The 144,179-nt window shown below is 35.7% G+C and overlaps 2 protein-coding genes, 1 long non-coding RNA gene and 1 pseudogene across 4 annotated transcripts; 2 read left to right on the top strand and 2 right to left on the bottom strand.

Annotated features, from left to right (window-relative positions):
• Positions 1-35,228: 35,228 nt before the first annotated feature.
• On the bottom strand, positions 35,229-91,491 carry LOC6039205 (phospholipase A1 3). The gene is made up of 8 exons (XM_038249067.1): positions 90,679-91,491; positions 74,500-74,732; positions 73,871-74,087; positions 61,306-61,435; positions 36,675-36,819; positions 35,997-36,604; positions 35,778-35,934; positions 35,229-35,338 (listed from the first exon to the last, which is right to left on the bottom strand). The coding sequence occupies exons 2-8, from the start codon at positions 74,553-74,555 to the stop codon at positions 35,257-35,259; spliced, it is 1,395 nt and encodes a 464-aa protein (XP_038104995.1). The 5' UTR covers positions 74,556-74,732; positions 90,679-91,491; the 3' UTR covers positions 35,229-35,256.
• On the top strand, positions 42,945-43,659 carry LOC119765350. Of its 2 annotated transcripts, XR_005276661.1 has the most exons (3): positions 42,945-43,266; positions 43,329-43,394; positions 43,458-43,659. It is a non-coding gene; the product is annotated as an uncharacterized LOC119765350 (long non-coding RNA). The 2 variants fall into 2 exon arrangements; XR_005276660.1 differs by having other exon boundaries at positions 42,945-43,394.
• A 10,974-nt stretch (positions 91,492-102,465) lies between the features above and the next one.
• LOC119770636 lies at positions 102,466-103,303 on the top strand (annotated as a pseudogene).
• A 2,386-nt stretch (positions 103,304-105,689) lies between these two features.
• On the bottom strand, positions 105,690-106,793 carry LOC119765508 (vegetative cell wall protein gp1-like; the record flags this gene model as incomplete). Its single annotated transcript, XM_038249493.1, has 1 exon — positions 105,690-106,793. A coding segment is annotated over one exon (1,104 nt), but the record flags the coding sequence as incomplete, so codon positions are not given.
• Positions 106,794-144,179: the final 37,386 nt, after the last annotated feature.

Genomic DNA, 144,179 nt, shown 5'->3' with positions numbered 1-144,179 from the left:
GGTCCGATTTTCAATGTTAATATATGAAACATTTGTGAAATTTTCCGATCTCTTCGAAAAAAATATTTTTGGAATTTTCAAATCAAGACTAACATTTCACAAAGGCCAAACATTCAATATTACGCCCTTTTAAAATGTTTGTCTTGATTTGAAAATTCCAAAAATATTTTTTTTCGAAAAGATCGGAAAATTTCACAATTGTTTCATATATTAACATTGAAAATCGGACCATTAGTTGCTGAGATATTGACGATAGAAAATGGTGGGTTGTTTGGGTGAAACTTAGAAAACATCAATTTTCCTGTTTTTAAACCTTTGCATTGCAACTAAAGATCGTATCAACATAGTCCGAATAAGCAAAATATAGAGAATTTTCTCAGCTTTTCAAAAATATTTTTTTCAAAACTGGGCAAACATGTGCACTAATTTAAAAAAATGAAAAACTGCGACTATTTTCAAAAAAGTCACTTAAATATGGCTATAACTTGAAAACGGTGCACTTTATCAAAATTTTAGTAAAGTACTTTTTGATTGCAAATTTGATTTTACATCGAAAAATGAAGTTGAAAAATTTTACGACCAAAATTTCGATTTTTTGAAAAATCAGTATTGATTAAAAATTCATAACTCGGTCAGTGATTTTGCACAACCTGAAATTTCTGAAAGTTGGCATTTTATGTCTTCTAAAACATATCAAAAATAAAAAATTAAAAATAGTGTTTTTGTAAATCAAGTTTTAGTGATAAAAGTTAAATAAAAAAATCACCAAATTTTACCGTGTATTATTTTTCCAGTGTAGTCCGTATCCATACCTACAACTGCCGAAGACACAAATCGATCAAATTCCTTCAAAGATACAGATTTTGAATTTTCATACATCATTTTTGTATGGACAGCTGCCGAATTTGTATGGAAAATTATATGGACAAACTAATGATGCAAAATGGCTTCTTTGGGCATACCGAAGGCACCAAAAAAGTTTCAGCCGGATTAAAAAATACAAAAATTAAAATTGAAGAAAAAAGACCGATTTCGTAGAGAATTGCTCATGTCAAGAATCAACCATTGGCTTTAAGAAAATAAAACATTTTTTATTTTAAAGGCTTATGTTCCTCAACTCTGACTTAAGAGCAGTTCTCTACGGAATCGGTCTTTTTTCTTTAATTTTAATTTTTGTATTTTTTAATCCAGCTGAAACTTTTTTGGTGCCTTCGACATACCCAAAGAAACCATTTTGCATCATTAGTTCGTTCATATAATTTTCCATACAAATTTGGCAGCTGTCCATACAAAACAGATATGTGAAAATTCAAAAATCTGTATCTTTTGAAGGAATTTTTTGATCGATTTGGTGTCTTCGGCAAAGTTGTAGGTATGGACATGGACTACACTGAAAAAAATGATACACGGTAAAACAAATTTTGGTGATTTTTTTTTGTCACCTAAACTTGATTTGCAAAAAAACACTATTTTTAATTTTTTTATTTTTTGATTTGTTTTAGAGGACATAAAATGCCAATTTTTCAGAAATTTCCAGAATGGGCAAAAAATCTTTGAACGAGTTATGATTTTTTTTAACAATACAGATTTTTTCAAAAAATTTTTCAAATTCAAAAAATAAAAGTGCACAGTTGTTCCAATTTACTGTTTATTGTTTATTCGTCAAGCTTATGTAGACTACTTACAATTTTCTTACATACTAGATATTATTTCTATTGTATAGATTTTTTCGTAGTTCCGGTTTAGACATGTCGAAATGTATGTACTGTGAATTTTCATTATAAAAGCGCATCATTTGATTTAATGGCGAATTTTTAAATAATTTGTCGTGTATGCAGTTATTCTAAAAGTGGTGAATGTCTAAGAGTACGGCTTGGTTCATGAATACTATTGCGTATTTCTGACAATAATGTTGCTGACTGTATGCGTTGAGAAATAATGTCGTTGATGAAAGAGAGCATGGCAAATTTACGACGTTCTTGTAATGATTGTATGTTTATGAGCATGCAGCGTGCTTCATACGATGGGAGAGGAAATGCAGTCCAGTTAAGTTTACGTAGTGCGTACAGTAAGAATTGTTTTTGGACAGATTCAATACGTGCTTGGTGTACGGCATAGTATGGATTCCAGACGATACTACAGTATTCCAAGAGTGGCCTGACATACGTTATATAGAGTAATTTAATAGTATACGGGTCCTGGAAGTTGAATGCAAAGCGCTTTATAAAGCCTAATGTACTTTTTGCCTTGTTTATTATTGTGTTATAGTGTTCTACAAAGTTAGTTGTGAGTCTAGGATGACACCTAGATCACGTACTACTTTGCATTTTTCTACTGGTTGGTTTCCTAATAATACTGTTATGTTTGGTGTTTCATGTTTTCTGCTGAAGGCAATGGAATTACATTTCTTTACATTCAATTGGAGTAGGCTTTTACTACACCATGTGTAGAAAAGATTAATTTCGTTTTGGAATACATGACTGTCGTTGGCATTTCCTATTTCCATATACAATTTCATGTCGTCTGCATATACAAGTACGTTAATTTTTTTAAGAATGAAGGAAATGTCGTTTACATACAAGATGAAAAGAAGAGGTCCTAGATGGGATCCTTGCGGAACCCCAGAGGTGACGTGAATTGATTCCGATAGTACATTTTGGAAGCGAACAATTTGTTCGCGCTTAGTCAAATATGACTTAAGCCATTCCAAAAGATTCGGTTGAATTCCAATTTTCTGCAGTTTGAAGAGTAATAATGGTATGTCGATTCTGTCAAATGCCTTACTAAAGTCTGTGTAAATTGCTTCTACGAAATTGCGATTATGCATTGCATTCAGTGTAAAATTTACAAATTCTAAAGGTTGGTGCTAGTAGAGCGGCCTTTAAAAAGCCGTTCTGTTTACATGTGATGCGGTTTTTACTTGCTGAAAGATTTTTCATTTATAATAGATTCGAAAAGTTTTGGAATGCAAGACAAAAGGGCAATTCCGCGATAATTACGTATGTCTGATTTTGGGCCTGACTTGAAAATAGGCACCAAAAAAGACTTTTTCCATGTTTGTGGGAATTTTCCAGTATTTATTGACATGTTGAAGAGATAATGCAGTGGAAATGTCAATTCTTCTGCAAGGTTCTTTAGGAATGCAGGTGCTATTCCGTCGGGTCCTGGTCCTTTTGATGAGTCTAAGTCCTTCAATGCCTGGCGTACTTCCGTTTCTGACAAAGAATTGACTGAGACGTCATTTGGAAATTCTGGTATATATGAAAAATAGTCGCGGTCGCGGTCTTCTTCGGAAAATGAGGTGTATACTTCTTTGAAAAATTTTGAAAAAAGATTGCAAATTTCTTTTGAGTTAGGGGAAATTCTCGTATCTTTGGCAGGTTAAGCACTCGCTCCTAACTCCATCCAATTTGCTGATTTTCACTATTTAAACAACTAATTTTGCAAAACTTTTTATAGAAACTTGCATGCTCACTTCTTATTGAGCTATTAATCACTCGAGTTCAGTTGAAAACGCTTTTAATTAGCTTTAATTGAATGTCAAAGTTCTGACCTGCCAACATTAGAGGCACGCTGGAATTAGATGCTGTTCCCCTACTGCCTACATTTTCGTCCAGTTGCATTTGCGATGGGAAGTTACTACTTTTGGATTTGGATTTTACGTAATTAAAGAAATTTTTCGGGCATGATTTGACTTCAGATTCGACTTTACTATTATATTCTTCGTTGGCAGAATTGAGTGCCGAAAAAAATTGGTCGGAAATATTCAGATAATTCAGAAGATTTGTGTCATTTGTATTGTTTCTGTATAGTTTGTAGGCTTTTTGTTTTCTATTTTTAAATTTCTTAGTTGTGGAGTGAACCACACTGGGTATTTATTGCCTGTGTTATTACGTCGTCTTCTTCTAGTAGGTACGGTTTCAGATGTTATAGTGTTAATTTCCGTATAGAATTTTCCTACTAATTCGTCGACATTTCCTTCATTATTAAATAAATTTTGCCAGTCAATTGCAAGTAGTTTACGTTTGGCTTCTACAAAGTTTGTTTTATTGTATTCCAGGACTTCTTCATATTCCCAGTCAATGGGCAAAGTGTTTTTATGGACATAAATAGAATATTCAATTGCTGTATGGAAGACTTCATTCTTCCAAAGGGGGGTTACAGATTCTTGTACATGAAAGTCTTCAATACAGTTAGTGAATAAAAGGTCTAAAAATGAATTTCTTTGGTTTTTTACATGATTGATTTGGAAAAGTCCATAATTTGCAATATTGTCAAAGAGAAAATGCAATGTTTCATTTTCCCCAATGACTGGGAGAAGAATTGCTTCATTTTCTTGGTCAGATATAAATTCGACTTTGCTTTGATTAAAGTCGCCATAAATGTGAAGTTTTACTTCCGGTTCCATTTTGATGTTATGATTTCTACTGTTTTAAAGAATAGTTCATACGACTGTTTATTTGCATGGTCCGGCGGAAAGTATACTGATGCAAAAATGTGTACTTGGCCTGCAATAGTGGCTTTGGCCCAGACTTGTTCAAATTGAAAATGTTTTTCAGTTACAATTTCTTTTGGATTAAGTCTGGCATTTATGGCTAAGAGGACGCCGCCTCCTGACTTTTTCTGACTTAGATTTAAATTCCTATTGCCTAGGAATACAAAATAATTGTTTCCAAAATTTCTTCAGGGTGGACGCTTTCGTCCCAGTTAGTTTCAGTTCCAAGAATAATGTCGAAAGAATGTGAGAGAATGTTTAAAGAAATTTCCTTCATTTTGCCTGGGCTTTTCATGCGATTGAAATTCTGACAATAAATTAGAATTTCATTCGCATTCTGTTGTTCCGTTGAAGAAATTTTTGGAGACATACTTAAATTATTAATAGTACTTACTGCCCCTTGCGAGGGTGTCATTTCTTCTTCCGTGTTAGAAGGCGTCAATGCTTGTAAAAATTCGACGATGTAGTCGGCAGGTAGAATTTGTTGGCGGTTTCGCGCGAGTGCTGCAGGTATTGAAGTCTTTTGTTTGTTACATATTTCCTGTAGGTTTCCAGGTCGGTGAGGGTTTGCTTAGGTGAAATTCCAATTGTTGAGTTGTATTCCATGAAGATGTTCATAAGATGTTCAGGTTCAGAAGGCAGGCCATTGGATGCAAAAAAGACATGCATGCTGGTTACTGTTATTCCGTCTATGCAGACGTCCGGTTTTGGTCCTTCAGATACGCCAAGTATAGTCTGAGATTGTCATAGACTTTAATTTCGCGGAGTCTGGCCAGCAGGAAACGGCCATCGCCGACTGCAGACTGTTCAGTTAGGCGTACTATGGGCGGCTTCATTGGGTCCAGACAGAACATACTGTCTGTTACTTCAGGAGTTTGTGATGACGTTTCTGCTGGCTGCGGCGTAGTGGCATTCAGAGGTGGGACGATTGGCGTTTTCCTTCCGGTAGGGGTTGATGGTTTCCCCTTTTCGGAAGTTGATAAAGTTGAATTCGATGTAGCTGGAGGTTGGCCAGAAAATTCGACCCTTGCCTGGTCTAGAAGTTCCTTGTCGGACAATTTGGTTGACGAATGAGTGGAAAAGTTGCTGCTACTTGCATTGTCCTGGTCGAGTTGATTGTCCTTTAAGTTAAAATGTGGCGTACTTGGGTTTCGGCCTGCGTCAGAGTTGCAGTTGGTCTGGTGCTGTTGCCGACGAAGATGTTGATGTGAATGTTGTTGCTGCTGGTGTTGCTGTTGCCGTCGTTGCTGATGATGTTGTTGTGATTGTTGTTGTTGCTGGTGCTGCATTTGTTGACGATGTTTTCGGTTGCGGCGACGTGCTTTTTCGGCTTCCTTTTCCTGAAGACGGCGAGTCCGCTGTCTGGCGTCGAAGTCGGTCCAGTCTGGCTTCAGATTTTTTGCTGCCGATAAGTCGCCAGCCAGATTCGATTTCAGTACGGTTTGTTCGTTTAATTCTTCTGCAAGTGATTTTTGCCGAACTTCAATTTCATTGTCTTGCAGTTTATTGATGGATGAAGTGAGGGCCCTCACTTCATCGTGGACTGCTAGAATTATGTCCGAGGGCATTTTTCTGCTGAGGCAATTGTTTTAATTATGTCATCCCGGTGGGATGACGTAATTTCCTGGATACGGCAGAATGATTCAGCGAGTTTTTGATTCTGGTCCGAGGTGGTGTCTTCAAATGCTTTTCTGACTTCGTTTAAGGGAAGTCCATTGCCGGTGCCTGTGTTAATACTGCCGTATGGATTCGACTTGCGATTTCTGCAGATTTCTTAATTTCTTCCTGCAGGCCTATGATTTTATTATGCAATTCATTAAGGGCTTCTTGGTTTGTCTTGTCATTTGTCTTGATGTGAGTCAAGATCATATGACTGCCTTCTAAATGATGCTGCATTATTTTCCTAATGTCGATTTCCATATGTAGGTTATTTCGACAAAGGCTGCATATTGGAAGTACATGTAGTTGCAAGTCGTCTTCGGAGCCACGCTTGACCCCAATACAGGCCGCGTGAAAACTTCGGTTACAGATCCCCGAGCAGTTCCAGAGGTATTGTTGGTCGAAAGGTGAAGAGCACGACGGCACATAGCACTGCATTTTGCTTACGTTTGTTAATAAGGGCACACGCGACGCGCGACAAAAAAAATAAATATGTTTACGTTTACGTTTGTGGACTGGGTCGGTGAAGGTAAATAAAAATTAAAGGTGTAGAGCGAATTAAAAACGCGTCCGTCCGGTAAAAAGACTCAACTGCAACAGTGGGGTGACAGTAAAAAAATCAACTGCAGGGAGATTCAATTCCAGAGGCCTAAATAAGTAACTGAATATTTTAAGCGAAATCGGTTATGGTTTAAGAGTCACTGTCGATCATTAAAGTTGGTTAATGAAACCATTTCATACAAAAACGTCTTCTTTCAATCGGTTAACTCGGATCGTTTTGCGGTCTTCGACAAAGTTGTTGTCATAAAATTTTACATTTAAATATCACACTAAAAATGATCCAACACATTTAACACCACCTTAAAGTGAAATTTAGAAATGTTAGCTTTCCCACATACATTTTTTTTTAATTTTCTCATACAAACTTTAATGAACTATCCAGATTTTTAAGCGAAGATGGCGATCGAATTGTGAACGCCCGAAATGTCAAAGTCACGCAGTGGTACCAACGTTATGAATAAAGTGTGTCATGGCAAGACAGCCACATTTTTTTTCTAATGTTGGTGCTACTGAGCAATTTTGACATTTCGAACGCCATCTTCGCTTAAAAACCTGGATATAGCGACCCCTATACTTTAACCAATTTGCTCAAATTTGGCACAGTGTCTTATTTTCACCTAAAGAATCGATACAGGGGGTACCTCTTAACCTCTTAAGATTTTCCAAAATTTCCCATTTTTCTCGTCACTCTAGTGCACTCGTCACTCTGATTGAAAAATAGTCTAACTTGTTACAAAGTTCAATTAACAAACAAATCTGTAGCCCGTAATTAAAGGTATGAACAAAGCTTCCGTTATTTTTTAAGATACTAAAATGCTTGTAACAAAAATCTTCGTGCATTATGCACTGGTTGATGTATGACGTTAATGAATTAAATTATCATTGAAAAAAAAAACATTCACTCAAAGAATTTAGAGCATTTTAACTAATTTTGAATTTTGGGACCACAGAATGAAAAGGAAAGACGTACAAGTTAAGGGACTTTTTTACATAAATTCATTGACATATTGCGATTTTTTTGTTGGTAGGAAACTGTAATGATATTTATGAGCGGCCTTGGCTGACTAGTTACGGTGTTCGCTTTGTAAGCGAATGGTTCTGGGTTCGATGCCCATCTGCTCCCAACTAGAAAGTTAAGAACTCATATATTTGAAATGATGAATATGAACGAAAAATCAAAGTCGCTCGAGGCGGGGTTCGATTCCCCGTCCTTTGGATTGGTAAGCAAAAATGTTAACCACTAGGCCATGACAACTTAGTGAGCGTGGACTGGAATTAGGAATACTGTTACAGAGAGCGAGTTGTGGCGCTTTAACCACGGCAAATAGTGTCCAGGGCATTCGTGGAAATACAATGTCCCATCCCAGAGGGTCCCGGAGTACCAAACCTTCTTAGCATGGTGCTCCCAACGAATACAACCAAATCTCGGAGCGTATGGTGGTGTGTCCCCACGCTTCTTCCTCCCCTGTCGATTCAGAATTGTGTTGTTGTTCGAACACTCAGTGCTCAAATTCAACCCAATTACGGATCATCTCTGCGATATGGCTTTACGCACACGGAAAGAAATCCTGTCAGCGGATCCGTTTACATTGTAAACAATTTGCTCTAGATTTCGTTTACAAATGTTATCGATCCGTCGTCCGTTCACATTTGCAACAAAAACGATTACATTGTAAACGCAATTTGCCAACATAACGCCCTCCTTAATTTGGTAACGTTCTGCATACTTGCAGGCGTTTCTGCCGGTTCAGCCATAGAACCCCTGAAAGTATGCAGCACGTAGTGCTGCTTTTTGAGGGTGGAGCTACTTCTTCTTTGTTACATATTTCGGATACCCGCAATAGGGTTGGTAAAGAAATAGGGTAGTTAAAATTATTATTATAATTGTTTTATTTAGAAAAATTAAAAAAAAATCAAAAATTTCAAAAATTTCAAAAATTTCAAAAATTTCAAAAATTTCAAAAATTTCAAAAATTTCAAAAATTTCAAAAATTTCAAAAATTTCAAAAATTTCAAAAATTTCAAAAATTTCAAAAATTTCAAAAATTTCAAAAATTTCAAAAATTTCAAAAATTTCAAAAATTTCAAAAATTTCAAAAATTTCAAAATTTCAAAATTTCAAAATTTCAAAATTTCAAAATTTCAAAATTTCAAAATTTCAAAAATTTCAAAATTTCAAAATTTCAAAATTTCAAAATTTCAAAATTTCAAAATTTCAAAATTTCAAAATTTCAAAATTTCAAAGGTTTCAAAATTTCAAAATTTCAAAATTTCAAAATTTCAAAATTTCAAAATTTCAAAATTTCAAAATTTCAAAATTTCAAAAATTTCAAAATTTCAAAATTTCAAAATTTCAAAATTTCAAAATTTCAAAATTTCAAAATTTCAAAATTTCAAAATTTCAAAATTTCAAAATTTCAAAATTTCAAAATTTCAAAATTTCAAAATTTCAAAATTTCAAAATTTCAAAATTTCAAAATTTCAAAAATTTCAAAATTTCAAAATTTCAAAATTTCAAAATTTCAAAATTTCAAAATTTCAAAAATTCAAAATTTCAAAAATTTCAAAAATTTCAAAATTTCAAAATTTCAAAATTTCAAAAATTTCAAAAATTTCAAAATTTCAAAAATTTCAAAAATTTCAAAAATTTCAAAAATTTCAAAAATTTCAAAAATTTCAAAAATTTCAAAAATTTCAAAAATTTCAAAAATTTCAAAAATTTCAAAAATTTCAAAAATTTCAAAAAATTTAAAAATTTTAACAATTTCAGAAATTTCAAAAATTTCAAAAAATTCAAAAAATTCAAAAAATTCAAAAATTTCAAAAATTTCAAAAATTTCAAAAATTTCAAAAATTACAAAAATTTCAAAAATTACAAAAATATTTTTTTTTAAACAGAATAATTGCTGTGGCGCTGATCGTTGTCCTGTGGATCGCTATGCCGTATTGAAGTTGTTACTGCCACTGCTGCCGGAAACCTTTGCAGAAGCTCAGGTTGAAAAGGATCGCCCAGTTCATCTTATCGGTGCCGCATCCCAGCCTAGACGATTTGGACGAAATAAGCGTATATTAGTGCTAAAAACTCAAATAAGTAATTTCATTTAACAAAACGTTTTTGTCCATTAAAACATTTAAGTATTTTAGTATTTTAGTATTTTAGTTTTTTTTAATTATTTTTTTTGTATTTTAGTATTTTAGTATTTTAGTATTTTAGTATTTTAGTATTTTAGTATTTTAGTATTTTAGTATTTTAGTATTTTAGTATTTTAGTATTTTAGTATTTTAGTATTTTAGTATTTAAGTATTTTAGTATTTTATTATTTTAGTATTTTAGTATTTAAGTATTTTAGTATTTTAGTATTTTAGTATTTTAGTATTTTAGTATTTTAGTATTTTAGTATTTTAGTATTTTAGTATTTTAGTATTTTGGTATTTTAGTATTTTAGTATTTAAGTATTTAAGTATTTTAGTATTTTAGTATTTTAGTATTTTAGTATTTTAGTATTTTTGTATTTTTGTATTTTTGTATTTTAGTATTTTAGTATTTTAGTATTTTAGTATTTTAGTATTTTAGTATTTTAGTATTTTAGTATTTTAGTATTTTAGTATTTTAGTATTTTAGTATTTTATTATTTTAGTATTTTAGTATTTTAGTATTTTAGTATTTTAGTATTTTTAGTATTTTAGTATTTTAGTATTTTAGTATTTTAGTATTTTAGTATTTTAGTATTTTAGTATTTTAGTATTTTAGTATTTTTAGTATTTTAGTATTTTAGTATTTTAGTATTTTAGTATTTTAGTATTTTAGTATTTTAGTATTTTAGTATTTTAGTATTTTAGTATTTTAGTATTTTAGTATTTTAGTATTTTAGTATTTTAGTATTTTAGTATTTTAGTATTTTAGTATTTTAGTATTTTAGTATTTTAGTATTTTAGTATTTTAGTATTTTAGTATTTTAGTATTTTTGTATTTTAGTATTTTAGTATTTTTGTATTTTAGTATTTTGTATTTTAGTATTTTAGTTTTTAATTTTTAGTATTTTAGTATTTAGTTTTTAGTTTTTAGTTTTTAGTATTTTAGTATTTTAGTATTTTAGTTTTTAGTATTTTAGTATTTTAGTATTTTAGTATTTTAGTATTTTAGTATTTTAGTATTTTAGTATTTTAGTATTTTGGTATTTTAGTATTTTAGTATTTTTAGTATTTAGTATTTTAGTATTTTTGTATTTTTGTATTTTGTATTTTGTATTTTGTATTTTTGTATTTTTGTATTTTGTATTTTTGTATTTTTATTTTTGTATTTTGTATTTTTGTATTTTTGTATTTTGTATTTTTGTATTTTTGTATTTTGTATTTTTGTATTTTTGTATTTTGTATTTTTGTTTGTATTTTGTATTTTGTATTTTTGTATTTTTGTATTTTGTATTTTGTATTTTTGTATTTTTGTATTTTTTGTATTTTGTATTTTTGTATTTTTGTATTTTGTATTTTGTATTTTTGTATTTTTGTATTTTGTATTTTGTATTTTTGTATTTTTGTATTTTTGTATTTTTGTATTTTTTGTATTTTTTATATTTTTGTATTTTTGTATTTTTGTATTTTGTATTTTTGTATTTTGTATTTTTGTATTTTTAAATTTTTGTATTTTTGTATTTTTGTATTTTTGTATTTTTATTTTTGTATTTTTATTTTGTATTTTTGTATTTTTGTATTTTTGTATTTTTGTATTTTGTATTTTTGTATTTTTGTATTTTGTATTTTTGTATTTTTTGTATTTTTGTATTTTTGTATTTTTGTATTTTTGTATTTTGTATTTTTGTATTTTTGTATTTTGTATTTTTGTATTTTGTATTTTGTATTTTTGTATTTTTGTATTTTTGTATTTTGTATTTTGTTTGTATTTTTGTATTTTAGTTTTTAATTTTTAGTATTTTAGTATTTTAGTTTTTAGTTTTTAGTATTTTAGTATTTTAGTATTTTAGTTTTTAGTTTTTAGTATTTTAGTATTTTAGTATTTTAGTATTTTAGTATTTTAGTATTTTAGTATTTTAGTATTTTAGTATTTTAGTATTTTAGTATTTTAGTATTTTAGTATTTTAGTATTTTAGTATTTTAGTATTTTAGTATTTTAGTATTTTAGTATTTTAGTATTTTAGTATTTTAGTATTTTAGTATTTTAGTATTTTAGTATTTTAGTATTTTAGTATTTTTGTATTTTGTATTGTATTTTGTATTTTTGTATTTTTGTATTTTTGTATTTTTGTATTTTTGTATTTTTGTGTGGTTTGGTTTTTTAAATTCTTGTATTTTTTTATTTTTGTATTTGTGGTAATTATGTTGTTTATTTAAATTTTTCTAAATCTGTTTAATGAACAAAACATTTTTTAATCATTTGCATCAGTAAAATATCTGTAAAGGCTGGTGAAAACAGTTTGAGATAGATCTGTATTTAAAATAATACAGGTAAAGTTTAGAAAAAAGAACATACTTAGCTAGCAAAAAATGATTACAGGTACAGGTGATTGATAAAAAAAAACTCTAAATAGAAATAAATGGTAAAGGTGTGACGAGCTTTGCCTCTCCCGGCTTTGAATATGATCTAAAAAATCTTACCTAAAACAATTCCAATTCTTATCTATGAGCTTGTTCGGTTTGTGCTGTAGAACCACGTCTGCTTGCCACTTCCGGCCGAAATGGCTGCGCTGGTAGAAGACTTGGAGCTTTGGGAAGTGTTGAGCTTGGTGCTGATGTTTTTAATTGGCACTGGAGCAGAAGCATGTCAGAACCGATTCCGCAGCCCGACTGATGTGAACGTTTCAAACTTGACCGCCGCCTTTGGTGGCCGTCCGTAGAACGTTCTCTTTCACCGTGGTCGTGGAATCGCCAACGCCACAGCGTTGGACGAGTTGGCAGACGGTTCCATTCCAGCAGTTTCGTGCGAAACATCCGGATCGAGCACTGTTCACTGCTCGGCTCCTGCAGCTGTAAGCGCCATTCCTTTACGTGCTGAACTTGGAACTAACTAAAGGAAAGATAAATACATCAGTTAAACTTAAGTAAATAAAAAAATCAAACATTTTACCTGGAACGAGTTTTTTTTTATTCGATTATTTGTTTTGTTTATGTTGTTCTCTCCACGGCTTACTGAGATTTGACAGATGCGTAACGCATAAAAGGTACTCAAGAATGGATGCGCCTTTAGGTAGGCAACATTGCAATGCATTGTAGCATAGATTGTAGTCAAAAGTGATAACAATGTAAGCATTTTTGAAAACTTTGTTATCAAATTTGAAAACATTCGATGTAAACGGATCTGTTGTCGCATGTTATCAAGCAAGCAGACATGATTTCTTTCCGTGCAGTAGGCCTGGCCGCTTTAACGCTTGTGATGTTTCAATGCATTTCGATGCAATGGCGCACTACAAATGTTAATAAATGACAAGAAGAGTGCTAGGCGTCATCTAACCTAAGGCACTCTCCAGGATCCCTTCGAAAGATTGGCTGCGCTAGGGTCTGATTAGAGATTAGATTAGATATGGTAGGAAACTGTAATGATATTTGAAGCATTTTGTGATATTTTTTGCATTTTGAAAATTAAGTTTTTGCGCTGACGACTCTAAGGGGCTAAATAGAAACAATTATTTTTAAATGCACGTGCATGCTCGCTTACCTGCCTGCTTGGCAGTGCGTCTGTCATATTGCCCGTTTGAGCCGGCCGCGCAAAAATTGTCCTTTTTGGAAGCTAATAACTTTTCAGTAAAAAAAATCTAAAAATATAGTGTCTTCGGGAATGTTGTTCTAAATTTAATGAAGGTCCTACATCTGAGAATTGCGTCTCCCACTGCACAGAAACAAATCAATTCTCGTAATAGTGAATTATGTTCACGAATGTGAGGACCACGATAGAATTTATTCATGAGTATGGTGCATTTGCACTAAAAACGTGAATATATTCCTTCGTGGTTCTCGCATTCGTGAATTTAATTCACAATTTCAAGAATAGATTTTTTTCCGTGTGGTAAAAAAATAAACAGCTGCTTTTCTCCATGCATTTTGATGATTTTTCTGATACAAACTTCAAACATACAAACAAACTTTGGACACACGAATACATTCTGGTACCAACCGATTTTCAATCGTTTTCAGAGCATTGATGATTTTTGCCTTTTCATAAATTAAACGATTAAACGAAAAATGTTTCATTTCGACGTCGTCGTGCTATCTTGTCGCAACTCCATTTCGACATTCCGAGAAAAACGCGTTTTGATTTTGATCTTGAATAAACAAGAACGAAAGCTCGCAATGCAAACAATAACAAAAACGTTTTGTTTGGCTGACCATTATGTGCATTGTCCCGAAGTTTGGTTGAAGTTGGTTGCTGGAGTCCCAAGTTATAGTATAAATGTTTACGGAAGTCTAACTTGTACTTGCGTCAAACGCATTCTGACCAGATATCCATTTGGCCAGTTGTCGCACTTACATCAATTTTCAGGGAGATTGAAACTTCTTTCATATGAAAAGTAACAAAAATCAACGAAGTTTTTTCGTATTTCGTTAAATATCTCAGGATTAAAATCGATTTTTGGGGTTCTGTGAGGGTCAAAAGGTGAGGCATTGTGAGCTGCACAAAATGGCGTTCTTAACTCAATTTGCTCAAAACGCACGTACGACAAATTAGCATGACGGAGACGATTTGTTAAAAAAAACCAAAAATAAACTGAATCAAGATGCCACCCTTCTCCACCACAATCCGTCCCGAGGGCACGCAGACAGTGATTATAACAGCATTATCATTACGCGGTGACATCGCTAGCTGGCTGACACTGGTTACCCTTTCTGTCAACCGGAACGGAACAGGCAGACAGTCAGACAGACGAAGGTTACCCCATAGCTACACGTGTTTGTGTCAGAATGTCTCAGAAAGACAGCAACAATAACAACAAATAACACAAAAGGGTAGTCCCGGCTGCCACCACTCGTCCGTGACGGTTCCCAAGTGTCACGCAACCCTCCCGTCACGAAAAGTCATGAAGTCACTCCCTTAAAATACACGGTGAAAATGTTTTATTTAAGTTTCTTAAGTTTTGACATGTCTAAAAAAAATGTCCATTGAACTTTTTTTTGTCTTTAAATTTTAGTTTAAAATAAAAACATTTTTTTACTGTCCAAAGGGCACTGAAAATAAAATGGGTTAACCCCCTCCAATCTCACCTTCCAAGGGTGGAGTGAGCCAGAGGGCGTGGAAAACAAATGAAAACAAATTAAATAATTGAGACGATAATGAGCGATAACGAGTGTTAAACGGTTGTGAGTGTGTGTGTGTGTGTGAGTGTTTGGGTCCGCGTAGTTGAAAATTAAGGGTTAACGGTGGGTGGTGGTAAAGTTTTTCCTCGGGCCTGATGAAGCCACTGAAGGTGAGCTTTGGGTGTGCGGGGGGACGCGTAATTGAAATGTTTAAAGGTTGCCAGGGAGGGGGTGGGAAATGACACAAAAGGGCGGGAAATTTGGTTGGTGCGTGAGTGAATAATTATTACTCAATCGAATCGAGTTGAGTTCCGTGCATGATTTCAAATGATTCGTAACTCGATGGCTTTGTGAGCATTGGACCATCTCATCAGTGTTTTTCCAAGTCCATAACAACTTGTCAAATTATATTTTAAGAATTCAACTTTGTGTTTTTCTAAGGGAAATCTTAGTTTACAAAAAGAACATTTTTGTTTGAAATCATAAGCGTTTGAACAATTCATCAAATCAAACCAGATCCTCAGCTTAAAGTGTCACCACATTCTGGCCTCCATAATCTCATGTGTCCAAGAAAGCAAAGTTCGATATTTAACCTTTTACCACTCCTAACCACACACACCGGTAAGTAGCTTCTTCACCTTTCGCCACCAGAGCCCTGGACTCGTTCCGGGAAGAATGGCCCCTCGAGGAGAACCACTTTTACCACCTTCCTTCCTTCGTATGGTGGTGGTGTGGGTGGAAGATTTTCCGCACACTTTTGCTGATTTTCCTCATTCGTCCTTTGTGACTTGGGCCCAGGATCCGGTGTGTCTCCCCCGCGTTCTTCCCGGTGGGACCATGATGGCTACTTTGTGGTTTGGTCGTTCGACCCTTTAAGAGAGAGGTCGGACCTTAACAAAGTGCGGTCTGCCAGGCTGGCTGGCTGGAGGACGGTGACGATATGGTCAGGGAGAAATTTTCTTTTCTCACACCTTTGCTTTCTGGAACAGCGCCATTCATAAAGATTTCTGACCGGTTTGTATGATTCATGGAGGAAGAGGGGTGGTTGGAGTTCGCACACGTGCAATACGTTTTCTAACGCTTTCTCTTACAAGTCATGCTGCTGGCAAGTTTCACGGTGTAAAGCGTGGATTAAATGCTGAAGGTGAAATGTGATTTATGGCTCTGAAGATAGTAGGGGTCAGCTGTCACAGTGTTTGTGTGATTAAAGCGAGGTCGTGGAAATGAGAAAAGTTAAAGACTGGAGCTGAACAGTGAAGTTGTGTAAGGGTAATCCAAAGTTCATTAAATGATGGAACATCCACGAAAGTTTCTTTAATCCAAACTCATTGTTATTTTGTAAGAGAGTAGTTTTCCGCTATATTGCGCTAGAATTTATTATTGTACAAATTATTATACCGGAGATATTTCGAATTAAATCGAAAATATTATCAAGCAACAGTTCTAAAATAATTTGTCGATGCAGACATAAATTTAGAATCTAAAATGACTTGAAATGGCCATAATAAGTGCTTTTGGCTTTTTCATATTGATTAAAAAATTGCTTGATTATTTTTCACTAATGTTTTATTTTTAAGCGTTGTTCCAATCATCAGTTTCCAGGATAAGCTAATTAGAAGACACTGCACAGTGGTCCAGATCGCAAAATTAAGTGGAAAATGGATTTTCCGAAAAATGGTGACGTTTTGGAGCTTTGGTGTCTTCAGAAGAGTTGTTGCAAATGGAAAGGGGCAACTTTTGGTTTGGTTCAAAATTAGTGGTTCACGATTAGGGTGATTTTGAAAATCTAACTTTTCAGGAATATTTTGGGAATTTTTCTTCTAGAAAGTTGATGGGCTTGCCAATCTTAAGACACCAATTTTATCGTAATCTACGCCTTCTATGACCAAATTTATAAAAGCATCTGAGCAAACCTTCAAAAATCAGTTTTATTGAAACGTGCATTCAGGGTTAACTTTTAGAAAAATGATATTAAGACTTTTAGGCTCTACAAAACAAACATTTTCATTTTGAATAATCGGGCCACAGACAGGGTCAAAAATATTTCAAAAAGCTAAAAGGTAAAACTTACGATGAAATTGGCTTGTCCAAATATATGTTTTTCCATGTATTTTGCCCATTGATCTGAATCAGAGTTGAGCCAAAATGTCAACAAATCGATTTTGGTCATATTTTGGGTTTAAATGATAATTTTACATGGAAAACCATGACCAAAAATCGATTTGTTGACATTTTGGCTCAATTCTGAGGGAAGATTCAGATTCAGCGGGCAAAATTACATGGAAAAACATATATTTGGACAATTTTCGAATTTCGTTAGGGTGGTCCCATAAGGTTTTCCCTTGAAAATTAGACTTTTTCAAATGAAGATATCTCAAGTTTAAAGAAAAACACCCCTGAGATTTTTTCAGCGTTTGTAGTGCTAGATCTCTTCTTTCAAATGCAACCTAGTGCTTAAAATTTGGCTTGCGCCATTTTGAGATATTTAAGTTTTAAATTTGCATCTTTTTTACCTTAAAATGGCTGTAACTTTTGACCCTTAAGTCCAAATTGACATGTCAAAAATGAAAATGTTTGTTTAGAGCTAAAAGTGCTCCGAATATCACTTTTCTCTAAAAGTTAACCTGAATTGCCACGTTCAAAAACTGATTTTTGAAGGTTTGCTCAGATGCTTTTATAAATTTGGTCATAGAAGGCGTAGATTACGAGATAAATTTTGTGTCTTCGACAAAGTTGCTTGGATTAGCAAGCCCATCAACTTTCTAGAAGACAAAAAATTCCCAAAATATTCCTGAAAAGTTAGATTTTCAAAATCACCTAATCGTGAACCACCCTAATTTTGAACCAAACCAAAAGTTGCCCCTTTCCATTTGCAACAACTCTTCTGAAGACACCAAAGCTCCAAAACGTCACCATTTTTCGGAAAATCCATTTTCCACTTAATTTTGCGATCTGGACCACTGTGCACTGGGAAATAATAAATTTCAACAAAATTTAAACATAAAGAGGCAGTACCTCAGCAACCAGCAGTCCAATCAACAATGTAAAAAAAAGGAAAACTGTTAAAAAATTTCCAGCCTTTCAAAAATATTCTTTAAAAAAAAAACACTTTTCAAAATGACTTAACTTCAAAACAGTTCACTTTGTCAAAAAATAAATAATTTTTAAAATTTTGTTTCACAGTTATTTCGGTTTTTTTTTTTTCAAAATACTCATTTTTCTAAAACTTGTAGCTCCGGTGCCAGAATCTGCCAAACTGTAGTGCAAAAGCTTTCTGTTATAATTCCTCAGGGCGGTGCAAATATTTTTCAAAGTTTATGTCGCCCCTCCCCCTTCACAATCGGTTCGAATAATCAGGGGGCACAAAAAATATTTTTCAAAAAACTTCAAAATTTTAAAGGGAACAGAAGTGTAACCAACTGAAAACAATTAGAAATGCATTTTTAAGCATGTCTGGGACCGATCAAAAATATTTTCAATTTTTGTGGAACTCCAATGTACAGTGCCAGAAAAAGTTTTTATGGCGAAAAAAAAATTCTTTAATACTTGGTTATTTTGAACACTAATGATTGCAAAACAGCTGGGCGGGTGTAAAATGCACCTTAAAACACTGTTTTCATTCAAATGTTGAAACCATGGCTTGTTATTTAATTTTTTTATATTTTTTTAAATTTTTTTTTCAGCTATCCACTGAAATATGAAAAAAACATGATTAAATAAAAATGATTTTCCTTTTAAAAATGCACTGTTTCTTGAGCTTTATCTGGGTGTATCCTAGTCTATTTTTGTAATCAAAACTAGATTAATTATAAAAAAAACTTGATAACTGAAATTTTTATGTTCCCAAAAGTTTTAAAAATCATCATGATTATGAAAAACAAACTCAAACATTTCACAAAACCACGTATTTTGTAAAACAAAAAAAACTTCTTTTTACAATATGGGTATCAAATAACTGGAAATTTGTAGTACATTTCAGAGGTAATTTTTAAAATAGTCCAAAATTTATACAAAAAAAAATCCGAAAATACGTAGCTTAATTACACTTTTGACTTTTTTTTGCAAAAATCAATTCTAACTTGCGAAATGTGTGCAAAATTTTCGATGTGTTTTTTTAGAAAAAAAAACGTGGTTTTATATAAAAAATTAATGAATTTTCGAAAAAAAAAGTTTTAGTGATTGCAATATAAGCATGAACTCAAAAGGAATTTGGGGAATTTGGGAAATATAAAAAAAACGAGGCTTTGAAAAAAATATTTTTCAAATTATGCTCAAAATTTCAGTGATTACAACGTGGATATCGAATGATTGGGAATCACACTACACTGTGGAAAAAACTAAGGCCGTTGCAAATATTTTTCATAGTTTATGTCCCCCCCTTCAAAGTTGGCCTGAATAATCAATTTTCATGAAATACCAATGTACAGTCTCACAAAAAGATTTTTTTTTGCGAAAAAAAATTCGTCAATACTTCGATATTTTCAAAACTAATGATTGAAAAGCAACTGTACGCCTGTAAAATGCATTTTAAAACACTTTTTTTCATCCAAATGTTAAAATCTAAGCTTGTCATTTAAATTTTAATATTTTATGATATTTTATTTATTCATCCCCTAAAGTACTGTCTACTAAATTATTTACAGCAAAATTTGAACATTTTTACAATCAGATTGTTTTGGGTTCATCAGTTTGATAGTTTTGGAAAAAAGGAAAGAACTTACTTGGTTGCTGTACCTTTGAATAAATCTTTCCAAATATGTTCTGTAATCTATTTATTTCAAAAATTTAACCAAATATTACAAACTGGAGTTTTTTTTCTTGCCTCAAAATGTTCCGATTTATTGTATTTTTAATTGTTTTATAGTATTGTTTTGCACAAATAAACAATTACTAAAATAACTCCAGTTTGTAATATTTGTTTTTGCCTTTCTCACATGACTGAGGAAAGGCTTTAAAATTACTCGAAAAACAACATTCTTAAATTTACTTTCTAGACTCACCTTCATGTATACATATCGACTCAGAAATTCTGAGCAAATGTCTGTGTGTGTGGTGGGATGTTGATCAGAAAAATTTGCACTAGATTATCTCGGCACAGCCTGAATCGATTTGGACCGTTATGGTCTAATTTGATCCGTCTTGGGGTCCCATAAGTCGCTATTGAAAATTAAAAAGTATGGTGAATTACTTCAAAAGTTATGTTAAAAAAAAAAACGATTTCAACAAAAGTTCAGAAGATTGTAAAAAGGGTGGTTTTTGTAAGAAACCTTGTCATATTATACATTTTCAAAAGTATTCAAAAGACCTTTCCAACTAGTTCAAAAGATTGCGGATCTGACAACCCTATCGAAAGTTAAAACCACTTAAATGTTATTTATGAACTTTTTAGAGGCCGGATCTAAAATGCGACCAGTCGTTGGATAGGTAATCAAAAGACCTTCCCAACGAGTTGTGGTTTGGTTCAATATATTGCAGATCTGACAACTAGAGCGTCCAATTTCCCGTCCCGGGAAAAAAAATTCCCGGGAAATCCCGGGAATTCCCGGAAAAAAATATTTCCCGTTTCCCGGGAATTTTGTAAACTTCCCGGGAATTCCCGAAATGCATGCGGAGGTATACATTTTCCTACCTTTCCGCACCAATGTTTTGAAATTATACAAAAAATAATAATTATTAAACTTGATTTATTTTATTCATTGCAATCTACTGTTCATATTGAACTAATTAGTTTGTCTGTAAATTTCATGTCAAGGTTTACTTCAGATAATATTTATTTTTGAATTGAATTTGAATTGACATAATTAAATTTTTCAAAAAGGGTTCTGCGAGACGAATTTGTTTAAAAGTATTCGAGAAATTACAGTTTGAAGTTATAAATTTATGAAGCACGTGAGCTACCAAGGGCGTAAGAGGATTAAATATAAAAAAATATTCGATTAATTTCTACACTTAACTTAACTTAACTTAACAAAAATCATACCATAAATGAGACCATGAAAAATCGTTAAAAAACAAATTCGTATAATATGGAATCAACCCAAAGAATGCAACCATATGTTCAAAACTCGCATATATTTGAAAACTTTGAATTGTGGTTTCATGAAATAGTGTTTCAAGTTAAAAAGCGACAGAAATTAGATTTTTAAGGCAAATTCAATGATTATCTATTTATTCACATGTAGAAAATGCTTATTCTGTTAGAAGTTATTTGCCATGATAAACAATATTTCTGCATGATTTTTTTTTCATTTCAATTTATGGTCACTGAGAAAAATTCAAAAGCAATTGTATGTTGCCAAAGATTTTTACTGTTCAATCAATTTGATTTAAAAAATACTACTTCTCAACAAAAAATTCTGATTTTGTTTTCGATTAAACGATTTGACAGCCTAAAAAATTATAAAATTTATATATTTTCTCAAAGCTGGATGATTTTTTTACAAGCAGTCAAGCAATTAATAGATCCTAACACTTATTTTGATCATTAAAGTTGCTGTTCTATACAAATGTGTTGCAAAATATTGATCAGAAACAGGATCAGAATGATTTTCGTTGAATTTCAAATTTCCCGGGAATTCCCGGGATTTCCCGGGAAATTTGTTGAAAATTTCCCGTTTCCCGGGAATTTTGTAACCCCGGGAAATTGGACGCTCTACTGACAACCTATCAAAAGTTGTACTTATAAATGCCCTGAATTATGAAGATCTGACTACCTAATCTGATGGTATGAATAATGAATCAAATATAGAACACTGAAAGGTCCACCCTTTTGTATATATTTTGGATACACAGCAAAAAAACCGATGGTAAAATCGCATGCAAAAGCATGCACATCACCTTCGTCAAAATAAACACTTAATATTACACACTGCATGTACAATTTTTGCAACACACAAAAAAAAGTTGCAACCGACGGGATTCAAACCCAGCACCAACAGTAAGGACTGGCGCCTTAGCCCACTCAGCCATCAGACCGATGAAAATCTGGAAGGATAAACGCATATATGAGCTTGACATTTCGGTCAAGTAGGTTTCCCATACTGATGGGCTACATATTTCAGAGTGTAAAGTCACATAAATTTGCATAAAATAATGCAATATTTATTTTACACCCAGGCCTTTTACACGCAGCTGGATTACTACTTTTTTAGCTGTGTAGCATTACCCTCTAAATGTGAAGAAGGCACCAACCACCTAAGGGTGGATTAAGCAACGTTTTTTATAGCTCTTCATTATTCTAAAGTTATTATAAGTTTTCGAAGAATTTCATTCAACAAATTCGAACAAAGATCTTATCGATCCTGAACCCGCACTCGAAGGCGAGAACTTTGTTTACGAACTTAGATATCGAAAACGCAACCAGTCAGACAATCAGACAGACAGCCGGCCAGACCAGATAAACCAAACTAATCGACCTGCTGCAACAGCAGCTGGTCTAGTTACCGTGAAGTGAGGAGAACAAGCAAAACTGCTAGCATCCAATCCACGCGTCCCGATTCACCCCTACCAACAATACAGTGTAGAGCAGCCCGGCTAGGATGGTTGGTCTAGCCGGTTCCAATTTTCATCAAACTCAACATTGAAATAGTTGCATTCCGTGGGTCCTACCGTTGAAAAGCAGGTAAGCGCACCCATTTTCGACCCATTTTGTACCCTTATTTCGCCCTATCTAAACATTACAACAAGCGGTTCATTTCCCTCTCAGCAGCAATACACACAAATTGCTAAAATCCTTTCGCACCTAACCGCCCTTTCCACAGCTGGGTTGGAATCGATTCGATGTCTGTCGATGCCTGCGGAAAGGATTCCGGACAAGGACCACGATTTCGGACGCTGTTCGTCCGGTCTTCGTCGTTGCCGAGCTGGTACAGAGTGAGTGTGGTGTGTATAAATAAATTATTAACGCCCACGGGACTAATCAAACTGACGCGTCAATTTTCATTTAATGGGCAGCAAATTAGAGTTTATCAATGGAATTGACAAATGGCCAATGAAGCGACCAGAGGGTTTGTGTGGGTGGGTTGGTGAATGTGTGTTTGGGTTGTTTTGACTTCTTCCTGCATCAATGTTGACCGAGCCACGTAGCCCAGTGGTAACGCTTCCGCCTCGTAAGCGGTAGATCGGGGTTCAAATCCCGGCTCGGACCAACACAACTGGTGATCTTTTCCCTTCTGGAATCGATTGCTTAGTAAAGGGAATGTAGTGTATCGTCACAAACTGGACCTTATCACGACACCTTAGGGAGGCGACCTATGGAATGTTAACATTAACCTTAACATGTTAACATTAAGTTGAGAATGAAACTGCTACTGAATCCGCTTTGTAAATGCCGGCCCCGATACTCTTCAAGGGTGTTCCCCTCAGGAACTGGGAAAGATTTACTTACTGCATCAATGTTGGATCTGTGGGTGGAATTTTTGAAGTTCATTGGTCTCTCTTGAAGATTTAAGAATCTTGCAGAGGAGACTTTGGGGAAGATATTGACGAGATCATGCTATCATGTAGCAAACGCTATTTCGACGTTTTAAGCTTTTTAATGATTGTAGTAATAGTATTAGGCATGTCAAAATCAAACCATCCACATTAACGACCCCCGGGTCTTTTGTGGTCTCTATTGCAAGTTTCTGCTCGAACCTAGGAGTCCGAAGGCTTGAATGGGGAGAGCACCCAAACCTTTTTTTACTCCAAGGAACCTTCCACCCCAGTGTTTGAACTGACGACCTTCGGATTGTGAGTCCAACCGCCGCCAGCGATTCCACCGGAGTAGGCTTGGTTTGGTGTGTTGTTTGTACACCCAAAATTCAGAATCGAGATAATCGTTCTCTCAAAATTTATTGAGGGCTCAGTGCCAAAATCGATAGAATAATGGTACCAACTCACACCATCATAACAAATGAGTTTATTCATTAGTTGAATCAATAAATCTCCAACAAGTGTCATACATCGACTTCTGACTTCTCCATAGTCACCAAGCTGTGGTGGCCGAGGCAGCTAAGTCATTGGATTGGTTTGTCAAAGGTCTCTGGTTCGATTCCCGTTGTCGACACTTTTGGTTTTTTGTTTGACGGATGAACTTTTTTTGCAATTGAACCTCGAGAGAATAGTTCTATCGCCCATCTCGAGCTGTGTTCTCTGCGTCCGTGAATGGTACCACTATTCTCTCGACTCGAGACCATCCGCTTACAAAGCGGACAGCGTAACCATTCGGCCACGCACTGCCATGTACGTGTGGCATGTACGTGTGACAAAACGTCCTCTGGCTAAATTCATATTGGCTTGTTGTAGCATTTACATCAATTTGCAGGGTATGTCATGATAGCTGAAATAAGATTGAAACTGCTTCAATTTGAAGAGTGACAGCAACGCAAGGAGTTTTTTACGGGTTTTGTGGAATATCTCAGGATTGAAATCGGGATAAGGGATCTGTGATGGTCAAAAAGGAAGGCATTGAAAGCTGCACAAAATTCGGTCCTTAACTCAATTTGCTCCAAAATCGACGTGTTTGAATACTTGACTTCTTCAAGATTCGTTCACTTTCGGTTAAACTACAAACATGTTGCTTCCCCCTTTCGCAACATGTGATTTTCTCCAGCAAGTCTCATATTAACTCAATAATTAATTAACCGGAAAATTAGTTGTCTGGTGTCGATGTACGCGATGTTGTTGCTGAAAAGCGTGTGTTCCTCACCAAAGTTTGACAGGATAATTTCAGCCACCAAAACATAACCTCCCTCCTTCCGCCAAGGGGGATCGCAAAGTTGAAGAAATTGTCGGTGCCCTTCGAGACAAGAAGCTGAGCTAATTACAAGCTGGTAGACGTCACACCAGAAATCTGATTCCTCAGGATGAGTTCCGAGTGACAAGCAGTAATCCGTGCGATTCAATTATCAGCTAATTAATAATTTAAGCGGAAAGAACCTAAGAAATTCGGTTTGGTGAGGTAAATCAGTGTTGTGATTTTAACATTTTGAAATGATTCAAATTACTTTCTAAATAGAGTGCGATGCTCTTTACAAAGTACATTCCTTTAAAGACTTAAAGTTTGTTCAGAAGCTTGACACAAAAGGAAATAGATTTTCCCTTCGAGCTACGAGACACGATGTAATGTTCCCCAAACTTTGGAAGAAAAGTCCCCCCAATTCAAAGCAACATTGAAACATTATAATTTATAGTAGTTGCACCAAACAACAACAGCGACAAACTTCCCCCCGTTACAGTTGTACCCAACTCAACTCGGTGTGAAATCGAAATCGAAACCGAGTCTCGCAGACTTGATTCCCTCTCCCTCTTCGTCTGCAAAATGCATCCAGAAATGAAAAAGAGAAGCCCTCGAGGCGGGTGGGGAAAAGATCCTCCCGAATCGACACGTTCGACGCCCACCCCGCTTGCTGTACTCGGCGGTGAAATATTAAATTATTATGCAAAACTGCTGCAACCGTTTCTCTGGCAGCCCGGTTTCCTCACCTGGGAAAACTTGTACTTGCAACTCCATAAACACCGCTGGCTGGCTTGGCGAAGTTTCCCCGAAGAAGCACCTTTACCTTTGTTGTTTTCCAAGCAACTTTGGTTTTATAAACTGGTTATTATTTATAGTTTTGTGCCGTGATTTATTGTCCCTTCCGTGGCTTTCCACTGGCGGCGTGGTTCAGTGGGAGAGGTTGTGAGGGAAGAAAGTGGCTGATGGTGGACAGGGAATTCATTTCCCACCAGACAAACTTGATGTCTATTAAAAAATATGTTGGATAAGGCTTAGGTTTGAAACATTTGGCGACCTGCAACATTGGGTGATTCGCAACATTTCGTTGCCTCTGTGCTCTTTTGTACTAAGTTTGCAGATTTTCCTATCTAATAAGCATAAGAGAGCACAGAGGCATCGATTTGTAGTATTGAGCAATTCTCTGAGGTTTCGGTCATTCGATTTTTTTGTATTTTTTAATCCGGCTGAAACTTTTTTGGTGCCTTTGGTATGCCCAAAGAAGCCATTTTGCATCATTGGTTTGTCCATATAATTTTCCATACAAATTTGGCAGCTGTCCATACAAAAATGATATGTTAAAATTCAAAAATCTGTATCTTTTGAAGGAATTTTTTGATCGATTTGGTGTCTTCGACAAAGTTGTAGGTATGGATATGGACTACACTGAAAAAAATGATACACGGTAAAAAAAAATTGGTGATTTTTTATTTAACTTTTTGTCACTAAAACTTGATTTGCAAAAAAACACTATTTTATTTTTTTTATTTTTTGATATGTTTTAGAGGAAATAAAATGCCATCTTTTCAGAAATTTCCAGAATGGGCAAAAAATCTTTGACCGAGTTATGATTTTTTGAATCAATACAGATTTAAGGCACATAAGCCATTTTTGCGATTTATTCGAACACACGAGGCGTGTAGGCCAGATTCTTGTGGAAATTTTGATGTATTGGAAGTCTATTTTTGAGGCTATGCAGTGTATTTTTGGGAATATCTTTGAAAAAAAATCCCTTCCAAAAGAGCTAATCGGTGAATCTAGACATCTAGTCAACGTCATAACTTAAGTGGTTCAAAGACAGTAAATTATTTCAAACATTCATATTATTTATTAGCCAATAGGTTCCAAAAATAGACTTCCAATACATCAAAATTTCCACAAGAATCTGGCCTACACGCCTCGTGTGTTCGAATAAATCGCAAAAATGGCATATGTGCCTTAAAAGTGTCCTAAATGCATTTAAATAGTCATCAAAAATAAAATAAATTGAAATGCTCGGATATCTATGACCGTAAACCTTCGGACAAATGATTCACCCGACATTTTGTAGTGGAATAGTCATACTTGAAGCCTATTGTATGGGTTTTTGCCCAAATTTGCCCGAGGCTTTTATACCGAGCTCGAAAACTAGCTAAATTATCACGAAATCTTGCTATAACTCATCACATATAACTCCTATCAATTTGGTGTCTTCGACAAAGTTGTTCGTTTTGATATTACTGACAACTCTTCTGAACATTGTAATCGTCTAAAATCAAAGTTCAACATAGTTTTAGTCAACAAACCGTTTTTCGGCAGGGATTTATGAAAAAGGTTCCAAAACTGGTATTCAACGCAAAGATAGAGCTTTGGCGTTTTCGACAAAGTTTGTGGAAATTTTTAGCCCTACAACTTTGCCGAAGACACCAAAGCTCTATCTCTTAACTGTCAAAAGTTAGAAATTCCATAGCCTGCTGTGATGAGTATTTTGAAAAACAAATTTCACCAAAAGTAGGCCATGACAATGCTGAACAAAGATGGAGAACATGTCAAAGCACGAAAATGCTTACTTTTTGATCTAATCAATTAAGTTCGTCAAAACAGCCTTTTGAACCACTACAGATTTCCACCACAGATTTCCAAAAAAGTGTCCACGGTTTATGGATGGTCCCTAATTTGAACCGTTGAGCTTTAATATGTTCCACAAAATGCTCTAATGTGATCTGGGAATGAGGTCCTAAAATCGAGCTTGTGGTACAGTTTATTTAATAAAAGTAATAATAAAAAAATCAAATTATTCGCTCTACAGATTGCGAGATTCGTACTGGAAACTACACTCAAAGGAAATGTGTAACTCAAAATCTGCAACAGTAAATTTGCTACAGAAAATGTTACATTTTATAACAGTTTTTGCAGCAAGCTCATAGCTCATTTTTGCCCGCGTGTAAACATGTCAGCAATCTGCAGTTCTCACCAACACATATAATGCGGGCGCGTCCTCGAGCAACACTCCAGAGAGAACAATAACGTCATGATTCGAATTCCCGGACGCTTCGAAACCCGGACACCTCATCTTGTTTTATCAATTATTTGGATATAATTTCGCATTATAAATGTCAAAAATGAGTTATTTGATGAATTCTAACATCAACTTTCATTTAAAATTTGTTTGAACGCTGTAGTTTATGTCAAAACAGTTAAATAAAATAAAATTATAAATTTACCAAAAATGCGAAACATTTCACGTGAAATATTTCATAGGCGTCCGAAGCACAGGGAAGGCAAAGCAGAAATTTATGGTTTTGATTTACTTAAATTCAAGCATTTTTTTTATAAAATATCGATTGGTTTGATGTTAACAGCTTATTTGAAACATAAAGAATGTCATTGACTAACATTTCAGGCCAAATTTGTGCGATTCATTAGCAAAAATGAGTGTCCGGAGTTCGAAGCAAAAGTGTCCGGATTTCGAATCAGCTTTTGTCAGTGTCCGGGATTCGAAGCACAACAAGTCATTTTAATTTTCAAATTCTGATGAAAAATTGTTAGAAAAGACATATTTTGCATGCATTCTCTTAAAACTGACTGTTTATACTACATCCTGATGATATTTCTTCATTTTCAACTTTTTACATGATATTTTGTCAGCTATAACAAAAATAATATGGTACTAAGTGTCCGGATTTCGAATCATTACGTTATGTTCGTGCTCTGTCCCTCACAATTCTTCAAGCGTCAATGGCGCGGTGGTAGCGTGTCGGATCAGCAACCACGAAGTTGATGGTTTAATCCTCGTTCTGTAAAAAAAATAATCTGCGATACAATCAATCAGCTGTCGGTAATGTTGATAATTGTCGGTAACGGGTGTTGTGGCCTGAACCACAACACGCCCTTTTTCCCATATTTACCATCTCTGTTTGGCGATATAAGACAATAAAACTTATATACGTCAACAGGTAAACGCAATGACTAAATCTAGGAGGTTAAATGAAGTTAAGTCGATAGGTAGTCAATTATAATACTAGGGAGGTAGTTGATCTACCGACATGGAAATACTTAATAAAGGTGAGCTCGTCCTTGGACGAGCAGAGTTGAAGTACAACGGAACAAGTGTACATTGTTTTATATTAAAGAAAGTCCGCACATTTCAGCTACATTTTTGACTTCTGACATTTGGTGTCAGAAGTCAAAAATGTAGCTGAAGTAAAGTGATTAAAAAAAAGGATCATCGGCCAGGAACCCTGCAGTAAACACGGACACGATTGGTAACATATAATAAAAAAATACTTTAACAAACATGGAAAATTGGTTGAAATTTGAACACATCGAACTATTTGACGGTTCGGTGCAAAAATTAAAATCCTTTATAGAAATTGTGGATCTTTTTCACGAAATCTATAAAACAAAAAATTTAAATGAGAAACATTTCCTTACAGTGATTAAATACTGTAAACTTTCGGAAAATTTACAATATGAATTAAAAAATGAAAAAATTGATACTTGGGACCAACTTAAATCTTTTTTGCAAGATAGATTTAAACCAAGTTTAAAATTGATGTTGGAATTATTAGACGAAATGAATGCATCATCAATCAAGCAAAATGAAACCTTAACTGATTTCATTGCTAGACTTAATTATATTCTGACAAAAATAAAAAACAATTGTGGCTCCGAATTTGAATTATTCCATCAGCATGCCATGGGTAAAGCTGTATGGAAAATAAAAGATTTGTTGTCCATCGACACAATTATTATTTTAGGCCAAGCGTCTACTTTAGACGAAATCAAAATTACTTTGGAAAAATTAAATTTAGGTGACAAAAAAATGTATGGTAAATTTCTACCATTAATTGACAGAGCAGGAAATTTAGAACAATCTACAGCTCAAAACAACGGAGTTCAATATTTTAAATTCAAAAACCATTTTCAACCATGTTTAAATTCTGGGAAAACAGGTCCCCAAAACTTCAATCCCAGGTATAAGGGTAACAATTTTAATCCATTGCACAATAACAATAATGATGCAAAACAAGAAAATATTTATAGAATCCGACAACAAAATAACATGAATTACTTTCATGCTAAAAATAATTCGAAATATTTTGTTCCTAAAAGGGAAAACATTCATTATAAAGATACAAAAATTAACCCTAATTATAAGGGTAAGTCTTTCGTTCCAATTTTTAAAAACAAAAGACCTTATTTTATAAACAATTACGATAACAACAATAATAATAATATGACAAATGGTAATTTTCAAAATAACAACTCTCGCAACAATGGTTATAATAACACAAATAATTGCCACAACTATAACACAAAGAATAATCATTACTGGCAAAACAGTATGCCAAAAAATAAAAATTATTTAGCGAAAAACAATTCAAATGATGAAATCTCGTATATTCAAGCTGAAAATTTCAACAATCCAAATATCAGTGAAAACCTTTGTGACAATACTGAAAATCCAATTCTACATAAAAATCAAAAAACAGCAGAATATGAAAATTATGGGGAAATCAAAAATAATTCAAAAATTTTCGAGCTTAACGAAAAACATAATGAGCAAATTAAAATTATAAAAAATGAAGATAAAATACAATATCAAAAACTAGATTACAAACAAAACAAATTTAAAAATTATTTCATTGAAAACGAGAAAAATATTTTCTTACATAAAAATGATCACTTCTACCAACAATTTATAGAATACTTAGATGATCTAAGTAATCAGTATTCTTACTGATAAACAAAAAAAAACACACACACACAATCATGATAGACATATCTTAACCATCAATTATGTTGATAGCTGGCCAATATCAATTATCAATGAATGTTAATGATTTACTCTACCTTAATCGAAAAAGCAAATTATTTTAAATCATATATGTTTTGCCGGAGAATACATCTGATTTAAATATATGTTCAGCGAAAGTATAATAAAAATTCTATCAAGCAAAACTCTAAGAAAAGCATTCAGCGTGCACAAAAATGAACCAAAGCAAATATTTTTGCTAAATACAAAATCAATGAAACAAAGCAAATATTTTTGCTAAATACAAAATCATTTTCAAAACAAATTATTCGTAAAAAATAAAAATAAATGGTTCAGAACATATAACAGATTGAACAAAGAAAAATGCAATGCAAAAAGCTAAAAGTAAATCAATTCATTAAATATATTATACAAATATTACAAATAATTCAAAACTAGCAAAATAGTTTCCTAATTTAAAATCATAGTATGTCGAAAAAAACAGACGAGCAATCAAAGATATCGAAATCAACCTTTTAATACTTTAAATTTAATCAATCGATATTGTAAATATGATTTAAGTTTGATTGATTTAATTTGGTTTGCAAAAATCAATTTCATATCTAAATTTTAAAACTTAAAAAAACAACCATCATATATTGAATAAATTTCAATTAAGAACACTGCAACATAATGTAATGTACCAATCAAAAAAATCACACAAGATTGATTCATATTTTCCACTTTCAAATCAGACACAAGAAATAATCTTAAAGTTAAAAAAAAATCAAGCGAACAATATACATGGAAATCTTTTCAAATAGGTTTACTAATTGCTGTCATAACACAAACATCATAATTTCACTTCATTTAGTATAATAACTAGTTTGAAGTATTTTTTATAGCAATTTCTCTTATTTTACTTATTTTACTGTAAGTTAGTTCATAACAAAATAAGGAGATTACAAATTGTGACTTTATACTCAATAAACATGATTTGAATGATAGTATTAAAAAGGAACAACAAACAATTTCGTAGATACATATGAATATATAGATCCCTTAAAAAACGTAACCAAAAATGTATAAAAGGAAAAATCAGTTATTATCCATGAAAATATAAACATTATAGATGTACCAACTGAATAACAAAAAAAATGTTCAAAAATAATTATTCACAAAAATACATGCATTATAAACACAATTCAACATACAACATAATTATAAAATACATAAATACACTAAAACACACAAACAAATATCTTGATTATCATTAAACACAGTTTTGAAATTTTATAAAATACATTTGTAGTTAAGTAAAATAAAAACAAAGTGTTAAGTAAAATCTGCATAAGACAACACATATTTTTGTAGGGGGAAGGAGATCCCCACGTTCAAATCTTCAGAACCAAACAATTCTATTTGTTTCGCCATCTTCATCTTCATCTAAATCGTCGCCGAGATCGTGGTCGTCATCAAAAGATTCACGAAAACGAAACCGTTAACAATCAAAACGGTTCCAAAACAACAACATCAAGACATCTTCAGCACCATCATCACAAAGTGTATTCACACATTTTCAACGCCTACAGTCATCCTGCACATTTCACATTTCAAATATATTTTATTGAAATCTTTCAAATTTTAGGAAATGTAATCAATGTAACTAGCATAATTTTCGCGTCTTTCAATTGTAAAACATTATTTTTGCTGTCTAGAAAAAAAACATATTAAATTAAAAGTAAAATTAATAATAGCACAGTAAACAAAAATATGAAACGAATCCATTCAAAATCAGTAAACATAAAAATTGATTTACTACTTTCATTGTATCCTACTAATCCCGAGTAAACCGCGGGTAATCGGTTCCATCAACTAACATTAGTTTAAGTAAATTTTGTAAACAATATGTACCAAACAAAACAATACCGTATTTCAGAAAAAAAACAAAAACATCATGAAAACTTATGAAACAAATGACAACAATCGACATAAAACAAAACCTCTACGAATTCAGACAACACATCTATAAATGTCACATAAATAGGTTTCAAAGTATTGTAGCACTATTGACAACATTAAATGATAAGATAAAAAAAATATCTCTTAGATAATAAAAAACCTTTTCCGAGGGGGATAGTGATGTTGTGGCCTGAACCACAACACGCCCTTTTCCCATATTTACCATCTCTGTTTGGCGATATAAGACAATAAAACTTATATACGTCAACAGGTAAACGCAATGACTAAATCTAGGAGGTTAAATGAAGTTAAGTCGATAGGTAGTCAATTATAATACTAGGGAGGTAGTTGATCTACCGACATGGAAATACTTAATAAAGGTGAGCTCGTCCTTGGACGAGCAGAGTTGAAGTACAACGGAACAAGTGTACATTGTTTTATATTAAAGAAAGTCCGCGATAATAAATATTTAACACGGGCAAAAATGTCATAACCCTATAGGGGAGCTGGGGGTAAGACGGCCAGGCGGGGTAAGACGGCCACCCCACTGTTTTACTAAGTGTACTAATGAATATTACAAAAATGTTTAGCAATACTGTTCCTCATGCTAAATAATGCACCTGGAGTCACCTTTGCCAAACCTATTGTTTGAAATAGTATAAAAATAGCTCAAAATAAACAAATATTTTTTCAACTTGAAACTGGATGTAATTTTTATGATTTACAACTTAAGCATTTTTGTTAGGCAACAAAATGTAATCTTTTCTTTAAATATTTTGTCATGTTAAATTGAAGTTTTCCCAAGATTATGTCCCTCGAAAAAGTTTAAAAAATGCGATGAGCTATTTGCAAAAAAATGTTTTTTAAAAAAAGTAATTTGGGGGCAAGACGGCCACCTCCACGGGGGGTAAGACGGCCACCCGTGATTTGTAAATTTGATTTGATAATGGTTACATTTTTGAAGGATTTTTGACTGTTAAGACATATTTAAGACAAATTTGACATATTTTCGGTAAAACTATCATTTTTTATTCAAAATGCTGTTAACTGCCGGTTCGACAATATTCCTTACTGGGATATAGCAAAATTAATTGAGTAGTATGAAATCCTTTCAAACTTTTAATAAAAGTCGCCAATTTAATATTTTTTACATAATTTTGATTTACTAATTCTAATCGTAATACACAAACCAGTTAATTTGCATTAAATTGGGTATATTTTCGTGTAAAAAATCATAACTTTTCATGAAATGTGGTCGCAATAATATGAAATTCACAAAGCCAAAATATAATATTGGTGTACACTGTACAGCCGTTTTTCATATTTGAAACTTGTTTTTTTTAACCAAAATAGTTATGATGTTCAGAGATGTCTGTTCAACCTATCATGTAGGTATTTGGGTGGATTTAGCAAAGTTATCAAGTTAAATTATAGCACTGACCGTCTTACCCCACATGGGTGGCCGTCTTACCCCACGTATTTCATATATATTCGATTTCAATTATTTTTTTTAAATAGCTTAAAGGTATTGAAAATTATTTTTTAGACCAACTAATTTATGACATTTCAATAATGGACTATTAGTAGAACAATATGTACCTGATTTGAGATCAAAATAATCTGTAGTGTTAATTTTATGAGACTTCTCCCTTAGGGTGGCCGTCTTACCCCCATCTCCCCTATCGCGCAAATAATGCATGAGGACAGATTTCATGCAGATTCTGATATACTTTCATGCATCACAATCATGCGACCGCCGTTTGGGTGTAGGTGTTCGAATTCTTGATTGTTGAGGCAATTGCAAACCTCTTTTTACACCTTAGCTTCCATCCACCCCGGGATTCGAATTTACGACCTTTGGATTGTTAGTCCAACTGTCTACCAGCGACTCAACTTTGACACCCAGGGAGTCAAATCCTACACCTGGATTGAGCTAACGACCTAACACTTTTAGGTTAGACCTGGGTCAACATTTAATTCTCTATCCGACGGAAGGCCTTATCAGATAAATCTCGTCTCAAAAAACGCCACCGGGGTCGACTGGGATAAAGCTCAGGACAACTGGGGTAATAGGCAATCACGCTTATCATTACACCACCGCACCCGGCAATATGCGATAACATGGAACAACTAATAACATGCAATAACATAAAACGATCACAACAATTTTAAACCGTTGAAAATGTAAAACAGTTTTATCCACAATCGTTGCAAATCCCCTTTAATTATACTCTAGCGAAGTGTCAATTTTGCACTAATTTACCAAGACGTCCCCTGAAATTCCAACACCATCTAAGAAACTCCCCCGAAGCTCATTATTAAACACATTAATTCTGGCAAAAAGCCCCCGCTCCTACTCTCCTTCCAGCAGGCAGCCAATATTAATTATGGACACCACTTCACAAGTCACTCGTTCAAGTAGGCTACGCTCTCCACTGTGCAGTCTCATCCCGCTCCCCTTAATGTAGGCTTGCGAAGCGACTTACATCACACGCGCTCAGCCCCCCGACACGCGATAATAGACCATGATAACACACTTCCGTTCCAATTTTCCTCATCCGAGAGGCCACCCACCCCCCAAAAGGCCCAACGGTCCTCTCGGCGGAGGCCACTTCCCGGCCACAAAACAGGAAGTAATTTTCCCCATTAATAAATCATCGCGGGCCCCGGAGCCCAAGACTAATGATTCACACCGGCCGGCCCTCGAGGAGGATTACCGAGAGAGCTTAGCTAATCGTCGTTTTTGAAAGGGGGGTTCGGATTTGCTGGAGGCATTTCTCAAGGTTTTAGGAGAATTATGAAGCGTGTGTGTTTTGTTTTTAATAAATAGAGAAATAAATAAATTCATGTACTTCGAGATATCGTTTTCGCAAAAGGGTAAACAGTTTTGTCTATCGTCACGTAGAGGGCTCCAAGGTTTGATCGCCTGGAATGAAAAAAATCAAAGTAAAGAAAATGAAAATTAGTTCTCTGCATAAAAATCGAGGCATTTAATAAATTTATTCATTCATGTTTATTGTTGCAAAATTATGTGGCATGCAAACTAAAAAAAAACATTTAATCTTTTTTAATCTATCGTCGTTGGGTCTTTGCAACACTATATAAACTTGCCACATTTTTAATCTTTCAGCTTGCATTAAAAAAATAAGCCTTGCTAAACTAGCAACACAAATACTGCCTCTTAAGGACCTGCAACGTGATTTATCATGCAACACTTTGGCAAAATGTATCGTTCCAGACCCAAATCAAGGCAACATTATTTTCAATAGTAATAGTTAAAACAGGTTAAAACCATTGGCGAAAACAAGCATGCTTATCGAAAAGTCTGGATTTCAATTTTCTAAAACTAACGCATCGATACAAACTTGTTGTACAGCCCAAAGTCGGCCCGCGTGTTGTTGCTGCACTCGCCCCGCCGGTAGTAAAAGTACGAGTGGCAGTTGGTGCCCTCGAAGATGTGCTGCGGGTTTAGCGAGGCCCGGAAGTACTCGACCGCCTTAAAGTGGCTGCAGATGAACTGAACTGAAGAAAAAAAAGCATTGAAATTAATCCAACTACTTTACAAAAAAAAATCTTATACTCACGGTACGCCTTCGTCGTATCATTGTTCACCAGCGGGAACTCACAACCCGGCTGTGGACTCGCCCCATTATTCGTGTAAAAGTCCTGATGGCCAACGTTCGTCGACGTCCCGATGATGTTCTTATCCGTGTGAACGGCCTGCACAAACAGCGCATCGCTCTTGTCCAACCTCCTGTCCGTTGACACCAAAAACGGCCGCGTAAAAGATGGTCCCGCCGGATCCAGCCCCACGATCATCGGCACCGCCCCGTCCAGCGCAGCTCCAGCGATACCGGAAATGTGCGCCCCCATACTGTGCCCCACCAGTGTCAACTGGTCCATCGAGAAGCCCTGTTTGAGCAGGAACTTGACAAACTTTGCCAGATATCGGCCCACCTTAGGCGTGTTCCGAGCGGCCAGGTTGTACTCCACCAGGGCCAGCCGACTCCAGTCGACGGCGCAGATGTTGCCCCCGATGTACGTTACGTAGTCCCCCACGATGTCCTTAACCCAGGTTCGATTGACGTTGTCGGTCCAGCCGTGCGTTAGGAACAGCAGTGGCTTCGAGACGTCCAACTTGTAGTGCACGTCCTGGTCGTTGATGGTCACCTGCATGTAGTCGTAGTGGTTTCTGAAGAGACAGACAAAGTTTGAAAGAATTTATTACACTGTAACCGCTTAAGCTCAGTAGCACAACTCACGGGTTCGCGCACCAGAAGGTCACTTCGGAGCGCAGCTCGTTCGGCCCAAAGAAGATCTGCGAGAAGGTGTTCCCGAGGGCGCCGACCACGATGCCCAGTCTATTAGCGAGCAATTCATCCTGATCTAACGCTTGGGAGGCCACAGCTGAATAGAACCCCGGTGAATAAACGAGAGTACGAGAACGAGAGATTAATCCTGTTATAACACGGGGAATCGAGCAGACACAACCCAACCCAGCCCAAGTGGAAAGGATGAGGGGAGTCGATGGACAAGCGAAAGAGGATTAATATCCCCATTCAAATATTGTTCAACTGTGAATCAGCAGCAGCCTCCGCAACTGGCGCCGGACCGGGCTGTCTGCAGCTGCTGGGTGGGATGATACAAAGAGCGCCCGATTCTTTCCACCATTTTCCAGCCCGCGTCATGGTTTTTCATTCTTGCGTGCAAAAAGTGACCGTTGGTCGACACGGATCAGGATGATGGTGTTTGGTATAGGTGAAAATCGAAATGATATTGAATTGGGCAGCTGGGGAGGGAGTGGATGAGCGCTGACGGAGAACAAGGGATGCCACTTTTTAATATAGGTTTTTTAGAAGATGGGATGTTTTCCTAATTTAACATTTTTTTTAAATAAAATAAAATGCATTATAAAATTGGCAGCAAAATCAAAAATCAGTAAAAAGCTGAAAACTGATTTTACCCTGAGCATTTTGCCCCATTGTTGTGGTGCATTTTGCCCCGTTGTGGTAGTGTATCTTACCCCGATGTTGTGGTCATATTGCCCCGCATGATTGTTTAGTATTAATCAAGAAAGTTATTGAAATTTGCTATTTTTATACAATTTTAAGGGTTTTCCCACATGGATGGCGAAGAATCATATTTGTTTTAGAACATCTAACAAAATTCTGCATATTACCCCCTCTCCCCCTAATGGCAATGAAAACCGGACCGATACGTGCATTTTTGCCAGTTGCAAGAACAAAATCGTTTATTTCTCATGATTCCTTGCATCAATCTTAGTGTAACTAGTTGCGAAAGATAAGAAAAACTTTTGATTTTCGAGAATTTCGAGCGCTCTAAAATGTGTGAACTTTTTCTTGAAAAACATGTTTTGGAACAATGAAAATTGTGTTCTTCCGTAGGTATCGATCAAATAAACATCTATTTAGTTGATGCACCCAAATCCCAATGGTTAAACACCAAAGGGTGGTAAAACAAACGGGATCACTTTTTAGTTTGACACCCACTACCAAACGATTGGTTTGATAGTAAGTGTGTGTCCTTTATAAAAAATGACAGTTCGTCACTTGTTAGTTTGACTTTGTCAAACCAACGGGGTTCAAACTAAAGAAACGTTACTTAATCCACCATTAGGTGATTGATGCCTTCCTCTCATTTATAGAGTGATTCCAACCCCCCAAAAGTGTCCAGTGTGGAACTCCCCTAACGTGATCGCAGCACCTAAGAGATCATAATAAAAATAAGTGATGAGTAAAAAAAAATAGACACCGCCTTTGAGGAAAAAGGCATCCCTCTACACGGCTTTTTCGTGGCGATCAGACTCGACTATTTGAGGTTATGAAAATTCAGATCATTTTTTAAACTGCTTGTAATTTTAGATACACCCAAACGGTGGTCGCATGATTGTGATGCATGGCGGCATGAAAGTATATCAGAATCTGCATGAAAACTGTCCTCATGCATTTTTTGCGATATGGGGGTATGACATTTTTGCCCGCTTCAAAGCTTCGTGTCTATGCAAGCCATGAGAAAGTGAAATTATTGACAACCGGAAGAGATTTTTAAAGCAAACAGAATCCAAGGGACCGTCGAGGAAGAGATCCTTCAAGCAAGAGAAAATATCGAGGAATGAAGAGAATTAGAGTATGCAGATTGAAGGGACTGAAGAATTCATCGATTGATGGAGCAATATTGATATCGAAAAGATCGACAGCCAGAGAGTCGACTGTATAACTATCGCCGGTTTGATATTTTTTAGGATTTCAGATATTTTTTCCTAGCGTCTGCCAGATGTAAATTTACACATTATTAGAGGTAAAATTAAAGCTTTTTCTGACATAAAACATGTACCCCTTTTTAGATGTAATTTTACCATGTTTTTTTTTACTGTGTAGCCCAATCTTCAGCTCGAATTTTGCCTGAGAGCATGTGACCGAGTCGAAAGTAGCATTTGAAGCTCTTCTCTGTGTATTGTTGCAGCGTTCTTCAACGCTCAGACTCAGTCGTCAACAGATCCCTGATTTTTCGTTAATTCGTGAAATTTGCCCACCATTATTATAAATAGTGTCTGATCAATAGATGTTTGGATAACTTTTAGGAGTTATCAATAACAAAACATACAAAAAATTAAATATACAGTCCAGACCGGTGGCCTCGAAAAAAAATTCCTGCCCTCAGTTGTTTTTTTAAATCCCGTCTGTTTTCTGGTGATTTTTTCGCTTCTTAATCACTTGATATTATCAGTTGGTTTCGAATATCGTTGTCTTCGAATATCGTTTCTAGACTTCAATTCAATTTTAAATAACTTTAAACCTTGTACATCCCTAATTTCATTCAAAGTAAAAACTGATGAAACGAATGCACCCAACTCCCTCAGCGTTCAACAGACCTCGGTCCAGCCCAGCTCAACCCGTAGTCCCGTTGACCGGCCACCAGTCAGCCATCGAGCCAGCCACTCCCTGTATCAACCAATTGACGGTACAATACGATATGTAAATAGAGTGTAAATTAAACTCATGATTTATAGCTGAAAAATGGTCAAACACAAACACAAACCAGACACACGGGGGGCCTGAAAAATGGATTCAGGTGCGAACCAGTTCTAGTTTGCTTTTTTTAAGGGAATTGTGGAACAAGCTAGTTAAGTCTATGGATTAGAACTCATTTTAGCTGATAAAAATTACACAAAATATGTTTTGCCTATATATTGAATATAAAGCTCCTACACCGGATGAAACTGACACTTTACAGCCCAAATTGCAGCAAATCTAACTTCTGGGTCGTTGTGACTACCCTAAACTCCAAATTAAAAAAACCAAACGAGTCGTGTCACTCTGCCAGCAAATATTAATCCCCGTTTCCGGTCGGCGTAGCCTCGGATCATCGTTCCGTCGCGTCATCCCAGGATTCATGAAAATTGAAGCCAAAACGATTTTGGCCCATGTCCCGTACGTCCAGCTCAACCGGATGGGAGCGATTGACACTTTGTTTAGTCGGGGTTTTTTTTCGGGACAATAGAAATCAATTAAGCAGATCGGTGGGGATGGCAAAAGGGGATCCACAGGAAGCTCGGGATAAATCAAACAATTTTTTCCCAGGAAAAATTGGACTTGCATAAATGGTGTCTAAATTGCATTTCTGTTTTGTTGGTTCACTTGTAATTATTTTTGGAGGAAACAAAAGCAATTTATACACAGTAAAAAAAATCATGGTAAAATTTCATCTAAAACGGAGTACATCTTTTATGTCAGAAAAAAGCTTTAATTTTACCTCTAATAATGTGTAAATTTACATCTGGCAGACGCTAGGAAAAAATATCTGTAATCCTAAAAAAATATCAAACCGGCGATAGTTATATCTAGCTTACTAAGTCCGCGCCCCAACCCGCACAGCCAACTCGCCGCTGTGAAAACTGGACGATCAAAGCCAATGTACCTCTATGTATCGTCTATGCAGTAAATACAGTATACAATGTACGGAGCACATAGAGCTACATTGGCTTTGATCGTCCCGTTTTCACAGCGGCGAGTTGGCCGTGCGGGTTGGGGCGCGGACTTAGTAAGCTAGATATAACTATCGCCGGTTTGATATTATTTTAGGATTACAGATATTTTTTCCTAGCGTCTGCCAGATGTAAATTTACACATTATTAGAGGTAAAATTAAAGCTTTTTTCTGACATAAAAGATGTACTCCGTTTTAGATGAAATTTTACCATGATTTTTTTTACTGTGTACTATAATTTAAACCTTATTTGACCACATTCTGATTTTATAGCTAACAATACTCGTTTATGTTTTAACATAAACATTATTATTCTAAACCAGTTCTTTTCCGTTCTGTAATTTTGTGTTAAAGTCTAATTTGCGACCTTCGAACAACTTTTTTTTCAATTTTTTTAAATTTATCTGAGGAAAAAAAACATAGCAAAAAGACAAAAAGACAAAAAGACCAAAAGACAAAAAGACAAAAAGACAAAAAGACAAAAAGACAAAAAGACAAAAAGACAAAAAGACAAAAAGACAAAAAGACAAAAAGACAAAAAGACAAAAAGACAAAAAGACAAAAAGACAAAAAGACAAAAAGACAAAAAGACAAAAAGACAAAAAGACAAAAAGACAAAAAGACAAAAAGACAAAAAGACAAAAAGACAAAAAGACAAAAAGACAAAAAGACAAAAAGACAAAAAGACAAAAAGACAAAAAGACAAAAAGACAAAAAGACAAAAAGACAAAAAGACAAAAAGACAAAAAGACAAAAAGACAAAAAGACAAAAGACAAAAAGACAAAAAGACAAAAAGACAAAAAGACAAAATGACAAAAAGACAAAAAGACAAAAAGACAAAAAGACAAAAAGACAAAAAGACAAAAAGACAAAAAGACAAAAAGACAAAAAGACAAAAAGACAAAAAGACAAAAAGACAAAAAGACAAAAAACAAAAAGACAAAAAGACAAAAAGACAAAAAGACAAAAAGACAAAAAGACAAAAAGACAAAAAGACAAAAAGACAAAAAGACAAAAAGACAAAAAGACAAAAAGACAAAAAGACAAAAAGACAAAAAGACAAAAAGACAAAAAGACAAAAAGACAAAAAGACAAAAGACAAAAAGACAAAAAGACAAAAAGACAAAAGACAAAAAGACAAAAAGACAAAAAGACAAAAAGACAAAAAGACAAAAAGACAAAAAGACAAAAAGACAAAAAGACAAAAAGACAAAAAGACAAAAAGACAAAAAGACAAAAAGACAAAAAGACAAAAAGACAAAAAGACAAAAAGACAAAAAGACAAAAAGACAAAAAGACAAAAAGACAAAAAGACAAAAAGACAAAAAGACAAAAAGACAAAAAGACAAAAAGACAAAAAGACAAAAAGACAAAAAGACAAAAAGACAAAAAGACAAAAAGACAAAAAGACAAAAAGACAAAAAGACAAAAAGACAAAAAGACAAAAAGACAAAAAGACAAAAAGACAAAAAGACAAAAAGACAAAAAGACAAAAAGACAAAAAGACAAAAAGACAAAAAGACAAAAAGACAAAAAGACAGCTAGCTTGCTAGCTCGGCAACATCTTAAGATTTTATTTTCAACTGAAATTTTCCTTGTGTCTTTATTTGGCATAAACTTCTATCCAACTTCCAACTTTTCAAAATTGACAGCACGTTCCATCAAAGGTACCATCTACCTTTCTAAAGCCTACATGCAGGCGCATCATCCATCAATCGCATCGCGCTTCACTCTTTGCTGTCATGCAGCTAGTCTACCACTCGGGCGATATGCAATCGCGGAATAGCTTCCCATTTGCAGCAGATCTCGTTTCGATTGCACAGTGTAAGACTCGGCCCGTCACTTTTTTATGAGTTTGTCAACCTGTCACCAGTCAGTGGTTGGCAGCACTGGCTGTCTGCAGTTGCCAGATCATTAAGGCGCGGACGCGTGTGAATTGCGAACCAAAAGAAATAAGATATTCATTCCATTTCTCGTCAAACATCTCTCTCCGTTGGTCGCGTTGGACTTGATGGATGACGGCTGGCTGTTCTGTCCGCCCATCTCCCCGAGGGAGGCATCACGGGAACCCATCCAAGATGCGGTCGGGTGGAAGAATTTAACAAGAACTAGTAGAACATTTTTCCCATTTTCTAGATCTTCGCTTCCCACAGGGCCTGAATAAGATGATGAACAAAAAAAGAAACGGGTTCCAAAAATATGCTTCCCTTCCGCACCACTTGGAGACTTGAGCTTCTGCCTGCACTTCCAGCTCAGCTGGAAAAATGGAAAATGCGGTTTTACACTGAGAAGAGTTGGAAAGCTTGTAACCTATCGCTTGTACGTAGTACAATCTCTGGTCACAATGCTTCGCATCATCCTGTCAAACTGAACCGTAGGGACAAGTTAGGATATTGTAATCAACCATTACACTTAAACAACATACAAAACATGGTATCCCTATTCCTAAAACGGTTAGCACGACTCACATCTCTTTGAGCAATTTTCGAAATACGCAAGAACAAAGACTTAAAATTAATAAAGGGACTTCGTCATTTTGAATCGTCCTCATTTGCCGCTACCGACCAGAGTCCGTTATACATACTCTGGTCAAACGAAGAAATTGTGAACGTTTTGTAATTTAAAGTGCTGTGAATATCTGTTATTTGTACCCAGCATTCATGTAACCGGCGAAATGGTAAATTTAGTTCTTGTATTTTTGAGTCGTGTCTAATTAGTGTCTTAATTGTTAATTGTAGTGTCAGGGAGTTGGTCCCAACCCGCACCATCCAAACTAACCGTCAAGGACCGCGCTCTTCGCTAAAAGTGGTCGTTTGGTTGGTGGTGCAAGGAGGTAACAAGATTGTGGTAAATATTAAAACAAAACGTTAAAGCTAGAAAAAGTGATTAGAAATGAACTCCCTTCACAGAACCTCCAAGTTGGCAGAGCGCGCCAACCCGAGAATCTGTTAGAGCGCAATGGCGGAGGCCATCCGGTGAGTTCATTGTTTCCACAGTTACACAAAGCACAAGTACTAAACCAAAACTTAAACGTACAGGTTTTTTTCTACCAAAGACAAAGACACAAAACCAAAGACACCAAAACCGTTGCTGCGCCAGGCCTGGCCGGAGGAAGATCCTCCGACTTGACTCGACCACCGCGGGATACACTAGAACACACGAACACACACACACATGGTTAGGTTAGTTTTAAAACGACGAAAAACAATAAATTAGGACAGTTAAATGCAATAAACATGACTTTTCCATAACCCAAAGCGACGATCTTTTGTGATTCTTTTTGCCAGGACAGTGCGATTAGCTGAATCGAACCAGGATTGTGAAAGGGTAGGTACAATTCTCCTTCCCCACGTCAAATGTGAGCAGTTGCAGATCTTTACATCTCTCTCGCATCTCCAAGAGTCTCAAGTTCTGGTTTTTATTTAATTTTTAATTAATGAACTAGTGGTGGCAATTGCCCCCTAATTCGTTATTACAAATGGCGCCCAACGTAAATTAAGTAAGCTTTTCAATCTGTTTGGCAGAAATTTTGGTCAAAAACTTCATTTTTGTGTGTGCAGTTAAGATGTTCAATGATTAAATGTTATTTCTGTTCATTGAGTTCTGTTTTTTCTGCTTTTCTGTTTGTACATCGTTCGCTTCACACATACTACTTCAAAATCAATTTAAATATCAACATTGTCTTTGTCTATCTTTATTGCCTCCAGTCCCGATCGATCGGTCTGGGAACGGCACACAATAGGTTTGAAAACCGGATCGGCCCAGCTGTTCTCGGGCTCTGCAGCCAAAAAGAGACCGGTAGAATTTAATAAGGAACAAAAGAGACAGAACAATAAAAACTTCGCGATCGCCGAACTTTGTGTCTCCGACGATCAGTCGAGATTCGGTTGTCGCGAGAGCAACAATGCTCTAATTTGAAAAAAAAAGTTAATAAAAGACCGGTCGTTCGGAAAACAAATAATGAAAATAATAAGAAAATCAAACAAAAAAAAACAGTGCAATAGTTAAACAAAAAAAAAAGCAAAAAAAAGGATTGTGAAAACTTGTGATAATTAGTTTATAAAAAAAAGATCTGTGATATAAAAAGAAGAATTTGTGGAAATAAATGAATAAACTAAGAAAGAAATTATTTGCCAACAACGTGGAAGTAAACCCCACCGGATTATTGTTGGTCGATTAATTCTCTTTTATATCTCTATTTGGTAAGTTTTTGTGCACTTTGAAAACTTTTTTTAAACGTAATGTAATTTATTGCACAACAAACCGATTCAATTTTCAATTCCCCTTGCTTTTTCGTCGCTCTTTGTTTATCAGAGCTGACGATGTAGAACAATAGCCTTTGTGTTGTCTTATGTACTTCTAGTCTATTTTGGACTCTGTTTGTGTATATGAGATGACAAAAAAATGACTAAGGGTGGTTCTAAGGATTAATAAAAAAAAAATAATTATTTTTTTTTTCTTTTTGTGTAGGGGAGTGAAAATTCCGATTTTCTTTTTTCTTTTTGTTTTAAATGTTTATTTTTTTTTAATGGTATTTAGTGTTTATTGTTTTTAATCATTTTTAGTTTTTTGTGAAGAATTTCTGGCCAACCGTACCCGTCGAACCAGACGAATCGGATGAAATTTCTTTTCAAATCGCGATCATTCCTGGCCAACTGTTCCCTCCTTCGCTGGGAGAATCAGATGGAATTAATAGTGACGTTAAAAAAAATTAAAAATGTGAGTGAACAGTAAAATAAATGTTAAGTGTAAAATAAAGTGATAATTTTTATAATTCCTGACCAGCTGTACCCGTTGAACTAGACGAATCAGACGGAATAGTGATAAATCCGCGAATAAAATTCCTGGTCAACCGTGCCCTCCCCCGCGTGGAGAATCGGATGGAATGTAGTGAATGAGACAGTGTGAATGAATTAAATAATGAGTGTTTGTGAAATGTAGAATTGGAAAGTTTGTCAATTGTTGAATATTCCCCTAATTAGAGCCCTTCCGGAGATTGACAGCACCTCCGCTAGGAATCTGCGAAAGATGCTCCTGTCATTCTTAGGACTTAGAATAATTTGAATATTTAAAAAAAAATTCTGACCGGTCAATAATGATTTTTTTTTTAACAAAAATTAAGTAGTCAATTTTTTTGCAACTTTTGCTCTAGTACGACGGTACACAGAGGTTTTCTGCTAAAAAATACTACTGCTTTGTAAAAATTTAAATTTTATAACGAGTACTTCTCAATTTTGGACTTCATTGATAGTAAGCTGGAAATCTAGCATTTTTGAAATCAATTGAGGTTGTAATGAGATTACTTGTGATTATTTTTGTTTGTTTACCCTTCTTTTGTTTATCAACTGAGTGTATCGTTTGTAAATCAAACACTTCTGACTCATTGATAATTTAAAGGGTGACAAATAAATGGCTAAATTTAAGCCAATGATTAATTTCCCTGTGATAATTCTGTGATAATTGACAACATTAATTTCTGACCAATTCTAACAATTCTGACAAGCTGACTTTTGAAATTTTTATTTATTCAGATTTTTATTTACAATTTTTCATATACACTTTACAGATTTTATTTATTATTTATTTTTGTGTTATTTATTTCGTGTTGTTCTTTGAATTTTTGACAGATGCGCCCACTAATCAATAAAACTAAATAATTTACCAGAACTAGGGATTCTACTGATGATTGAAAAATGTGGAGTTTCTGCAAAACTCACATTTTCCCTGGTGGTGGGAATTGTAACCTATCGCTTGTACGTAGTACAATCTCTGGTCACAATGCTTCGCATCATCCTGTCAAACTGAACCGTAGGGACAAGTTAGGATATTGTAATCAACCATTACACTTAAACAACATACAAAACATGGTATCCCTATTCCTAAAACGGTTAGCACGACTCACATCTCTTTGAGCAATTTTCGAAATACGCAAGAACAAAGACTTAAAATTAATAAAAGGGACTTCGTCATTTTGAATCGTCCTCATTTGCCGCTACCGACCAGAGTCCGTTATACATACTCTGGTCAAACGAAGAAATTGTGAACGTTTTGTAATTTAAAGTGCTGTGAATATCTGTTATTTGTACCCAGCATTCATGTAACCGGCGAAATGGTAAATTTAGTTCTTGTATTTTTGAGTCGTGTCTAATTAGTGTCTTAATTGTTAATTGTAGTGTCAGGGAGTTGGTCCCAACCCGCACCATCAAACTAACCGTCAAGGACCGCGCTCTTCGCTAAAAGTGGTCGTTTGGTTGGTGGTGCAAGGAGGTAACAAGATTGTGGTAAATATTAAAACAAAACGTTAAAGCTAGAAAAAGTGATTAGAAATGAACTCCCTTCACAGAACCTCCAAGTTGGCAGAGCGCGCCAACCCGAGAATCTGTTAGAGCGCAATGGCGGAGGCCATCCGGTGAGTTCATTGTTTCCACAGTTACACAAAGCACAAGTACTAAACCAAAACTTAAACGTACAGGTTTTTTCTACCAAAGACAAAGACACAAAACCAAAGACACCAAAACCGTTGCTGCGCCAGGCCTGGCCGGAGGAAGATCCTCCGACTTGACTCGACCACCGCGGGATACACTAGAACACACGAACACACACACATGGTTAGGTTAGTTTTAAAACGACGAAAAACAATAAATTAGGACAGTTAAATGCAATAAACATGACTTTTTCCATAACCCAAAGCGACGATCTTTTGTGATTCTTTTTGCCAGGACAGTGCGATTAGCTGAATCGAACCAGGATTGTGAAAGGGTAGGTACAATTCTCCTTCCCCACGTCAAATGTGAGCAGTTGCAGATCTTTACATCTCTCTCGCATCTCCAAGAGTCTCAAGTTCTGGTTTTTATTTAATTTTTAATTAATGAACTAGTGGTGGCAATTGCCCCCTAATTCGTTATTACAAGCTGTCTATCTGTGGTGAAAGGAAATAAAGCAGTTGATGAAAAAAGATGTAGGGAAATGGGTTTTTGGTCGCAAGCTCGGAAGAGAGTGACTTTGACATGACTTTGAATATTTTTCCTTTTTAAATAGTTGCGGTTTGACGGAAAGAACTTTTGGAAAGGGGTTGGCTGGTTGTTGGTCGATTTTTTTGAAATTACTTGTGCCAAACCAACAATGAGCGGCGATTTAGATCGTAAAATAAATTGGAAATTTGATTTTACAGTTCAAAATAACAGCATAACAATGGATTGCTATCTACAGGTTTCCGAAAGAGTGTAGAAGTTATGTTTTTTTTTAATACCGAGACTCCTTCGCAAAAAGTCTGCTTATCAAATTGAAAATCATTCCTCAACAAATCTTCAATAGCTGCATTCATCAATATTCATCCACCAACAATTTTCAACAACCCTCTTCCCACCCAATAAAAACCAGCATGCTGCACATCCTAATTACCGATCTATTCGACCATTCGGTGGTGCTCGAAAAAAATAAGTTCCCATCCAAGTTTTTTCTTCCGCGTGACCAGTCAATAACCGCCTTTCAGTCCTAGGTAGCACCCCCAATACACCAATCCCAAACTACTCGATCAAAGTTTGAAGTTTTGCATTCATACAAATCACTCGATGCTGATGCTGCTGCTGTTGCTTTCACTCCATGAAACCCTCTCGAAATTGCCAATGCAGCAGCAGCTTCCCATTCGAACCAATAACTCTCTTTCGCGAGCTTTCAACGAAACTTTTCGCGGGGCAAATGTACACTCAGTTGAAGTTTTCAAAAAAAATACTTCATTTAATATTTAATTTTTAAAATTACAAAATCGTCGTTTTAACAAAAAAAATGTGTTTTTTTTGTGACCCAGTGTTTATAGTACACTGTACGCAAAAAAAAAAACAACAAAACATCAACAACTGTGCAGCTGCGAAAAAATGAGTTCATTGTGCAAATGGACTCGCCATTCATTTACAAGTGGAAGAACATTGCTGCTGTTTGCTGCTGGTGGATGAATGGAATTTGCTGATTTCAGCCAGTAGAAGCAACAACAAAAAAAAGCTCCAGCTCCAGCTGGCAAAAAGAAGCTCAAGAGGACCAAACGACCATCCGTGGAACCCCAGCCGCGATGAATAGTGAGTTGTGGTCCGTCCGGTTGCTGTTTGGGAGTTTGGGAGTGACGCTTGATACTGTTGAAATCGAAAAATAAAATTTTAAAAAGTTGCCATTTGATTTATGAACTTTATTTACACACTGAAAAATATAATTAATTTGAAAAAATATCATTTTTCGAAGGTTATTTTTGCAATTTTTTTCCTTCTCTGTCTAATTCGTTCTCCTTAGTACCAGTAAACTCTCTCCCCATTTTGAATAAATCAGCTGTTGAAAGGTAGTCCATAACTCAGCTCAGGATAACAACTGCACCAATGTAATTGTTAAGCAACATAATAAAATGAAATGAAAAAATATCATCAAAAGAAAATCATCACACAAAAAGACTTTAAAAGACTTACTCCATGACACTCCTGTTTTCATACTGGTTAAAGTGCATAATGAAAACAGTGCGTTAGTATTTTTTTCATTTATGGATTTTTTGAGTTTTTGAAACCAATTTTAAAAATTCGAAAAACATTTCATGATCAATATTTTATTTTGGTAAAAATTGTAAATAGTTATGAGCAGGTTCAGTGTTCACGCGGACAGCGTGAAGTTCGTGAAATTTCACAATTACCGCAAAATTCTATGAAATTCAATATTTTTTGGAAATCAATGCCTAATGCTTAAATAACAAATTTAAGGTTATTTAAGTATTTATCAAGCTCCGTGAAATTTTGTATTTTAGGATAGTGGTCCCCAAGAAAATATTTTTTTAAATAAATTTTTCCCATCGACTAATTCAAATTTACTCTGTTTGGTCGACAAAAGTTGCCAAACTTTGAGCAATCTGATCTTTAATGGACGAATTGTATATATCCAATCATAGTCAAAAAAACACATACAAATATAACAAAACAAAATGGTATGATAAAATTAAGTTTACAATCCACGAGTAGGTGCCGTACACTGGGGTGACCTAGATTTAATGTAATCTATCGTTATTGTTATCGTTATTTCGATAATTATATCGCCGATAATAGACAATAACACATTTTTTAAATCTTTCTAAAATCGATTAATTCAGCCATATCATGTTTAATAATCAATGCTTTCAGCTTTCACTAAGAATATATTTTTTTGAAAATCTAGTAAATTTCTTGTATGTACTCAAAATTGTTCACAAAATACCGTATAGTTTAAAAAATACTCAAATTTTTATAATTTGCGATATGAATAGCAAACAATGTAAAATTTTGAATGTTTTTCACTTTATCAAAGAATTTTTGTAAAATGAGCAGTTCTCTAGGATTTCGGTCATTCGATTTTTTTTGTATTTTTTAATCCGGCTGAAACTTTTTTGGTGCCTTCGGTATGCCCAAAGAAGCCATTTTGCATCATTAGTTTGTCCATATAATTTTCCATACAAATTTGGCAGCTGTCCATACAAAAATGGTGTATGAAAATTCTAAAATCTGTATCTTTTGAAGGAATTTTTTGATCGATTTGGTGTCTTGGGCAAAGTTGTAGCTATGGATAAGGACTACACTGGAAAAAAATGATACACGGTAAAAAAAATTTGGTGATTTTTTTATTTAACTTTTTATCACTAAAACTTGATTTGCAAAAAAACACTATTTTTAATTTTTTTAATTTTTTGATATGTTTTAGACGACATAAAATGCCAACTTTTCAGAAATTTCCAGGTTGTGCAAAAAATCATTGAGCGAGTTATGAATTTTTGAATCAATACAGATTTTTTCAAAAAATCGAAATATTGGTCGCAAAAATTTTTCAACTTCATTTTTCGATGTAAAATCAAATTTGCAATCAAAAAGTACTTTACTGAAATTTTGATAAAGTGCACCGTTTTCATGTTAAATCCATTTTTAGGTGACTTTTTTGAAAATAGTCGCAGTTTTTCATTTTTTAAAATTAGTGCACATGTTTGCCCACTTTTGAAAAAAATATTTTTGAAAAGCTGAGAAAATTCTCTATATTTCGCTTCTCCGGAGTTTGTTGATACGACCTTTAGTTGCTGAGATATTGCAATGCAAAGGTTTAAAACCAGGAAAATTGATGTTTTCTAAGTCTCATCCAAACAGCCCACAATTTTTTACTGTCGATATCTCAGCAACTAATGGTCCGATTTTCAATGTTAAAATATGAAACATTTGTAAAATTTTCCGATCTTTTTGAAAACAATATTTTCAAAATTTTCAAATCAAGACTAACATTTCAAAAGGGCCAAACATTCAATATTACGCCCTTTTAAAATGTTAGTCTTGATTTGAAAATTTTGAAAATATTGTATTCGAAAAGATCAGAAAATTTCACAAATGTTTCATATTTTAACATTGAAAATCGGACCATTAGTTGCTGAGATATCGACATTGAAAAATGGTGGGCTGTTTGGGTTAGACTTAGAAAACATGAATTTTCCTGTTTTTAAACCTTTGCATTGCAATATCTCAGCAACTAAAGGTCGTATCAACTAAGTCCGTAAAAGCAAAATATAGAGAATTTTCTCAGCTTTTCAAAAATATTTTTTTGAAAAGTGGGCAAACATGTGCACTAATTTTAAAAAATGAAAAACTGCGACTATTTTGAAAAAAGTCACCGGAAAATGGATTTAACATGAAAACGGTGCACTTTATCAAAATTTCATTAAAGTACTTTTTGATTGCAAATTTGATTTTACATCGAAAAATGAAGTTGAAAAATTTTTGCGACCAATATTTCGATTTTTTGAAAAATCAGTATTGATTCAAAATTCATAACTCGCTCAATGATTTTTGCACAACCTGGAAATGAAAGTTGGCATTTTATGTCCTCTAAAACATATCAAAAATTAAAAAAAAAATAGTGTTTTTTTGCCAATCAAGTTTTAGTGATAAAAGTTAAATAAAAAATCACCAAATTTTTTACCGTGTCATTTTTCCAGTGTAGTCCATATCCATACCTACAACTTTGCCGAAGACACCAAATCGATCAAAAATTCAAAAGATACAGATTTTAGAATTTTCACATATCATTTTTGTATGGACAGCTGCCAAATTTGTATGGAAAATTATATGGACAAACTAATGATGCAAAATGGCTTCTTTGGGCATACCGAAGGCACCAAAAAAGTTTCAGCCGGATTAAAAAATACAAAAATTAAAATTGAAGAAAAAAGACCGATTTCGTAGAGAATTGCTCAAATACTAAAATTTTCACAAAATACCGTACTTTTTTCAAAAATACTCAAATATTTAAAATTTGCAATATTGGTATCAAACGATGTAAAAATTCAAATGCTTTTTCAATTTATTAGATTTTTTTTTGAAAATACTAAAATGTTCACAAATTACCGTTTTTTTTTTATTTTCAAAACATGCTACTAACGAAGCGGAATTTTGCATGTTTCGAACATAAATTCAAATTGTGTATGTTTCACATCAAGAGTTTCTTTTTTTGTAGAGATCCAATCAACCATATTTTCAGTTTTTGCTTTTTGGGTGTTTTTTAATGCCCCTGACTCAAGGCAGTTTCAAGAACACCCAAAAAGCAGAAACTGAAAATTTGGTTTATTGAACCTTTTCAAAAAAAAAATATCAAACACAAATTTTCGTCGTTTAGTACCCATACTGCAAACTGAAAAAAATATAATTTTCGAAAAATACGTGAAAAGGTGAAAAGTGAAACAGCATACAAAATTTCGCTAATAATTACAATTTGAGTACTTTCGAGAAATTAAGATATTTTGTGAAAATTTTAGTATTTTCTAAAAAAAAACTCTAAATAACGCTTCGTTTGATGCCCATATGTTTAAAATTTAAGTATTTTCGAAAAAATACGATAATTTGTGTAAATTTTAGTATTTTCTTCAAAAAAAAATCAAATAAAGTGAAAAAATCATACCAAATTTAACTTCGTTTGATATCCATATTGCATATTTTGAAAATTTAAGTATTTTCGAAAAATACGGTAATTTGTGAAAATTATAGCATTTTCCAAAATTAAACTCTTATTAAGTTAAAAAGCATACACAATTTCGCTTCGCTTGGTACCCATATTACAAATTATGAAAATTTGAGTCCTTCACAAAAAATACGGTATTTTGTGAAAATTTTAGTATTTTCCAAAAACAACTCTCATAATGTGTCAAAGAAAACCAAATTTTGCTTCGTTTGATACCCATAATGCAAATTTTGAAAAATTGAGTATTTTCGAAAAACTAAACTGTATTTTGTGAAAAATGCTGTATTTTGTAAAATGATATTGTTGAATGAATCGATTTTAGAAAGATTTTAAAGATGAGTTATCGTCCATAATCTAATCGCCAATAGAATAATCGAAATAACGATAACGATAACGACAGAAGTAGTTTGGGCAATATTTACCTTTTGAGAAATAAACAAACAAACAAACAAAAATGATTATTTTCTTAAACGGAGTTTATTTACTTATTATTTAATAATTGAAAATTCAGTTAAATCATTTGAAATGATAATATGTTGCTTGAATAAATTTGAATAAAATTTACCTAAAAAATAAATGCCAAGGGATACTATTTTAACCAATTTTAACATATCAAACACATTTTCCACTTTCAACATGAAATTGTGTTCAAATTTGAAAATATTTCTACTGTCTCAAATAATCATATTTAACTATTTTTTTTACAATTCTATTTATCTAACTTTTTCAAATTAACAGAAGAATGTAAGGTTTAGTACAATTTTCTTTAACTTTTAAAAAACATAAAAAAATTAAAGCTTTAACTATTGTGGATTTGTAAAAAAAAACAGTCCTGCTTATGAGCATTCGTGAACAATGAATTCTCTAGGTAAACATTCACTGGTATGAAGCTTCTGTATATACCGTTTTTTTACAAATAATAACATTTAAATCATTAAATTATAATCACAATTGAAACTTTTTAGTTTTGCAAATATCTTGAGCTGGTTTTATACTACGATGCTAAAATTTCACCAGTATTGTTTTTCAGTGCTCTGCTTCTAATTTTTATGATTTTTCCCCAAAAAATTCTACCCAATAACGAGAAAAGAAGGGGATTAATATTGCCCCCTCTTCCTTTACATGATGATGTTTACTCTCAAGTCAGTAAACCTTGTACTGTCAAATTTAATTAATAGTTGAAACTGTGATTTTGATTATTTATATTTTTCAAGGCATAATATTTCTGTGTTTTGTCTCTTGCTGCATTTTTTGTGATTATATATTATTCACTTGTCTGATTTTTTTCTAGTTTTTCAGTTTTCTTTCTTGTTTTGTGCATTTCTTTCATTTGTATTTGGGTAATTCTCTACCAACTCACACGAAATCGGGAAAAGTTGACCCGACCCCTCTTCGATTTGCGTGAAACTTTGTCCTAAGGAGTAACTTTTGTCCCTGATCACGAATCCGAGGTCCGTTTTTTGATATCTCGTGACGGAGGGGCGGTACGACCCCTTCCATTTTTGAACAGTCGAAAAAAGAGGTGTTTTTCAAAAAATTGCATCCTGAAACGGAGATGAGATAGAAATTTTGTGTCAAAGGGACATTTATGTAAAATTAGACGTTTGAATTACTTTTTGAGTTACTTTTTGCGTTTTTCTTTGTTTCGTCGTCCGTGTCTGTCACGGGTGACGATGAACGGCCGTGAATGGCGACGACCAACTTTTCCAAAACTATTTTTCGTAAAATCGCGATAACTCGTGATGTTTATAAGCATATAAACATCACCTTTTGTATATATATCAAATTTTTTGTAATTGTATGATCTACAACTTTGTGGAACATTATTACACTCTTAAAAATAACTCTGCAAAGTTAGAAAAAACACGAAATTTTAAAATGAAAAATTTTGTTCTAAATGAAAAAATTACCCTTCTGGGTCAATAGATTCTAAATTAACATTAAATTTTCCATAAAATGGCATGTTCCAAAAAAATTTGCAGTCAAGTAACGAAAACCAGACTTTTCCCAAACCAACCCTTTAAATCATCGACGACCAGCTCCGACCAGTTTCGCCCATAGATCAACGATGGGGGTGGGTTTTTCTGGATGAAAACGGACGGATAAGAGGGCCCTTACTGCTGCAGCTGCACTCTCCGGGACAATGTTCCGCCGCACGGGTTTCCAATGGCGTTCCGTTTCCCATTCGGATGCTGGAGGCCCCAACCAACGGAGTACTCCCTTGCAATCAATACCCATCGAACGCGATTCAGCGATAAAATATGAGGACGGTGGCGGGTCTGCAACTAAGGTCAGAGTTCACACGAGGTGGCTGTGTTTACAGCAAGTAAAAATTGTAATTAAATTGACGGTACTGTGGAAAAAGGGGTCTTGCTGATTGCATACTTTGAGGGGTAACTCGAAGTTTGAACGTTGCAGATTTGCAACTTATGTTTGCAAAATCTTCATAATCATAAAACACGCATTTTCTATAAGCTGTAAATTCTATAGATCCTTCTAACACAGAACTCGTACTGATGATAAAAGCAAAAACAGTAGCAGATTTCACCTCAGAAAGCAACTATTGCTGTTTGGCATCCAGCGCAATTCCATCGTATCAGCTCAAGAGAGTTGAACTCAACTAACAACACTCTCCAGCGCCATTCCTAACCATGTACGTGTCTGGTGTTGGCAGTTGGTTGGTGGCAGCGTGCCACACCGCGAGAAATATTCATACTGCTGGAAGCTAGCAAACGACGAATGCTCGGCGGGAAGATCTGGAGTTAGAGAATGGGAGCTACCACAGAAAACGTCCCGATTTGTTTGAAAATGTTGCGAATTGAGAATGTTTTACCTTTTTGCAATTTGAATTGTTGGAAAAAAATTAAACTTATTTGATGAATTTTGAGGAGAACTAACAATGTCCCAAAACTAAAAAGTGATTTTTTAAATAAAAGATCAACATTTCTGTGTGTTTTTTTAGATTTTGAATCAGCTACACATTTTTTCTAAACTTGAAAATTTCTGTCAAAGAAACATGCAAGTTTTGTATAAAAATTCATGGACGCCCCCACAACGCAACACTCCTTTAGCAATTCCTCAAGCAGCACATCGAAAGGAGTTAGCGTCAAAGGGGGTGGGCGGAGGTTGAGACTCGCAAGTGGAAAAGTTTAGTTAAATTGCAGTTTACTTCGAGAGGAAAGCGTGCGCGCGAGCAAGCAAGCAAGTTTCACTAGATTATGAATAATGAGTGCAAATTTGTACGACAGAGGTTTTCTCGTGGGGGAGGAACGCTGGCGGGGGTAAATTGGATAATTTATACGAATTAACAGATTACATTGGAATAACTGAAGTCTGCGAGATATTAAGTGTGAGGGGGTTGACTGCGTGGGAGGTGTAAGCACTCTGCACGTATCACGTGCTTAAGATTGTTTCCGAAAATGCAGCACGATTTAAGACGTGTGCAGATTGATATTTAAGATACAAACTCTCGCTACTCCATGTAAATAATTTGTCTGGTAGAAAGATAAATTTGCCAGCTGTGGACGCAAGAAAAATTTACTCCACCATATTCTACGTGAGAAGCATACACCTTGGGCGAGAAGAGAACCACCTTCTTCTTCGATAAAGACCGTATGCGTTTCTCCCTGGGTGTTTGGGCGACTTACAAGAACAACATCGAAACATAAAGGGCTGGAAAAAAGGAAATCCGAAGAAAAACTTTTTCCACCACCCACTCAATCATACCGGAGCGGCAGCTAATATTTGTGATTTATTAAATTCAAATGAGCGGGGAAGGCAGTAAAAATAAATTAGAGCACGCACCGAGGCCAGCTCTTTACGCGATGTTTCTGGAATGGTGCAGGGTTTATAAAGATTTGTTTAATAATTTGGAATTTTTTGAAATGCATGTATTTTGTTTTGTATGTATGTATGTATTGTATGTATTTTGAACCCTCGTCTTGGCAGGACTTGGCCATGACCAAAGTATATTTCAACTGAGACGGTTCACCATATATCTCAAGAACCTTTTGAAACGAATACCTTTCTATGGCTAACGAAAAAACGAAACTATTGGCACTACGCCCCCCGGGGCATGGCCTTCCTCTAACGTGGGATTTCTGCTCCAGCGCCTCTGACGAGACAGGAGAAACCGGGACCGACGTTTTACTTCACCATCCGATAGAAGCTCAGTGGATAAGGCGGGAATCAAACCCGCGTCTCATAGCATCATCGGGATCGGCAGCCGAAGCCGCTACCCCTGCGCCACGAGACCCTAACTAACGAATCAAAATCAAATTATTCGCTCTACAGCATTGCCTTGGCGTTCTCGATTGCGAGATTCCTATTCGAAACTAGGTAACCGAAGGCTTGATTGTTGAGGCAATTGCAAACCTCTTTTTACACATTAGCTTCCATCCACCCCGGGATTCGAACTGACGACCTTTGGATTGTGAGTCCAACTGCCTACCAGCGACTCCACCGAGGCAGGGACCCAGGGAGACGACTCCTACACCTGGACTGAGCTAACGACCTAATCTTTTTAGGTTAGTCCGGGGCCAACATTTACTTCCCTGTCCGACGGAAGGCGTGATCAGACAAATCTCGTCTCAAAATTTGCCACCGGGACCTTCTGGGATCAAACCCAGGCCGACTGGGTGAGAGGCAACCACGCTTACCCCTACACCACGGTCCCGGCTAACGATTTCTTCTGAAATTGTACGGACATAGATCGGTAATGCAGATGACTCAGGCCAGGCAATCCACGACTCCCTCGTCCAGTTCATGAGTATATGAGATGGCCCTGGGCTGTTTTGAGACGGTGTTAGTAGTTATATAATGGTTTGATATGTTATACCTTGTGACATTATTTCGCCACTACGGATCAATTCAGTTCTAGAACACTAACTCCGCGATGGCCGACTGGTCAGCGTCCCAGACCATCAATCCAAAGGATGTGAGTTTGAATCCCACCTGATTCTTAAAGGTTTTTTGTTCATATTCAAAGTTCAATTCCTGATTCGAAATTTCAAGGGAACCGGCCGGAATTTGAACCCTGAATTTTCTGCATTCGAGGCAGAAGTCGCAACCATTAAGCAACGGAGCCGGTTCTGAAAAGCATGTGTTTTGTTTTGCCAAAAAATGGGCTAAACAAGAAAATTATAAATGGGCAATCAATATAAATTTAAATGGAGTGGAAAGGATTGTTTGTATACAAAAATTTCGAATTGATTAGACTCAACTTAAAAAAAAAAAAAAAAAACAAAAAAATCCTTAACAATATCGGGAATACAGTCTGAATAGGATCTGTTCTATCCGAAACTAATAAACTAATCCGAAACTAACATCCAAAAATTGTACAAATGTTGATAAATTTTCAAAGCTTTCACTGAATAATACAGTAAGTTACAAAGTATAAAAACTCCAAAAAATTATCAAAAATCTGAATTGACTCAGAACATACTCAGATTTTCATAATGTGAGGCGAAATTTTGTTTGTAATAAACTCAAATTTTCAAAAATAATTTATTATTTCAAAATACTCAACATTCAATAAAAAAAACGCAGTTTCAAATGTTTGTTTTTTTTTGTACAGTATGGCCCATAAAAAATGCGACATTGTTGTTTGGTGAAAATCGGCCCTGTTTAACGATTTACCAATGTTTTTAAAAATACATTTTTGGGGGTCAATTTTGGCTGTGTTTTTAACAAAAAATTTCTTTATTTTAAGTAAAAAGAAGTATGCAGTAATTTTTCCAGTGTCCCAGACTATGCCTTTTCGCATTTTTTACACTTTAAGTGATAATTGTGCCATTTTATTGCAGAAAATGTGAAAAACAAGCAAAAAAAAATAAAAAGTGACTGTAGAAACATGAAAAATTAGATAGGCAAAATGAAATGATAGGAGGTAGTAGTATAGGCCAAAAACCATAAAAAACAATCATAAACTAAACAAAATAAATGAAAATTAATTGACTACAAATGAAACAATAAAAACATAAAACGTACGTATCGTGCAACAAAAGTTGCTCAAAATGACCTCCTGAAAACGGAAAAATTGAAATTCTCGAAAAAAAATTGGGCATTAGAGGGTTAACAGAGAAAATACTAGCAAAATTTCACTTCCTGCAATATCCATGAGAAAAAATATTAAAAATTTGAATGTATTCGTTAAAATACGGTAATCTGTGAAAATTTAAGTATTTTACATAAACACTTGAATGAATTGAAAAAGCACTAAAAGTTCGCCTCATTTGATGCCCATATTGCAAATTATGATAATTTGAGTATTTTTGCAAAAATCAATAAAGCGAATATGCATTAGTGTGATAAGAAAAAAAAATCAGAAAAACCGTAAGAGATATCCGCTGACTCGATTCTTTCGGTAAAATTAAGTAACTGGGCCAATTTTGAGCCAAATCGGTTTAAGGGTTAAAGGTCGCTTTTTATGGGAAAATTCGAAAGAAAATATATAGGGAAAAGCTACAACTTCTAAATTCCGCCAAAAGGTGACGTTCAATGTGTCGGATCATTATCAAGTGTGAGATTTTAAAGTAAAATTTTATTATAAACAACTGTGTCGAAGAGCGCAAAACGATCCGAGTAAACCCTGAAGAGTTATTACTGATTTAAATAAGACATTTTTGTATGATAAGATTTTTTTCACCAACTTCAACGATAAAAAGCGACCCGACCAATTTCGCTAAAAAAAATCATAGTTACTTATTTTTGCCTAGGAAATTGAATCAGGAGGTATCCCTGATAACATTTTTTTTTATTTTCACCCTAATATGCATAAAAAGTTTTGCTTCGTTTTGATACCCATGCAGCAAATTATGAAAATTTGAGTTTTTTCGAGAATATATTGTAAAAATTATGATTTTATCAAAGAAAAAAAGGTCTAGTAAAGTGAAAATGCATAACAATGTTTGCTTCCTTTGATACCCAGATTGCAAAGTTTAAAAAATACTTTGAAAAACACAGTATTTTGTGCAAATTTTAGTATTAACAAAAAACTCTTATGATATGAAATAAAAATTAAATTTCGCTTCATTTGATAGCCGTATTGCAAATTGTGAAAAATATAGTTTATATACTTTGAAACATACTCTAGAAAATACCACATTGAAAAAATATATTAATTGAAAATTTAACATGACGTGGTAGACAAAGTAAATTTTAGAAATGAATTATGGTCTGTGACACCAATTTGAAACTTTGAATGTAAAAATAAACACTCATTATTTTTTCATGATGCATAAAGTTTTGATAAAATATCGAAAACATATGAGGGATTCCAGCAAACCATTTATTATGATCAAAATATTTTGGAATTGGGAAAATTGATAGCCAAAATTTTAACCATAATTCGAAGAATAAACTTTTGTAAATTGTATTAGAACCCATTAAAATTGTCTTGAAATCATTAGTTATTGAAATCTAAGCTTTTACCTGTATTTTGAGGAACAAAAAAACTTTTGGAGCGTAATCCATATAGCACGTCACGTCAATATCGCCCAAAATTTAATGATTTAAAAACTTTCAAAATGAATAAAATAATTAAAAATTTCGAATGAATTCAAGCTAAATCATAATGCATAATAAAATAAAATTAAGGAATGATCAAGCTAAAAAACATTTAAAAATCCTTAGTAAGATGCCATCTCGCAAATACCTGCTTCCTTCGTAACATTTTGTCACACCTTTGGAAACACTTATTTTTAAACTTTGCTGTCAATTTATTATTTTGAATTTTGGAATCATGTGCAATTTGTGATGTGTGTTTTTTTTTTATCGTGACTTTTGAGTTTTAAAACTTAAAGTATGTTTTAGTAAGAAGTAAAAAGCCAGTATTTCGGATTGATCTAAGAGGCAGGACCCAGGGAGACGACTCATACCCCTGGATTGAGCTAACGACCTAACCCTCTAGGTTAGACCGGGGCCAACATTTACTTCCCCGTCCGACGGAAGGCGTGTTCAGACAAATCTCGTCTCGAAAAATGCCACCGGGACCGTCTGGGATCGAATAGAATACATATATATTTGACGTTCCGCGAAAAACGCGTTTTAATGTTTGACCTTGAATAAACAAAAACAAGAGCACGCAATGTAAACAATAACAATCGCGTTTCGTTAGGCTGACTATTATGTGCATTGTCCCGAAGTTTGGTTGAAGTTGGTTGCTGGAGTTCCGAGTTATAATTACCAATGTGTTACGCTAGTCTAACTTGTACGTGCGTCAAACGCGTTTTGACCTGAAATACCTTTGGTCAGTTGTCGCACTTACATCAATTTTCAGGGAGTGATAAGATAGCACGACAAGATTGAAACTTCTTTCATATGTAAAGTGACAAAAATGCACGGAGTTTTTTGGTTTTTATCGAATATCTCAGGATTGAAATCGTGTTTTGGGGGAAAAAGTGAGGCATTGTGAGCTGCGCAAAATGTTCTTAACTCAATTTGGCCCAAAAAGCACGTGTGACAAGTTAGCATTAAAATGTTTTAATTCTGGCTTGTTATTTAATTTTTGCCTATTTTTTTTTCATCTGAAAATTGGTTTAAAGAACCCCTGACACCTGTTAACCACAGTTTTACAAGGCAAAGGATCGCCTTGATATATCCGTTTCAACCCCAGTCAGCAGATAAACATTCCGGATTCCACGTCCCTTCAGAAGCCAGCATTTCCCATCAATGAAAATGATATTCTGCTCTGGATTACGTGAGCGGCACAACCAAAAGAACAAAATTAAGATGATTTGTAAGCTGCACGGTTGAGAAATGTAATGTTTTTTTCTCTCCAACTTAACTAAAAGATGGGTGGTGGGTTGGGTTCGATTGATTTCACTCGATCGAAAGTGGTGATGTGTCTGCTCGGTTTATTCAATCAAATATGTTCCAATCTCGCATACTTACGAAAATACTCCAAAAAGTTATCCTGCCGGCTTGTCTTACGATGTTTGGTTTTGTTAGCCTCGAAATAACCCCTTCCCGTCACGGAGTCGTACTTGATCTTCAAGTCTATTCCTGGTGCGTGGATTCGTTTCTGGAAAAGAAAACCAAAGGAAATTGCAAATTTCATTAAAAACTCTTAATAACGATCGGATTAGCTATATTATAACTTTACAGGAGGAAAAGTACACTATCTAGAAACCTCATTTAAAGCTAGTTTTTTTTTCTCTTTTCACCAACCAAGAAAAAGCTTCAAGCAAGCAAAAGAACGAAGGATTTATGAGAACGCCACCATTAGGAAATGTCCTCCCCGGCTCTCCCCCCAAGGTGAGGTTCCGTTAAATGATATATTAGACTGACAATGGACACAATATTTCCTCCCCCAGCCCCACCCTAAATCATGGAAAATAAAAGAGTCTACCACCACCGCCACAGTTTGAGCCAAACACCTGTTGGATGATGGTTGCTTCCGGGGCTGAAAGACCCCGGGAACATATCTCGTTTATCTCGGTCCCCGTCTTGTATGGCTTCCGGTGCTTAAAGATTTCCTCCGGGTGGCGTGGTGCCACTAAAGCTGGTTGGAGCAGTTTAGTTTCTTAGGGTTAGGATTGAAAATTTTGGCTTAAATTACGAAATTTGGCTCCATACAATTTTGGCATCTGTCCAGAAAAAATGGTTCGTAAGTATTCGAAAATCTGTAACTTTTGAAAGAATTTTCTGATCGATTTGGTATATGCTGCGAAGTTTTAGGTATTGATCAGGAGTATTCAAAACTAATCAAAACCGATTTTTTTGAAATTTTTTAATATGTTTTAAGGGAAAAACGCAACTTTTGAGTCAAAGTGAATTTTGGTCACAAATTTTGCCACCTAGATATGATAAAAAAAAAGTTTTTCGAGAAAGAAATTAAAGTCAAATAGTATTTGTGTCTTCAGTGTCTAATATATAGTCAAATTTGCAATTGTAAAGTATTTAGAATGATTATTGTTTATTCGTCAAGCTTATATAGACTACTTACAATTTTCTTACATACTAGATATTATTTCTATTGTATAGATTTTTTCGTAGTTCCGGTTTAGACATGTCGAAATGTATGTACTGTGAATTTTCATTATAAAAGCGCATCATTTGATTTAATGGCGAATTTTTTAAATAATTTGTCGTGTATGCAGTTATTCTAAAAAGTGGTGAATGTCTAAGAGTACGGCTTGGTTCATGGCTTGGTGTACGGCATAGTATGGATTCCAGACGATACTACAGTATTCCAAGAGTGGCCTGACATACGTTATATAGAGTAATTTAATAGTATACGGGTCCAAAGCAAAGCGCTTTATAAAGCCTAATGTACTTTTTGCCTTGTTTATTATTGTGTTATAGTGTTCTACAAAAGTTAGTTGTGAGTCTAGGATGACACCTAGATCACGTACTACTTTGCATTTTTCTACTGGTTGGTTTCCTAATAATACTGTTATGTTTGGTGTTTCATGTTTTCTGCTGAAGGCAATGGAATTACATTTATTTACATTCAATTGGAGTAGGCTTTTACTACACCATGTGTAGAAAAGATTAATTTCGTTTTGGAATACATGACTGTCGTTGGCATTTCCTATTTCCATATACAATTTCATGTCGTCTGCATATACAAGTACGTTAATTTTTTTAAGAATGAAGGAAATGTCGTTTACATACAAGATGAAAAGAAGAGGTCCTAGATGGGATCCTTGCGGAACCCCAGAGGTGACGTGAATTGATTCCGATAGTACATTTTGGAAGCGAACAATTTGTTCGCGCTTAGTCAAATATGACTTAAGCCATTCCAAAAGATTCGGTTGAATTCCAATTTTCTGCAGTTTGAAGATTAATAATGGTATGTCGATTCTGTCAAATGCCTTACTAAAGTCTGTGTAAATTGCTTCTACGAAATTGCGATTATGCATTGCAGTCAGTGTAAAATTTACAAATTCTAAAAGGTTGGTGCTAGTAGAGAGGTTTTTAAAAAAGCCGTTCTGTTTACATGTGATGCGGTTTTTTACTTGCTGAAAGATTTTAGGTTATATTTTTATAAATACACCGAGTTCAAGATATTCAACCATGATTGTCTATTCCTAAAAATATTTGTGAACTGTATGGAGCCTTGTAAGGAAGTCTTCCATAAAGTTTGAGCCTGAATAAACAAAAAATAATAATGGTCGAAATTGCCGATTTTGTAAATAAATGCTTCTTTAGTAAGAGTTTTTAACTTAAAAAAACCATCACAGAAAAATAGTAAAGATTAAATATTTTTAAATTTCGATTTTGTTTTTATTTTTCATTCTTTTATTTTAAATACAAGCAGTTACTTTTTTCACACCCAAAATTTATTTTAATGAGATTAAATGCTACATTTTTTTACAATTTATCGGACATGATTTTAAATTCAAAATCATGATAAATAGCCATTTAAATCAATTTTATACAATCAAACAAAATCTCTCCCTATAAAATATTTCCTACCAACATTATTTAAATGATTTTTTAAAATCCTTTTTCAAAACTAAAAAGAAACATCTGATTTGAAAAAGAATCTGCATCTGTGGCTCTTTTCTCGATTCAAACTCACATTATAAAGAAAATCATGACACTTAGTGATCTTTTGAACAAAGCCTTTTAATAAATCTGAAAAACGCCTTAGAATTCTAATAAAAATTTCTAGCGGAACATGACTTTTGCTTAAAAAACTGTGCACTTTTCAAAAAAAAACTTTATTTCTTATTATGGGAGGTTTTCAAAACTCATTAATTCCACAAATCCTACATCTGCAAAAAAAAAAAGTTTTCAGCAGGAAAGTTGGCATTTTTGTTCACTAAACATCATTAAACACTTTTTACACTTTTTGGCAAATTCTACTTTTTGGATAATAAAAAATAATTAAGTTATTACTGATTATTACTTTAATTTATAGAATGCATGTTCCAAAACGTTTAAATAAAAAAACAAAACTCAATTTTATTTGAATCTTTTTCCACGTTTATAAAAATGCCAACATTTAAGCCCTCACCTTAGCACACACACTACAGCTATTGCTCCGACAGCTTTATACTCTCATTTTTCCGGAAATCCCCTGCCCGGTCTGAGTAGAAAAGATGACAGCGTCCCACGTGCGAATGAAAATAAATTGCAATACATTTCATATAATCAGACAATCTTTTATAATCTGATTTATTTGTTCCCTCTGGCTACCAGAAGGAGAACGCGAGTGAGGGAGGTTTAGCTGTGAGGAGGTTCCTCTGATGGTCACTAAAGAAACTAGAAAAAACTGGATATTTTAAGAGGTTTTTCAAGTTCAGATTTGCAACACAAAAATTGCATACATTCTATGTATAATTCACCTTTCTTTAAGCAGCACAAACAATGCAAAAAATGTGACCAGGTGTGCCATGTCTTCCTTCAAAAAGAAGCACGCAAAATTGCTAGCAAAAGGAAACATTCCTCAAGAAATGTAAATCTTCGCCAGGTCACAACATGAACCAGCAGCACCAAGAATTTCATCCTAAAACCAAGTTCCCCAGCTGTTGACAACACGAGTGAAGCGCGTTCCGCTGACATCAAAACTCAATTTGGCTGTCATCGGGGTGGCAGCTCTTCTACGTTGCCAAGAAACGACACTTTTCAAGCTGTGGGAGTGGGGAGTGAGGCAGCTTAGGACGACGAATGCAATCCAAACGGTGGACGCTTATAACAATGCAAAAATGCAGCACTTTGGTGCATCTGATCTTGCTTTCTTGTCTGTACACCTGAGAGATGGTTGGTAGCGAGAAAGAATGTTCTCGCGCAGATGGTACCCAGGGGTTTTTATTTTTGGTTTTGGACGTAAAGGGATGAAATGGAAGAATATTCAAAATCATAATCAAACATAAAACATAATTCAGTGGGTTCCAGCAACATTATTGTATAGTTAAGTTGTTTGTTGTTTTGAGATAATGATATAAAATATGAGCTCTGAACGTCAAAGAAAAGTTCAGGTAACCCCTTAACAAAGTTTTTAGCAATCTAGTGCGAAAATAGATCAATTACCAGATCTGTCAACTCACACAGCCATTGGACCGATCCCTGTTTGATTGTCGTGAACCTTTGATCTTTGAGTTAATTTACGTCTCTGATGTCGTTTTTTGTGTGCTTTGTGTGTGCGCTTTTCGCATGGGGTGAGTGCATAATTTGTGTGTGCCCTTTGTCGTGAATTGTGTGTGTGTCGCTTGCGGGCGGTGGGGCAACGTGCTTGCTTGACAGAATCGATCGTGTTTTTCTATGTGCTATTTCTTGCTAGCAATGATGATATCAGTCCATCATTTATCATCGTTGATCGGAGGGCACGCCGCCGGTTGAGTTTGTCGTAGCAATTGTGTTCCAAAGTAACAGGGTGTTAATTGTGTTTCCTACTTCAGTCGATTGCGGGCGGCAAGGCCACGCGCTTGCCTTACTGAATTATTTGTATCTTGAGCGTCATTTTCGTTGAGTAATTGGTGTTTTTTTTTTGTGCTTTTGTAATCTTAATTAATTGTTTTGTCATTTTCAAAGCCCTTCCTATATCATCGTTGATCGGAAGGCACGGCGTCGGGTAAATTGTGTTTATTTTTCTCGAATAAGGTTTTTTATGGTGAAAAAGCATTTCTACATAATAATCGAAACACGCACTGACATTTTGGATCGTCGAGTTAAAAGTGGAACAAAATAATTGTGTGTGAGTGATTTTGTATGTTAACCAGAAAGATCTTCCCATAACTTCGTTGCTCGGAAGGCTCGCCGACGGGTCTGTTATGAAAGTCCTCCCCATAGCATCGTAGCTCGGAAGGCATCGAAAAGCCAATACCAAAAAAATAATAATCACGTGATGCTTGATGGAGATGCTGTAGATTCAACGGTCTTAAGCAGTATCAACAAGTATATAGCGAAAAACTATGTGCTCATCAAAGTCTGCAACTTCAACTATTCCTCTCTTTTGTTGAACTGCAGGCTTCTTGGGAGGGCGCCGGTATTGACTAATAAAGTATTGATCTTCAGAGGTTAAAAAGTGAATGGATGGTTGGCTCCCACTGATCATTTTTGATTAATTGTTTAACTTCAGCTGATTTGTCAATAACGGAGTAGCAGCTCATTGGCAGTCAACCATGCTCAAGCTCATGCTCAAATTTAATGGGACAAATTTGTAGGAAATTTTCTCAGCTTTTTGAAAACATGTTTTAAAAAATAAGCACTTATGAGCAGTCTCTTTAAAATTGGAAATATGATTATTTTTTCGAAATCTTGCTTAAAGCGCAATTTTTTTTAATGTAAAAAGTGCATTTTAATTTAAAATTGAATTTTGCATAACAGAACCTTGTCAAAAAATGTTTAGTTTGAAAATCTTTTTCCAATCGCTATTTCTTTAAAAAAAAATCGGCATCATAACACATTCGGCCCATGCTTCTCTGTCTCTCAAAAGATGCTTTATTGGGTCTCCTAAAAGTTTAAAGGACCAAAAAATGCAGGTATTGTTTAATTCTAAAACAAAACAAAAAATCGAAAAACTTTTAATACGAATTTAGGCAATTTCACTTACAGGGATGAAAAGTCAATATAAAAATGTAAAATTAATGATACTGATGAAACTCCGGTTCAAAGCGATGAAGTTTAAAGATTTAAAAACAGGAAAGATTTAAAAACAGGAAAAATTATGTTTTATTGAGTCTCTCCAAAACAACCCACAATTTTCTAAAGTCGATATCTCAGCAACTAATGGTCCGATTTTCAATGTTAAAATATGAAACATTCGTGAAATTTTCCGATCTTTTCTAAAAAATTTTTATCAAAATTTTCAAACGAAGACTAACATTTTAAAATGGCGTAATATTGAATGTTTGGCCTTTTTGAAATGTGAGTCTTGATTTAAAAAAATGAAAATATTGTTTTAAGATTAAAAAACTTTACGAATGTTTTATATTTAAAAATTGAAAATCTGACCATTAGTTGCTGGGATATCGGCATTAGAAAATTGTGGGTTGTTTGAGTGAGGCTTAGAAAACATTAATTTTCCTGTTTTAAATCTTTGCATTGCAATATCTTGGCAACAAAAGGTCGTATACAACAAAGTTTTAAAAAAAAAACAAAATATAGAGAGTTTTCTCAGCTTTTCAAAAATATTTGTTTCAATAATGGGTAAACATGGGCATTAATTTTGAAAAATTAATAACTTCGTCTATTTTCAAAAAGTATCGTAAAAACGTCTATAACTTGAAAACTGTGCAGTTTATGAAAATTTCACTAAAGTACTTTTTGATTGCAATTTCAATTTTCCATCGAAAAATTTAAATGAAAAGTTTTTGCGACCAACATTTCGCTTTTTTTCTAATCAGTACTGATTCAAAAATTCATAACATTTGACATTTGATGTTCCGTAAAACATATCAGAAAATGAAAAATAAAAATAGCGTATTTTTGCAAATCATGTTTTAGTAACAAAAAGTTATATTTAAATTCATAAAAAAATAACCGTGTGTTTTTTTTTCCAGTGTAGTCCTTATCCATACCTACAACTTTGCCAAAAAACACCAAATCGATCAAAAAATTCCTTCAAAAGATACAGATTTTGAATTTTCATATATTATTTTTGTATAAACAGCTGCCAAATTTGTTTGGAAAATTATATGGACAATCTAATGATTTTTTTTTTTATATTTATTCAAATTTCTTTTCCATGTACATTCATTCAGTTAAAATATTATTGAGTGTCCAATCACAAACGATGACTTTTCACCTCAATTTTAAATACTAACAACTTTCATTTATTCATGAAATATTGTAGCTTTCGCTATTCAGTGATTTCAAATGTAGGAGGTCCTACATGTACAAAAGGAAAAGGGATACCATAAAACTAACTTATAAACTATATAAAGAGCGGATCAATGCAGCTGAAGACTGCAATGATTTTTGTCGAAATGCATCAATTATCTTATTGGACATAACATCCAAAGTGTCAACTTCGGCTAATTGATGAAGTTCACTGGTGCTGAACCAGGGAGGAAGTTTCAGAATCATTTTCAGAATTTTGTTCTGAATCCTCTGAAGTTTTTTCTTCCTGGTTAAGCAACAGCTTGTCCAGATCGGCACAGCATAAAGCATGGCAGGTCTGAAAATTTGTTTATAAATTAACAGTTTATTCTTGAGACAAAGTCTAGAATTCCTGTTTATAAGTGGATACAAACATTTAATATATTTGTTACATTTAACCTGGATACTTTCAATGTGATCCTTGTAAGTAAGGTTTTTGTCAAAACCAAGTCCAAGATATTTCACTTGATCCTCCCACTTTAAATTTACCTCATTCATCTTTATAATGTGATGACTTTTTGGTTTAAGAAAATCAGCCCTTGGTTTGTGAGGGAAAATAATAAGTTGAGTTTTGCAGCATTTGGAGTAATTTTCCATTCTTTCAAATAAGAATTGAAAATATCCAAGCTTTTTGTAATCTTCTTGTGATGACACGAAGGCTTCTGCCTTTGGCGGAGATGCTTGTGTCATCAGCAAAAGTGATTTCTGACATCCTGGGGCAAATCAGGCAAGTCAGAAGTAAAAATATTGTATAAAATTGGACCCAAAATGCTTCCTTGAGGGACGCCAGCACGTACAGGTAGTTGATCAGATTTGCTATTCTGATAACATACCTGCAGAGTACGATCCGTCAAATAATTTTGAATAATTTTCACGATATAAATCGGAAAATTAAACCTTTTCAATTTCGCAATCAAACCTTTATGCCAAACACTGTCAAATGCTTTTTCTATGTCTAGAAGAGCAGCGCCAGTAGAATAGCCCTCAGATTTGTTGCTTCGAATTAAATTTGAAACTCTCAACAACTGATGAGTAGTTGAATGCCCAAGGCGAAATCCAAACTGCTCATCAGCGAAAATTGAATTTTCATTAATGTGCGTCATCATTCTATTAAGAATTATTCTTTCGAATAATTTACTAATAGATGAAAGCAAACTAATGGGCCGATAGCTTGAGGCTTCAGCAGGATTTTTATCCGGTTTCAAAATCGGAATTACTTTGGCATTTTTCCAACTACTGGGAAAATATGCCAAATCAAAACATTTGTTGAAAATTTTGACCAAGCAACTTAAAGTTGCTTCTGGTAATTTTTAATTAAAATGTAAAAATGCCATCCTCACCAGGGGCTTTCATATTTTTAAATTTTTTGATAATAGATTTTATTTCATTCAGATCCGTATTAAAAACTTCATCTGATGAAAATTCTTGTTCAACAATATTCTGAAATTCTATTGAAATTTGATTTTCAATAGGACTCAAAACATTCAAGTTGAAATTATGAGCACTCTCAAACTGCTGAGCAAGTTTTGAGCTTTTTCCCCATTAGTTAATAGAATATTATCACCATCTTTTAAAGAAGGGATGGGTTTTGAGGTTTCTTAAGAACCTTTGAAAGTTTCCAAAAGGTTTGGAATAAGGTTTAATTTGTTCGACATCTCTTGCGAACTTTTCATTTCGCAGGAGAGTGAATCTGTGGTCAATAACCTTTTGCAAATCTTTTGAATTCGCTTCAGTGCAGGATCACGAGAACGTTGATACTGTCTTCGGCGAACATTTTCAGACGAATCAGAAGCTGAAGATCGTCATCAATAATGGGAGAATCAAATTTGACTTGGACTTTAGGAATAGCAATATTCCTAGCATCCAAAATTGCATTAGTTAAAGATTCCAAGGCTGAATCAATATCAGCTTTGGTTTCTAAAACAAAATCATGATTTAAATTATTCTCAATATGATGCTGATACCTGTCCCAATTAGCTTTGTGGTAATTAAACACAGAACTATTGGGTCTGGTAACTGCTTCATGAGAAAGTGAAAAAGTTACTGGAAGATGATCAGAATCAAAATCAGCATGAGTCACTAAAGGACCACAATACTGACTTTGATTTGTCAACACCAAATCAATTGTTGATGGATTTCTAACAGAAGAAAAGCAAGTTGGCCCATTCGGGTATAAAACCGAATAAAGACCAGAAGTGCAATCTCTGAACAGAATTTTACCATTGGAATTTACTTTTGAATTATTCCAAGATTGGTGTTTGGCATTAAAATCACCGATGATCAAAAATCGAGATCTATGCCGAGTAAGTTTATTCAAATCCCCTTTGAAATAATTTTTATTTTCCCAGTGCATTGGAATGGCAAATATGCAGCTGCAATCATAATTTTCCCAAAAGAAGTTTCAAGTTCAATGCCCAAACTTTCAATAACTTTTAACTTAAAGTCACGTAACGTGCTATAAGTCATACTACGGTGGATAACTATTGCAACTCCACCGCCATTTCGATTCATTCGGTTATTAGTTATAACTTTATAATCTGGATCACTTTTCAAATAAGTGCCAGTTTTTAAAAATGTTTCGGTTATAACAGCAACATGCACGTTATGAACTCGTAAAAGTTGAAAAATTCATTTTCTTTCGCTTTTAAAGAGCGAGCATTAAAATTCATAATATTGATGGAATTACTTAGATCCATGATTAAACTTCAGGGTAAGAACAACATCATTCGCAAATTTTAATCCAATCTGGATTGCTTCCATCATGGATGTAGCATTACTCATTGTTTGAATCAAACCAAACAGTGAGTTTTGCAAAAAGTCATTTTTCAAACGTAACATCGCCGAGATCAGAAGATCCCAAAGCGTTGCCAGCAGAAAAATTTTCAAATGAGATTTGAGGTACCTGCCCAATTTCAGAAAGATTGGTAGAGGATTTAAAATTCGTGGATGAACCCGAAACGACGTTAGCATAAGAAATGCCATTGTTGTTACCTAACTTTTCCACGGTAGGGGTATTTCTAGAATTGTTCGAGTGAGACAGCACGAACGTTTGATTTAAAGATGCAGGTACAACCTGACTTTGAGAAAATTTCGGTTTGGATTTCGGCTGATGCTTAGCACGAGAATCCAAAACCTTTTTCTGATGGGGCAATCCCAGAAATTTGATTTGTGATTTCCACCACAATTTGCACATTTAAATTGGGTGACTTCTTTCACGGGACAATTGTCCTTGTCGTGAGAAGAATCCCCGCAAACCATGCATTTTGGAACCATGGCGCAATGATCAGTACCGTGACCGAATGCCTGGCAACGCCGGCACTGGGTCAGATTCTGGCCATTACCGCCATGTTTCTTAAAATGCTCCCACTTTACCCGTACATGGAACAAAAACTGAACTTTGTCCAAAAGTTTCAAATTGTTGATTTCATTTCTGTTGAAATGAATCAGATAAAATTGTGAAGTCAAACCAAAGCGAGAAATATTCCCGTTTGATTTTTTCTTCATTGGTATTACTTGGGATGAGGCAAAGCCAAGCAACACCTTAAGTTCGTTTTTGATCTCATCCACCGACAAGTCGTTGGAGAGACCTTTCAAGACCGCCTTGAATGGCCGAGCATTCTTGGTCTCATACGTGTAGAAATTGTGTTTGTGGTTTTTCAAATAACCAACAAAAGTTTGGTGATCTTGTAAAGATTCCGTCAACAAGCGACATTCTCCTCTTCGACCAAGCTGGAACGAAACCTTCAAATTGCAAGTTTCCTTGCAATTCTTCAGTTGCGTTCGAAAGCTGGCCAAATCGGAGACGGAAGTCACAACAATTGGCGGAGCCTTTACTCGTTTCTCGACGGCAGAAGGCTCAGTACGAGGAGAAGGTTCCTTGTCATCAGTTTCGGATAAAACACCGAAACTGTTTGTCAATGGAATTGGAGGATTGACCTCACATTCAGAATCAGAATCAGACCTCAGAAGAGGCTGTTTTCTTTTTCTGTTTCCGTTAGCCGGTTTAGCGTTCAAACGCTTCACCGACGTAACGACCAAATCTTCAGAAGATTTGCGTTTACCTTTGTTTTGACGCATTTTGCAAGCAAAGTTCTCTTAAAAGATGGCTTCGTTTGTAAAATACAACAAAATTTCAGGCGGGGTTAGTCTTGAAAAGACTGTTTAGAATTTTGGAAAATAACTCAGGTAGTCTTTAAAAAGACTGTGAATTTTGTTTTGAAATAACTCTGAGCTTAGGTAGTAAAAAATACCGCAGCTCTAGTGTCCGTTCACCACGAAGGTTCGCAAGACAAACACAATCTAATGATGCAAAATGGCTTCATTGGGCATACCAAGGCCACCATAAATGTTCAACCAGATTAAAAAATACAAAAAAAATCGAATGACGGAAATCTTAGAGAGATACAAAGTTACGCAAATTTCAGTACTCAAAAAAGTATAGCTCATCGCTCAAATTTTAAAGTTATCGCAGTTTTAGTTAAAAGCTGATTTTCCCAGTTTTCGTCATTTTTTCGTTTTGCTCGCGGCGCGTCGAAGGACCCAACTTTTTATTAAAAAAAATCGTTTCTCGGAATTCTGTTAGTACAGCATCACCATTTTTTTATATGTTATGTAAAATTTCTCGAGGGATCCTATAAAAATAATATCAAACATGGCTCTCTAGTCTTGAGATCAGCATGTAAAGTTTACATACGACCTTTTCAAACCTAGATATTTGAAACTCTTTACTATTTTTGCATAATAGCCTATCTAATCACCTTTCATTTGCTTCCAATAGAGCTAAAATCTATTGAAATGGCGTGGAGTTATGATTTTTTGATAAATGTGCGAAAATTGACGAGAATGGCAATTTTTTGAACAATCCTAACACAGCGTAGGTCACACTAATGGCCAAACACAATATTCTATTTCTAATTATTTCGGCCAATGATGCTTGATAACTGAGTTTGAATGTTTACTTTTGGGTAGCTACACCCAAAGGAAAAATATATCGCAAAATCTGCAACATTGGATTTGCTGCAGAAAATGTCATATTTTGTAACATTTTTTGCAGCAAGCCCGTAGATCATTTTTGCCCGCGTGTAAAAATTTCAGCGATCTGCAGTTCTTACCAACACATATAAAGCTGGCCCGTCCCCGAGCAACACTCCAAAGAGAAGCATATGTTGATGCTCTTTCACACACTTTTCATCAAGCGTCCATGGCGCGGTGGTAGCGTGTCGGATCAATAACCAAGAAGTTGGTGGTTCAATCCTCGTTCTGTTAAGGTTTTTTTTGTGAAATACAACCAAAAAGCCGTCGGTATTGTCGATAATTGTCGGTAACGGGCAAAAATGTCAAACTCCTATATCGCAAAAAATGCATGAGGACAGATTTTATGCAGATTCTGATATACTTTTATGCCGCCATGCATCACAATCATGCGACTGCCAGTTGGGTGTAGTATAAAATAAATTTGTAACTATTTAATTTCATCATAAATTCAGTTGCAAACTTCACCATTTATAGAAATACAGTTTTGTGCTATTTCGTTGAACATTTTACATTTTTAAACCTAAAACCTGCATTTTTGTTAGTTTTTATCAGCATCAATCAAAAACATCAAGAAGCCATACCATTTAAACCACGCTAAAACCCTGACCAAATCAAATACCAATCCCCCGGTCCATCCCACAAATCTACTTACAGTTATGCTAAATTTGGGTGGCCCTCTGCTGCTGCCACCTCTGCCACCGTAGCTGACGATCCCCCGGGGAACGGCATCCACGCCACGTCCCGTTTCGGCCACCAGCAGCCCTAGCAGGACCAGGGGCAGCACCATCGCCACCGTCACCGTGGTCACCGAAATTCTCGCAGCCACTCGGCAGGCCGACTTGCCGCTGGGGATGAATAATGGACGGCTCCTGGGCAAAATCGGTGAAGAAAAGAGCGGGATTTTTGTAGAGTTGAAAAAGAAAGGAAGGAAATTCAGTTCAGAAGAACAACGGACTTTGGTCTCGCAGATAAGGTGTGCAACACTGCTGCAGCAGCACCGTATGTTTACTTAAGGGAAGTTTGTCTTCCCAGCAGGAGAGTATGATTTATGCGAAAATCCTGACCACCCTCAACACAAAAATGCTTCCAGCGACATGTGAGGGGCATTGTGGGGTGAAACGGAACAAACATTATTAAAAAAGTAACAAAATTTATAAATTCAACAACAACAACACAATTCTAAAATCCCAAAAAAAAAAACAAAACTTTTCCAAGGTACCCCACATGGCCCACCTCTTAAACCATGCAATATTTGAATAACGAGACTTTGAGCACACTCACCGGTGTCGGAGATTTGTACCGCTGCTTGGGCTGCTGCTGAGAGTTCCACGGGTCATGATTTCCAATCTCCGGATGTCTCAAGGGGGAGAATCCGACCCGGCACGAAGAAGCACTCCACGTGGTCAGTGCCGTAAGTATCACGCCGTCGTACGGCACTAACGAAGAATTCTTGGCAGATCTTGGCAGCGTTCACACCTTTGGGCACTCCGCAAATGAGCCGTTTGAACTGGAAGCTACACAGAACGCCGGGGGAAAAACAAACAAAAAACGGGTTACGGTGAGCTACTTCAATGGATTGAGTTTTTTTCTGTTATTTGATTAACTTTCTACTCCAAGAATGATGTCGATGTGAGTATCATGATTCACATAACAATCGAAGGCACAATTCATTAGTCAGTAGTCACGCGAAACTTTTGGATGAATTTACATGAAACAAATAGTGAAATGTATACCAAAACTAAAAACACCATAAAAACAGATTTGGTGATGTAAATATGAAGGGGGTTTGGCAATTGTCCACTAGGGTGACAAGAATAAATTAAAATTTTGGAAAATCTGAAGAGATACCCCCTGGCTCGATTCTTTAGGCAATAGTAAGTAAACGGTGACAATTTTGAGGCAAATCGGTTAAGGTTAGGGGGTAGCGTTTTATCGTTGAAGTTTATATGGGGAAAATTGAAAAAATATATGGGGAAAACATTACTTCGGGATCTTGACAGCAGGCGGTGCTGGTCTGCCCAAGTGTGAGATTCTTGTAGGAAATTTAATTTCCTACAACTTTGTCCAAGTACAAGAAGATCCGAGCTAGAGCGTCCAATTTCCCGTCCCGGGAAAAAAAATCCCGGGAATTCCCGGGATTTCCCGGAAAAAAAAAATTCCCGTTTCCCGGGAAATTTGTAAATTTCCCGGGAATTCCCGAAATACAAGCAGAAGTATACATTTCCTACCTTTTTGGCACCAATGTTTTGAAATTATACAAAAAATTGGAGAGTTGGAGAGCCTGATTTGATTTTATTTATTTCCATCTACTGTTCATATTGAACTAATCAGCTTGTCTTTAACTTTTATGTCAAGGTTTAATTCAGATAATATTTATTTCTGAAGCATTCACCACTAGGAATATTGTTTGCCTATATGTTGGACAACAAAACTTACGCTGTTATGGAATGAACATAGACTATATTATTTATGACAACCTTTTTTAATGTTTTTTTTTTTTAATAATATCATTTGAAAATAAGATATTTACATCTTCCGCCCAAGATCAACATTGAGATTTGTTTGACTTTTTTTTACCTTGAACATGTTGGATGGAAATTGAACTGATATAATTAAATTTTTGAAAAACCCTGGGCCTTGTAAAGTCAAGGGGCATGATTTGATCCTAGTGCATTAGTTAAAATTTGGGTATACATTCTTTTTTAAAAGCACTATGGACACCACTTCATGCTACGAGAACTCGCTTTGTCGTAGCCCCAGGGCTTAAGCGTTGACCGATAAGCTGTCTTCGTGAACTAGGTAGTTCTCCGATAGTGAAAATATCACAATTGCACAAGACACCGCTGCTTCTGTGACTTTTTCAATATCACAATGTGGGATTTAGGTGGGACTTCAGGATAGTACAATTGAATTGTTGCTTAGCATTAGCGTTTAAAATAAATCTGTATGCTTTCCAAATCTATTTGATGATAAATTTAGTTGCAATTGTTAAGTTAGAGTAATGCTGTCAATAAACTTTGATTGATGTAGAATACTAGGCATTCTTTTATGTCAAATTGTCCATAGAGTCTCGATCAATCAATAAAGTAAAGATATCGGACAAAATTCGTTGATCTGTTGAACTAACGGTTTTCGGATTATGGTTGTATTGACCATTGTTGCGAATCGAGGAACTACGGATCTTTTGACGTAAATGGTCATTTCTCTTTCAAATCGCGATTTCTATCCTATTTGTATATCAGTTCACAAATTTTTATTGTTTTTTAATAGAAGTAGTACTACAACAGTTAAAGGAACGTTTAGTTTTGAGCATTAAGTTTAGAGGATTTTAGATTAAAATTTAGATTTTCAATCCAAAGTAGTTAGCAAATGAATATTTGGACTTAAATGAATAATTGAATAAGTTGGACTTATGAATAACACACAACTGTGCATTTATTCTAGAGTCAGATCCATACAGCGTCAGTGTTTATTTGGTCGAAGTGTACTAATTCATTGACAGATCTGGTTCTAGTTGTAATGTACGACAAGACTTTTAACGGACGTGACAGGACGAGGGCCCAGTTTAGAGGTTTCAACATCAACGATGTGCGGCTGGACCACCCTCCCAAAAAAAAAAAAGATATAATTAAATTTTTGAAAAAGGTTTGTGTGAGTAGAATTTGTATCTAAGTATTCGAGAAATTATCGATTGAAGTTATAAATTTATGAAGCACGTGAGTTACCAAGTTCGTAAAAGGGTTATACATGAAAAAATATCGTTGAATTTCAACCAATTTTAAATACTCAAAATTATTTTTATCTAATTAATTCATTAGGCTGAAAACCACATAACTAAAATCATATCATAAAACCTTGAATAACCATTAAATAACAACTTCCTATCATATGTGATTAACCCAAATAATGCAACTAAATTACAAAAACTCGCTTCAAATATTTGAAAACTTTGAGTCATGATTTCAAGTTAAAAAGCGCTAGAAATTCAATGATTATTTATTAATTCCCAAGTTGATTTTTTTGGTTTTTTTAATTTTAATTTCATGGTCACTGAGACAAATTTAAAAGCCATTTTATGGTTGTGGAGCATAGATTTTCCCTGTCCAAACACTTTGATTTAAAAAAATCCTTCTCAACAAAAATACTAATAATATTTTTTTTTCATTTGGGACGATTTGAAAAACGACATAAAAATTAGAAAGTTTATATATTTTCTCAAAGTTGCATGATTTTTTTATAAGCAGTCAAGCCATTAATTGATCCTCACAATCATTTTGACCATTAAAGTTGCTGTTCTATCTAATTTCGTTGCAAAAGATTAATAAGAAACAGGATTAGAATAATTTTCGTTAAATTTAAAATTTTCCGGAAATTCCCGGGATTTCCCGGGAAATTTGTTTAAAATTTCCCGTTTCCCGGGAATTTTGTAACCCCGGGAAATTGGACGCTCTAATCCGAGCTGATCAAACCTTACAAACCATACAAACCTTCTGATAATCGAAACTTTGTAAAATCGAGTCTGGGCTATACACAGCAAAAACACAACATTTTGTCCCCGCCATATTGGCTGCCATCTTGAATTTAAAAATTCTAAATCACTTTAGCGTAGTTTAGGGGTCATACTTAAGCCCAAAAATCAAAAATAATACTGCGAAAAAAAAATCGTGATTCGATTACCCGAAGTGTAGAAGTGAATTTCCGAGGCCTTCTGATAATCGAGTCTGGACTGTACCATGATTTTTTTACTGTGTACGAGCAAAGATGCCATAAAAGTCTTCATAAAATGTTGGCAGCTGGCCAAACAAAAAGTTTACGTACGAACATTTCATAATATGTATCATTTGAAGGAATTTTCTGATCAATTCGTTGTCTTCGAAAAAGTTGTAGGAATTGTATGTTCAAAAAGAAATAGGTTCACAGAAAATAATGCCGATTTAAAAATTATTTCATTTTTTTCGATATGTTCAAAGGGGCAAACCCCGCAACATTTGAGCCATAGAGAAGTTGAGCCAAAATGCTGTTGCAAAGTTATAATTTTTTGAATGTTTTTTTTTTTTTTTTTTTTTTAAATAGAATTCTTTTAAATACAGTTTGAAATGTAAATTCGAATTTGCAATCGAAATGTACTTCATAAAAATGTTAATATCGTGCATCATTTTCGAGATATGGCTTCTTAATGTTTGATTTTTTCTATTTACAATTATTATTTTTTTTTTCAAGTGCCCATAAGTGACCATCTCTATTTTTTTTAATTTCAGAAAAATTCCTAAAATATTCAATATCACCCCCTTTTGAAACGTTTATTTTATTTGTTTTAAATGATCGGAAACTTGTTTCATTTTTAACACTGACAATTGGACCATTAGTTACTGAGAACAATGTTTTCTGAGATGGTCACTCATGGGTAAAAAATCAAAACTTCTAATTTTTAATTAACATCATTTCTCGTATTTTCATAACTCGAGGCCCTTTATCAAAATTTCCATAAGGTACAAAGTCACAAATTCGAATTTTTATAAAAATTGTAGTAAAAAAGTTTTTGAGTAAAATTTCCATTACAAAAAAAAATATTTTTTTCAAGAATTCAAAAAAGTTTACTTAAAATTCTGCATTTTTTCCATATACCTATATATTTTTTAATATTCCCTATCGAATTCTACAACTTTGCCGAAGACACCAAATCCTATCCCTTTTATACTCAGTTCAGAACTGTCACTAGGGCAAGTGGGATAGACAGTTTGTTTACATCAACGGTTTCACTATATTTAAAAAAAATAATACGGAAATACTAAGACACAGCGTCTGAAATTTTAAATTTTGTTATAGTATCATTTTTCAACTCACTAAAGAAAACTATTGGTTCTTTGTTTATGGTAAAATATAACACTTTTGTGTGAAATTTTCCGCTCCTTTCAATAAATAAAACTGGAAATTCATTAAAGAACTCTAGGAAAAGATTGTTCCAGATTTTTTGGAGCCAGCCAAAGCCATATTTACATAGCTTCGATAAAGATAATATCTAGAGTTTTATTTGACTCTAGAAGCAATATTCGCGATTCCAATCATCACATGATGCATTCTCCGCTCTTCCAGTATTCTTTTTGCTTCCATTAATTGACTCGGCTCGACAAAATTTATAATATAAACGATAAACTTTGCCTGATATATACCCTCATTTAGCACCTAGGGGGTGCGAGTTGTCAGGCTTGTTTCGATAAAACATCGTATACAAACGAACAAGGTGTGCTCAATTCTTCGTACAGAAAATATATTCGCTAAAAGTGCTTTCAATTAAAAAAAATGCTAATCAAAACAGTGATATTGTAGACATTTATGAATAAATTAACCAGAAAACTATTTTTTCAACTTGGAAAATTAACAGAAAACATGATTTTGAATTGAAAATTAGGCACACCATGAGTATTTAAAACTTTGGTTTGGTGCAAAAAACGGTGTCAGAGCTCGCCCCACACAGGTTAAATCCTAAGAGGAAGAGGTGCCAATGAGCTTCTTGTTTTTCTTTTCCACCTCTTTTTTTTGACAACATTGTGCCCTATCAAACATTTCGACGGGGTAGTGCGAAGAGGGATACCGAGTTGCCAGAAAGTGTCATTCTGTTGCATCCTACTGCTTGTAGCGCACGCGTTTGTTTTGAGTGTGTGGTTTTGATTTTCAGTTTTTTTGTATTTTTAACATGAAGTGTATGGTTGTTGGGTGTGGGAGGACACAAGGGCTGGTCAGCTGTGAAAGCAGTTCCGGCGAGAGCGCCAGCCAAAAATCATCGGATCTTCGCCAGTTTCCAGAATGGTAAGTGCGTGGGTGACGAAAACTGTTCCGGGTTCTGAATTTTGCTGAAGATTTTGTTTTTTGATTTTGTTTTTTTCTAGCGATGGTCGCACAGGAAGACTGCGTGGAAACACGCGCGGCATTTCCAAAGGAGGATGCGCTTTGGAACTTCCAAGTTGGAAGTGATCAAACCGGTCGTCGATCAGGAGTTAAACTATTACATCTTCCGGCAGCTGAGGGCCAAGAAGATAATCCCGAAAAAGGAGACTGCTAGCAGATCCTAGACGAGCTGGTGCATACTCGGGTGCATCCGACTATGAGCTGATTGCTTAAAATAATAAAATTTAAAACTGAAAAACCCCAAGCTTTTTTCTTTATTTAACTTTAGTACTAAATGTTCATTACTCTTCATAAAAAAGGTTTACTTTTTACTCAAAAGTCGATACTTTTACTGTAACAGTAGTTTTCCAACGAAAAAGTACTGTGGCATTAAAAGTAGGTGTACGTTTGATCCAAACATTTTATACTTTCTACTGAAATTCTCCAATACGTAGTTTTATTTCAACCCACGAAGCTTTTGGCCCAACAGTAGTTTTTCTTTGTGTGGACGAGTTTTGGCAATATGGGTATCAAAATTCATGGTTTTTGATACTGGACATGAAAATTGCCATTGCCTTTCGGTAATGAATCTGATATCCAGAATAAAATCGAACGTGAAGCAGAGGTACTTCCGAACATCTTCCACTGCGGTAAATTCAAAAAAACCCTGGTGGGAAGATCATCCGCCTACGATTGAAGACATATCATCCACGAAAATCGAGACAAATGAAGTTTGACAGCAGGAGTATGTATGTTTGATCTTCGTTTGAGTTGACTGATTTTGTTGTTATCACTTTTTTATTTTAAACGGTTTTTGCTACTGATTAAACATGAATTAAAACATTACTTGAAATAAAACTTTCATTTAATTATTTGAAACATAAAATTCTACCCATTCTAAAAACACTGCCAAACGCGATGGATGATGCCCTGTTGTAGTTTTTTGTCTACGGTGTCGACTGAGCATCTGTCAAATTTCGCTGGTTCCTGAGCTGGTTTCAAAACAGTTAGCGAGTCGGCATCTCTTCCTCTTAGGTTAAATCCAACGCGCTGCAACTAAAGTGAAGACTCCTCTTCATTTTAGTGCTTTAAGCAGCTATACAAGCCCTAAGTACCCACGCAACATCTGTACGCGGGCTTCACCATATGTGTTCGCAGCACCGCCGAAGATGGCCTGTGCCGCTGCGACGACGCAACAAGATCAAGTTCAAGTTCAATGGTCACCGGCTGACCTGTACAGCCGGTTTGCTGTACAATAGAAAAAAACGATTGTCTGATCACTGTAAGGTTTTTGTACAGATATGTGAAGCCATATGAACCGGTATGGCGTAAGGGAAAAGCGCCGAGAGCGGACAGGTGAAGGAACTCTGGGGAGAATTAACGGTGTTTAGGTGCTAATTATAGCCTTTTTGGTGGTAATCAGTGGGGCATTTCGAAGTTTTTTTTTTTTATCGTGATTGGTTGAAATAGTGCGTGACACAAGATTATGAAACACAGAAAAAAATGTTCGAATAACCAGAGTTGAGATTTGCTAAAATGATGTCACATACTTTATAACTGTGCACGGTTCTTGTACTCGTACATGTAAAGTCATTCAATTATTTAAATATTAGCATCCAGCTTCAGCTTTTTATCGTTGTATGCTAATTGGCTGCGAGATGTGCAAATAAAGGCTTCAAATTGGCTTGTAGTTTAGGGAGTAAAATCAAAACAGTAACGATGACTTGTCATTTCGTAAAGTATCATAATCGCTATCGATACCCGCACTGCCGTTTTACGGCGATATGATGTATACGCCATTGAGGTGATTTTGCTGTAGACACGATTTTCTGTTTTTGTTCATTTTTTCAATTTAAAATGACTAATTTGAGGTCTGCTCTGTAGAAACTGTTAAAAAGTACAATGAAAATGTGGCCCCTACAAAATTTCTTGTTTTTTCTAATTCTCTACGATTTTAAAGCACAAACATCATTTGGCCGTAAAAATAGCAATAAATAATCACTACTTTTCCTGCCCATTGATGTATGTATACATTGCTCGATCAAAGCTGGCTTTATTTTTTGTGCCAGCTATTTTGATAGCTGAGTGGATCCCGTAATGCATTGTCCACGTGGATACTTTAAGGGGGGGAGGGGAATGTATTAGGGAGCGTTCTTTTATTACGTAACGAAGTTGGGGGGAGGGGAGTCGGAGGCCGTGTTACGCTCCATACAATTTTTTTAAAATTTGTATGGAAATTTTGTTACGAGGGGGGGGGGTCTAAAAATCCGATTTTTTGCGTTACGTAATAAAATAACGCTCCCTTAGCGATTGTCTATGCTCCATAAACTCATTTTTTGCATGAACAATTGTCAGCAAGGGAGATGGGTGGTTCTAGAATTTTCAAAAAAGTGTCTACGTGGATGTGGATAAGGTGTCATCCATTAAGTACGTCACATTAAAATCAGCAAAAAATTACTCCACCCCCCTTTGTCACGATTTCTCTATGCTTTTAACACGCAACGTCACGCTTTCTCAATACCCCCCTCTTCCCTCAGAACGTGACGTACTTTATGGATGATGCCTAATGGACGTCCCCTTGAGAATTAAATCGAAATAATGTAATAAAATATTGCCCAATCTTGATTTGGTCCCAAAACCTCAAATCAACATTCAAACAGTATTGAATTTGACTTCTATCAATTCTCAATGTATACATACATCATGATGAGTAAAATTGGCGTATACATCATTGTTTGTTTGCTTAATAAAATGGGCCCCAGAGCAGTTTTTGAAAAATTCTTTCGTCAGGAGGTAGCTTTTAAGATTCTTTATCAGACTGTACAATAAAATTGAAAATGTCCAAAATGGCGTATACATCATATCGCCGTAAAACGGCAGCGCATTAGTGATGATCTTCTGAAACATTGATGCACCGATTATTCTTTACTCTCAAAACATGGAATCATGACATACCTAGATCAACTTTCAGAGTAGCCTGTTATTTGCGATTTTAGACAATTTAACATGACAGTTCCAAAAAAACTCCTTTCCATCTTAAACCAATTTTTGAAATCAATAGATTTTGTGCTATCTTTCTAGTTACCGTTTCCAACACAAGACAATTGAGAAAGAATATGCTAAAGGCCAACTTAATGCTTCCACAAGACGATTCTTGATGCGCCAATTTATGTTGAACGGTTTAATCATGCACTATTATTATCAAATTTGTATGCTATATTATTTCTATTACCACCAATTACCACCTAGATGAATAGGTAAAAGCAGCATGTCGAGCCATTCCTGAGGGCAGGCTTACAAATAATGCTGACTGGTCATTATTTTGTCTAGTATCAAAATCACTCATGTTGTTTCTTTTTTTGCTTTCATCAATCCAATTGTTCCAAACCTTCCGGAGTATCCAATCTTCCGATCAAGTGCCCTCGCGGCTGAAGTGCTGGTTGAGCGGATCTCCAGCATGTGGCAAGTGTTTTTCCAAAGTTCATCCTCGAGAAAAAAAAACAACATCAATTTCGCATACACTGATCTTCAAGCTGGAAATTCCTAGCACGTGTTGTTTTTGTGCGAAATTCTCTCGGGATGTTTTTAAGTCAACAACAATAAATTATCAGATTCGCGAATTTCATGCTACCTGGCGTCTTGGAAATGTTTTTCTACAGTCTCGTTTCAAAAACGTGCTCCAGCGATCACTTTGTTGTTCCGCCTTATCAGCCGAAACCGGCTTTTTATTTGAAAAGGCTCGTCCAAAGACAAACAGGTGGATGAAGTTTAACGACCTTTCGTCTCGCTACCACTTATTTTTTTCACAAATGTTGACTAAATTTATAATCGATTGGAGCATAAAATTCTAATGAATGCTAATTTCTAGGGATCTGAGATGAAATTCTGTTGATTTGTGATTTTGGATATTCGCAACCCTGTTTTTATGTTGATAAAAAGCATTTAACAAAGGTTATGAATTCGGAGTTGTCGATGTTTGCAACAGTTGAAAAATCGGAGTGGGATATGGAGTCGTAAAAAAGATACAAGTTTTTGCAATCTTGCCAACATTAGTGATTTTTTATAAGATTCCGAAAACATAATTCCTAGAGTTTTTTTTTCTGAAAATTTCCTATAAGCTAGGAGATTCCATACATTTATTGGATCTTTTCAAATAAAACGCTAGATTTTAATTTTCCTCACTATTACAATGGCAGTTTTCTATCTTGTAACATCGATCGATTTTGATCCAAAAAGAGCATCATCCCTTTTCATTACTTCAAGGACCTTACTAAAATTATAAGCTAGCTTAAAAAAAAGTGGGTCAATAAGACCCATCATTTCAATGGTTAATGGACTAAAAATTCCTTTTGAGCTGTTGGTAACGTCATGATTCGAATTCCCGGACACTTCGAAACCCGAACACTTCATCTTGTTTTATCAATTATTTGGATATATGTTCGCATTATGAATGTCAAAACTGTGTGATTTCCCGAGCAGACGGAAATAACTTGGGAAGGTCAGTTTTTGATATTGTGAGAAGATCGAAATATGTTATTGGGATGATCGGATTAGTTGTTAAAATAACAAAAATCAATAACAAAGATTTGTTCGAAGAATAACTTAAACTGTTATTATGTTGTTATTGCAATAACAAACCAATAACACAGAAGGAATCATGAAGGAATAACAAGATTTGTTATTTTGTGCGGAGAGGTGGAGCAGCATAATAACAAAAAATGTTATTGCACTGGTATGTCTCCATAACAAAAAAAGTTATTGTTTTGGTTTATTTATAATTTGCAAATAAACCTGCAGTTGCCATAACTCCTCTGTACTAGTCAGGGCTGTAGAGTCGGGTACCTCCAAGCGACTTTGAATCCATACTTTGAAGACAACTCCGACACTGGATGCAGGATATGACGTCAACGACGACTTTAGCTCTCCAAAATACCCGACTTCACAGATTCCGACTCCAAGTAAAAGTTGCTGAAAATTAGATGAATCCGATGCAGTCTCCGAGGTCACACTCCAGCTCGAACTTCAACGTCAGCTCCGACTTCCTGGCTCTGTGAAAATAATAACAGTTTTGTTATTCACACTTCAAAAATTCTCAATAAATAAATCAATTCCGTTAGCGAATATAACAAAATAAAAAAGAACTCTCAAAAGTTAATTTATCGGATTAATTTTAGCTTGAAACCCCATTTCATGGTGAAATAATGACCCTGATGAAATTGGTCAAAATTATTTCATAGTTCTAGCCAATTTTAGTAAAATCCCTTAGGGGGTATATCAAATAATTAAAAAAATCAACTTTCAAAATTTCAACTTTTTAGAATAATTTTAGCTTAAGGACCCCATTTCATGGCCAAAATAATGACCCTGACGAAATTGGTCAAAATTATCCCATAGTTCTAACCATTTTAAACTAAGTCCTTTAGGGGATATATCAAATAATTAAAAAATCAACTTTCAAAATTTCAACTTTTATAATAATTTTAGCTTAAGGACCCCATTTCATGGCCAAAATAATGACCCTGACGAAATTCGTCGGGGTCAAAATTATCCCATAGTTCTAGCCAATTTTAGTAAAATCCCTTAGGGGGTATATCAAATAATTAAAAAAATCAACTTTCAAAATTTCAACTTTTTATAATAATTTTAGCTTAAGGACCCCATTTCATGGCCAAAATAATGACCCTGACGAAATTGGTCAAAATTATCCCATAGTTCTAACCATTTTAAATTAAGTCCTTTAGGGGGTATATCAAATAATTAAAAAAATCAACTTTCAAAATTTCAACTTTTAGAATAATTTTAGCTTAAGGACCCCATTTCATGGCCAAAATAATGACCCTGACGAAATTGGTAAAAATTATCCCATAGTTCTAACCATTTTAAACTAAGTCCTTTAGGGGTATATCAAATAATTAAAAAATCAACTTTCAAAATTTCAACTTTTTAGAATAATTTTAGCTTAAGGACCCCATTTCATGACCAAAATAATGATCCTGATGAAATTGGTAAAAATTATCCCATAGTTCTAGCCAATTTTAACAAAGTCCCTTAGGGGTATATCAAATAATTAAAAAATCAACTTTCAAAATTTCAACTTTTTAGAATAATTTTAGCTTAAGGACCCCATTTCATGGCCAAAATAATGACCCTGACGAAATTGGTCAAAATTATCCCATAGTTCTAACCATTTTAAACTAAGTCCTTTAGGGGTATATCAAATAATTAAAAAAATCAACTTTCAAAATTTCAACTTTTTAGAATAATTTTAGCTTAAGGACCCCATTTCATGGCCAAAATAATGACCCCGACGAAATTGGTCAAAATTATCCCATAGTTCTAACCATTTTAAACTAAGTCCTTTAGGGGATATATCAAATAATTAAAAAATCAACTTTCAAAATTTCAACTTTTATAATAATTTTAGCTTAAGGACCCCATTTCATGGCCAAAATAATGACCCTGACGAAATTGGTCAAAATTATCCCATAGTTCTAGCCAATTTTAGCAAAGTCCCTTAGGGGTATATCAAATAATTTAAAAATCAACTTCCAATATTTCAACTTTTAGAATAATTTTAGCTTAAGGACCCCATTTCATGGCCAAAATATTGACCCCGACGAAATTAGACAAAATTATCCCAAAGATCTAAACATATTTAACAAAAGAAAAAATAATAACAGATTGTGTTATGGACACTTAGAAACTTTTCCATTTGTGCGATTTGTGGTAATTTTATTTCTAAGTCAGTATACCGAACGAATAACAAATTTTGTTATTAGGAGAGTTTTTGAAATGTATAACATTTCCTCTTATTAGCGTGTTATTAAACATTTTTAATATAATATCACTTCAATACCAAATTTTGTTATTTTATCAGAAACTGTTATTATTTTTTCTTCTTGAAGTTGAACTTCATGATAAAATAATAACACTTTTTGTTATTTTAACAGGATTTGTTATTGAAATATTATTAATTTTGTTATTACCGTCTGCCCGGGTTAATGAATTCCAATATCAACTTTTATATAAAGTTTGTTTGAACGCAATAGTTAATGTCAAAATACAATAAAATTGTGAATTTACCAAAAATGTGAAACATTTCACTTGAAACATTTCATAGGCGTTCGAAGCACCGGGAAGGCACAGCAGAAATGTGTGGTTTCGATTTCTTAAATTCTAGCAAATTTTTAAATAAACTATCGATTGTTTTGATGTAAACAGCTTATTTGAGAGCTAGAGAATGCCTTTCACTAACGTTTCAGTCCAAATTTGTGCTATTCATAAGTAAAATCGAGTGTCCGGAATTCGAAGCAAAAGTGTCCGGATTTCGAATCAACTTTTATCGGTGTCCGGGATTCGAAGCACAACAAGTCATTTTAATTTTCAAATTGTGATAAAAAATTGTTAGAAGAGACATACTTTGCATGCATTTTCTTGAAACTGACTGTTTATACTACATCCTGATGATATATCTACATTTCCAACTTATAACATGATTTTTTGCCAGCTACAGTCAACTCTCTGGTTGTCAATATCCAAGGGACCTTCGAGGAAGAGAATCATCATTTTACAAAACGATGCAAAATGAAGACTCGATAAAAATTATGTTTTTCTTGGTACTATGATATGATATGATATGCTACTAAGTGTCCAGATTTCGAATCATGACGTTATAACGGATAATTCCTTTTCCACCAGGTTATAAATTTTCAAAAAATGTGTATTTTTTGGAAAGCATAAAAAAAATCAATTATTTTGGATGTGGGTCATTCTCCGCAAACTCACACAGTAGTTGCCTCGATCCACCTTCAATTTGCGTGAAACTTTGTCCTAAGGGGTAACTTTTGTCCTTGATTACGAATCCGAGGTCCTTTTTTGATATCTCATGACGGAGGGGCGGTACGACCCCTTTCATTTTTGAACATGCGAAAAAAGAGGTGTTTTTCAATAATGTGCAGCCTGAAACGGTGATGAGATAGCAATTTGGTGTCAAAGGGACTATTATGTAAAATTAGACTCCCAATGTGATGGCGTACTCAGAATTCCGAAAAAAACGCATTTTTCATAAAAAAAAAACACTTTAAAAAAAACTCTCCAATTTTCCGTAACTCGACTTGAAATTTTTTGGAACATGTCAGAACTATATCTTAAAAACGAAGCCCTTTATCAGAAAATCTGTAAAGTACTTTTCGATTGCAAATTCAATTTTGCATTAAAAAGTAATGTCAAACTTGTTTTTGCATAAAACTTCAATTTTTTCCAAAAATCACTATTTTTCAAAAATTCATAACTCGGCGGCAGATTTTTTGACCATGTTTCTCTATGGCTCAAAAGTTGCGAATTTTTGTCCCCTAAAACATATCAAAAAATCTCGAAAATCAAAAAATACGTATTTTGGGAAATTGAGTTTTAGTGAAAAAAAAGTTGATAAAAAAATCTCCAAAAAATTTTTTCCGTGTACTTTTTTTTTCAAAAGTCCTCAACAATACCGACAACTTTGCCGAAGACACCAAATTGATCAGAAAATTCACTCAAAAGTTACAGCTGTTTGAATATTTACAAACCATTTTTGTATGGACAGCTGCCAAAATTGTATGGAGACTTGTATGGGTGAACCAATGACACAAAATAGCATATTTGGTCATAGGGAAGGCCCCCACAAAGTTTGAGCCAAATCAAAAAATACAAATAAAATCCATTTCCGGTTTTGGTAGAGAATTGCTCAGGGTTATTTTTAAGAAAGCAATAATTTTATACAAAGTTGTAGAGCAAATAATTACAAAAAAATATATAAACATAAGGGGTTTTCTTGTAAACATCACGAGCTATCGCGATTCTACGAAAAAAAAAGTTTTGAAAAAGTTTATCGTTGATCGTGGCCGTTCATCGTCACCCGCGACAGACACGGACGATCTCATGACCATTTCAGGCTGCAAATTATTGAAAAACGCCTCATTTTCGCTCGCTCAAAAATGAAAGGGGTCGTACCACCCCTCCGTAACGAGATATAAAAAAAGGACCTCGGATTCGTGTTCAGGGACAAAAGTTGCCATTTAGGACAAAGTTTCACGAAAATTGGATAGAAGTCGGCGCAACTTATCCCGATTTCGTGTGACTTGGTAGAGAATTACCCATGCAAAATTAAATTTGAAATAAAAAAGTACATTTGTGAGTTTAAGACACTATAGAACTGTTTTTGAAAAGTAGAACTTTTCAGCACTTGTATTGAAGAGTGTTACTTATTGATGCTTTGATTTTTAATAGAGAAAAGTAGGCCTTTTCATGCGTGTCATGCGAGAATGCCAGAAAAGTGATAAATTTCTCAACGGAATTGCAAACACTACTATTTCAATCGAGTATTCTGACATTTCTCTTTTGCGATGGTTCCTTGGATTTTGACAACTTGCCTCCCTTATGGCCTGTCAGCTCCCCAAAACTGTGGACGATCTATAAATCGACGTCGTCGTGCTATCTTGTCGCACCCGCCATTTCGACGTTCCGATAAAAACGCGTTTTAATGTTTGACCTTGAATAAACAAAAACGAAAGCACAAACAAACACGCTGTGCTTGTTATAATGACGTATCTGACTAAAAAAAATAAATAAAAATAAATAAATTGTTCACTTTCCTTGGCGTTCTGAATTGCGAGATTCGTACTTTAAAATAAGGTGTCCGAAGGCTTGATTGTTGAGGCAATAGCAAACCTCTTTTTACACCTAAGCTTCCATCCACCCCGAGATTCGAACTGACGACCTTTGGGTTGTTAGTCCAACTGTTTACCAGCGACTCCACCTAGACAGGACCCAGGGAGACGACTCCTACACCTGGACTGAGCTATCGACCTAACCTCTAGGTTAGACCGGGACCAACATTTACTTCCCCATCCGACGGAAGGCATGGTCAGACAAATCTCGTCTCGAAAAATGTCACCGGGACCTTCTGGGATCGAACCCAGGCCGACTGGCTGAGAGGCAACCACGCTTACTACTACACCACGAGTCCCGACCTCAACTCAATTTGGCCCAAAATTGACGTGCGACAAGATAGCACGTAAATCATGTATCATTTCTCCAAACCATTCACTTTCTAACCCGCCATCCCTTTGTAACTTTCGCATAGACACGACAGACAGTCACAGCTTCTCCAACAGCATCATCGGTCACAGCACGCAGCCAAAATATGCAAATATTTGACTAAAATCAATTTCACTTTCTTCCCCGCCTTCCGATGGACCGGCGAAATGAGCAGCATCCACTTAGCGGTTTCCTATCCCTTGGCTTGCCAGCGCACAAATTGCTGTAATTAGCGCCTTTTTTGTGGTTCGATTCGTCAAAGGTTATAACCCCAGGCCATAAAATTTAACAACTTAATTATGACCCGAGCAGATGTCCCCCGCAATTAACGGCCCATTAGTAGAGAAAAGTGGTCCAAACTTCGAGACAGACTCTTTTTCTCCCACTTCCGGCCCACCAGCGGCTCGCCTGACAGCCAAAACAAACCGCTAACCTCAAAGAGAGATGCTTTTTTTTGTTGTTTGTTTTGGTCCGTACCCAGCTGCAGTCACTGTATCTCACCTCTTTTCTGTTGTTTTTTCGCGCCCTCCTTTTTGATCTTTCTTCGTCTTCTCCGCAGAGATCTCTGCGTGACACTTTGGGGTCACTTATGCTTGATAAGACCAGTTATCGCCAATGATGGGCCCCAATTTTGGATAACGACCTGTTTTGCTTTTTTTTTTGCGCTTCCCGTTATTCTGGACCACTTTCACACCAGACACTTGTAACTTGATCACATTCGTCAACAACCTGTTGTTGTGACCGGCTAAAGTTCTTCGCGCGAATCTTCCCGATATTCGTGAAGTTTGACGATTTCGGCTCTAATTAAATATTTTAAGGGATGTTGGGCACCGTTTCGAAAATAAATGGCGACGTAAAATCTATTTTGCGATGAATCTTTTGTCACTATCTATTTTTCTGATTGTTCATGATAAATCTGTTCCGGCGTCGCGATTTGTATGACCTCCGTTGAAGTTTGACAATCACTGCATCAGCTGTTGCTTCTTAAGGTGAAATAGTACAATGTCCAAGAACAGTGACAACAATTTACAGCTATTGTTTGATTGTTCTTTTAACAGTCACCGATCTCTTCAGTCTTCGTTGGCTCCACTCAATTATCACTCGACCAATTGTAAATCATAAAGGTGAAATCAAACATTTTTTTGAGAAAAAAATGACTTCCGCTTTCTATTGTTTTAAATAGTTGTCGAATCTTCCTCCAACTGTCACTTTCGCGCGATCTCTTCGATCAAAGTCTCGATGGCTCCGCGCGAAGCTTTCATTATCTCTCTCTGGAGCTCCCTAAACGGGCAAACCACGACCGCAACGGGCGAGCTCTGGATCTGGACTCGCGCCAGACAGCGGCTGCGCCAACCGCGGAAGTTCAACGACGATCACGTTCGAACGGCGGCTGGGTGAAGAGCCCGTTGATATCGCGTTGCCTCTGTATTGCACACAGTATGTTACCTTCTGGTTGAGGAGGCGAATCTCGCAACAGGTATTACAAGGAGGATACTTCTGGACTTCTTTGTTTTTAATTTTTATATTTTTTATTTTGATGAAACTTTGTCCATCGATTCCTTAGGTCCAAATAAGCCACTTTGTATAATTGGTTTCTCCATACAAATTTGGGTACTAAATTTTTGCTGATTTAATCGTAACATACTTTTAATCCTATTGTGAAATTTGAATAAAAATGCACAAATTTCTGATTAAATGACTATGTAATTATTTTGAGAAATTTTTTTATTTATTCAAAAAGAGTGCTAATCCTCTGAAAATGTAAAAAAATATTAAACACTGAAAAAATTCTCAGCAATTTATATGGGTTATTCCAGGCCAACTGAGTACACGTTTGGACTCGACCTTGACCGATTTGGACCAAACTTGGAGGGAACGTTCATCTATCGATAGTTTATAAAAATCCCAAGTTCGGTGCTGAATGGACCATCCCTCTATTTTTGGCATCGTCCTCTTTTTTGACGATTTTCTAAAAAACTTTTTTTCTTTTAATCATAACTTTTAACTACAGGTTGCATTTTATAGAAAATTGTCCAAGGAATTCGATAAAAATAAAAAATTTAATCCATAAATGCCCACTTATATTATATTTTAACGTTTTAAGTATAATTATTCAGTTTTGACCAATTCCTTATATTTTAATTTGTTTTATTTTTTCACCATCGTGTTCCCCAGACAATATTACATAATAATCAATGTAGACCTAAAAGTAAAATGAACTGTTGGCGAGATACAGCGATTTTACTGAAAAAAGTTTGATTTTGCGCTGCACTCTGTCTTATGAATGCAAATCCGAAATAAGTTTCGAACATATAATAACCGATCTATGCGGGATTCATGCCTTTTTGTTGAAATGTACACCATGTACTTCCAATTAAATCAAACTTTTTTAGTAAAATCGCTGTATCATGCCAATAGTTCATTTTAGTTTGAAGTCTACATTGATTATTATGTAAAATTGTCAGGGAAACACGATAGTGATAAAATAAAACAAATAAAAATATAATGAATTAGTCAAAAGTCAATTTTATTACTTAAACGTTAAAATATAATATTATTGGGCATTTAAGGGTTCAAATTTTATTTTTGTCGAACAATTTTCTATAACATGTAACCTGTAGAATGTCTTTTGCTTAAGTATTTGCAAAGTTATGATTAAAAGAAAAAAAGTTTTTTAGAAAATCGTCAAAAAAGAGGGCAGTGCCATAAATAGAGGGATGGTTCAATCAGCACCAAACTTGGGATTTCTGTTAACTATCGATAGATGAACGTTCCCTCCAAGCACCAAACTTGGGATTTCTGTTAACTATCGATAGATGAACGTTCCCTCCAAGTTTGGTCCAAATTGGTGAAGGTTGAATCCACAAGTGTACTCAGTTGACCTGTAATGACCCGTATTGGTCATTATTGATCTGACCTTTGGTTGCTGAAATATGGCCTTGAAAAATGAAAATTTCAAAATAGTAGTTAATGCAAAAGTTTCAAAAAAAATCAGGACATTTTTCCAATGAGATTAACCGTGTTGGATATCGGGTTCCATACAATTTTATTGCAATTTCAAGAAAAACACAATTTTAATGACATTTAAGAGCGAGTGAGTATTGGACGTCATTTGGACCTCACTAATCTGCTTTTCAGGATTTGTTTATTCATATAAAACTAGCATACGGGCAAAATATGAGCATTATAGGTCAACGGAAAGTAGGGCAAATCGGGACACAAAACAAAGCAAAGACTGACTATTCTTTTAATAGGGTTAAAATGCATGAAAAAAATGCATGTTTCTATTGTGAAATTTACTCAAGAACACTAATATAATAAAAGTATCACCAGAAAATGGGATCTACGGGGTTCTCTGGGCAAAAATTTACTAAAAGAAAAACTGTCTATTTTATGTGTTAAACTCCCTTACTCAAAGGGTTATCAGTCTCAGATGTCCCCTTCAAGCTCCAGGTCGAATCGAGTTGATATCTAGATGGAAAACTTTTTTATTTAAGTTTGAAAATTGAGCTATTTTTCACTAAAATGAAAATAATCAAATCAGCGTCTCCTAGCGAAGCGTAGTATCGATAAGTGCAAAGATCGGTCAGCATAAGTTGTGAAGACGTTTAATTACGGCGGAAGTAAGATACACAATACCTCTCACTTTCCTTGTTTCCAGCATAAATCAATTGACGTGAATGAAATCAACTGACATAGCATAATAGTTCATAACATAACCTCTTTATCTATCATATATTAAGCCCAAAAACAATTCAACAGTCAATCATTAATTCCAGACCTTTTTTGTTTCGATCTCTTTACAATTATGAATCGCCTAAACATCTTGGTACAACCATGTACCAATGCAAGTTCATCAGTGAAGCTGGACTTATTTTTTTCCTGGTCAATTAATGGGATGAGTTGTCAGAAAGTTAGCTTATTAATTGTAAGTTTATTCGGACTTTGCAGTGTATATATGTATATATATTTCTTTCAAAGAGTGCTTTTATGAAACTTTACGTTGGTATCGAAAAAAAAATCTGATGAAAAACTTCTCGCATTGTAATTATCATAAAAAAGGTAAAGGTTCTATGTTGAGCCTACCAAGCAAAGCTTCCATTTGATTAAGAAATTTCAGTACAATCTGTACAATTTTTGGATGTATTCATTTAAATTGTGCAAATTGATCTTATCCATCACCAGAAGTATTTAAAAAACCGACTCAATTTATTTTTTTGGGCTTTACGTGGAATTCTGCCTAGGCCTTATTTACGTACAATTGCTAAAAACCCTAAAAAAATCATCGTCTTTGATTGATCGCACAATATTCCAAATAACCGGTTCACCTGTCACTGTCCCTCAGCATTATAATCAGTCAACCATTTCGGGAATCGAGAACTTGCAAATCTTCTCCTGTGAAGAAGTTCGTTAAGCTCTCAACGGGAGGCTCACCAACGGCGCTGTCTCGACGCCTCACCTGGTGGAATGCAAAGTACTTGAAATGGCCCACTGACTGTTTGGCTGATACTGCCAGAGGAATAACTCGCAAGACGGGATTATTAGCGTCAAATAAAAAGCAAATGAAGAAAAGCGACCTGATAAAAAATACAAGTGTAAAAAAAGCAAGAAAGAAAACCTGCCGGCCACTAACTGAGCCGATGTGTCGGACTGGACAAGTTCCCATATCATTTGAGATGACCATTTTAGGTCAAAGGTTCACGATAGTTTTTTTGTGAGTTGAGAGATTGCAGAAGATGGAACATGAAATTCTTCACGTACTATTTATTCTTAAGATATCAATCAATCTCAACTACAGCAAAATTGTCGAAAATCTTTTGAAAAATGTGTATCTTAAGAAGAGATTTTCAGATCGATTTGGTGTCTTTGGCAAAGTTTTAGGTTATGATCAGGACATTTCTAAAGAACAGATGCAAGAAAAAAAACTTCCGTTTATTATTCGGCTTTTTATCTCTAAAAGTAGAATTCCTAAAATATGTATGTTTAAATTTTCAAAAAATGATTTAGGTATGTTTTACATACTAAAAATGGTTTCGTCAGTAGGGGTGACATTGGGTCTGGGGTGAGAATGGGTCAAAGTGATTTTTTATGGATTTCACCATTTCTCAGGATCTGTCATTTGGCAGCTGTTTAAAGTTGAGGTGTTGTCAGAAAAATACCGTTCCAAACATGTTTTAGCCATAAAACAACAATGTATTTTTAAAAGTCATTTTTGAAGGCCGGCGCCCCGCTTTATCGAAAAACTGACAAATCCACTAAAACTCAAATATCTTTTCGTTGGAGTATCGAAATTACGTTTTCTCCTCTAGAAAAATGTTCGTAGTGAAATTTCCTACATGCTACATTCATTAGTTTTACTGTAAAAATGTCCACCCAATTGTAAATAAGCATTTAACAACAAAAAAAGTAAACAAAAACAACTTTTCGACATTAAATTGCCTGGCAGAACCCAAAACCTTAAATATTGGTCAATTATCGATAGTGCATCTTGATCCTTGGATAATAAACTGTCATTTAAAAAGTGAGCACCTATATTGTTTGACAAAACCTTAAATTGGGGCAAGCTAATGCACCATTTTGGGCGCCCGAAATACGAACGGAGCGCTGCGCTCTCAGAATCAAAATAAGAATAAAAAAGATAGGAGGAACATACACCTTAGATTTATTGGTCCTTTATGTGAAATCGTCTCAGCTTTCGAATGGATTTGTCAGTTTTTCGATAAAGCGGGGCGCCGGCCTTCAAAAATGACTTTTAAAAATACATTGTTGTTTTATGGCTAAAAAATGTATGGAACGGTATTTTTCTGACAAGTGCATTCGAAAGCTCTGCTCATTTCCTTTCCAAAACACCCCTAAACATCAACGGTTCGTTGAAGTTTTGCAAGGTTATTAGCAATTTTGTAGACGCGCCTAAGTCAAAAAATTACCAATTAAAAAAAATGTTTTAGCTTCGTGGCGCCGAGGTGAGGACAAATTCAACTAGCCAAACATGGTTTCTTTCATAACTTGGTGGGGGCTATTGGAAAAGTACATTGCTTTTGATTATTGAGCACCTTGTGTAAATAGTGGTCCACTTTCAGCGAGAATTACTCAAATGGGAAAATGACGAAAACGGCAAAATTCAAACTTTTTCACTGAAACTGCGATAACTTAAAAATTTCAGCGATGACCTTTACATGTTTGGGTACCAAAAGTTGCGTCTTTCAATAACGGGGAACCCCCAGAAAATTTTTGAGCCCGATTCGAGTACTTTTTTTTCATGCTGTTTTCATGGGGTATAGCTGTATATAAATATTTTTAGTAAGGCTTCTGGAAAAAATCAAAAAATATGTCAAACATAATTTCGAAGATAAATTTTAGATGCAAAATAATTTTTTTTCATTTAAAATGACCACGACGGTTAAAGCACCCATGCAAAAAAAGAGCCAACAAAATTTTCTACAATTTACCTTTTCTTTATTATGTTGCTGAGAAACAACCTCTTAATGCTTTAAATTAAATAAAAAAAAAGAGTTTTTTTCCAGTGTCACTAAATTAGCCCTCATTTTTCAACTCGCGATATCTCGGTAACTAATAGTTCAATGATAAAAAAAAAACAAAACTTTTGTGAAATGTGCTGCAATTTTCAATAAAAAAATAAACCTGAAATTAAAAAAAAACAAGACAAGTTTAATCACTACTTACTAACATTTAAAAAAAACATGAAAAGACCACAACAATTTACTGAAGTAGAACATTAACATTGCTAATCAGGTGACACTAGGGTAACCAGAAAAAATACCCCCTGCCCCACAAGCGGAAAACGGTTTTTTTTGTTTATTTTAAGCATCTGTGTGAATTTTAAGCGAAATTTGTTGAGATTATCCCATTTAAACCCGAGCCTAAAAGTTGGTTTTAAAAAAGATTTTCAAACAAAAATTACTTTTTTCAATCGCTAATAACTTTTCCGGATCGATTTTTAAAGCTTTGGTATGTTCTACAAAGTTGTAGAGCATCAAATTTTGAATTCTTTTTTTATCTCACTTTTGGGAATGTTTGGATGGAAGTAGCGCACCGTGCAGACCAAACCGTAAGAACATTGCCGTTTTCATACATTTTTTTCGATTTTTCCCGTACAAACATCACGTTCTAGTATCAATGGGTAAATGATGACCGATTTTGCTCATATTTGACCCAGAGCCCTAAAATAGGTCAAGGAACAATATTCAGCTTGTGGAGTGAGGTTTTGAGAAAAACTTCCATATTCCGGGCACCCTAAGTGACACTCATCAAAATTACCAATATAAAAACTTTAAGAGGATGTTTCTCAGCAACCAGTAGTCCGATAAACATGGTCAAAAAAGATTGTTTGTTGGAAACTTTGTCAACTACTTTGTAGGGAACAAAAAATCTAAAATGCCTATAACCTAACAATGGTGCATCTTATTTAAAAAAAATGAAGTCATCCTCGTTGGAAAATTTGACGTTGCATCTAAAAATTATTTATGAAATTTCGTTTGAAAATATTTTTGCCCCAATATAAAAAAATCAAAAATACTTTTTTTGTGAATTCAACTCCTAATGATTTAAATCGAATAAAATAAGGCTTTAAAAGGTCTATTTTTATGAATAATTTTAATCTTAACCTACACATTTGCCAAAAACAGCAAATCAATCTGAAAATCATTTCTCGAGATTCAGATTATCGAATATTCACATGTCTATTTTGTATGACCAGCTCACAAAATTGTGTGGAGCTTCCATAAAAAAACTAATAAAGCAAAATGGTTTCTTTTGACATGAAAAAAACATTAACTAATTTTCATCCAAATTCAAAATACAAAAAATTGCGAACTGTTAGATAGTATGATATGTTTGAAAACATTTCAAATAAAAATGTCTCAATTGTATCATAGATCTAAAAATTACTAAAGATGGCTGAAAATTACAAGATAAACATTCAAAGCCAATTGAACTTATGTATACCCAATCAAAATTTGATAAAAAAATTTATATCAATTAATTTTAATTTCAATTATTTAATAACCGTTGTTAAGAGCTTAAGAACATTAGGGACCATCCATAAACCACGTGGACACTTTAGGGGTATAGCAATTGTCCACGATCCATACAAAAAAGATTTTTTTTTGTATGGACGATTGTCCACGAAGGGGGGGGGGGGTAACAGATTCCCAAAAAAGTGTCCACGTGGTTTATGGATGGTCCCTTATACATAAATAGTTGTAAGCCTCTGTTATACAAAAAAATTCTTATTCTGTTGGATTATGAGAACGTTGAAATAAATTGCTCATAAGAATTAATTTTTGATGATCATCAAAGTAAAGCAAGTTTCAAGATCATAATAATATTCAAATCAAATTAACTTTATAAAATAACATTCAACAAAAAAAAACTTTAACCTCGTGTTAATTGTGCACGCGAAAAGTGCTACTTTTTTCCTTCGCCAAACTAACCCAGCTGCAAGTAACGAACCTAAAAAAAGAGTGAAAAACTATACACAGAGAAATCTATGCCGTAGTTTATTTGCAAAACTTTTTAATGATATGCTTCTGCTTTGCTCCGAAACTGCACCGAGGCAAAAACGTTCCAACGAATGCTGCCTTTTTTTGCCTACGTATTTTTTTTTTCTTGGTTCAGTTCAGTTCACCATTCACCGGATGGTTGGTAAGATTTTTCTCCAAGCAGCACCAAAACCGGAAACCCGTCATGTCGACCCAGAAGCTCCGGGCTGGAACTCCTGGGCAGAACTTTCCGCTGCGGAATTAGTCATCCCCGGGGTGGATCTGGTTTGGAAATGGAAGAGAAAAAAAAGTGTGAAGGAAAGTGTAAGTTTAGTGGAAACGGTTTGCTGAATTCACCTAGCAGCAGGATTGATTGAAATTTGCAACGTTCAATCGCCTAAAATTAGGCAACCCTTTGTGGAAGGGTTTGCCTACGCGTTTCGGCGCGCCATCTGTTGGCAAATTCAATTTTACTTTTCCCTTAAAACTAAAATCCCAACCCAAAAACAAAAAGCAACACAAAAAAAAGTTCAACCTTCCAGAAGTAGTAACTTTACCGTGCCCGGCGGAGTTGACGCTCTCTTTGCTCGTGTTTGGTTGAGCCGAACACCGCGGGTTTGCGCCAGCAGGCCAATTAACGGAAGTGGGTTTGAGCGCGCGACTTTTGACGAGTTGGCTGCCTGGCGCGCCGTGGCAGTTGCTGCCAATTATTTCGGTTCGGTTCGTTTAAAATTAGTTCTAGTTTGCTGGAAGCAGCCACACAGCAGTCAAGTTTTGCTCGGCAAAGGATTTTGATTTTGTGAGTGCGAGAACAAGTTGGTTGACCTGTGGAAGGAGGGTTACTGGATGGAAAGGTGTTTTCCTAAGTTGTTTCAAATGCCAATATAAAAAAAAAAACTAACAAAAACTGTTTTTGTGTGTGCTGTAGAACTTGTGTTTCAAAAGGGAGCAATTTATCAAGGCTTATTATATCAATCAACATATTAATCACAACTAAATAAAGATAACTACAAGCGAATATCCTGTGTTGTTGGATTAGAAATGTATTTTTTCCCTTGACCCATGAAGAGTATAGGGGCCGCATGATTCAGTGGCTATTTCTCAACTAAACTAACTTATGGGAAATTGGACAAGCTTTCAGGTAAAAATATTTACGAGACTGAAAACAAAGTCTGTCATATAGAAATTGCCAAAAACCACAAAAAAATCCGTTTTTTCAACATTTTCATTTTTAAAACCGCTGTATCTTCCCAAGGATTGAACATAGGACAATGGTCAATATGAAGACTTTTATGTAAAATTGTCTGGAAAATTGATTCCCACTACCGGTTTTCAAAAATTTTCACGTTTAGACCACTTTTCAAAAAAACAGTTTCAGTAAATGATTTTTGTATTTTTTAGGAGAGACATACCATCCTGCATTTTTCGTCAGTCTTTTGGTTTTATTTTAGGCTATTTCCTCACCTTTAAATTTAAGTTTTAGACTTAAAAATCAAAAAATCTCATACATGTGGCGTGTATTTTTGTTTCAGTGTATTTTTTTTTAGAAAACCCGTCCAATTTCCTACAAGTTTGTCTTTGAACACTTTTTAATACGACGCAAAGGCTTTGTGATACAGTAATTTTTAAATTACAAAATACAAAAATATTTAAATACCTTACGCCCTTTTCAAAAGTTATTTTCGAGTACTATTGGCTCCATATACACAAAAATGGCTTATAAAGGCCTAGGATAACATGTCTACAAAGTTTCATTGAAATCGGAGTGGGTCGGGTACAAAAGTACCAGAATAATTCCTGATTTGAGCTGGAATTGCTCTAAGGTGTCATGTCGTCCAGCTTGAGATGATACATTACCTTCCCTTTACTAAGCAATCGAATTCATAAGGGAAAAGATCACCATATGTTGGTTCGAGCCGGGATTCGAACCCCGATCTACCGCTTACGAGGCGGAAGCGTTACCATTAGGCTACGTGGCTTGGCCAAAGGAGGACAAAGAGAAATAATGACATCACATTTTGATTGCCTCATCACAAAGAATTATTTTGATGTTGAATGTATCAATGAAAAATTTGATTTTCTTCTAATAGGATTTTTAACAATTAGTTTGGCTTTGTTAATAAAAAAAAACAACCTAAATTTAAAAATTGTTCAAGAATGTTTCAGAGTTATCTCAACTTAACTTTTTCATTACCGGATCCAATTCCAAGCAATCATCAGAAACACCTGAGCTCCCCGAGAGCACCTATAAAAGACACACGTCCTGCGGAGACGGGTGCATGGCTCGGTCCAACCTGACACTATCCATCAATCATAGTTATTCCCGCAAACCACGAACCGACATCCCGCTCTCCTAGACCCAATCCCGAACGGTTCACCCTAGGGACAATGCCGAGGAGTGTAATTTCAGCCTGTTTTTTGTTTAGTCTTATCCTTCAAACTAGTTTTTAAATCGATTTTTTATAAAACTTTAAGTAAACCTTATTAAAATTTTATTCAATTCAGAATTACATCTCAATACCACAATGTGTTACCAGTACTAGCGTAGTACAACATCCCCCCCCCCCCCCAACAACGGAACGAGTAGTTCTTGGGGTTTTGCAAGCGGGATTACCAGGGCGCGCCGCAAATACTGTCATGTCAATAAATTATTGTCACTTCCGCCATCGCAGGGGCTACCTGCCAGGTCGGCCGGGATCGCTCCGCAACAATTCACAGACGTGTCAATTTTAATTAAAATTTATTTCAATATAAACGTTTGGCTTAGGCTCCATCATCCCCACTAACTGGGGCCTAGAAGAGGAGGGTAGGGGTATGGGTGGTTGATGTTCCGCTAATAGACTTCTATTAGTCGCCTGAATGTATGTGACCGGTAGTCGTCGTACACACAAGCTCGCACACACAGCTTTGCAAACGTTTAGTTTTATTTTCAGCCTTTTCTGACTTGTGTACATCACCGTAGAAAATGGTGTGAGTGTGTGTGCATCGTGTACAAATTGAGGCTAATCGAATAACAAACATAATTTTCCGCGCCTCGCAATTTAGCTTTTAGAGCTTGCTGCTGAGGGAGCAGGATAAACATAAAAAATCAACTAAATTAATTGATACCGGTGGTGGTGGTGCTGCTTGTGCACTTAAACTACATTCAAAACCGAGGGGGACGTCACTCCGCGATAACACACTAAAACGCACAAAAACGAGCTCGAAAAGCATCAACGCTACTCATCGTGCCGAGTTTTCATATAACGCCACCCTAAAGCAAGTTATCGCAAGTTAACGCGCGTTAAAGCGAGTTAAAGCGACCAGCGTCTGCTCGACTTTTGAACCAGGGAAATCTTTCTTGCAACCTTGCCGTCGAGCAGTTTTTGGTCAAGTTTGGCAACTCGGTATTTGTTTTGGTTTTTTCAAGCAGTTTTGACAGAATGAAAAAAAAAACAAAGCAAACTTTGCAATTTTTTGTCGACGTCCGGAAAAGTTTGCTCCCTTGTGATCGCCGGCTCCACCGTCCACAGAGCACGGCGAACGTTTTGACGACCGGAAAAGTTAACTTTATTCCCGGTGTGTTGGGTGTGATCGGCGGCTCTAACATCAAGTGGTTAAAACGGACTTTGGCGGAAAATCCTGGCGCAAACTCATGGAGGAACAAAGTTTTCGGGTAATGTTTTTTTTAGTAGTGTGATTAAGAAATTTTAGTTGTGATTTGTATTGTTTTTGTAGGCAGACGCGCTTGGATGTAGATAAGCCTAGACTGGGGCCATTCCAGTGCCGACGCTCCGCTGACCACTGACCACTGGGGGCCTTCGTGATCGGTGATCTGGTCAAGAGCACACTCGGTCCGAAGGGAATGGACAAGATTCTGGTTGCGCACGGCCAGAGCCGGGCAGGTTGAGGTCACCAATGACGGGGCGAAGATTGACACGAGTCGCTTCCAGGACAACGAGGTTGGCGATGGAACGACTTCCGTGACGGTGCTGGTGTTAGAGTTGATCGAGGCCATGCAGGCGGCACGATCGGCACTGATTGCCGTGGCTCAGAACAATTCAAAGGTTGCGGAAAAGTTCCGAGAGGATTTAATGAACATTGCCTGGACGGCGGTTGTTTGGAGGGTTCGTTCCTGGATTTCCTGCTGGACAAGAAGCCCGGTGTGCACAAGCCGAAGCGCATCGAGAACGCAAAGATCTTGATCGCCAACACGCAGATGGCCACGGACAAGATCAAGGTTTTTGGTTCGATCATCAAAATGGACTCGATGGCGAGAATTGTCGAGCTGGAGGTCGTCGAGAAGGAGAAAATGAAGGAAAAGGTGACAAACCGGACCTGGTTCGGCTTGGTCGTTGCGATCTGATCGAGCTGGTCATAATCGGCGAGGACACGCTGTTGTGCTTCAGCGGAGTTCCCCTCGGAGAGGCCTGTACCGTCGTCATCCGTTGGGCAACCCAGCTGATCATCGACGAATCGGATCGTTCGCTGCACGACACCCTTTGTTTGCTGACCGCGGAAACGTCCGGTAAGGAATCGATGGCCATAGAAGCGTTCGGTCGAGCTCTGCTCTAGCTGCCGACGACGATCGCCGACAACGAAGAGTACGATACCGTTTGTAACGCTTAGCTGAACGAAGAGTAAGAATGTTGGAGGTGGGGTTTTGCAGGACTTTTTATGTTTATGATTTTTTTGCAGGTGCACGTCTAATCTACATGCCCATTGAAAGACGCTGCAGCGATGGCAGGACCTGGACATCCTGGACAGCCGGAGCTTGAACAAGTGAATGTCAGCGCAATTATCCTTCACCGGCTACATGGTCTCCAGTTGTGCGTGTAATTTAGATTTCTCCCGACACGAGCAACCTCGTGCCAGCGATGGTGACGGCAAAGTCTGCATCTTTTTCACGGCCCGTACGAGCAGCTGAGTGCCTACGTAAGTTGGTCTGGATCTACCTGGAGATTTTAGTAGTTTAATTGGGGTTCTTTTGCAGACTAACAGTAACGCCGTGCGCAGAGTTTCGAGTTTCTCCTGCTCCTCGCGGATACAAATAGTCACGCGGTTGCTTTCAATGGAGGTCTCTGTTGAATCTGTACCACAGCGGGGACACCACCAATAGTAACGGTTGGCCGGCACCGGAGTTCTAAAGTCTGCAAACTGATACTTCGGTTCCGTCTGCGCCAGATCAATAACCACCATCCTCAAGCTTAACATGGCCACTAAGAATCGGCGTATCACCGATCCGTACTTCACTTTCCTCTCGTTCAAGTCGATTTGCAACTTGGTCTACAAGCGTGGCTACGTCAAGCATCGACAATGATACATCACGATCACAGACCATCGATCACAGATCGAGTGCTGGACGCACTCAACCAGCTTCCAGTATTCCGAGAAAGTTCAACGGCTTAAGTGCTTCGTTCAGCAAGCTGGACGTTCCCAAGCACTGGTCTCGCGCATCGAAATTACTTTTTACCACCGGTTCAACTTGATGCACAAGAAAATGCCCCACCCGCGGCATGTGCGGAAAACTTTTCTGGCTGCCGTAGAACAAACTTCCGTTGACGATTTCACCTGAATCCGCCGCTTCTGATCAACTACGGCCCCGATCTCGCCCGTTTTCTCATCGAATAAAATCAGTGATAAAATTATAAAAACGTTTTGTTTAGTTTAGATTCCTTCAGCGGAAGATTTATTTATTAAAAACGCAACCCACTAAAATTTATTAGTTACTACACAGAAGTGTTGAGTCTTACTTCTTCTTTTTCTTGCGAAGCGGCGTTTTGTCATCTCCTGGTTTTAGGAGCTGTTTTCCTAACTAGACGACGATCCACTGTTGGCTGCAGAACCAGCCGTACCTGGCACCGATAGCATCGAAGCCGTTCGTGACTTCCTCTATGCACTGGAGTGATTAGAAAGAAGAAAAAACAGAAACTTAGCAGCTAATTAAGATGTTGGATATATTTAACCTACCGTTTTCTTCGCTTCCTCAACTTCCGCAATCTTGACTCTTGGAGTATCTTGATGGAGGCCTTGGCATTGTCGTTCTGTTCCTTAGCATTTTCCTTGTCGATCACTTAGTCACTTTAACATCGTGAGTTTTCTCGAACGAGATTCCGGCCAGTTCCAATAAGCACTCCGACAGATTTTAGAATCCCCTAATTGTCACGGCCAGCTCAAGGATCTTCCTGACCACCTCCAGGTTGGCACCACTCTTCTCCACGGTTCCTTCAGCCTGATCGCCTCAAGTCGACTTGATAAACTCCGGAAGCAAATGCGCACGATTCGTCGATATTACTACAACTTGCATCTGCTCAGACCAGCGGCACTGGGGAGGTTCGTCCGGGTGGCACACTTGAAGACGGACTGCGTCCCGTCGATGTAGGGCGTGCTCTTCTTGGCCGTTGCTGGTCAATCCTTTTTGCTGATTCCCAACCTGAGAAGGCTGTCTCCACCACGAAATCTACGAAAGACCGAGCCAGTGATGAAGCCGTCTCGATTCTCCGGAACACACACCTGTGGCAGGCGCGGGAAACAGTTCCGGCGGATGAATTGTCCCTTTTCTTTCAAAAGGAAAACAAAACAAACTGCTCGAATGGTTTGACAACGAGAACTGTCATTTGCTTTTGACAGTTCTCGCTGTCAAAAAAATCGAGCAGTCTGATGCGAGATCGCAACCAAAGGTAAGCCAAAAAGCAAGTTATCGCGGTTAACGCGAGTTAAAGCAAGTTAAAGCGGAAAAGCAAATGTTAGCGCTGCAAAGGTTTGAAAGGGGAGCTTTATCGCTCGGTGAACGCAGGAGTGACGCCCCCCTCGTTCAAAACGCACACCTACACACAAACAGACTGAATAGAAAATCGAATGAGGTGAAATTTATAGCGCAATTTTAGAGAAACAAAAAATATTAGGAATTGAGTTTTATTTTTTTTTTCTTGTTCTTATTTCATTTTTAACGGCCTGAACGTTGTTGGCCATAGAAACTGGTTCTGGTTCTAGTTCTGGTTCTGGTTCTGGTTCTGGTTCTGGTTCTGGTTCTGGTTCTGGTTCTGGTTCTGGTTCTGGTTCTGGTTCTGGTTCTGGTTCTGGTTCTGGTTCTGGTTCTGGTTCTGGTTCTGGTTCTGGTTCTGGTTCTGGTTCTGGTTCTGGTTCTGGTTCTGGTTCTGGTTCTGGTTCTGGTTCTGGTTCTGGTTCTGGTTCTGGTTCTGGTTCTGGTTCTGGTTCTGGTTCTGGTTCTGGTTCTGGTTCTGGTTCTGGTTCTGGTTCTGGTTCTGGTTCTGGTTCTGGTTCTGGTTCTGGTTCTGGTTCTGGTTCTGGTTCTGGTTCTGGTTCTGGTTCTGGTTCTGGTTCTGGTTCTGGTTCTGGTTCTGGTTCTGGTTCTGGTTCTGGTTCTGGTTCTGGTTCTGGTTCTGGTTCTGGTTCTGGTTCTGGTTCTGGTTCTGGTTCTGGTTCTGGTTCTGGTTCTGGTTCTGGTTCTGGTTCTGGTTCTGGTTCTGGTTCTGGTTCTGGTTCTGGTTCTGGTTCTGGTTCTGGTTCTGGTTCTGGTTCTGGTTCTGGTTCTGGTTCTGGTTCTGGTTCTGGTTCTGGTTCTGGTTCTGGTTCTGGTTCTGGTTCTGGTTCTGGTTCTGGTTCTGGTTCTGGTTCTGGTTCTGGTTCTGGTTCTGGTTCTGGTTCTGGTTCTGGTTCTGGTTCTGGTTCTGGTTCTGGTTCTGGTTCTGGTTCTGGTTCTGGTTCTGGTTCTGGTTCTGGTTCTGGTTCTGGTTCTGGTTCTGGTTCTGGTTCTGGTTCTGGTTCTGGTTCTGGTTCTGGTTCTGGTTCTGGTTCTGGTTCTGGTTCTGGTTCTGGTTCTGGTTCTGGTTCTGGTTCTGGTTCTGGTTCTGGTTCTGGTTCTGGTTCTGGTTCTGGTTCTGGTTCTGGTTCTGGTTCTGGTTCTGGTTCTGGTTCTGGTTCTGGTTCTGGTTCTGGTTCTGGTTCTGGTTCTGGTTCTGGTTCTGGTTCTGGTTCTGGTTCTGGTTCTGGTTCTGGTTCTGGTTCTGGTTCTGGTTCTGGTTCTGGTTCTGGTTCTGGTTCTGGTTCTGGTTCTGGTTCTGGTTCTGGTTCTGGTTCTGGTTCTGGTTCTGGTTCTGGTTCTGGTTCTGGTTCTGGTTCTGGTTCTGGTTCTGGTTCTGGTTCTGGTTCTGGTTCTGGTTCTGGTTCTGGTTCTGGTTCTGGTTCTGGTTCTGGTTCTGGTTCTGGTTCTGGTTCTGGTTCTGGTTCTGGTTCTGGTTCTGGTTCTGGTTCTGGTTCTGGTTCTGGTTCTGGTTCTGGTTCTGGTTCTGGTTCTGGTTCTGGTTCTGGTTCTGGTTCTGGTTCTGGTTCTGGTTCTGGTTCTGGTTCTGGTTCTGGTTCTGGTTCTGGTTCTGGTTCTGGTTCTGGTTCTGGTTCTGGTTCTGGTTCTGGTTCTGGTTCTGGTTCTGGTTCTGGTTCTGGTTCTGGTTCTGGTTCTGGTTCTGGTTCTGGTTCTGGTTCTGGTTCTGGTTCTGGTTCTGGTTCTGGTTCTGGTTCTGGTTCTGGTTCTGGTTCTGGTTCTGGTTCTGGTTCTGGTTCTGGTTCTGGTTTTTGTTTTTGTTTTTGTTTTTGTTTTTGTTTTTGTTTTTCAAGGACTGTTTTTTTTTTAATTGTTGATTTCATATTTGTTATCATTACTGGTGTTTAAATTTCATGTCAAAAGCTCAATATCGGTTTGAAATATTGGTATTTTTTGCGATTTTCTGTCTTATGATCTTATGAAACGCCACATTTGCCCTCCTTTACCAATTAGAACAACCATGAATCCGTCACCATCCCCTTCTCAAAATATTTGAATTTTCACGCGGCAGGTGGCAGCCCGACTTGACCACGTGTCACTCTGTCATGTTTGACGGGACTCGGAGGAGAGGCGCTGCTTTTTGGTTAAACATTTGTTTGACTAATTGGCACGAGGTGCAACCATAAACAATTTGCATTTCAGTGGCGCGACTATTTGGCGAGAGGTGCGGGGCGTTTGGTGTATTTGTTGTATGTTTTAGTTTTGATGGTTCCTGAACGGTCGGGTAATGAGTTTAAGCCTAATCAATTAGATTATGTCATGAGAGTGTGTGTTTTATTGTGTGCGTTCTCTGAGGATTGGTTAATTGTTGATAGGATATTTTAGTTGAATAACAATTTGCCTGGTTTTTTTGTATCTGTTTGACTGTTGATCCTTTATGACGAAATTTATTTATCGTATTGTATTCTTGTATTCCTTTCCTTGTATAGTTAAATGTTTCAAGAACTTGATTAACTTCCCACAGGAAATAAAAAGAAAATTTCTCGAAGTCTTAGAATTAAAAAGTTATGTTGCATTTTTCTCTGGCAATACCGACTAGAGGACGTAGACATCATGCACTTGTAATAATCTTGGTCAAAGAAATCTTTTTGCCGGAGAGACAGGCAGCCTCTCGAGGACCTGCTGAACGATTTAGTGCCAGAGCTCTTGTGGCACAAATGACGTGGTTTGCACTCAAAACTAAACCTAAGATTTTCTTTTAAATTTTATTTTAAAATTTTGTAAAAATTTCGACATGCCAGAATATTTCAAACCCTTTTCTAAAATTTAACCAGTTAATATAAATCTGAATCAGAATTCAGGTTGCTCTGAACTGCCAAAGATTTCAAACTCCTGATTTCCAGTCATCGTCAGCAGAGTCCTTCAAATATCCCCCACGGGGCCCACAACAATAGCCACGACTGCCAAGAGAAGCAAAAAAATCTAGTCCAGGACTAACAGAAATTATGTGCAAGACACATCTCATCTGGTTCTCCGCCGAGGGCGCAACAAAAAATCACTTTAAAATGATGACTTCGAGATTAAAAAGTACTTCACGGTGGCTGGGAGGTCACCACGGCTATTGTCCAAGGATCACAAGGGGAAGCTCCTTTTGTTTTTGAAGCAAATCGCTGCGACGTGATTGTGATTTAGTTTTCCCATCAAACTGGCTTTGCATAATGGTTTCGCGGGCAGATCTTGTCAAAGTGATACTTGATGGGATTTCATAATCACCTTGTAGCGAAGAAGTGATAAAGTGAAGAAGTGAAGAAGTGAAGAAGTGAAGAAGTGAAGAAGTGAAGAAGTGAAGAAGTGAAGAAGTGAAGAAGTGAAGAAGTGAAGAAGTGAAGAAGTGAAGAAGTGAAGAAGTGAAGAAGTGAAGAAGTGAAGAAGTGAAGAAGTGAAGAAGTGAAGAAGTGAAGAAGTGAAGAAGTGAAGAAGTGAAGAAGTGAAGAAGAGAAAGTGAAGAAGTGAAGAAGTGAAGAAGTGAAGAAGTGAAGAAGTGAAGAAGTGAAGAAGTGAAGAAGTGAAGAAGTGAAGAAGTGAAGAAGTGAAGAAGTGAAGAAGTGAAGAAGTGAAGGAGACAAGAAGCAAGTCCAGAAAAACTACAACTTTTTTAAAGATATTTTAGATTAATCTCTTTCAGGAAGTCTTCGTCTAGCAACTCTTCGTATCATTGCGAGAGAGGTCTAATTTTCGAGGCAATAAATTTTCGACAAACCACCACTTTCCCGGCCATATTGGCGGACAGTCTACGCTCATGAGAGGGGTCAAAAGTTTACAAACCACAAAACCCAAGAAGGAAGGGTTACTAACCCCACAAACATGGCTAAACTTAGTCTGAAGGTTTGCTTGCTTGTATGGGCAGAGAGTAGTTTGTAGTGGTGCACCAAAACAATCGAGAAGGTCTGACCGCAAGGAAGCTCTGCCTCTTTTACTTGAAAATTCTTGTTCCAAGAGGTTCACAGCATAGAATCAAGCATATGTGGGGAAATTTTCAGCCCATTTAACATAAGCCGTTCGATGGGATATGATTATGATGATGTTGATGGCCTGGGACTACAGACGATGGTTTGGCTAGGAAAACATGGTCGTTCGTTATGAAATTTCTCCTCTTTTGTGCCAGGAATAAATCTTCTAATGATCGGGTTGTTCGAGTTTTCAGTATTAACAACTTGCATCGTTATCATTATGTTGAAGCTGGTGTAGCACATATTAGGATGAATAATGGCTGAAAGCTTTCGAGGGCTGGTCATTACTCATTTTATGACTTGAAAACGTTTAGAATCAATCATGTGGATCCTTATCATAAATTTCTTGAATATTATTGTGTGCGGTTTTGAACAAGGAAAATCTCAACAACTTTGAAAAGAATTTTCATTTGACTTTAGATTCAATACCAAAGGAAACTCTGACTTGGACTTGGACTTGGACTTGGACTTGGACTTGGACTTGGACTTGGACTTGGACTTGGACTTGGACTTGGACTTGGACCTGGACTTGGACTTGGACTTGGACTTGGACTTGGACTTGGACTTGGACTTGGACTTGGACTTGGACTTGGACTTGGACTTGGACTTGGACTTGGACTTGGACTTGGACTTGGACTTGGACTTGGACTTGGACTTGGACTTGGACTTGGACTTGGACTTGGACTTGGACTTGGACTTGGACTTGGACTTGGACTTGGACTTGGACTTGGACTTGGACTTGGACTTGGACTTGGACTTGGACTTGGACTTGGACTTGGACTTGGACTTGGACTTGGACTTGGACTTGGACTTGGACTTGGACTTGGACTTGGACTTGGATTTGGACTTTTTTTGTTTTTGTTGAAATTTGACTTTGAAATTAGATTTATTTTTACTGGAATGTACCTACCATTTTCAATTTAACAAGAAGACAGCACCGGAATAAACATTGAATTTTCCTTATCTCCTGGAAAATGTTTGTCACTTTTTGTTTCTCATGTCGCCTGCAAGAATACCTAAAACACATACACAACTTCTAAAACACAAACATTTTATGGTGCGTTTCGGCTTCAAAGTCGAACCCTTTTCTTAAACACACACACACACAAAGTGAAAATCTTCTACACGCTCTTTGCTTAATGCTTCAGTGTGTTCATGTGTGTGACACAACCGTAATAAAGCTCAACCCAAAGTTGAGCTGAAATTAGTCCTTTTTCTCAGCAGACAACTCTCTGCGTGTGTTTGTGTGTACGTTTTGCATGTTATCCCAAGCTAAGACAAACACATCATTAATATGTAATTTTATTAATCACGCAAGACCCACTCCTCATCCCTCAACCAAACATTAAGGGGTGGAGAATTTCCCCCCATGGGAGGGTGCTGAGGGTGGTGAAAACATCGTATCCCAGCTCGTTTTTTAAGATTTATGGCGTTATGAAATCAAAAGCAAAGCTTTTGACGCAAGCTGCAAGTTTGTTCTGGTTTGACTTTGAGCAGAGCAGGGCCAACATATGTTTTGTTGGTTTTAAAGAAGTCGTAAACTCTGCTGGAAAGCGAAAGTGTGCTACAAGCCGTCAGCAGAGAGTGATGACGAACTTGGCAAGCGTCTCGATGGTATTAATTTTGATTAGTGAAATTAACAGCAATTTATATTCATGTGGTGAATCGAGCGGAAAACTTTATTCATGTTGACGTAAAATTTTAAAAGCTGTGATTTTATGATGACAGTTTGCAAGTTTTTGTTGCCTATCTGGATCTCAAAATCTACTAGAAGTTGCTGAAAATTCACAAAATGTGTTTTAAGATAAAAACAACATTATTTTAAACATGACCATCACACACTTTCCACACACATTGATAGGTTTATGATATGTTTGTCAAATGAAAAATACGAATTTAAAATGAACGGAATGGTATGGTATCATGCTGAGCTCGGTAGAGTAGAATTCTTCTACCTATAGAAGTCGTTTTCAATACATTTAGAAAAGTTTTGAAAGTTATTTATCTATTATTATGAAACATTGGAATATAGGAATACAAATACACTCAATTGCTGTTAATTCATCTATTTCCGGCAGCTTTCACTGGTCATTCGCTGCCCTTATTACAATATTTGTTGAAGCTTCAAAAAGCGTTTTGTAGATCTGAACAAAACCTACAAATTGCTTTTAAAAGAATGCATTCCGTTTTCAAACATTTCAATTTATAGTTGAATATTTTTTTTAGTAAATGTGTTGTTTTTGCCATGTAACACTTTTTTGTTATATTCTGTGAATAATGCATTTTAAGCAAAGTATATTTGATGTCTAATCTTAACCTAAAACTTGTATACATTCTATTGAGAGATAATAAGCTTAGTTAAAGACCTTCCATCGGATGAGGAAGTAAAATGTCGGTCCCGGCATTGGTTGTTAGGCCGTTAAGTCATTCCAGGTGTAGGAGTCGTCTCCATGCCATAAGTACAAACAACACACCAAACCAAGCCTACTCCGGTGGAATCGCTGGCGGCGGTTGGACTCACAATCCAAAGGTCGTCAGTTCAAACACTGGGGTGGAAGGTTCCTTGGAGTAAGAGAGGTTTGGGTGCTCTCCCCGTTCAAGTCTTTGGACTCCTAGGTTCGAGCAGAAACTTGCAATAGAGACCACAAAAGACCCGGGGGTCGTTAATGTGGATGGTTTGATTTTTGCCAGCTCGATTTTTTATCGGACTTTTGGTTCAAGTGAATGATGATAAAATTTATATATCAGCTACTAACATTCGAGATTTATAGCTCAAAAAACATCAAGAGAATAAATCGCAAAGGAACATGGCAATCCTCTCTCGCTCACGAAAGATCGGTAAAAGGAATCTCAAAAAATCATCATCTTGATTAGTCGGCAGAACATCAACTTCACTACTGCACTAGTAGGTGTAACGTCACATGTCAAAAAGTGACCAATCACTTTTTGTAGATGGGTAATATGTGTAAACAAAACGAAATAAGTTTATTATTTCGTTTGTATTTGTGGTGCTCACAAGGAGATTTACAACAAATCTTTAACTGATTAATTTTCTTCAAGAAGATCGGGAGCGATATTGTTTCACGTGTTTAGCCGCGGGTGAAGAAAGTTCGAAAGCAAAAAAGATTTTTTGCGATTATTCCATCCCTAGAAGAACCACTAGAACTACGCGAGTTTCTAAGAACATTCTGGCTCCGCTGCATTTGCGTTATTTTGATAACACTGTAAATCATATAGAACATTGCTCTTAATATGGATCAAAATCAAATTATTCGCTCTACAGCATTGCCTTGGCGTTCTCGATTGCGAGATTCCTACTCGAAACTAGGTGTTCGAAGGCTTGATTGTAGAGGCAATTGCAAACCTCTTTTTACACCTTAGCTTCGATCCACCCCGGGATTCGAACTGACGACCTTTGGATTGATAGTCCAACTGCCTACCAGCGACTCCACCGAGGCAGGACCCAGGGAGACGACTCCTACACCTGGACTGAGCTAACGACCTAACCTTTTTTTTTAGGTTAGTCCGGGGCCAACATTTACTTCCCGTCCGACGGAATGCGTGATCAGACAAATTTCGTCTCGAAAAATGCCACCGGGACCGTCTGGGATCGAACCCAGACCAACTGGGTACGAGGCAATCACGCTTACCCCTACACCACGGTTCAATTGCATAGTGACTCACCACACATAACCTTCGGACGCCTAGAAATTAGCAAAAACTGGCAACAGAGACAGACCACAAAACACCTGGGGGTCGTTAAAGTGGATTGCTTTGCTTCTTTTTTTTACAATCCAAACTCGATTATCCAAAGGCATCAGAAAAAAATCACTTCGGATAATCAAATCTTCGGATAATCGAATCACAAAAATAAAATTTGTTCGTTGACTGGTTTTGAATTGTTGGGCTTAATTCTGACCCCAAACATTCTCATAAGTGATTTCGAACTTTTGAATCGAAGATGGCCGTGATCAATGTTGAAAAAATACCAAAATATCAGCTCTCAGCAACTACAATTATCAGTCCTCAATACTCATGCCCCAAAAACAACTGCTCTTCTTTCCGTATTGATACTGTCTGCGCCGAACATAGCCGAATACGTTACTGTGTTTACACACTCGCGTTTGACAATCTCTTTATTTTCTCTCATTCCCGCTTTCACGATCATCCAACCGCAACAGCGTTTGACCACAAAAGCCGCCACAAAACCAATTTCGCAAGCGCAGTTTCACGAAACGTCAAGAGAGGTCAAGAGGAAGAGATCTCATAAGCTATAGTGACGGTCGCTATACTCTCTGATGTTTTGGTGTAGAGATTATTCTCGATTTCATTGGTAGGTTTTCAAACAAGCACGAAGCAAAATGATCATCGTTCGGTCAAAACGTTCATCGTTTGTGCAAAACGAGAGAGAATTGAGAGAAAAATGTCCATTTCCGGTCTCTTTTCGCTCAATTCTCTCCCATTTCTCGTAACAAAAACTGTCAATGAATTATTTAGATAAATTAAATTTAATAAATTTGAGAATTAAAAATATAAAACTGTGTCGTTTATACAGCTAACAAATTTCACAAAATGCTATCAGAGTGCTCATGACTTGCTCGTTTAAAAGTATTCATAAAATAAACCGTGATTTGAATCAAATCAATATGTTTTTCATTTCTTTTTTGTTAATCGTTTAAAAGTTTACGAAATGTCAAGTTTGCTTTTACGAATAATATCGTTCTTAGTGTTTTCACGAACACTTTTCCACTGTTTTTTTATTGAAAAGGTCATATAAAATGTGAAACACAACAGTTTATAGGACCTTTAAAAAAAACTCTAGATTTGTTAATTCAAATGTTCGAATGTTTTCACAAGTTTTAGAAAGCCTTTGGAAATGGATAAATATATTTAGTAAGGAATTTCTAAAAAACAATTCTAGGGTTTTTTAAAGGTCCTATCAACATATGAAAGACAATAGTTCAAAAACTCTAGAATTATTGATAATCAAGTTTGAATTGAGGAAACGCCGGAAAACTCTCTCTTTTTAAATCAAACTCACAGAAAAATAAAAAAAAATCTAGTTAACAAAAGCTTTGACCAAATCAAAAAGCAATTCAATGATTTAAAAGTTGTTAAAATTCCTTACAAATCCGTATTATGCCTAAAATTCCCTACAAAACTTCCGGCCTGTTAAAAATCCGCGAAGAGGTTCGAAAATCCGTATGGTAAGGAAAAAATCCGTACAGTTGGTAGCCTTACTCATGAAAAAGAGTTCATTGTAAGTGCTCGTTTGAAAACTTACAAATGAAATCTTTTTTTTTTTTAATTTATATTTATTCAAATTTCTTTTCCATGTACATTCATTCAGTTAAAATATTATTGAGTGTCCAATCACAAACGATGACTTTTCACCTCAATTTTAAATACTAGCAACTTTCATTTATTCATGAAATATTGTAGCTTTCGCTATTCAGTGATTTCAAATGTAGGAGGTCCTACATGTACAAAAGGAAAAGGGATACCTTAAAACTAACTTATAAACTATATAAAGAGCGGATCAATGCAGCTGAAGACTGCAATGATTTTTGTCGAAATGCATCAATTATCTTATTGGACATAACATCCAAAGTGTCAACTTCGGCTAATTGATGAAGTTCACTGGTGCTGAACCAGGAGGAAGTTTCAGAATCATTTTCAGAATTTTGTTCTGAATCCTCTGAAGTTTTTCTTCCTGGTTAAGCAACAGCTTGTCCAGATCGGCACAGCATAAAGCATGGCAGGTCTGAAAATTTGTTTATAAATTAACAGTTTATTCTTGAGACAAAGTCTAGAATTCCTGTTTATAAGTGGATACAAACATTTAATATATTTGTTACATTTAACCTGGATACTTTCAATGTGATCCTTGTAAGTAAGGTTTTTGTCAAAACCAAGTCCAAGATATTTCACTTGATCCTCCCACTTTAAATTTACCTCATTCATCTTTATAATGTGATGACTTTTTGGTTTAAGAAAATCAGCCCTTGGTTTGGGAAAATAATAAGTTGAGTTTTGCAGCATTTGGAGTAATTTTCCATTCTTTCAAATAAGAATTGAAAATATCCAAGCTTTTGTAATCTTCTTGTGATGACACGAAGGCTTCTGCCTTTGGCGGAGATGCTTGTGTCATCAGCAAAAAGTGATTTCTGACATCCTGGGGGCAAATCAGGCAAGTCAGAAGTAAAAATATTGTATAAAATTGGACCCAAAATGCTTCCTTGAGGGACGCCAGCACGTACAGGTAGTTGATCAGATTTGCTATTCTGATAACATACCTGCAGAGTACGATCCGTCAAATAATTTTGAATAATTTTCACGATATAAATCGGAAAATTAAACCTTTTCAATTTCGCAATCAAACCTTTATGCCAAACACTGTCAAATGCTTTTTCTATGTCTAGAAGAGCAGCGCCAGTAGAATAGCCCTCAGATTTGTTGCTTCGAATTAAATTTGAAACTCTCAACAACTGATGAGTAGTTGAATGCCCAAGGCGAAATCCAAACTGCTCATCAGCGAAAATTGAATTTTCATTAATGTGCGTCATCATTCTATTAAGAATTATTCTTTCGAATAATTTACTAATAGATGAAAGCAAACTAATGGGCCGATAGCTTGAGGCTTCAGCAGGATTTTTATCCGGTTTCAAAATCGGAATTACTTTGGCATTTTTCCAACTACTGGGAAAATATGCCAAATCAAAACATTTGTTGAAAATTTTGACCAAGCAACTTAAAGTTGCTTCTGGTAATTTTTAATTAAAATGTAAAAATGCCATCCTCACCAGGGGCTTTCATATTTTTAAATTTTTGATAATAGATTTTATTTCATTCAGATCCGTATTAAAAACTTCATCTGATGAAAATTCTTGTTCAACAATATTCTGAAATTCTATTGAAATTTGATTTTCAATAGGACTCAAAACATTCAAGTTGAAATTATGAGCACTCTCAAACTGCTGAGCAAGTTTTGAGCTTTTTCCCCATTAGTTAATAGAATATTATCACCATCTTTTAAAGAAGGGATGGGTTTTGAGGTTTCTTAAGAACCTTTGAAAGTTTCCAAAAGGTTTGGAATAAGGTTTAATTTGTTCGACATCTCTTGCGAACTTTTCATTTCGCAGGAGAGTGAATCTGTGGTCAATAACCTTTTGCAAATCTTTTGAATTCGCTTCAGTGCAGGATCACGAGAACGTTGATACTGTCTTCGGCGAACATTTTCAGACGAATCAGAAGCTGAAGATCGTCATCAATAATGGGAGAATCAAATTTGACTTGGACTTTAGGAATAGCAATATTCCTAGCATCCAAAATTGCATTAGTTAAAGATTCCAAGGCTGAATCAATATCAGCTTTGGTTTCTAAAACAAAATCATGATTTAAATTATTCTCAATATGATGCTGATACCTGTCCCAATTAGCTTTGTGGTAATTAAACACAGAACTATTGGGTCTGGTAACTGCTTCATGAGAAAGTGAAAAAGTTACTGGAAGATGATCAGAATCAAAATCAGCATGAGTCACTAAAGGACCACAATACTGACTTTGATTTGTCAACACCAAATCAATTGTTGATGGATTTCTAACAGAAGAAAAGCAAGTTGGCCCATTCGGGTATAAAACCGAATAAAGACCAGAAGTGCAATCTCTGAACAGAATTTTACCATTGGAATTTACTTTTGAATTATTCCAAGATTGGTGTTTGGCATTAAAATCACCGATGATCAAAAATCGAGATCTATGCCGAGTAAGTTTATTCAAATCCCCTTTGAAATAATTTTTATTTTCCCAGTGCATTGGAATGGCAAATATGCAGCTGCAATCATAATTTTCCCAAAAGAAGTTTCAAGTTCAATGCCCAAACTTTCAATAACTTTTAACTTAAAGTCACGTAACGTGCTATAAGTCATACTACGGTGGATAACTATTGCAACTCCACCGCCATTTCGATTCATTCGGTTATTAGTTATAACTTTATAATCTGGATCACTTTTCAAATAAGTGCCAGTTTTTAAAAATGTTTCGGTTATAACAGCAACATGCACGTTATGAACTCGTAAAAGTTGAAAAATTCATTTTCTTTCGCTTTTAAAGAGCGAGCATTAAAATTCATAATATTGATGGAATTACTTAGATCCATGATTAAACTTCAGGGTAAGAACAACATCATTCGCAAATTTTAATCCAATCTGGATTGCTTCCATCATGGATGTAGCATTACTCATTGTTTGAATCAAACCAAACAGTGAGTTTTGCAAAAAGTCATTTTTCAAACGTAACATCGCCGAGATCAGAAGATCCCAAAGCGTTGCCAGCAGAAAAATTTTCAAATGAGATTTGAGGTACCTGCCCAATTTCAGAAAGATTGGTAGAGGATTTAAAATTCGTGGATGAACCCGAAACGACGTTAGCATAAGAAATGCCATTGTTGTTACCTAACTTTTCCACGGTAGGGGTATTTCTAGAATTGTTCGAGTGAGACAGCACGAACGTTTGATTTAAAGATGCAGGTACAACCTGACTTTGAGAAAATTTCGGTTTGGATTTCGGCTGATGCTTAGCACGAGAATCCAAAACCTTTTTCTGATGGGGCAATCCCAGAAATTTGATTTGTGATTTCCACCACAATTTGCACATTTAAATTGGGTGACTTCTTTCACGGGACAATTGTCCTTGTCGTGAGAAGAATCCCCGCAAACCATGCATTTTGGAACCATGGCGCAATGATCAGTACCGTGACCGAATGCCTGGCAACGCCGGCACTGGGTCAGATTCTGGCCATTACCGCCATGTTTCTTAAAATGCTCCCACTTTACCCGTACATGGAACAAAAACTGAACTTTGTCCAAAAGTTTCAAATTGTTGATTTCATTTCTGTTGAAATGAATCAGATAAAATTGTGAAGTCAAACCAAAGCGAGAAATATTCCCGTTTGATTTTTTCTTCATTGGTATTACTTGGGATGGGGCAAAGCCAAGCAACACCTTAAGTTCGTTTTTGATCTCATCCACCGACAAGTCGTTGGAGAGACCTTTCAAGACCGCCTTGAATGGCCGAGCATTCTTGGTCTCATACGTGTAGAAATTGTGTTTGTGGTTTTCAAATAACCAACAAAAGTTTGGTGATCTTGTAAAGATTCCGTCAACAAGCGACATTCTCCTCTTCGACCAAGCTGGAACGAAACCTTCAAATTGCAAGTTTCCTTGCAATTCTTCAGTTGCGTTCGAAAGCTGGCCAAATCGGAGACGGAAGTCACTACAATTGGCGGAGCCTTTACTCGTTTCTCGACGGCAGAAGGCTCAGTACGAGGAGAAGGTTCCTTGTCATCAGTTTCGGATAAAACACCGAAACTGTTTGTCAATGGAATTGGAGGATTGACCTCACATTCAGAATCAGAATCAGACCTCAGAAGAGGCTGTTTTCTTTTTCTGTTTCCGTTAGCCGGTTTAGCGTTCAAACGCTTCACCGACGTAACGACCAAATCTTCAGAAGATTTGCGTTTACCTTTGTTTTGACGCATTTTGCAAGCAAAGTTCTCTTAAAAAGATGGCTTCGTTTGTAAAATACAACAAAATTTCAGGCGGGGTTAGTCTTGAAAAGACTGTTTAGAATTTTGGAAAATAACTCAGGTAGTCTTTAAAAAGACTGTGAATTTTGTTTTGAAATAACTCTGAGCTTAGGTAGTAAAAAATACCGCAGCTCTAGTGTCCGTTCACCACGAAGGTTCGCAAGACGATTTACAAATGAAATCGACAATATCAAATGATCGCTCTTATTTTATCACTCATTTTTAGCACTGGCGGTGATGATTTATAGAGAAAATGCATTTGGTATGCATATATAGGCAAGGAGTCTCGAGTTATAATTACAAATGTTTACGGTAGTCTAACTTGTACGTGCGTCAAACGCGTTCTGGCCAGAAATTCCTTTGGCCAGTTGTCGCACTTACATCATATTTCAGAGAGTAACAAGATAGCACGACAAGATTGATACTAGTTTCATATGTAAAGTGACAAAAATGAACGAAGTTTTTTAGGATTTCGTTGATTATCTCAGGATTGAAATCGAATTTTGGGATCTGTGAAGGTCAAAAGGTGAGGCATTGTGAGCTGCACAAAATGTCATTCTTAACTCAATTTAGCCCAAAATGCACGTACGACAAGTTAGCACGATGACGACGAATTGTTGACAGCAGTAGTGCTGTAATTCAATGACATCCACTTGAGCTTGACAGCAATCGTTTGTTTGGATGTATTTCATCATCACAGCGAAAATGTTTTAATTACATTTAGAGATTGTTAATAAACTTCAGATATGCATTCTCTCGTTAAAGGCATAAAGACAAATTTTAACGCTCATACAATCAAACACACCCACACACACCTTTTCAAAGCAACCTCCCGACTTTCCGGATCTAGTTTCAGTTATTTTCACGAGCAGTAGACTTCTCTAACTGGAGGAGCTGCTGTTGCTACTTGCTTCAGAAACGCCAAGGGAAAGCTGCTTTTTAATTAGAAATTATTATGCAAACAGTAATAAATGTTAATTAATATCAATAACATTAACACCAAGCCGGCGAGGAAAACGAGTTGTGCGCTCACACGTGTCGGAGTGTGAGCGTGCGTGTTTGTGATGTTTGCAGTTTTGTATTAGAAATAGCTTTTTCTTGAGGGAAAGGTTTACCAATAACGGAAATGTTGCACAAACTTCAAATAATTTTGACGGTGTTTGGAGAAAACTTTCACACTTTAATATTTTTCTCATAGGCAGTTTCTATTTTTACTTCAACAGAAACCCAAAAAGGCTGGGAATTTGATACAAAAATCGATAGTGCCAAAGTGAGAGTAAACCCCCGGCTAAACTTTTCGGCAGGTTTCACCGAAGTCGAAGAAATCCGGACCCCACCGGAAGCGGCAATCACTTCCGATTGCCATCAATCGATTGGAAAACTTTATCCCGCCAGAACGCGACCCTTCGAGCGTTTGTGCCTTCGAGAACTGCAACGTGAGTGGAATTAATCGAATCAGCCCAAAAACTAAAGCTCGGAAAAACATCAATTTTGGCTTGCTTTTCTGAGCTTGAAAAAGGGTACACAAACATGCTCGGCCTTGTATGAGGATACTTTTCTAGGCTGTTGAGTTGAGTCTGGTGGAGATGGAATTTGTGATTCTTGGCCATTTTTAACTTCTTGACTAGTTGTAGAAAGCTCTTTCTGAACACTTCTAAAATATGCAATTTTTATTTTGAAATTAAATTTGCTCAGGTTTAAAACCTTACATCAACTTCAACACCAAGCAATATTATAATTCTATATGCCATTTTCAAAAGATGGCCCAGAGCTGCCCCTGAAAGAAGACGTTTGTAAAAAGTCTCCGGTGGTAAGTGAAGCATGCAAGTCTGGCTGATTGCAACGTTGTTTACCGTGCAAACAATCGTTTGTTTTCATTTTTAATGGGCACGAACAGACCACGTGTGCGTGATCCGGCTAGATCCAGACAAACTGGAGGACTGTGAGTTAAGCTCCAGTTGTTTATTAACTAAAAACTAAAAACTAAAAACTAAAAACTAAAAACTAAAAACTAAAAACTAAAAACTAAAAACTAAAAACTAAAAACTAAAAACTAAAAACTAAAAACTAAAAACTAAAAACTAAAAACTAAAAACTAAAAACTAAAAACTAAAAACTAAAAACTAAAAACTAAAAACTAAAAACTAAAAACTAAAAACTAAAACTAAAAACTAAAAACTAAAACTAAAAACTAAAAACTAAAAACTAAAAACTAAAACTAAAAACTAAAAACTAAAAACTAAAAACTAAAAACTAAAAACTAAAAACTAAAAACTAAAAACTAAAAACTAAAAACTAAAAACTAAAAACTAAAAACTAAAACTAAAAACTAAAACTAAAAACTAAAAACTAAAAACTAAAAACTAAAAACTAAAAACTAAAAACTAAAAACTAAAAACTAAAAACTAAAAACTAAAAACTAAAAACTAAAAACTAAAACTAAAAACTAAAACTAAAAACTAAAAACTAAAAACTAAAAACTAAAAACTAAAAACTAAAAACTAAAAACTAAAAACTAAAACTAAAAACTAAAAACTAAAAACTAAAAACTAAAAACTAAAACTAAAAACTAAAAACTAAAAACTAAAACTAAAAACTAAAAACTAAAAACTAAAAACTAAAACTAAAAACTAAAAACTAAAAACTAAAAACTAAAAACTAAAAACTAAAACTAAAAACTAAAAACTAAAAACTAAAAACTAAAAACTAAAACTAAAAACTAAAAACTAAAAACTAAAAACTAAAAACTAAAAACTAAAAACTAAAAACTAAAAACTAAAAACTAAAAACTAAAAACTAAAAACTAAAAACTAAAAACTAAAAACTAAAAACTAAAAACTAAAAACTAAAAACTAAAAACTAAAAACTAAAAACTAAAAAATTAAAAACTAAAAACTAAAAACTAAAAACTAAAAACTAAAAACTAAAAACTAAAAACTAAAAACTAAAAACTAAAAACTAAAAACTAAAAACTAAAAACTAAAAACTAAAAACTAAAAACTAAAAACTAAAAACTAAAAACTAAAAAGTCAAAGTAGTTATGTCACAGACATAACCGGAATGGCGTAGACTACGTAAAGTTTAACTAGATACTTGAAATACATTAACGGAATAAGATCGTAAATGGGAGATGGACCTCCCGACAAAACAGAACTTAACACTCCAGTCAACTCAACTGCCATGTAACCATACTTTGAATGTGTTGGTAAATCTTTGACTTGAAAGCCTTATTTAAACAATGGAAACATCGAATGGAGGAGAGAAAAACGAAAAACGATTTTTTCGCGAACCGAATGAAAGTTTGGTAGCATAATGTGGTGGTGAGAGAGGGGTTCAGAAAGCTGTGCAATCCGTCACCCCCGAAGACTAACACTAGTTCCTGAAAGGCATTTCACCGACTCATCAGGGGTGGGACGAAAGACGGGGAGTGAGGCAACTCCGAAGAGTTGGGAAGATCTCACCCCCTACCACGAAAGATCCAAACGGTCTGGCCATCGAGATGCAACTGGCTTACGGTGACGACGAGAAGGCGATGCGCGCTTCTTTTGCAGTTCTGGTCCCTCTCTCTCCTGCTGCTGCTGTTCTGAGCTTTCCTGCTGCTGCTGCTGCCGGTCCGACGTCTGAGACGTGAATGATGGTCTGAAATCTGGCGCAGTTTCTTATATATGTTTTCGGCCCGCTACTTCCCCTCCTTTTTGGCGACCGGTACCGGTCGCGCTGCTTGTGTGATTTTCCCCTCAAAATAGGTACTTGACATTCCCGTCCGTGAGTGGGAAGCGCTCATTTTGCTTGCAAAATCTCTGCATTTTGAAAACATTTTAAAACATTCAATTGTTTCAATAGTTAAACTATTTTGCCAACAATGAAAGTTTTATAGCAAATTGCTGAATAATTTTCAAATCGAATGGAACATAAATCGTGTCGATTCGATTAGAGGGAAGGAAGATATAAGCGTTTGACGGATGACGCAGTAATCCAGGGCCTTCGGCCCGGGTTTTTTGGAATGACACCCCAGTACCTTCGACAAAGACGTAAGTCTACGTCAAAACTAAAAACTAAAAACTAAAAACTAAAAACTAAAAACTAAAAAACTTGAAACTTAAAACTAAACACTTAAAACTAATAAGTAATATCTGATTTTTTTTTTTTCGAGTAGTTGACAACGAATTGATTTTTTACATTATTCTCTTTCAATAATAAAATTCTTCTGTTGCATGCAAGGTTACCACAAATTTCTCCCCAGAGTACAATCGAGCAAAGTTCCAAACAGTAATTTTCCCTTCTGGCAATCATTCGATCTTATCCTGTGACCCGGCAGCAACTCCCATTAGACAATCATTTGATCTGTCCACGATTAGTTCCTCTTACCATGCATTTGCTCAAGCTCAAACTATTTAAAGCTTCTGTCACCACACAAACACACACACACCGGAAGCCGATTAGGGAGTGGCCATATTAGAGTTTGGAAGCTGCATCCGGGAAATTGCTCCATCCTGTTCCATCCTTCCTCAATGGGTAATTGAAACAGCACCTAATCCTTCCTGCAAACGTCATTCTGTTCCTCCTGAATGCTGGCAACTCTGCAGGCTGCAGAGTTGAACGAAGAAGTGCTGCCAGCCGGTCGGTTGGTTGTCGGTCCTTCAGCAATTCGATACTTTGTTGTAATAATAACGATAATCCTATCACACCCGGCCAACTTCCTGCAGATGTCGTTCCTGGGTTCGGAATTGAGGGGTAATTTGTAACTTTTTGTGGTAAAACTGATAAACACATGGAATCACTCAACAAATTTCACTTTAGACATGATTATTTTCTTGTGCGAAAAATTACCTGTTACCCTAAATTGTTCAAGTGAGGAAAAGTGCGTGCATGACACTTGGAACGAGTGGCAAACGATAGTTGTACGATGGGTTTATATTGCTTATACTTGTCGCTTTATGACTCTTATGATGAGCGTCATCGCTGAGAGCACCCCACAAGACTGGAACGTGGAGGTGGAAGGAAAGAGGAGCCTTGATTGCTTGTGGCTTCTGGAAACGGAAAAGTTTTCCGTTGATAATGATATTATTGAAAGGATCCCCATTATGGGCGCACACGTCAATGACGACGAGGACGACGATGGTATGAATGATAAAGTTTGCCAGTGTTCTTCTGCATTCATCCGGTTGATTGGTGCGGTGTTGCAGTTGGAGCTGTTGGAGTTTGGGATTTGTGGTAATTATAATTGGACTAACGTTTTATATCTTATTATCAAATATCAACTTCATTAAATTGTAACAATAAATTAATTTCTACTGTGCACCAGGGTAACATAGATAGGAAAAAGAAGTTTTTGCAAAATGAAAAACACTAATTGTATACAAACAGAGTGGTACGGAATCATACTGAGCTTCGTAGAGAAGTGTACCGTAAGAAATAGTTTGAATCAAATTAAGAAAAATTTCTATAATTTTGAGAACATTGCTAAATAAGATTTTTTACATACTCACAAAGTATCATATTTTTCAAAATAATAAAAGGTTTAAATCGAAAACGGAATGCATTTTTGGATTGTTTAAACAATTTTACACCAAAAACTGCAAAAATGTTATTGAAACAGAAATAAAAAATATCTTCAGATTCATAAGCATTTTCAGTTGAACAATTGTCTAACTAAATTTGGAAAATGTATAAATCATGCTACACAATTGGTTTTGGCGGAAACAAAAATTTACATGTTCATGAAAAAAACATTTTTTTTTTTTTTGAGAAATTTGATCACACTTGGAACTTTTTATTTATTGAACTACGAATTTATATAAATTTTCTAAAAAGTTAGTAAACTTTGTAAAACCAGAGTCAAAGAAAAAAAAAATCACAATGATCATAATTTTGGCGTACCGTTTCATATGAAATTTTGGAAATTTCAGATAAAAATATTTTCCAAAACAGACACTTTAAAAAAAAACCGAAAAACTTAAAAAATCACCAAAAATCAGGATCAACTCGAATCGTTTTGCACCCTTCGACATTTTGTTTTACCTGCAAGAACAATAATTTTGGGCGAGACTCACGCCATCTGGCAGAAAAATACTGAAACGATGTTTTTCTGCATACATTTTTTGCAATGTTCTCCATACAAAGGGAGCATTCTTTTATTACGTAACGCAGTAGGGGGAGGGGGTCGGAGGCCATGTTACGCTCCATACAAAATTTTTAAAATTTGCATGGAAATTTCGTTATGAGGGGGAGGGGGTCTAAAGTCCGATTTTCGCGTAACGTAATAAAAGAACGCTCCCAAACTTCAACGATAAAAGCGATCCCTTAACCTTAACCGATTTGGCTCGAAATTGGCACAGTTACTTATTTTTGCCTAAGGAATCGAATCAAAGGGTATCCCTGATGTGGATATTTTTTAATGTCACCCTATGTCCCATTATGTATAGTTTGTTTTGAGAGTGTAGCTCATTATTTCTTATCTACAACTTTACCGAATACACCTAAACAATTGATTCCTAAAAAAATTACCGATTTCCAAATAATTACGTACCATTTTTACATCGACAGCTGTCAAAATTGCATGGAGCCATGTATGGGTGAACCAATGAAAAAAAATGATTATTTTGGGCCAAATAAAAAATGCACAGAATCAGCCGATTTCAAAGAAATTGGCTCCAATCTAGATGAATTTAGCTCAGTTGGAAAGATAAACAGACATTTATTTTATCAAATTGTCAGATAACCTGACAACCATGTTCCCAAAGCCAGACAGATGCTTATCAATTCTTTGAGAATTCGGACAACCAATATTTTTGGTATTTTTGATTTCGGTGAAACGTTTTATGGGTAATTCTCCGCCAACTCACACAGCAGTTGCCCCGACCCCTCTTCGATTTGCGTGAAACTTTGTCCTAAGGGGTAACTTTTGTCCCTGATCACGAATCCGAGGTCCGTTTTTTGATATCTCGTGACGGAGGGGCGGTACGACCCCTTCAATTTTTCAACATGCGAAAAAAGAGGTATTTTTCAATAATTTGCAGCCTGAAACGGTGATGAGATAGAAATTTGGTGTCAAAGAGACTTTTATGTAAAATTAGACGCCCGATTTGATGGCGTACTCAGAATTCCGAAAAAGCGTATTTTTTTATCGAAAAAAACACTAAAAACGTTTTAAAAATTCTCCCATTTTCCGTTACTCGACTGTAAAAAAATTTGGAACATGTCATTTTATGGGAAATTTAATGTACTTTTCGAATCTACATTGACCCAGAAGGGTCATTTTTTCATTTAGAACAAAATTTTTCATTTTAAAATTTCGTGTTTTTTCTAACTTTGCAGGGTTATTTTTTAGAGTGTAACAATGTTGTACAAAGTTGTCATCGATCATGGCCGTTCATGGTCACCCGCGACAGACACGGACGACAAAACAAAGAGAAACGCAAAAAGTTACTTTTTCAAAACTTTTTTTCGTGAAATCGCGATAACTCGTGATGTTTATAACCAAACCCCTTATGTCTATATATCAAAATTTTTGTAATTGTCTGCTCTACAACTTTGTACAACATTGTTACACTCTAAAAAATAACCCTGCAAAGTTAGAAAAAACACGAAATTTTAAAATGAAAAATTATGTTCTAAATGCAAAAATGACCCTTCTGGGTCAATGTAGATTCGAAAAGTACATTAAATTTCCCATAAAATGACATGTTCCAAAAAATTTTACAGTCGAGTAACGGAAAATTGGAGAATTTTTAAAACTTTTTTAGTGTTTTTTTCGATGAAAAATACGTTTTTTCGGAATTCTGAATACGCCATCAAATTGGGCGTCTAATTTTACATAAAAGTCCTTTTGACACCAAATTTCTATCTCATCACCGTTTCATGCTGCAAATTATTTAAAAACACATCTTTTTCAGCATGTTCAAAAATTGAAGGGGTCGTACCGCCCTTCCGTCACGAGATATCAAAAAACGGACCTCGGATTCGTGATCAGTGACAAAAGTTACCCCTTAGGACAAAGTTTCACGCAAATCGAAAAGGGGTCGGGGCAACTTTTCCCGATTTCGTGTGAGTTGGTAGAGAATTACCCAAAGGGTATCCCTGATGTGGATATTTTTTAATGTCACGCTATGTCCCATTATGCATGGTTTGTTTTGAGAGTGTAACTCATTATTTCTTATCTACAACTTTACCGAATACACCTAATCAATTGATTCCTCCAAAAGATACCGATTTCCAAATAACCAACGAAAAAAATTGCTTTGGGCCAAATAAAAAATGCACAGAATCAGCCGATTCCAAAGAAATTGGCTCCAATCTAGGGGAAATCTACCCATTTTAATCCTAATAAGCGGTCGTGTTTGAATGATGCTGGATAATCTAGAGTCTCCCTTGAATTTTACTAAAACCAAGTACACCAACGAGTAGAGCAAGTTTTTGTGAACATTTCTGTTTATTTTCACTTTCACTAAAAGTTATTCTATTTCTTTACCAAGCATTTAACAAAAAAAAAATTCCCAAGGGTATTCTAATCGAGGCGAATGCATTGGGCCACGCCCATTTTTCTAATATCGGCTTAGTTCTTTTTCTTCCAACACTCTGTCGAGTGTTGCCATTTGCGCTGACAGTTCAAACGAACACTCACGAAAAGTGGCATTTATAGGGAAAGTTTCCTGGCATCGCTGGCTGTGCTGCTGGTGGTGTTGACGGCCAGCCTTTGTTCTTTTGCCTTCGTCTCTCGCTCGGTTTTCTTCAGCCTTCGAGTGGAATGCAAAGTGAAAATTGAAACGTCAAACGACTTGGCGCGTTTGTTTTTTGATGGCGCTTGCTAATTTATTACATTTTTCGGGATTATTCTTCAAGTGAGTGCCTTACTAATGATCAAAAGAACATGTTGCCGGTAGTTGAAGCAATTTCATATCTTAAGCGCCGTGAAAAAGTAAGCGAAAGTGAAAAGTTAATTTTGGCGATATTCATTAAGCGTTTGAGGGATTCTCGTGTGTGTCACTGTGTGTGCCAACAAAATGATGAGAAGTGGTCTCGCAAAATACAAATTATGATCAAAAGTGCATTAAATGTGATCTTTTTGGCCAGTAAGTGGCATACATTTGCGTGCTTACTCGAGGCGGTGCTGTTGCTGGTAAGTTTATAGCCCAAATAGTATTTTTGGAGCTTTAATCGAGCATCAAACTCTCCATATGACGAAGATAGGTGTTTGATTGGAAAGGGTAGATTTCCCCTAGATGAATTTAACGCAGTTCTTTTTTTTTTTTTTTTTTTTTTTTTTTTTTTTGAAAGATAACAGAAATTTATTTTATCAAATTGTCGCTCAAAAATTTGCATTGCCAGATTTATCAGATAACCTGGCAACCATGTTCCCAAAGCCAGACAGATCAATTCTTTGAGAATTCGGACAGCCAATATTTTTGGTATTTTTGATTTAGATGAAACGTTTTATGCATTTTTCTATGACCAACAAAGACATTTTGCGTCATTAAATCATCCATACAATTTTGGCAGCTGTCCATACAAAATGGATGATAAAATTTTCAATAATTCGTAACGTGAAAACAGATTTTCTAATCGATTGGATGACTTAGACAAAAAAATAGTTATACTCAAAAAAAACTGTTTTCTTTTTATCAATTATTAAACTTTTCTTAAAAAGAAAAGTTACTGCACATAATAACAACTTTTGACAAATTTTCTTTTTTATGAATGTTTAAGATGACAAAATCTGCCATGCTTTAAGCTATGGCACAACCCACTGAGAATTTTTGGCTCGAGCCTCGACTCGATTCAGACTCGATATCAAGCTCGAGCCTGAATTCTCAGTGAGAAGTTGGTCAAAATTAATTTGACAGTCAGGGATGCCGCACGGTTTTATAAAATGTCTGTAAAAAAAGTCTATGTATGTGTAATTCAAATATATTAGTTTACAGTCTTGGAAATCCATCAGAAATTGCGTTTATAAGCACGACTAACGAAATAAGGGTTGATATTTCCACAAAATATTAATTTAATGAAGATTTTTTAAAGTCCTCAAAAAATGTCTGGAATAATCTCAAATGTCTGCGAAACACAGACAAATCTGTTCATTTGGCATCCTTAGGCAGTGTTGCCAAATATCTCTGAAAATATCAATATGAAATTTATTGACGAAAATACACAATCTTCTACTTTTAAAACTGGATAATTATGGTTAAACTAGACTGTTTTCCAGGATCCAAAACAGTCCCAGACTTAAATCAAATTTTAGACCTTTTAAATTTATACCCTATAGAAGTTTTTCTTTAATATATTGTATTGCTTTTTTTCCAAATCTTTGACCCCTAGGTAAAGCTAAAATTTAAAAAAAGAGTAAAATGATTAAGATTTACTTTGTTTGGCCAAATTTATAGCATAATTTTGAAATAAAATTCAAACTACATCCTTTTTTTAAACCAGTAAAAACAGAAAACATGTTTTTAAATCTCTCCAAATAGGGCAACCTGCCAATCTGACCCCCTGGGTTACCATAAACCATTGTTGATCGACCCCGATATCCCGACGCTAAACTATCGCTTTAGCCATATTTTTTTTTTCTCTCTCATGAGTGTGTAACTGACAGCGAGTACCACCAGTATCCAACAACTACGGTGAAACTGGATCGAAAGAAAATATTCATACAACTTCTGCAAAACGCCTACAAAAACGATTTCAGCGGTACAGACGTTCTTCGGATTGTACGGATTTACTTTGTTATCCTTTACTTTAAAGAAATTAGTGGGTTAAAAATCACAAATTCAAATTGAAATCATAAAATTTTACAGCTTGAAACATTAAAAAATGAAGATTGATTGTGCCCACCACGAGCTTAGAATGACACCAAAGCACGACAGGAGGTGTCACTAAAACAAAACAGCACAAAAAAAGCTCGTCCTTCGATGTAAGCACAAGGATGCACCGGGGTTCGGCCACCATCCGGGGGAGCACCGTGTGGTGCAGGTTCCATGCTGATGATCACTTCCGGGCGTACACAGAGAACGATACGTTAGTACACCCCCGGGAATTATCTTATAAACTAAATGTGCAAAAGTTGTCGATATTAATAAAGTTTTATGTACGTACGTACGTGTACACGCTATACTATTGTAGGCAACCCAGTTTGTGGTCGTCCCTCACCAGTTGTGTGGATTTTTCTTTTTTATGTTTGTGTGTGCGAAATAGACCGGAATCCAGCAATAACTGTGAAGTACTATTGTGCAAAAAGGAAAGTCCCATTCGTTTACTGGAGTTCGATTCATAGGGTTATTTTAAAAAAATAAACTGGAAAAAGAAATTGCTTTAAATTAATATTTATGGCTCAGAAAGTTGCAGCCCTTCAGATCTTGGTTCGTCATACTAAACTATCCGGAGAAAAATAAAAACTTCAAAAAGGGACATCAACCCCGTCCTCATCCTTCACCCCCTTAAATCCTCATAAGTTTAAATGTCTGCTCCACATGTGCAATTTAATTTCATTTCGTTTAATGGCGCTTCCGGTTCTGCTCTCCACACTCATACTGACACAGATCGGAAACAGCTTGATTCACCGTTTTTCGATTAGATTTCCAAACGGCGAACCCCGTGTGCAAAACCCACAAGATATGGCTCGGAGCCAGGATTCTGGGTTCAGTTTTTTTCCTGTTCATGCCTTGACTTGTGGAGGGCGAATCAAAAGAAGAAGTGAGAGAAGATGAGATTGGACAGTGAACATTTTTCAAATTAAAAATATTTAATTTAGGTAAAATAGTTATTGAAAGAAAATAAAATAATAACAAAAATAAATTAATATTATAATAATACCACAAGTGTCTGATACAGACCTCATCGACAAATTCCAAGTTAAGCTCATGTTGAGGTTTAAATTTGAAAATAAAAAAAAAAATATTTTTTTATATAATGACCATTTTTGTTCGTCACTGAGATAACATAAATTTCAAAATCTTAGCAAATTCTTTTCATTTTATTTTTTGGACATTGTGGCTCCGACGTTGGGTTGCCTAGATATTAAGTTACGAAAAATTAGTGCTACCCATTCGGACCTCAATTTTCAATCGATAACTATTGAATTAATGTTAAAAAAGTGAAGCTAGTGTGACATTTTCTCAGCGTAAAAAAAGACAAACTAGCAAAAAAAATCAAAAATACTTTTTGATTTCAAATTTAATTGGTAAGAAATTCTTGATAATTCTTAAAAATCACGCGATTTGACCACTAAAATATATAAATAATAAAAAAAAGGTCAAAAAGGGTAAAGCAGACCTGCCCAACGTCCGGCCCGTGAAGCCATTTCATCTGGCCCGTGACGGCTATTCAAAATAGTTCTATAAATAATAAAAAAGCTTGGGATCAAGTTTTCACATATTTTAACAAAGATTTAATTAGAAACATTCGGTGCTTTTTTTGCTTTTGCTTAAGTTGCTAATTCAACGTATTATTTGGATTTTGCCTTTTTTGTTTCAAAGTCAAACATTCAAACATGTTTGAAATTAATTCTAATCATTTTTATATTGATAATTTCAGAATTAATCATGAAACTTAAAAAAGCACAGTAAAACAAAAATATTAACATCGTAAAAATTTCAAACATATTTTTTAAAATACTTGAATTGCTTGTCAAAATGCATAAAAAGACACTAAATTTAAAATTTTATCAGTTTTTACTGCGCAAACATAAAATTGAGCTTTTCGGTTTTGAAGAACTTGATTTATTAATAAATTAGTAAGCAAAAAATAAGTGATGAAGTTTGTTTAAAAAAAAAAGCTAATAAGAAGCAAATTATTCACATCAAAAATAAAGATTGCTTCAAATATTTTTCATACAAGAGCAATTCTCTACCAAAACCGGAAATGGATTTTATTTGTATTTTTTGATTTGGCTCAAAATTTGTGGGGGCCTTTCCTATGACAAAATAAACTGTTTTGCGTCATTGGTTCACCCATACAAGTCTCCATACAATTTTGGCTGCTGTCCATACAAAAATGGTATGTAAATATTCAAACAGCTGTAACTTTTGAGTGAATTTTCTGATCAATTTGGTGTCTTCGGCAAAGTTGTAGGTATTGTTGAAAAACTGCAAATATTTCGCTAAAATCAAACTTTCGGTGGCTATATCTTGAAAACGGAGCCCTTTATCAAAAAATCTGTAAAGTACTTTTCGATTGCAAATTCAATTTTGCATTAAAAAATAATGTCAAACTTGTTTTTGCATGAAACTTCATTTTTTTTCAAAAATCACTATTTTTCCAAAATTCATAACTCGGCGGCAGATTTTTTGACCATGTTTCTCTATGGCTCAAAAGTTGCGGATTTTTGTCCCCTAAAACATATCAAAAAATCACGAAAATCAAAAAATACGTATTTTGGGAAATTGAATTTTATTAAAAAAAAATGTTGATAAAAAAATCTGCCATTTTTTTCCGTGTACCTATTTTTTTCTCAAAAGTTCTCAACAATACCTACAACTTTGCCGAAGACACCAAATTGATCAGAAAATTCATTCAAAAGTTACAGCTGTTTGAATATTTACATACCATTTTTGTATGGACAGCAGCCAAAATTGTATGGAGACTTGTATGGGTGAAACAATTACGCAAAATAGCTTATTTTGTCATAGGGAAGGCCCTCACAAAGGTTAAGTCAAAAAAAAAATACAAAAAATAAAAATGGTCGAAATCGCCCGATTTCGTAGAGAGTTGCTCACATAAAAAAAAATCACAAAATGAGTCAAGAAATCAGAGTGCAAAATATATTTTTTCAAAAACTTCAGTAGCTTACAGAAATTTGAAGAATAACAAATTTAAAACTTTGCAATTTATATATATTTTCGACATTTTTAAAATTTGGTGTTGAACAAACACATTTAAAAATATTTTGTAGTATATTTGAATACAGGCCCACAACAACGCAAATTGTGTTTTTTTTGTAAGAAGATTTGTATTAAATTGTATTATGCCACATTAAATTTTTGAATAAATTGTTGTGTTGAGGAAATTAAACTTAAAAAAACTTGGGTAATTCTCCGCCAACTCACACAGCAGCTGCCCCGACCCCTCTTCGATTTGCGTGAAACTTTGTCCTAAGGGGTAACTTTTGTCCCTGATCACGAATCCGTTTTTTTTATATCTCGTGACGGAGTGGCGGTACGACCCCTTTCATTTTTTAACATGCGAAAAAAGAGGTGTTTTTCAATAATTTGCAGCCAGAAACGGTGATAAGATAGAAATTTGGTGTCAAAAGGACTTTTATGTAAAATTAGACGCCCGATTTGATGGCGTACTATAACTCTGGAAAAACGTATTTTGCATCGAAAAAAAAACACAAAAGAACATTGTTACATTAGAGTTAACCCTGTAAAGTTAGAAAATACACGAAATTTTAAAATGAAAAAAATTATTCTAAATGAAAAAAATGACCCTTCTGGGTCAATGCCATCCAATTGGGCGTCTAATTTTACATAAAATTCCATTTGACACCAAATTTCTATCTAATCACCGTTTCAGGCTGCAATTTATTGAAAAACACATCTTTTTCGCATGTTCAAAAATGAAAGAAATCGTACCGCCCCTCCGTCACGAGATATCAAAAAATGGACCTCGGAATTATCCACCTGCATTGACCAATGAAATTTTGATACTTTTTATATTTGTTGCAAATAAGATTGTTTTTATATTTTGTTGCAAATAAGATTCAAATATCAAGGTTTTAAGAAAGAAAGAAAACTAACTGTCAAAAATTTTTCTTTCTTAAAACCGAGATTTGAATCTTATTTGCAACACCGATTTGTATGGAGAAATCGATGATTTTAAATGGGTTATTTGGACTGAATAAGTTTCATCAAAATTAAATAAAAATATTTTTTTTGCATAATTCTAAAGAACTGCTCAGCTTTACTTATAAAAATGGTACATGAAAATTGTAAAACCTTTAAATAACTTGTAAATGATTTTTTTTACTTTTTTATGTCTTGATATATTTAAGGAGACCAAAAATGACAACTTTTAAGTTGATAAATAGGACTAACATTAGAATTTTCACGGAGATGTGAATTAAAAAAAGTTATGACCTCTCAAAAATATTTAAAATCTATCATAAATATCCAAATACAAAATTTTTAGGTCAAACCAAAATCATGTTTGAAAATAATTCAATTTTTTTGATTTTTTTTTCGAAAAAATGCATTGTATTTTTTTTAATACGCTTAAAGGTTACCTTTAGAGAAAACTACTAATATCAAGAAGAAAAAGTTTTTTTTTCTTTTAAGAAATGTCCATAATCGTCAATCGTCTTTCATTTTCAATCGCCTTTCATTTTCAAAGGGCTTTAAACTTAACTTTGTAATGACATTTTTTAAATATCGTCATTAGGGGTGACATTGAGTCTGGAGGAGGGTGGAGGGGATATTTGATCTCAGAAAGTAGCTTCGGGAGATACCCGGATCTTAATGTTCTATCTTAATGTTAAAGAGCAATGTGAACAAAAAATATGTTTATTTTTTCAGGGTTTAGAAGTTGTTCTTCAGAAGATTAACAAAATATAACCCCACAGGTCCCAGCCCTTTTCTTAAGAAATCCCGTATCATCCAGTCCTATCTCCGATACGACACCCTGCAGATTGAAGTTTTGAGCAGCAGCAAAAAGAACAGGTGTCCTTTCCGGATGCAATTGCACTTTTATGAGTGGGTTTTTCTTCTTATTTTCCCCCTCTTGTTAGAAAATATGTTGCACTCGCCAGGAAAAAGAGTGTGTAGTGCTGCGGTTGAGTGTGCCCAAGTTTGGCGTCGACAAACTTCCTTGTGTGTGAGTCAGTGGGTGTGATACCCTCCTTCCCCTCTGGAAAACTAATGAATTTTTAATGACAGTCTATTACGGATGGACCAGCTGTCCGTCCGGGGTTGGTGGTCAGCTGAAAAGTTGGCTCGCCACCCAGGGGACTCGAAATTGGATTTGAAACTCCTTCGTTCCACGCCGCGGCTTCGGCGCATCTGCCGCTGAAGAGCTTTCGCGGTAGCCGCCTCTCAATTAATCTCTGTCTCGAGTGTCAATATCAGTTGAATCCTTGGAAAAAAATCTCTCGAAATCGACAGATTTTTTTAATTTTCTTTATTAAATTTCACAATTATTCGTAGATTTTTGATCTAAATCCGTACATGAAAGGTAAACAATTTTTTTTTCGTGAGGAAATAGATATTTGTTTACTTAAATTTCACAGAAAAAAAATGATGGTAATATTCATCAGGAAATGGTGACAGATATTGCGGCAAAAAAATGATAAATTTTACCTCAGAAAATGATGAATTTTCATCAGAAAATGATGAAATTTACCTCAAATAATGGTGAAATTTACCTAAAAAAATGATGAAATGTGCCGCAAAAATGTTGAATTTTACGAAAGAATGTGTATTAATGCATTAAAAAATGTGCAATTTGTAGCTCAGAAAGTGGAAGGATAGGTATTGAACTGTCATCCATTTCAGAGAACGTAAATAAAACATTTGATTCATTCACATTTCAGGTTACTTTGTGCTTGATCACTCTAAGAACTTGGGTTGGTTGTTTTTAGCAAATATTACTTTAAGGTGAGACGGAACGCCAGTTCTTGGACAACTTTTGTTCAACTTAAATAAATGTCTGAACAACACCCGGACTATTCTTCCAAAACAGTCCGAGAGAAGCACTAACACAAACTCACCAAAACAAACCACGACGGTGACACGAAATCTGCGACGATTCCTGGACGTAAACACCCGGCACCTTCCTCCAAACCGATCCGGAAGAAGCACCAATACAAACTCATCAAAACAAACGACGATGGCGGCACGGAATCGGCGACGATTCCTGGACGTTAACACCCGGACACACTGGCAACTTCTCCCAAACCGAACCGGAAGAAGCACCAACACAAACTCACCAAAACACACAACGACGACGGCACAGAATCTGCAACGATTGTTTGACGCACGAGCGACCAAAACTCCCGGACACTCGATGATTGAAGCACGATCCGACAGGCTGCCAACCACTTTTCAAAACGTTGCGTTTGACAGTTGTCAAAGTCCCTGGGTCAAAAGATGATTGAATATTGTACCTAAATTTGATGAATATTACTCAAGTATACGAGTAGCAAAAATAATGTTGAATATTCATCAAAAATTAAGTAATATAACAATTTTTTTGTGTAAAACCTGTTTGACAAAAAAAAGTTCGTTATTCAACAATTATAGAGGTAAAATTCATCATTCTATTTTACAACATTCTGTTTTCAACCTTCCATTTTTACATTATTTTTTGCTGTGTTGATTTTCCAAAGAACTACTCAAAAGTAAAAACCTCGGGAAATGCAAAAGTTTTGCGCTCCTCGTAAACACAAATTCCCCTTTTTCCTCCTTCCAGCCACCGGAACTGGATGCACTTTTTCGAGGACGCAGAAAGTGTCATCCAACTGCCATCCATCCGCGGGCCTGGAGTGCGCCAGAGAGTTTCCGGGACGGGCAGATCTTGTTAAAGTCGTAGTGTTGTGCCACTTTGTAGCCGCGAAAGAACTCTCTTTCCCTCTGAAGAGGAGTGCTCTTGAGGTTGTACGCCGCTGAGCTGCTGCAGCTGGAATGACATCGCGAAGGGGCATTTTTTCAGGGTCGTTGTTTCGCGACACTCCACTTGAGCGTTGGTTTTCCCGGTTGACGAACGATACTTTTGAGAGGGTTTGTTACAATTTTAAGAAAATTTAAAAATGCTAAAATCCCTTCAATTTCCAAAAAAAAAATACCCATGATTGATTTTATTTAGATTTATTTTTTGTATAGTTTCAATTAAAAAAAACCAGGAATCAAACTTTTATTCGATTCTCCCAGAACCTGAAGTGAAACATTTCACCACCGCGTTTGCTCCCCAATTTACATATTAAAAAAAAAAAAAAAAAAAAAAAAAACTTTCCACTCCCCGACAAAACCCGACAATCTGTGGCCAATGTTTCACCACTAATGTCAAAAAGTTTTCCTCCCCCTCACACGGCTGGCAGGCCGTGCCGTTCTCTACCAAACGCTCCCAACACTGCAAAGGACGGTGGCTTTCGGCTTGCCAACACGTGGCGCACTGCCCGCAAGAAGCGGGAAAAATTTTAATTTTACAATTTCGCACCACGTGGCCACCGCAATCGACGGCATCGTTCGAGTTTTTTTTTTCTCCTCTTGATTGAAAATTCGAACATTGGTAACCGCATCCTGAACACACAGATTTTTTTCGCTTTTATGTTTTGAACATTCTCCGCGCGCCAAAACATGCGGCGAAGAAAGCCGACAAAAATACGCAAATCCTCGGCGACAGGTGTGACAAAATTTCGCACAAAAAACACCGAGAGGACCTGCGTGGGAAATATCTAGGCCGCAGATTATGTTGTCTTCGCGAGTGAATCCAAGCCACCACGCATGGGACTGGCGCGAGAAAAGGTGTCGCCAAATGGTGCGTGAAATGCGGCTTCGAATAAATTTGAATTTGAATTCGAATTTAAGGTTGTGTGATACTTTTTGTTATAAATGACCAAGTAAAAGACAACTAAAGATTGAATTAGTTTGAATTAAAAAGACTCATCTAATCTGTAAAAATTTAACATCCATTTGAACATAAAAAAAATGTATCACAATTTCCAAGAAATCATCGAGATTCATCCCAAAACACTTACATTTGTGTGAAAAAGTTCAATTAAATGAAAAATTGTGGCTGAAAATATAAGGAATAATTTTTCGAACTTTGTTGCAAAATTATAATTCAGTTGAAAAAGTTTTGTGGGAGCGTTCATTTATTACGTAACGCAAATAATAGATTTTAAAACCCCCTTCCCCCCCCCCCCCATGTAACACAATTTCCATACAAATTCTAAATATTTTGCATGGAGCGCAACACGGCCGCCGACCCCCCAACTGCGTTACGTAATAAAAGAAGGCCTCCTGTATTTCTTGAAAAAGTTTAGTTTCAAACCACATGACCATCCCATACTGGCTCGATGACACCACAGTAAAAAATGATGGTTGTGTTACACCTGTACATGGTGAAAGATCTTTTGTCAAAAAAAACTGTAATTATACATTAGGAATTCGTTAAATTTCATCAGTTTCTGTAGAATTTCACATTTTTACACATTTTTAAGATAAAATCACTAAAAATAGGCTAATATATAAAAAAAAAAAAAATTTTCAACAATTTTTCTTTTTTTTTACTTTGTACTTGTTTCAATTCCTTATTTAAAATTCTAGGGGAAATTCTCGTATGTTTGGCAGGTTAAGCACTCGCTCCTAACTCCATCCAATTTGCTGATTTTCACTATTTAAACAACTAATTTTGCAAAACTTTTGGTAGAAACTTGCTTGCTCACTTTTTATTGAGCTATTTATCACTCGAGTTCAGTTGAAAACGCTTTTAATTAGCTTTAATTGAATGTCAAAGTTCTGACCTGCCAACATTAGAGGCACGCTGTTCCCCTACTATTCCTGTAATTATGTAGTGACGAAATGTAATTTTATTGCCACCAAGAATAACTGTGCTGATAACTTCATTGTAGCACTCATTTTATCTCATTTTTTTTTTTTTTTTTTGTGTGTGTGCAACCAACCAAACGGGACCACGCGGTCGCTTCTTACAAATTGAGTTGTTTCCATGTATTTTTAGATCTACATTCTATACATGCAAATAACTCGCATAGGCATTTGGAAGGTGTTAGCTCTGCCGAGCTTCGGTGACCCATTTCTACGCTGGCTAGCCGAGCGCGAGGTACTTCAGCTTTGTCGACAAGCCTCGCCTTGAAGAACGTTTGCACCAATCAGTTCAAACGTTATTTAGAACTTCCGAACCCTTGTCAAATGGACAAGAACCCAGCGCGTATATAGTTGATGGTGGTAACAGTATTCCTAATTCCAGACATAGCTCACCAAGTCGCGATGGCCTAGTGGTTAGCATTTTTGCTTACCAATCCAAAGGACGGGGGATCGAACCCCGACTCGAGCGACTTTGATTTTTCGTACATGTTCAGAGTTTCAAGATTTATATTTCCTATACTTTCTCGTTGGGAGCAGATGGGAATCGAACCCAGGACCATTCGCTTACAAAGCGAACACCGTAACCAGTCAGCCACGGCCGCTCCTACTCATTTTATCTCAAATTTAACCGTACTGAAAATAACCTTTGTTTCGAAAAGTATTGGGGTAATTCTCTACCAACTCACACGAAATCGGGAAAAGTTGCGCCGACCCCTCTTCGATTTACTTGAAACTTTGTTCTGAGGGGTAACTACTGTCCCGGATCACGAATCCAAGGTCCGTGTTTTGATATCTCGTGAGCATGCGAAATAAGAGGTGTTTTTCAATCATTTTGGTGTCGACGAGACTTTTATGTAAAATTGGACGCCCGATTTGATGGCGTACTCAGAATTCCAAAAAACGTATTTTTCATCGAAAAAACACTATTTTTTTAACTCTCCCATTTTCCGTTACTTGACTGTAAAAAATATTGGAACAAGTGATTTTAAGGGAAATTAAATGTTCTTTTCGAATCTACATTGACCCAGAAGGGTCATTTTTTCAATTAGAAAGAAAAATTTCATTTTAAAACTTTGTGTATTTTCTAACCTTGCGGGGTTATTTTTTAGAGTGTAACAATGTTCTAAGAAGTTGTAGAGCAGACAATTACAAAAATTTTGATTTATAAACATAAGGGGTTTGCTTGTAAACTGCAGGCCAAGGGTGCATGATACTGATGATACTCGTCGGTTGACACACCTAGGCGAGGAACATCCCGGAAGGAGCCCAACTACATCCGTAGTGCTGTTTGGACAAAACAGCATGGCTCTAGTTCCTTGCAAGTGTCCTATTTTCTTACCTCCACGTTGGCTTGGTTTAGTCATCATGATGACAAGGTGTAACCTAGCTGGTGGCCTGTGGAAACGACTCGTAAACCTTTGACCAGTGAGGGTCAGAGTAGAGACGGCTAGAAGAAAGGGGCGCGTCAATGTGGGAAAGGGAAGTAATTTGTGATTGTAGACGGTATTGTTTTGATTCGCAGTATGTTGAGTCAACTGCTGTGGATGTACCTGAGCATCGCAGAACGGGGTTTCTCTTCTTTCCATTTCAGCTAACAGCTATCTTTTGTTTATTTTGTTTCACTGATTTTCTAAAACGGCTTCTGTTTACTATCCTCCATTTGATTTCAATTTTACTTATTTGATTCTCTTATTTCTCAACGCTTTTCCACTCTATTTTAACAATTGATGCTGCTGTAACAAACTGTCTGCTTTCTCTTAATTTGGCAGCGATGTAAATTTTGTTTTTCATGTGCCTTTTCTTTATTTATCTATTTGAATAATTTCTCATCTTCCCTGTAAATTGCCCTCAATACAATCTAAGCTTGTTTGTTACCTCTATTTAATACCTATTGTTAATTTCTTTATCTACTCCATCAATTACTATCTTTCTTTTACTATTGTTTCTTTACATAGTATATTTCCTTCACTGTCCATTGTTTTGAAACTTCACCTTTTTCTTAAGCAAGTGAGGTTCGAGCCCTTACTCAATTTATGGAATAATTAAAGGATTAACACAAATATTACTATTGTACTTTTGAAAAACTTTTCTAAAATGCTTAGGACCAAAATATTGTAACAAAACACCGCGACAAAAGAAATAGCAACAGATAAACACGACTCAACACTGGGAAAGATTTCAGGAGAAAACAATACACAGTAAATAACAATTAGTTTTGAATTCAAACTAAAAATATAACAGTTTTTGCTTTAATAAAAGTTGATAGGCACACTATAAATGGTTAGGCGCTTATACTTACATCAAACCCTACGTAATGTACCACCCCCGGCCGAGTTAAAATGCGTAACCGGAAAAGAAGGTGTGCATGCCTGGCACGAACACTCAAAGCGTGTTCTAGCGTGTTGCTCGTACTGACTCAGAGCAAGGGTGAGATGTAGGTGTAAGGGCAGTGCGAGTTCGTCGGGAACCTGGTGCATAAGATCGGTCAAGGCCCGTTCTTACACTGAAAATTGCGAATTGCGAATAAGGGGTTTGCTTGTAAACGTCACGAGTTATCGTGATTTTAGAAAAAAAAAGCTTTAAAAAAATACTTTTTGTGTTTCTCTTTGTTTTGTCGTCCGTGTCTGTCGCGGGTGATGATGAATGGCCATGATCGACGACGGCCAACTTTTTCAAAACTTTTTTTTTGTAAAATCGCGATAACTCGTGATGTTTATAAGCAAACCCCTTATGTATGTGGGGCAGCGAATGACCGAAAGGTTAAAGCTGCCGGAAATAAATTAATTACCACCACCACCCTTATGTATGTGTATAAAAAATTTTGTAATTGTCTGCTCTACAACTTTGTAGAATATTATTGCACTCTTAAAATAACCCTGCAGTGTTAGAAAAATACGAAATTTTAAAATGAAAAATTTAGTTCTAAATGAAAAAATGACCCTTCTCGGTAAATGTAGATTCGAAAAGAACATTAAATTTGCCATAAAACGACATGTTCCAAAAATTTTTACAGTCAAGTAACGGAAAATGAGAGAGTTTTTAAAACTTTTTAAGTATTTTTTTTCGATGAAAAATACGTTTTTTCGGAGTTCTGAGTACGAAATTAAACCGGGCGTCTTATTTTATATAAAAGTCCTTTTGACACCAAATTTCTATCTAACCACCGTTTCTGGCTGCAAATTATTGAAAAACACATCTTTTTTCGCATGTTCAAAAATGAAAGGGGCCGTACCGCCCCTCCTTCACGAGATATCAAAAAATAGACCTCGAATTCGTGATCAGGGACAAAACTTACCCTTTAGAACAAAGTCTATCAATCAAATTAAATTTTTAATCTAAAAGAACTTTTTTCAAATTTTTTATGTAGCGCACCGTTTTGGAGTAAGAGTCAATTTATGGTTAAAACTTTCAGAAGTCTTAATATTTTTGTTTTTTTTTTTAATACATCATGAAGGAAAAAGGACAAAAACATTTTTCGAGAGCTGACCTACATTTTTGTCCCTGAAACATTGAAAATCGTACAATCAGTTTCTGAGATTCAGCCTCACAACATATTCGATTTTCTGAGTGTCAACTAATTAGCCTGTCATTTTTTTTTTTTTTTTGGAAAACTGTTCTTACGATTTTCAATGTTAAAAAATGAAGTCTTGTGAAATTTTCTGATCTAATCAACAAAACAACCTCAAATTTTAAATTTTGTTCTTAACTAAGAAATGAAGAAAATTATCTATTTACAGACATTTACAAAAGTTATACTGAAATTTAATGTTTTAAAATGATTTTTGATTAAATTATCGGAAAATTTCACAAAAGTTTTATTTTGTATCATTGAAAATCGAATGAAGACGGTGCTCTTCTTTCAAGAAGTATTTTTTTAAATGCAAAATAACGAAAATTTATTGAAAATAATGAGAACATTAAATTTTATCAAATCTTAAGTACTTTTGCCTTCCTCACTGAGGTAAGGCTTTAAACCTGCTCTAAAAATGAACTTTTTATTAATAGCTCAAAGACCCACCTTCATGTATACATATCGACTCAGAATCGAAAACTGAACAAATGTCTGTGTGTGTGTGTGTGTGTGTGTGTGTGTGTGTGTGTGTGTGTGTGTGTGTGTGTGTGTGTGTGTGTGTGTGTGTGTGTGTGTGTGTGTGTGTGTGTGTGTGTGTGTATGTGTGTGTATGTATGTATGTGACTAAAATTCTCACTGAGTTTTCTCTGCACTGGCTGAACCGATTTTGATCAAACCAGTTGCAATCGACTTGGTATAGGGTCCCATACATCGCTATTGAATTTTTTGAAGTTTCGATAACTATTTCAATAGTTATGTATAAAAATGTGTTTTCACATATATCCGGATCTCATTTTGATGCATGTAAACGATGTCCGAATCCATCATCCGACGCACCGTTGGTTAGGTTATTGAAAGACCTATCCAATAAGTCTACAACATTGAAGATCTGGCAACCATGTTTCGAGTTATGACCACTTAAGTGAGATTTATGTACTTTTTTGAAGCTGTATCTCACTTAAATGTATGTAAACGATGTCCGGATCCATAATCCGACCCATCGTTGGTTAGGTAATCAAAAGACCTTTCCAACGAGTCCACAACATTGAAGATCTGGCAACCCTGTCTTGAGTTATGACCACTTAAGTGATATTTATGTACTTTTTTGAAGCTGGATCTCACTTAAATGTATGTAAACGATGTCCGGATCCATAATCCGACCCATCTTTGGTTAGGTAATCGAAAGACCTTCCCAACGAGTCCACAACATAGAAAATCTGGCAACCCTGTCTCGAGTTATGACCACTTAAATGATATTTATGTACTTTTTTGAAGCCGGATCTCACTTAAATGTATGTAAACGATGCCCGAATCCAACATCCAACCCATAGTTGGTTAGGTTATTGAAAGACCTTTCCAACGAGTCCAGTATTTTTCTAGATCTAAAAAAATAGCTGAAATATGTGTCCAAACCACGCATATTACCCATTGTTGGTAAAAAGTGAGGAAGGCATCAATCACATAGGTGGATTAAGTTAGTTTTTGTTTGCAAATTCGATTTGGTTAATTTGATTATTTTTTAATTTGTTTTTCCGACATTTAAAACAACTACTATGATGCACTATGGCTTAAAGGATGGAACAGTGATGGAATAATCATTATCAAAAGAAAATCTTTGGATGTTCTTCAAGAGAAAAAAATCCGAAGGGAGCATGCTCTCCTGTCTCGCGCACGAAAGATCGGTAAAAGGAATCTAAAAAAATCATCATCTTGATTATTCGGCAGAAAATCTTTTTCACTGCTACACTTGCAAGTGTAACGTCACACGTGGAAAAATTACCTGTCACATTTTGTAATGTGTGTAAACAAAGTGAAGTAAATGATTTTTAAAGGTGCTGACAAGGAAATTCACAAAAAAATCACCACCAGATTTATTTTCTTGGAGAATTTCAGGGGTGATTTTCATTTGCGTGATTCGCTTTTTCTCTTTTTCGCGGGTGAAAATAGTTCGCAAGCGAAATTGATTGTCCCTGCTCATAAATCGATTTGTGAAAACAGAGAGAACGAGATTTTTTCAGCTAAGTCGTCCTAAGATATCCTCTACA

Source organism: Culex quinquefasciatus, chromosome 1 (assembly GCF_015732765.1).
Source record: "Culex quinquefasciatus strain JHB chromosome 1, VPISU_Cqui_1.0_pri_paternal, whole genome shotgun sequence".
NCBI classification, from domain to species: Eukaryota; Metazoa; Arthropoda; class Insecta; order Diptera; family Culicidae; genus Culex; species Culex quinquefasciatus.
This window is presented reverse-complemented; position numbering and strand designations above follow the sequence as displayed.

What these genes read in the sequence shown, in the direction of transcription:
- LOC6039205 (XM_038249067.1), bottom strand. Translation starts at nt 74,555, where the DNA reads ATGACCCGTGGAACTCTCAGCAGCAGCCCAAGCAGCGGTACAAATCTC. An exon ending in CACCCAAATTTAGCATAACT is followed by an intron (nt 61,436 to 73,870) that starts GTAAGTAGATTT and finishes TTTCTTTTCCAG; the next exon opens with AAACGAATCCACGCACCAGG. An exon ending in TGATACGACGAAGGCGTACC is followed by an intron (nt 35,935 to 35,996) that starts GTGAGTATAAGA and finishes TTTTTTCTTCAG; the next exon opens with TTCAGTTCATCTGCAGCCAC.